This window comes from Petromyzon marinus, chromosome 28 (assembly GCF_048934315.1).
Source record: "Petromyzon marinus isolate PM22_M1 ecotype Great Lakes invasive population chromosome 28, UKy_Petmar_22M1.pri1.0, whole genome shotgun sequence".
NCBI classification, from domain to species: Eukaryota; Metazoa; Chordata; class Hyperoartia; order Petromyzontiformes; family Petromyzontidae; genus Petromyzon; species Petromyzon marinus.
Genome location: NC_133694.1, coordinates 777,283 through 899,178, shown reverse-complemented (window position 1 = coordinate 899,178; position 121,896 = coordinate 777,283). Strand labels below are relative to the sequence as shown.

At 55.9% G+C, this 121,896-nt stretch overlaps 1 protein-coding gene across 5 annotated transcripts; it reads left to right on the top strand.

Moving 5' to 3' along the window:
• Window positions 1-254: 254 nt before the first annotated feature.
• PAX7 (paired box 7) lies at window positions 255-117,050 on the top strand. 5 transcript variants are annotated; one of them, XM_032962046.2, is made up of 9 exons: window positions 255-1,323; window positions 7,054-7,289; window positions 14,113-14,242; window positions 23,940-24,080; window positions 72,698-72,897; window positions 81,128-81,293; window positions 82,418-82,620; window positions 109,398-109,665; window positions 113,276-117,050. In XM_032962046.2, exons 1-9 carry the CDS (start codon window positions 1,269-1,271, stop codon window positions 113,392-113,394), a joined length of 1,518 nt encoding a protein of 505 aa, XP_032817937.1. In that variant the 5' UTR covers window positions 255-1,268; the 3' UTR covers window positions 113,395-117,050. The 5 variants fall into 5 exon arrangements, with proteins under 5 accessions (XP_032817937.1, XP_075926345.1, XP_032817938.1 ...); XM_032962047.2 differs by having other exon boundaries at window positions 258-1,323; window positions 14,113-14,170; window positions 72,695-72,897; XM_032962045.2 differs by having other exon boundaries at window positions 258-1,323; window positions 72,695-72,897.
• Window positions 117,051-121,896: the final 4,846 nt, after the last annotated feature.

The window sequence follows — 121,896 nt, the reverse complement described above, 5'->3', positions numbered from 1 at the left end:
AAACATTAAAAATTGTCACCGACAGAAGCTCGTAACATCGCAAAGTGCGCGGCGCAATTCCAAATTCTCCCAAGTGCCCCAGACGAGCGAGAGGACCACCACGACCGAGAGGACCACCACGACCACCACGACCGAGAGGACCACCACGACCACCACGACCACCACGACCGAGAGGACCACCACGACCACCACGACCGAGAGGACCACCACGACCACTACGACCGAGAGGACCACCACGACCGAGAGGACCACCACAACCACCACGACCACCACGACCGAGAGGACCACCACGACCACCACGACCGAGAGGACCACCATCAGGACCACCACGACCGAGAGGACCACCACGACCACTACGACCGAGAGGACCACCACGACCACCACGACCGAGAGGACCACCACGACCACCACGACCGAGAGGACCACCATCAGGACCACCACGACATACCTCCTCGGCGTGCCGCGGCCCAATCGGAGGCGAGGGTTGCCCTCTCATGGCCGACTGCCCCCCCCCCCCGACCTCGCAGCCAATGGGAGCCGAGGGGGAGATACAACGAGAAGACACTTGAGGAAAGTTGGCGCTCGCATGGACGAGAGGGAAGAGGCACTCGGAGGAGGAGGAGGGTGGAGAGCGAGAGAGCTGCTGCTGCTGCTGTTGTCGTGGCAGAGGCGGCGGTGCGATCACGAAGCAGGGAGCCGGGCGAGAGCCACCCCGCCCACACCCACCCAGCCGGCGGCGTCCGTGCCCACCGCCGTTTCGACGGAGACGGAAAAACTCTTTAACACGCAGACGCACAGGCAGGCAGACGCACACACACACAGGCAAGAGACACACACACAGGCAAGAGACACACACACAGGCAAGAGACACACACACAGGCAGGAGATACACACACACACAGACACACACACACCCAGGCAGAAGTTGTGCAGCAGCAGCAGGAGGAGGAGTGAGAGAGAGGAGGAGGAGGAAGAGTGGGAAGGGAAGTTACTCGCTCGGCTCGCAGCTGAGCGCCGCGCTCGGCTCGCTCCGTCCTCCGTGCGAGGGGCGATTTCCACGATCATAGAGAACAATAAAGCGACAACAACAACAGCCACAAACAACAACGACGACAAAGCGAGAGCAAGTATTACAACTTGTAGCGCGGTTTATTGAACGCGCAGCAAAAGCAGCAGCAGCCAGAGCCAGCAGCACCAGCAGAAGTATCATCAGCAGCATCATCAGCAGCACTTTGTCGGCACGGTGTTTATGCAGCAGAGTTCTCAGGATGATGCGCCCGGCACCAGGACAGAACTACCCCCGAAGCGGCTTCCCGCTGGAAGGTGAGTCAACAGTGGTGGTGGTGCTCTGTGTTTGTGGTCTAAACAGATCGTGTGCGTGCGTGCGTGCGTCGGGTTATCCTGGGATTTGTTAATCCAGCCGAGCCCCGTGTCGTTGTTGTTTGTTGTTGTTGTTGTTAAAGGTTAAACAAACAAACACGTTAAGGCGCCTCTAATGATTACCCACCAAGCAGTGCGTTACCTCGCCAAGTTGTGCGGGGGAGGGGGGGGTGCAGCGTGGCCCCCCACGCCCCCCCCAACCCCAAGCGCCCTGGCTGGGTGGAGAACTTCCCCTGGCACTCAGAGTCACGCGCTGCGTGGGATCTTCCTGCCCGACGATGTCCGCCGGCGTCTGCAGCTTAGACCGCGACCTCCAACACACGCACCACGTGTCGAGTCCTGTGCCTTGTCGGGCAGGGTCGGTGACGAGCGCGTCGAGTGGCTGGATCCCGCGTGCTATGTATACAAATCCATTGGCTCTAAGCGCCACATTTTATATATATACGTGTAATTGTAATTTTCAAGGCCGCAGGGTTATTATTGACACGGGACGTGTTGAGTTTGTTACCTGTTACACGTCACCTGTGCACCACGAGCAGCATAACCGCAGCAGCGTCGCCACCGGAGTGAGGGGCCACGTGGGTCTAGCTCGCTGGGCAAGGGCGCGACATTCGGGGATTCACGCGCGCGTGGGACCACGACCGTACGGCGAGTGAGACGATGTCTCAGCGAGTGAGACTATTCCCCGGCGAATGGGACTGTCTCAGCGAGTGAGACTATTCCACGGCGAGTGAGACTATTTCTCAGCGAGTGAGACTATTCCTCGGCCAGTGAGACTTTTCCTCGGTGTGTGAGACTATTCCCCGACCAGTGACAACTATTCCTCGGCCAGTGAGACTGTCTTAGCGAGTGAGACTATTCCTCGGTGAGTGAGACTATTCCTCGGCGAGCGAGTCTATATCTCAGCGAGTGACAACTCTCGCCTCGGGCTATGCGTTCCAGCCCGCGTGTTTCCTCCCGGGGCCCGCATCCACACGCGTCTCGAGTGCCCGGCTCGAGGGGCTGCGGCTCGCGAGCTGGAACATTATTAGCAAACGGATTTGATGAAAGGATTAGGCGCAACATGACTGGGAATAATCACGGCTGAATCAGGGCCGCGACCCGACTCTCCGCGTCCCACCACGCTCGGCGTGCACGCGCACGCACGTGTGTCTGTCTGTGTGTGCGTGTGTCTGTGTATGCGTGTGTCTATCTCTGTGTGCGTGTCTGTGCGTGTCTGTGCGCATGTGTCTTTTTGTGTGCGTGTGTCTGTCTGTGTGCGTGTGTCTGTGCGCATGTGTTTGTCTGTGTGCGTGTGTCTGTGCGTACATGTGTCTGTCTGTGTGCATGTGTCTGTGCGCATGTGTTTGTCTGTGTGCGTGTGTCTGTGCGTGCATGTGTCTGTCTGTGTGCGTGTGTCTGTGCGCGTGTGTTTGTGTGTGCGTGTGTCTGTGCGCATGTGTCTGTCTGTTCAGTTCAGTTTCTTTATTTTGGTATAGCCTTGTGAGCCATTCGGCTCTTGAATCGGGTGCAACCACAACAAACAAAAAAACACGAACAAGAAAAACATCTTAAAGTGACTATGTGACTGTGCAAACAGAAAATCCATGAGAAAAAAACAGCAAATTATTCCTGAAAAAAACACCGTACACCAACGCTGTGTGCAAAAAATCCCAGTGGGATGCAAGTCAAACAACAACAACAACAACCACAAGAAAACTTAGATTAAGGCCATCAGTCTAACTCCGTTCTACAACAAAACAAACATGTCCAAACCATGTGTGCGTGTGTCCGTGTGTCTGTGCGCGTGTGTCTGTCTGTGCATGTGTCTGTGTTTTTTTCGCCTCTGCGATGGGTATTCTCGCATCAATATATCATCAGCAGCTTTCCACTTATCTCTGGCTCTGTTCTGTCTCCTGCCCTAGTACTCTACCTGCATCAACACTTACACAAAACACAAACTCTGAACAAATTCGTCAATTACGCTGCCTTAAAGGGAAGGCACATGCACACATATATATGTACTATTAATATTTAAAGGCCACACAGAGTTACTGACAAACGCGTTGAGGTTTGTTTGTATGATATTATTAATATCATCAATTGTACGTGTGCACCACTGCCAACGCAGCATGCAGCATCACCAAATAATGCCTTGAAAAATAATCCACGATCGTCATCGACCCACTGCTGCCCGTTTTGCTTGGAAGGCAACACTCGCTCCTTGCTGCCAACGCAGGCAACTCCCCGGGGCGTCTTCTTGCAACAACCTACCGGGGTCGTCCGTGGCCAACGTCGCCGCTGGGTTGTGCAGTTACCCCGCTTACATCCGAGCAACCCGAGGCGACTGTTGCCACCCGACGTTAAAGAGCGGAATCGGTCTCAGGAGCCCTCGCCGTGAACGTCTCTTTGACGTCGGGACAGTGACTCGCGCGCGGTACTGGTGACACGCGCAGAGATTAACATCTTAGCAGTAATTTAAGCTCTTAAGTAATTTTTAAATATATGTATTTTTTATTGAGACCCACACCCCCCTCCTCTTCCCCCAGTGAATGTGTAATTGTAACCCGGAATGCGCGCGCAGTCGCTACTTATGAGATCCGATGCGTGGCGCGTGTTGTCGTACAGGCGCGAGTGAGTGGAATTCACTCAGCCAAGTGTCAGCTTTCTGACACGAAACTTCATTCCCCGTTGATGTAAAACACCGGGCGAGTGGCGCGTTGAGGGACCCAGACGCCTCATCTCTCAAGGGAGAGCTGGGCCGCAATTTAATAAACACATCGCAACGTGATAGAAGCACGCGCGGTCTAGCGCAGCCGCCTCACACCCAGGGAGCGATGAATCACGCGCTACGCCTCCTCGCCTTGTGTCTCTGTTGTGTCGTCAGTCACGAGTAATTGTGTTCGCTTTATGTCGCTCGTGAGCGCGATCGTCCCGACGGAGCGAGACGCACGGAGCGATCGCGGGGCCCGTTATCTCCATCCGTTATGACGATGTTGCAATGATTATTGTTGTAATCATGATTAATGATGATGACAACAATGCTGATTAGCCCCGCAGCAAGCCCCCCCCCCGCCCCCCTGCATTCACCACACATGGGCCGGGCGCACCGATCCCTGCGGATTCCACTTCCCGGTTCAATTCCCACCCCCTGCCGATAATCTCCCATCGAGGAATGTGCTGCCCCCCCCCCCACTCCCCGCTGCGTGTTGATGTTTGAGAGCCGGTGAGACGCTTCACAAGAGCAGCGCCGTGCGTGCCGGGGTCATACCCCCCCCCCCCACTACCATCCCCATCTCAAGACGACACCGGTACAGAGATTGTTAATTCTCACGCTCGCGCGCTTAGCAAGCGCTCCCGTCATACATTTCGGCTCCTTGTAGTTTTTAATCTAAACGTGCAGGTGGAGGGAATTGTAACGCGTGAGACGAAACAATTTCGTATCATTAAAAACGCGTGCGTAGATCAGGCGGAGGACACCTTGAGGCGGGTGGCACCACTCAGAGTCTCCCTGCAGCCGGCCCGCGACTTCGGCAGAGTCGTGGACTTAGCCAGGCCCACGGAATTACCGCCTCTTCCTTATTCACGTAAAATATACCGCGTAGTTATCGCTTTACACATCACATCAGCCGCACTCCCTTCTGGGAGTGCGTTACTTATTGTCAGAATCAGAACCACGAGTGGATTTCCCACTGACTAAAGCCCGTAAAGCTAAGAAGCTATTTTTAATGTCCACTCGGTCGGCTGACGACATTGATACGAAGAAGAGAGCAGGTCACGTCAATGGCGGCTCGAATAAATAAACGAAGGCTCGCCAAAATGAACTAAAACTCAACCAAAGTCAACGAACTATAACTCAACTGAATTAACTACGAAACAAATTGCGTGTGGGATCTAATTCATTATTTTAACACGAACGGGTCGGAAAGAGAGATTATCTATCCGCCAAATAGCAAAAAAAAGTAAGGAGCGTGTCGGTGATGTTTAAAATTATTTTGTTAATATTTAACAAAGCGTAATCATTTAGGGCCTTATATTTATTTTCTGGATTTGCAAAATGATGGCAACTCAAGCGCCCGTGTGACTGAACACGGGAGGATGAACTTCCCGTGTAAATACAGTCATTGAAAAAAAACACGGCGTGGATTCCAAACCCGGGGATTCTAATGACCCCTGATATAAATTCCCAGCATCGAAACAACAATATATAACACAGTTCATGCATACCACACACACATCATGAATACTGTACGGATTACGTGCAGTCTTGTTAGCAAATCCACTGCTGGATGAACCAAGCCTCCTCCTCCTCCCACACAAATTTATCGTTGGTCATGGGGTCTATTTGACCATACTTCACCAGTCTGGCTCGCCACGGCCCGGAATTAAGTTCAGGATTACCGGGTTCATAGTTGCAAGGACGTAAGGTAATACAAGCTGTACATGTTCAACAAAGCAAACAAATAATGTCTTTAACAATTACTGTTAGAAGTCTATCGTCGGTATAGTGCAGTCACGGGCAGTCCTTGGTCGATCCACTGCTGGATATAACGAATGCGTCTTGTCTGCAGGTTAGGTGATGGAGGAGCAAAGTGCCGCCCCCAGTAAACACAACGAATAAACACAATAAACACAAAAATAACGATAAACACAAACACAATCACAATAGTCACAATAGTCAGAATAATTACGACACAATAGTCACAATAATCACAATAGTCACAGTAGACATAATAATCACGACACAGCAATCACAATAATCACGACACAATAATCACAAAAATCACAAGTGCGTTCTAAATGTATTAATAGTATATATATACACTCGTGTGTGTGTGTGTGCGTCTTTGGCTGGGAGTGATTGTATAAATGAAGACTCTATGGGATGTAGGTGTACACGCGTCGTTACGCGCGTGCGTTGTGTACGCATCGATCGACACTCGGGACGTCCCTGCAACGACGAGATGTTCCATGTCCAAGGATGACTACGGAGGTGCAATACTGATCAGAATCAACATCTTTATTTAGACTGCGGGAGGATGAATCCGATGAGCTATGAAGCTCTTTTTCACAGATGTCCAGTAGGGGCGGGTCAGCAAGTTACAACAACAAACAATACAATATACATATCTTAAATTAATTGTAATTAATTCATCAACTAGCAATGGCAGGATCAACACGGCCACTATCACCATCACTACCATCACTACCACCACCACCACTATCACCATCACTATCACCATCACTCTCACCATCACTACCACCATCACTATCACTCTCACCACCACTATCACCATCAATATCACCATCACTACCACCATCACTATCACTCTCACCATCACCACCACTATCACCATCACTATCACCACCACTATCACCATCACTACCACCATCACTTTCACCATCACCACCACCACTATCACCGTCACTAACATCACTATCCACATCGTTCCCTTCAGAGACGGATCTAGAAACGTCACAGTCAATACAAGTCAACATTTCTTTTAAACAGAGACCTTCGCTGATAAATGTAACAACAACACAAAGTAATACCTCGGGTAAATTTCAACAGGATGCCATTTCTGATTGCGCCATAGGTCACCTGCACCACTGCCCCGACCGAGAACCTAACGGACCCCCCCCCCCCCCCCCCCACTTTGTGACCCCCATCCCACCCCCTCTTCTCCCGAGCAGTGTCGACCCCTCTGGGCCAGGGTCGCGTGAACCAGCTGGGAGGAGTGTTCATCAACGGGCGCCCCTTGCCCAACCACATCCGGCACAAGATCGTGGAGTTGGCCCACCACGGCGTGAGACCCTGCGTCATTTCCCGCCAGCTTCGCGTCTCCCACGGATGCGTCTCCAAGATTCTGTGCCGATACCAGGAGACCGGATCCATACGGCCCGGGGCCATCGGAGGCAGCAAGCCCCGGGTGAGAGTGATGGATGGGATGGGTGGTATGGGATGGATGGCACCTCACCAGAGGCTCATCCACTGACTCATTCGTTCACTCAGCCCAGCCAGACAGACGCTCACCCACTGACGCATTCATTCACCGGACACTCATTCACTCACTCAGCCAGCCACTCGCGCCATATGGCCATAAACGATAAACAGCAGCATCGGCACCACGAACAGAAGCAGCACCACCACGACCAGCAGCACAAGCATCGGCATCACCGTTACCGCCACTTTCACCTCCACGACCACCATCACTGAACAGCAATCATAGCAGTACAACCACCACCAACAGTAACAGTAATAGCCACCATCTATCACTAAGTAGCGACGAAGTTACCACAGCCCTTGTGCCAGGCTAGGTGCACTTGGAGGCTATCACGTGAAGTGTGGAAGGCTCGCTGCTGGCAGGTCACAGGACAGACCCAGGAGTTGTGGGTTAGATGGATGAGACGACTTAGATGACATCGACCCCCCACCACCACCATTAACACCACAACCACCACCACCACTCGCCCTCCACCCCAACCACCACCCCCAATCTCACGCGGTGAGCAACAGCCTGGCTCCCCCCTCCTTCCTTAGCCCCCTCCCCCCGCACCCCAGGCGACCGTCACAACCCCGGCCGGCCCTGGATTCGGCCTCGGGGTTCCCGTGCCCCCCCCCCCCTGCTGCATCCCTCAATCCCCCCCGCCCCCCCCCCCCCCCCCGTCGTGACTCGTCGCCCCCTCCCCCCTCACCTCCTGCCCATGAGCAGAAGGCGCCTCGCGCGACTCCACGCAAATCACCCAGAGAGAGACTCGGAGAGACTCACAAAGTTCTAGAGAGACTCAGACAGACCCAGAGAGACCCACTCAGAGAGACTCACTCAGTGACTTGCAGAGACCCAGAGAGACTCACTCGGAGACTTGCAGAGACCCAGAGACACTCACTCAGAGACTTGCAGAGACCCAGAGAGACTCGCTCAGAGACTTGCAGAGACCCAGAGAGACTCACTCAGAGACTTGCAGAGACCCAGAGACACTCACTCAGCGACTTGTAGAGACCCAGAGAGACTTGCTCAGAGACTTGCAGAGACCCAGAGAGACTCACTCAGAGACTTGCAGAGACCCAGAGAGACTCGCTCAGAGACTTGTAGAGACCCAGAGAGACTCACTCAGAGACTTGTAGAGACCCAGAGAGACTCACTCAGAGACTTGCAGAAACCCAGAGAGACTCGCTCAGAGACTTGCAGAGACCCAGAGAGACTCGCTCAGAGACTTGCAGAGACCCAGAGAGACTCGCTCAGAGACTTGCAGAGACCCAGAGAGACTCGCTCAGAGACTTGCAGAGACCCAGAGAGACTCACTCAGAGACTTGTAGAGACACAGAGAGACTCACTCAGAGACTTGCAGAGACCCAGAGAGACTCGCTCAGAGACTTGTAGAGACCCAGAGAGACTCGCTCAGAGACTTGCAGAGACCCAGAGAGACCCACCCAGAGAGACCCAGAGAGACTCACTCAGAGACTTGCAGAGACCCAGAGAGACTCGCTCAGAGACTTGCAGAGACCCAGAGAGACTCACTCAGAGACTTGCAGAGACCCAGAGAGACCCACCCAGAGAGACCCAGAGAGACTCGCTCAGAGACTTGCAGAGACCCAGAGAGACTTGCTCAGAGACTTGCAGAGACCCAGAGAGACTTGCTCAGAGACTTGCAGAGACCCAGAGAGACTTGCTCAGAGACTTGCAGAGACCCAGAGAGACTTGCTCAGAGACTTGCAGAGACCCAGAGAGACTTGCAGAGACCCAGAGAGACTCGCTCAAAGACTTGCAGAGACCCAGAGAGACTTGCTCAGAGACTTGCAGAGACCCAGAGAGACTTGCTCAGAGACTTGCCGAGACCCAGAGAGACTCACTCAGAGACTTGTAGAGACCCAGAGAGACTCGCTCAGAGACTTGCAGAGACCCAGAGAGATTCACTCAGAGACTTGCAGAGACCCAGAGAGACTCGCTCAGAGACTTGCAGAGACCCAGAGAGACTCACTCAGAGACTTGCAGAGACCCAGAGAGACTCGCTCACAGACTTGCAGATACCCAGAGAGACTTGCTCAGAGACTTGTAGAGACCCAGAAAGGTACAGGGGGGCCTCGGGGGAGGGGTCACTCAGAGTCGATCCCGGGACCACCACCACCCCGTTACTTGACGTGGGATTGAACGCAGCCGCATTGGTTCATGAACATTTTTTAAATTAATTTATTAAAATAACGTCTCACTTGGATAAGTCCTCGAGATGGAACGTTTTGCTTGAAATGGAACGTCTCAGTCGAGATGGAACATCTCGTTGGCAAGTGTCCCGGGTGTCAATGCAAACCTGCACAGCAAAGTCAGAATGGCACGTGCACACACAGACACACTCAGTCACACCAAACAAAGATCCCCCGTATAACCTCAACCGACTGTTGGGGCGAATACTGTTAGCGAGCAACTATGAAGGCCGGCACGGCACACGAGGGGGTGTGTGTCCAGCATCACGTCCGGCCGCTTTTGTCTCTCTCGCGGCGATGTTTCGCACATTGCACCACGTACTCAATTGAGGCCGAGTCGACGTTGAGGATGCCCATGATCGGTTCAGATAATCGCACCTGGTGTTGATGGCCGTGAACTCGGCTGGGTCGGCTTTGTAGCGTAGCGCGCTAACCGCCACACTACCGCTCCCCACAAGCTATGGCGAGACGCACATTCACACACACACATATATACACAGCAAACGCGTAATGGCACATGTCTACTAACATTTAAACTCTACAACGTGCACCGTTGGTGTTGATAGAATGAATATAACACCCAGTGCATTGTCGCACGCGCTTAGCGCCGGCATCGACTTCGCATCAGGGAATTCCTCTGCAAGCCACCTGCTGGAGTTTGGGTTAAAGTCTGGGATGTGGTGGTTCAGCGCTGTGGAAAGAGCGGAGAATTGTAATGATTATTATTCTTGGAATCATTGTGACGACCACGAACACTGCCACCACCACATTCATCACCAACCCCCGCGATCATCATTGTCGTCACCGTCATCATCATCATCAAGCCTTCGACAACTTTGGTGAGCTTCCCGCTGTTGCCGCATGGGCGGTGTTGACGCAGTAAATACCACGCCGAGTGTCGCCACTCCAGACCGTGGCTCTCGTTCCATTGTCGCTGCCCGGTTTTACTCACCACGTGAACCCACGCGCACGCAACGCACGCACATTCACACCGCGCGCATGTGAATGTGTGAATGTGGATGTGTGTGTGGATGTGTGTGTATGTGTGTGTGTATGTGTGTGTGGATGTGTGTGTGGATGTGTGTGTGTGTGTGGATGTGTGTGTGTGTGTGTGTTATATGCATGCCGGTGTGGATGTGTGTTTATGCATGCCGGTGTGTGTGTGTGGATGTGTGTGTATGTCTTTTTGCATGTTGTATATGTATGTGTGGGGAGCGGTAGTGTAGCGTTTAGCGCGCTGCGCTCCAAACCCCGCCACCTGTTAGATTCGATTCCCACTCACGGACAACACCACTAACGATGATTAGAACTGGTCCTGGGCTTCCCCTAGGTCGACTCGGCCTCAAATGAGTACCTGGTGCCGTGTGGAAAACATCTGCAGATTGGGAGACACAAATGGTTTGTGGGTCTCCCGAATGTTCTAGACGACACAAAGACAAAGATTCCCCGTATAGCCGAAACAGACTTTTGGGGCAAGTGCTGTTAGCGGGCACACGAGCGATGAGGTCGCCAGCACACACACACACACAGGCGTGTAACGAGGCGGAGCTGTACACGTGTGTGTACGCGTGCCGGGGACGAATACAGATTGTTTTACATCCGTGTTTGTATCTCTTCGGGGCACGCGGTGTGCTCGTGTAGATTAGAGAACACGTGAGTGGATATCCACGGGCTCCGTGTCGTCTCGCAGGCATGCGCCGCTGGTGTTTTACAAGGCTGATGGAATCTTACACATGTATATATATAAATATATTTGGTTTTAACGATGCGCAGCTGGCGAATCAAATTAATTGTCGCGATTCAGGGTCTCGATTCAATTCAATTATGGTTCGTTTGATGTTATTCAGACAACATGTTGTCAATGTAGCGGCCTCTAGCGACTGTTGGGGTCACGCCAACCCAATTGACAGACATAGGCCCGAACGCAGGCGACTCGCTGCACGCGGTGGGCGTTCGACACGAATCGCGTGCGCGATCACCCCTCTGATGAACACCACGAGCGCAAACATTTACACAACACGGATAGTAGCACGAGTTCGTTCCAGATGACGCTAATGACTCGGCGCAGATATTACCGCAATTAATTAATTGCGTTAATCGTCGCTAAGATCAGCCGCGTAAACATATTAGGAATGCCAGAGTCCGAGGGACCGAACGAATTAACAAATGAACGAACGAATACACGCGTGCTGCTCCTCTGAAGGGGGGAGTGAGCACGCGAAAGGCGTCGTGGCTGAGTCTGTGAGTGAGTGAATGAATGAGTGAGTCGAGGCGCGCGTGGCTCAGTCTGTGAGTGAGTGAATGAATGAGTGAGTTGAGGCGCGCGCGTGGCTGAGTCTGTGAGTGAGTGAATGAATGAGTGAGTTGAGGCGCGCGCGTGGCTGAGTCTGTGAGTGAGTGAATGAATGAGTGAGTTGAGGCGCGCGTGGCTGAGTCTGTGAGTGAGTGAATGAATGAGTGAGTCGAGGCGCGCGCGTGGCTGAGTCTGTGAGTGAGTGAATGAATGAGTTGAGGCGCGCGCGTGGCTGAGTCTGTGAGTGAGTGAATGGATGAATGAGTTGAGGCGCGCGTGGCTGAGTCTGTGAGTGAGTGAATTAATGAGTGAGTCGAGGCGCGCGTGGCTGAGTCTGTGAGTGGATGAATGAATGAAGAGTAGATGAGCGAATGATTGGCTCGCGGGTGAGTGAATGCGTCGGTGAGTGAGTCTGGGAATCAGTAAGTACACGCGTCTGTGATTAATTGGGCTCGCGAGTGAGTGCCTGAGTGATTGCGTCTATGATAGAGTGAGTGAGTGAGCGTGCGAGTGAGTGCCTGAGTGATTGAGTCTGTGAGAGAGTGAATGAGCGTGCGAGTGAGTACCTGCGTGATTGAGTCTGTGAGTGAGTGAGTGTGCGAGTGAGTGAGCATGCGAGTGAGTGTATGAGTGATTCAGTCTGTGAGTGAGTGAGTGTACGAGTGAGTGCCTGAGTGATTGAGTCTGAGTGAGTGTACGAGTGAGTGCCTGAGTGATTGAGTCTTTGACTGAGTGAGTGTACGAGTGAGTGCCTGAGTGATTGAGTCTGTGAGTGAGTGTTCGAGTGAGTGCCTGAGTGATTTAGTCTGTGAGCGAGTGAGTGTGTGAGTGAGTGCCTGAGTGATTGAGTCTGTGAGTGAGTGAGTGTACGAATGAGTGCCTCAGTGATTGAGTCAGTGAGTGAGTGTACGAGTGAGTCTGTGAGTGAGTGGGTGTACGAGTGAGTGCCTGAGTCATTGAGTCTGTGAGTGAGTGTACGAGTGAGTGTGTGAGTGAGTGCCTGAGTGGTTGAGTCTGTGAGTGAGTGTACGAGTGAGGACCTGAGTGATTGAGTCTGTAAGTGAGTGAGTGAGTGCTTGAGTGATTGATTCTGTGAGTGTTCGAGTGAGTGTACGAGTGATTGAGTCTGTTAGTGAGTGAGTGTACGAGTGATTGAGTCTGTGAGTGAATGTACGAGTGAGTGCCTGAGTGATTGAGTGAGTGTACGAGTGAGTGCCTGAGTGATTGAGTCGCTGAGTGAGTGTACGAGTGAGTGCTTGAGTGATTGAGTCTGTGAGTGAGTGTACGAGTGATTGAGTCTGTGAGTGAGTGTACGAATGAGTGCCTGAGTGATTGAGTCTGTGAGTGAGTGTACGAGTGATTGAGTCTGTGAATGAGTGTACGAGTGAGTGCCTGAGTGATTGAGTCTGTGAGTGAGTGTACGAGTGATCGAGTCTGTAAGTGAGTGTACGAGTGAGTGCCTGAGTGATTGAGTCTGTGAGTGAGTGTACGAGTGAGTGAGTATACGAGTGAGTGAGTGTGCGAGTGAGTGAGTGAGTGATTGAATCTGTGAGTGAGTGTACGAGTGAGTGAGTGATTGAGTCTGTGAGTGAGTGTACGAGTGAGGACCTGAGTGATTGAGTATGTGAGTGAGTGTACGAGTGAGTGGATAAGTGAGTGAGTGATTGAGCCTGTGAGTGAGTGTGTGAGTGAGTGAGTGTGCCAGTGTGTGAGTGGATGAGTGAGTGAGTGTGTGAGTGAGTGAGTGTGTGAGTGAGTGAGTGTACGAGTGAGTGATTGAGTGTGTGAGTGTGAGTGAGTGAGTGTGTGAGTGAGTGAGTGTGTGAGTGAGCGTGTGAGTGAGTGAGTGTACGAGTGAGTGATTGAGTGTGTGAGTGTGTGAGTGAGTGTGCGAGTGAGTGTGCGAGTGAGTGAGTGTGTGAGTGAGTGTGCGAGTGTGTGAGTGAGTGTGTGAGTGAGTGAGTGTGTGAGTGTGTGAGTGTACGAGTGAGTGAGTGTGTGAGTGTACGAGTGAGAGTGTGTGAGTGTGTGAGTGAGTGTGCGAGTGAGTGAGTGAGTGATTGAGCCTGTGAGTGAGTGTGTGAGTGTGAGTAAGTGTGTGCGAGTGAGTGAGTGGATGAGTGAGTGTGTGAGTGAGTGTGTGAGTGAGTGAGTGTACGAGTGATTGAGTGTGTGAGTGAGCGTGCGAGTCAGGTCGCGCTGGGTGCTGACTGGGCGGCGCGTGTCCCTCCCCCCCCCCCCACGTGTCGGCCACCTGCAGCAGGTGGCGAGCACCGACGTGGAGCGAAAAATCGAGGAGTACAAGCGCGAGAACCCGGGTATGTTCAGCTGGGAGATCCGGGACCGCCTGCTGAAGGACGGCGTGTGTGACCGCGCTTCGGTGCCCTCGGGTATGCGCGGCGCGAGCGGGGCAGCGCGACCCGTGTGTGTGTGTGACAGGTGTGTGTGACAGGTGTGTGTGTGTGTGCTGATTGTGTGTGTGTGACAGGTGTATGTGTGACAGGTGTGTGTGTGTGCTGATTGTGTGTGTGTGACAGGTGTGTGTGTGACAGGTGTGTGTGTATGTGCGTGACAGGTGTGTGTGTGTGCTGATTGTGTGTGTGTGCTGATTGTGTGTGTGACAGGTGTATGTGTGACAGGTGTGTGTGTGCATGTGCGTGACAGGTGTGTGTGTGACAGGTGTGTGTGTGTGCTGATTGTGTGTGTGTGACAGGTGTATGTGTGACAGGTGTGTGTGTGTATGTGCGTGACAGGTGTATGTGTGACAGGTGTGTGTGTGCTGATTGTGTGTGTGTGTGCTGATTGTGTGTGTGTGACAGGTGTGTGTGTATATGCGTGACAGGTGTATGTGTAATAGGTGTGTGTGTGTATGCGTGACAGGTGTATGTGTGACAGGTGTGTGTATGTGCGTGACAGGTGTGTGTGTGACAGGTGTGTGTGTATGTGCGTGACAGGTGTATGTGTGACAGGTGTGTGTGTGTCTGTACGTGACAGGTGTATGTGTGACAGGTGTGTTTGTGTGTTCATGTGTAAAAGGTGTGCATCTGTACAAATGTGTACACGCGTGTGTGTGAGTGGTAACATCATGGTTAGCACAGCGTTCGTTTCTGTGTAGCCGTGTGTGTGTGTGCGTGTTTGTGTATTTGGCGCACCGTATTGTACTCACTTATTTATATAAATTTGTATATCATGACGTGTATACTTACATGTGTGTGTATCTCGATATAAAATATGTGTTTTTCATGCGTCTGATTGTCTTCATGTCTGTACGGACTGTGTGCATGTCTGCACGTGTGTATGCGTGTCAGGCCGCTGAGATAGGATCTCCACATGACCACTTTCGCCATGAAAATCATAAAAAACCGGCTACGGGTTTTGCCACAGGTCTAGAAATGTCCAGCGACAAACGAACATCGTCGCACTTGCAATGCAGAGGGGGCCGGGTTTAGTTTCATTCCCCCCCCCCTCCTTCACCCCCCCTCCACCCCCCCCCTCCACCCCCTCCTTCACCACCCCTCCGTCACCACCACCCCTCCGTCACCACCACCCCTCCGTCACCACCACCCCTCCTTCCCCTCCACCTCCTTCACCACCCCCTCCACCCCCCCCCCCCTCCGTCACCCCCGCGCCTCCTTGTCCACCCAGGGTGGACAATGGGTCCAAACCACGGTTAGTCGACCTGCGGGCGGCGTGGTGGTGGGGTGCAGTGTGGTGGTGGTGGGGTGCAGTGTGGTGGTGGGGTGCAGTGTGGTGGTGGGGTGCAGTGTGGTGGTGGTGGTGGGGTGCAGTGTGGTGGTGGTGGTGGGGTGCAGTGTGGTACAGTGTGGTAGTGGTGGTGGGGTGCAGTGTGGTGGTGGTGGTGGGGTGCAGTGTGGTGGGGTGCAGTGTGGTGGTGGTGGTGGGGTGCAGTGTGGTGGTGGTGGGGTGCAGTGTGGTGGTGGGGTGCAGTGTGGTACAGTGTGGTAGTGGTGGTGGGGTGCAGTGTGGTGGTGGGGTGCAGTGTGGTACAGTGTGGTAGTGGTGGTGGGGTGCAGTGTGGTGGTGGTGGGGTGCAGTGTGGTGGTGGTGGTGGTGGGGTGCAGTGTGGTGGTGGTGGGGTGCAGTGTGGTGGTGGTGGTGGGGTGCAGTGTGGTGGTGGTGGTGGGGTGCAGTGTGGTGGTGGTGGGGTGCAGTGTGGTGGTGGTGGGGTGCAGTGTGGTGGTGGTGGTGGGGTGCAGTGTGGTGGTGGTGGTGGGGTGCAGTGTGGTGGTGGTGGTGGTGGGGTGCAGTGTGGTGGTGGTGGTGGTGGGGTGCAGTGTGGTGGTGGTGGTGGTGGGGTGCAGTGTGGTGGTGGTGGTGGGGTGCAGTGTGGTGGTGGTGGGGTGCAGTGTGGTGGTGGTGGGGTGCAGTGTGGTGGTGGTGGGGTGCAGTGTGGTACAGTGTGGTGGTGGGGTGCAGTGTGGTACAGTGTGGTGGTGGGGTGCAGTGTGGTGGTGGTGGTGGGGTGCAGTGTGGTGGTGGTGGGGTGCAGTGTGGTGGTGGTGGTGGTGGTGGGGTGCAGTGTGGTGGTGGTGGTGGGGTGCAGTGTGGTGGTGGTGGTGGGGTGCAGTGTGGTGGTGGTGGTGGGGTGCAGTGTGGTGGTGGTGGTGGGGTGCAGTGTGGTGGTGGGGTGCAGTGTGGTGGTGGTGGTGGTGGGGTGCAGTGTGGTGGTGGTGGTGGGGTGCAGTGTGGTGGTGGTGGTGGGGTGCAGTGTGGTGGTGGTGGTGGGGTGCAGTGTGGTGGTGGTGGGGTGCAGTGTGGGTACTCCCCCCACCCATCCCCCAAGGCGCTTGCTGCTGAGAGTCGCGGCGCCAGGGAGTGCTTGCAGGGCCGCGCCGTTACCGTCCTCGCCGTGCGGTTTGTCCGTCCGCGCGTGTCAGACCGGCGCATTCGTTTCTAAAATTCCACTAGAAACGGTTACCGGTTTCTCCCTTTTTGAACCGGTATTCGCTTTTAAAAACGGTTACCCATTTACCCGGTTATCGTTTAACAACCGTAGCATATATGCGTACACGTGTTTATGCGTGCGTTCATATATGTGTGCGTATACACGTATGTGTGTTAGCAAGGGTACATATATGCGTCTGTGTGTGTAGTGTTATGTGTGTATATATACATGTGCGTGTGTTTATCAATGTATGCATAGGTGCAAGATGCACCTAGCCTGGCACAAGCCCCGTGATGACGTCCACGCAACATGGTGGCGAACGGATGTCGTTGTGTGTTTGTGTTCCACGCATGCTGGTGTGTTGTATACACGATCACATAGAGAGTTACGTGCCTGTATAGAAACAATTGTGTCAATATTACATCCGCTTGTCACTGTTCAGGTCTACGTTGTGTGCACAGCACTTGTCCCAACAGTCTGTGAAGGCTATCGGGGGGATCTTTGTCTGTGTTCTGAGTGAAATCGGAATCGTTTTTAGCCGCAGATTCTTCTGCCAAACCTCTGAGCGATGTTCACGCGTGCGCTTACTCATGAACACCTCATCACCCCCACATCTTCACTCACAATCATCATCATGATCAGCCGGATCATCAGCATGCGTAGTGATCCAAAACGAATCTCTCCCGCATCTCCACTCATCAACATCATCATCATCACCACCCCCTCCCCCATTCCCCGTGCGTTGTGTCGCCTGTTCAGGCGATACCCACCGCACTGCGTTACCGTCCCCCCACTCATCTTCGTCTCCTCTTCCCGCTCCGCTCTCCAGGCCTGACGACGGCCTTCCTCCCCCGTCCCGTCACACTTCGCTCCGTCTCGCCCTCTCTGAGTCATGGAGGGCCACTCTACATCTGTGGCCTCACTCTGCCGATGTTCATATGACACGCTCGCTACGACTTCGCGTTCCGCATCCATGCTCGTGGAGTTGCTATAGACTGTATGTGTGTGGAGTTGCTATAGACTGTACCTGTGTGGAGTTGCTATAGACTGTATGTGTGTGGAGTTGCTATAGACTGTATGTGTGTGGAGTTTCTATAGACTGTACCTATGTGGAGTTGCTATAGACTGTACCTGTGTGGAGTTGCTATAGACTGTATGTGTGTGGAGTTGCTATAGACTGTATGTGTGTGGAGTTGCTATAGACTGTATATGTGTGGAGTTGCTATAGACTGTATGTGTGTGGAGTTGCTATAGACTGTATATGTGTGGAGTTGCTATAGACTGTATATGTGTGGAGTTGCTATAGACTGTATGTGTGTGGAATTGCTATAGACTGTATGTGTGTGGAGTCGCTATAGACTGTATGTGTGTGGAGTTGCTATAGACTGTATGTGTGTAGAGTTGCTATAGACTGTATGTGTGTGGAGTTGCTATAGACTGTATGTGTGTGGAGTTGCTATAGACTGTATGTGTGGAGTTGCTATAGACTGTATATGTGTGGAGTTGCTATAGACTGTATGTGTGTGGAGTTTCTATAGACTGTGTTAAGTTGCTATAGACTGTATGTGTGTGGAATTGCTATAGACTGTATGTGTGTGGAGTCGCTATAGACTGTATGTGTGTGGAGTTGCTATAGACTGTATGTGTGTAGAGTTGCTATAGACTGTATGTGTGTGGAGTTGCTATAGACTGTATGTGTGTGGAGTTGCTATAGACTGTATGTGTGGAGTTGCTATAGACTGTATATGTGTGGAGTTGCTATAGACTGTATGTGTGTGGAGTTTCTATAGACTGTGTTAAGTTGCTATAGACTGTATGTGTGTGGAGTTGCTATAGACTGTATATGTGTTGAGTTGCTATAGACTGTATATGTGTTGAGTTGCTATAGACTGTATGTGTGTAGAGTTGCTAGACTGTACCTGTGTGGAGTTGCTATAGACTATGTGTGTGGAGTTGCTATAGACTATGTGTGTGGAGTTGCTATAGACTGTATGTGTGTGGAGTTGCTATAGACTGTATGTGTGTGGAGTTGCTATAGACTGTATGCGTGTGGAGTTGCTATAGACTGAATGTGTGTGGAGTTGCTATAGACTGTATGTGTGTGGAGTTGCTATAGACTGTACCTGTGTGGAGTTGCTATAGACTGTATGTGTGTGGAGTTGCTATAGACTGTATATGTGTTAAGTTGCTATAGACTGTATGTGTGTGGAGTTTCTAGACTGTACCTGTGTGGAGTTGCTATAGACTGTATATGTGTGGAGTTGCTATAGACTGTATATGTGTTGAGTCGCTATAGACTGTATGTGTGTGGAGTCGCTATAGACTGTACCTGTGTGGAGTTGTTATAGACTGTATGTGGAGTTGCTATAGACTGTATTTGTGTGGAGTTGCTATAGACTGTATGTGTTTGAAGTTGCTATAGACTGTATGTGTGTGGAGTTGCTATAGACTGTATGTGTGTGGAGTTTCTATAGACTGTATGTGTGTGGAGTTGCTATAGACTGTATGTGTGGAGTTTCTATAGACTGTATGTGTGTGGAGTTGCTATAGACTGTATGTGTGTGGAGTTGCTATAGACTGTATGTGTGTGGAGTTTCTATAGACTGTACCTATGTGGAGTTGCTATAGACTGTACCTATGTGGAGTTGCTATAGACTGTATGTGTGTGGAGTTGCTATAGACTGTATGTGTGGAGTTTCTATAGACTGTATGTGTGTGGAGTTGCTATAGACTGTATGTGTGTGGAGTTGCTATAGACTGTATGTGTGTGGAGTTTCTATAGACTGTACCTATGTGGAGTTGCTATAGACTGTACCTATGTGGAGTTGCTATAGACTGTATGTGTGTGGAGTTGCTATAGACTGTATGTGTGTGGAGTTGCTATAGACTGTATGTGTGTGGAGTTGATGTAGACTGTATGTGTGTGGAGTTGCTGTAGACTGTATGTGTGTGGAGTTACTATAGACTGTATGTGTGTGGAGTTGCTCTAGAAACACGACTAAACTATATGGAGTTCACATGGAGTTGCTACAGTGTCCGTATGTGGAATGTGCGCGTATATCGTTTAATTCTCGATGTATTCAGATCACACGCAAAACTTGCTATCCTATATTCTCTCTACCAAGTGCACATATGGAGTTGCTATAGACTATACGCGTGAAGTTGACATTAAGTTCCTATATACTATATGTGACGTTCACATACGCAGTTGCTATATGCTGAATATGAAGTTGATATATTGATTGTGAATTTAACATCAAGTTGCGATCCACTGAATGTGATGTTAACATGCAGCGACTATGACCTCTCTGAAGTTTCCATTCGGAGTTGCTATGGACTGAATGCAACACGGAGTTGCTATAGACTGTATGCGACAAGGAGTTGCTATGGACTGAATGCGACACGGAGTTGCTATGAACTGAATGCGACACGGAGTTGCTATTGGCTGTATGCGACACAGAGTTGCTATAGACTGTATGCGACACGGAGTTGCTATAGACTGTATGCGACATGGAGTTGCTATGGACTGAATGCGACACGGAGTTGCTATGGACTGAATGCGACACGGAGTTGCTATAGGCTGTATGGACAATGAGTTGATATAGGCTGTATGCGACACGGAGTTGCTATAGGCTGTATGCGACACGGAGTTGCTATAGACTGTATGCGACACAGAGTTGCTATAGACTGTATGCGACACGGAGTTGCAATAGGCTGTATGCGACACGGAGTTGCTATAGACTGTATGCGACACCGAGTTGCTATAGACTGTATGCGACACGGAGTTGCTATAGACTGTATGCGACACGGAGTTGCTATAGGCTGTATGCAACGGAGTTGCTATATGCTGTATGCGACACGGAGTTGCTATAGACTGTATGCGACACAGAGTTGCTATAGACTGTATGCGACACGGAGTTGCAATAGGCTGTATGCGACACGGAGTTGCTATAGACTGTATGCGACACGGAGTTGCTATAGACTGTATGCGACACAGAGTTGCTATAGACTGTATGCGACACGGAGTTGCTATAGAGTGTATGCGACACGGAGTTGCTATAGGCTGTATGCGACACGGAGTTGCTATAGGTTGTATGCGACACGGAGTTGCTATAGACTGTATGCGACACAGAGTTGCTATAGGCTGTATGCAACACGGAGTTGCTATAGACTGTATGCGACACGGAGTTGCTATAGGCTGTATGCGACACGGAGTTGCTATAGGTTGTATGCAACACGGAGTTGCTATAGGTTGTATGCGACACGGAGTTGCAATAGACTGTATGCGACACGGAGTTGCTATAGGCTGTATGCGACACGGAGTTGCTATAGACTGTATGCGACACGGAGTTGCTATAGGCTGTATGCGACACGGAGTTGCTATAGACTGTATGCGACACGGAGTTGCTATAGGCTGTATGCGACACGGAGTTGCTATAGGCTGTATGCGACACGGAGTTGCTATAGGTTGTATGCGACACCGAGTTGCTATAGACTGTATGCGACACGGAGTTGCTATAGGCTGCAACCACACGCGTGCGCGCACACCCACGCGCACACCCACGCTTAAACACAGTCGATTGTGTTTACGTGTTTACGTGTGTGTGTGTGTACACACACACACGTAAACACACGCGTGTACACACGCGTGTGTGTGCATGCTGGAGCTAGTGCAACGATCATCTCTGTGGGTAGTAGCTGGGCTCCATACCCCGTGCACACGGTAGATGGTCACTTGCGGCCGGGCGGAATCTCGGCCCAATGTTCCCGTCTCTCGTTGTCAATGAGTGACTGCGCGCACGCTTCGGCGACTCGTTGCACGCGACAGTCGACGCAGCCGGACGCTCACGGCGAGCGAGCGGCTCGACGATTCACACGGCCGGGGGTTTTACGCGGCGCCACCGGACCCGCTACAGGAGGACTTTCGGAACATTTCCGCCAAAAAATCAAATCGGACGACCAACAAACGCGTGGTCGATTTGGCGGTCATCGCGCAGAACAGCGCGAGCCGACACGTGCCAAACGGAGCCGCCGCCGCAGAGGAGCGCAAAGCGCCCCCCCCTGTCTCCCGTGCTCATCGCCCTCTCCACACACGGACGCACGCGATACATGACGCGTAATCACTTAACAAAAATACATTTTTGTCAAGCTCTAATATGAAATGTAATTCTGATAAGTCATCCCGAGTTGATGTCTACAATAACTGGCATCGGTTGACGGCCGAATCGCCCCGGCAAAGGCGTCAATTCTGGATGGGGGGGGTGGGGGGGGTGATGAGCGGTGTCCCTGCAGAGAGAACTCGAGTCGGAACTCTCTCCTCGCTCTCTCGTACAGACACAGAGCTGCTGCTGCTGCTGCTTCCTCCACGCGAAACGATCTCCCAAATAAATCACTCACTCAGCCCATTAACATCTGTCATTAAAACTCGCTCGCATCAACACAGCTGCAACTTGTTAGAGCCAGGAGCGTATGCTACATGGTACCAGTGATGTGCATCGTGTAATTACTGCTCATATATTGTATATATATGTGTGTCTATATATGTGTGCTGTTGACTGGTTGCGATATTCATTGTATAAATGTGCGCTGTGTAAGTTGTAGATTTACAAATGTGGTGTGTGTGCCGTCATCACGCGGCTATCGTACTACACACGCGGCACTTCGCTCGCAGCAACAAACTGAAACAACAAAAACAACTCCATCGCGAGGGATAATTTATTGTCCGCACGAACTAATGTAAATAAGATTACAAATGAAGATAATGACATTTGAACAAGTGATTGAAACTAAAACTACAACTGCAGAATGAATTTACGCGACGGGAGTCCCGACCACCATCTCCACGCATTTCTCAAACACAATTCAACTATAGACGCACGCACGCGCGCGCGCACGACATAAATGTGCGCCGTATAAAGCGATGATTTATAACTAAACATTGACGAGCCGAGGACTTCTCGCGCTCCAGTTTGTCCGCCCTGGCCGGGCCCTTCTGAGAGCCCCGCGTCGGGGAGCGACTCGGGGCGACTGCGCGCCGCCACCGCCTCCTTCTCAACGGCGGTCGTGCTGTCTCTGTGCTGCTGTCTCTGTGCTGCTGTCTCTGTGCTGCTGTCTCTGTGCTGCTGTCTCTGTACTGCTGTTGTCTCTGTGCTGCTGTCTCTGTACTGCTGTGGTCTCTGTGCTGCTGTCTCTGTGCTGCTGTCTCTGTGCTGTCTCTGTGCTGCTGTCTCTGTGCTGCTGTCTCTGTGCTGCTGCTGTCTCTGTGCTGCTGTCTCTGTGCTGTTGTCTCTGTGCTGCTGTCTCTGTGCTGTTGTCTCTGTGCTGCTGTCTCTGTACTACTTTTGTCTCTGTGCTGTTGTCTCTGTGCTGCTGTCTCTGTGCTGTTGTCGCTGTGCTGTCTCTGTGCTGTTGTCTCCGAGCTGCTGTCTCTGTGCTGTTGTCTCCGAGCTGCTGTCTCTGTGCTGTTGTCTCTGTGCTGCTGTCTCTGTGCTGTCTCTGTGCTGCTGTTGTCTCTGTGCTGCTGTTGTCTCTGTGCTGCTGTCTCTGTGCTGTCTCTGTGCTGTCTCTGTGCTGTTGTCTCCGAGCTGCTGTCTCTGTGCTGTTGTCTCTGTGCTGCTGTCTCTGTGCTGTCTCTGTGCTGCTGTCTCTGTGCTGCTGTCTCTGTGCTGTCTCTATGCTGCTGCTATCTCTGTGCTGTTGTTGTCTCTGTGCTGTTGTTGTCTCTGTGCTGCTGTTGTCTCTGTGCTGTCTCTGTGCTGCTGTTGCCTCTGTGTTGTCTCTGTGCTGCTGTTGTCTCTGTGCTGCTGTCTCTGTGCTGTCTCTGTGCTGTCTCTGTGCTGCTTTCTCTGTGCTGTTGTTGTCTCTGTGCTGCTGTCTCTGTGCTGTTGTCTCTGTGCTGCTGTTGTCTCTGTGCTGTTGTCTCTGTGCTGTTGTCTCTGTGCTGCTGTCTCTGTGCTGTTGTCTCTGTGCTGTCTTTGTGCTGCTGTCTCTGTGCTGCTGTCTCTGTGCTGCTGTCTCTGTGCTGTTGCCTCTGTGCTGCTGCTGTCTCTGTGCTGATGTCTCTGTGCTGCTGTCTCTGTGCTGCTGCTGTCTCTGCTGCTGTCTCTGTGCTGTCTCTGTGCTGTCGTTGCTACCGCTGCTGCTGTCGCCGTGTCGCGCCGCCGCCGCCGTGCCGCTCGCAGTGAGCTCCATCAGCCGCATCTTGCGCGCCAAGTTCGGCAAACGCGACGAGGAGGAGGAGGAGGGGGCCGAGAAGAAGGACTTCGGCGACGACGGCGACAAGAAGGCCAAACACAGCATCGACGGCATCCTGGGAGACAAAGGTGGGCGGGGACGCGCACACGTACACACACCTGTACACACACACCTGTACACACACACCTGTACACACACACCTGTACACATATATACACACACAGACGTACACACACACGTACACACACACACGTACACACGCACACGCACACACACGTACACACACACACGCACACACACACACACGCACACACGTACACACACACACACGTACACACGCACACGCACACACGTACACACACACACACGCACACACGCATACACATACACACGTACACACACACAAGTACACACGCATACACACACACAAGTACACACACACGCACACACGTGTGAACACAGGGGACTCGGATGGTCAGGGCCACGTTGTAGAAGGGTAGCGCAGTCTCCAACCGCGGTATCATTCACTCCGTCTCCCATTGCCGTTCTGCCTGTGTGTTATGAAGAAGGGCCATTGCCCGAAACGTTTACAACGGAAGTATGTGCACCTACATTTTTTTTTCATTGTAAGGCCACGCGGTGTTGTTGATATTGACACGGGACGTGTTGAGTTGTTATTCTTTGTGAACCACTGCCAACGCAGCAGCATTATATTATCTGTTTAGTGTGTCTCCTGTAGTGGGTGTGAGTGAGTAGGGAGCGCTAGGCTGTTTATAGTGTGTGTCTCCTGTAGTGGGTGTGAGTGAGTGAGTGGCGAGCGCTACGCTGTTTATAGTGTGTCTCCTGTAGTGGGTGTGAGTGAGTGAGTGGCGAGCGCTACACTGTTTATAGTGTGTGTCTCCTGTAGTGGGTGTGAGTGAGTGGCGAGCGCTACGCTGTTTATAGTGTGTGTCTCCTGTTGTGGGTGTGAGTAGGGAGCGCTACGCTGTTTATAGTGTGTGTTTCCTGTTGTGTGAGTGAGTAGGGAGCGCTACGCTGTTTATAGTGTGTGTCTCCTGTAGTGGGTGTGAGTGAGTGAGTAGGGAGCGCTACAATGTTTATAGTGTGTCTCCTGTAGTGGGTGTGAGTGAGTGGCGAGCGCTACGCTGTTTATAGTGTGTGTCTCCTGTTGTGGGTGTGAGTAGGGAGCGCTACGCTGTTTATAGTGTGTCTCCTGTAGTGGGTGTGAGTGAGTGGCGAGCGCTACACTGTTTATAGTGTGTGTCTCCTGTAGTGGGTGTGAGTAGAGAGCGCTACGCTGTTTATAGTGTGTCTCCTGTAGTGGGTGTGAGTGAGTAGGGAGCGCTACACTGTTTATAGTCGGTGTCTCCTGTTGTGGGTGTGAGTGAGTAGCGAGCGCTACGCTGTTTATAGTGTGTCTCCTGTAGTGGGTGTGAGTGAGTAGGGAGCGCTACGCTGTTTATAGTGTGTCTCCTGTAGTGGGTGTGAGTGAGTGAGTAGGGAGCGCTACACTGTTTATAGTGTGTGTCTCCTGTAGTGGGTGTGAGTGAGTGAGTGAGCGCTACACTGTTTATAGTGTGTGTCTCCTGTTGTGGGTGTGAGTGAGTAGCGAGCACTACGCTGTTTATAGTGTGTGTCTCCTGTAGTGGGTGTGAGTGAGTGAGTGGCGAGCGCTACGCTGTTTATAGTGTGTGTCTCCTGTTGTGGGTGTGAGTGAGTAGGGAGCGCTACGCTGTTTATAGTGTGTCTCCTGTAGTGGGTGTGAGTGAGTGAGTGAGCGCTACACTGTTTATAGTGTGTGTCTCCTGTTGTGGGTGTGAGTGAGTAGCGAGCACTACGCTGTTTATAGTGTGTCTCCTGTAGTGGGTGTGAGTGAGTAGGGAGCGCTACACTGTTTATAGTGTGTGTCTCCTGTTGTGGGTGTGAGTGAGTAGCGAGCGCTACGCTGTTTATAGTGTGTCTCCTGTAGTGGGTGTGAGTGAGTAGGGAGCGCTACACTGTTTATAGTGTATCTCCTGTAGTGGGTGTGAGTGAGTAGGGAGCGCTACACTGTTTATAGTGTGTGTCTCCTGTAGTGGGTGTGAGTGAGTGAGTGAGCGCTACACTGTTTATAGTGTGTGTCTCCTGTTGTGGGTGTGAGTGAGTAGCGAGCACTACGCTGTTTATAGTGTGTGTCTCCTGTAGTGGGTGTGAGTGAGTGAGTGGCGAGCGCTACTCTGTTTATAGTGTGTGTCTCCTGTTGTGGGTGTGAGTGAGTAGGGAGCGCTACGCTGTTTATAGTGTGTCTCCTGTAGTGGGTGTGAGTGAGTGAGTGAGCGCTACACTGTTTATAGTGTGTGTCTCCTGTAGTGGGTGTGAGTGAGTAGCGAGCGCTACGCTGTTTATAGTGTGTGTCACCTGTAGTGGGTGTGAGTGAGTAGCGAGCGCTACACTGTTTATAGTGTGTGTCTCCTGTTGTGGGTGTGAGTGAGTGGCGAGCGCTACACTGTTTATAGTGTGTCTCCTGTAGTGGGTGTGAGTGAGTGAGTAGGGAGCGCTACACTGTTTATAGTGTGTGTCTCCTGTAGTGGGTGTGAGTGAGTGGCGAGCGCTACGCTGTTTATAGTGTGTGTCTCCTGTTGTGGGTGTGAGTAGGGAGCGCTACGCTGTTTATAGTGTGTCTCCTGTAGTGGGTGTGAGTAGGGAGCGCTACGCTGTTTATAGTGTGTGTCTCCTGTAGTGGGTGTGAGTAGGGAGCGCTACGCTGTTTATAGTGTGTGTCTCCTGTAGTGGGTGTGAGTGAGTAGGGAGCGCTACACTGTTTATAGTCGGTGTCTCCTGTTGTGGGTGTGAGTGAGTAGCGAGCGCTACGCTGTTTATAGTGTGTGTCTCCTGTAGTGGGTGTGAGTGAGTGAGTGGCGAGCGCTACGCTGTTTATAGTGTCTCCTGTTGTGGGTGTGAGTGAGTAGGGAGCGCTACGCTGTTTATAGTGTGTCTCCTGTAGTGGGTGTGAGTGAGTGAGTAGGGAGCGCTACACTGTTTATAGTGTGTGTCTCCTGTAGTGGGTGTGAGTGAGTGAGTGAGCGCTACACTGTTTATAGTGTGTGTCTCCTGTAGTGGGTGTGAGTGAGTGAGTGGCGAGCGCTACGCTGTTTATAGTGTGTCTCCTGTAGTGTGAGTGAGTGAGTGGTGAGCGCTACGCTGTTTATAGTGTGTGTCTCCTGTTGTGGGTGTGAGTGGCGAGCGCTAGGCTGCGCTACGAACCCGGCGACCCGATTCCCTTTCACGGCCAACACCAGTGACTTGTCTGAATCGGTTCTGGGCCTCCCCTAGGTCTATTCAGCCTTATATAAGTACATGATCCGGTGTGTAAACATCGCCGCCGGGGAGACAAAGGCGGCCGGGCGTGATTCTAGCCATCCACCCCCTCGTGCGCCGTGCCGGCCTTCATAGGTGCTCGCCAACAGAACTTGCCCCAACAATCTCTTTCGACTATACGGGGAATCTTTGTCTTTGTATGAGGGTGTTAGCGCCTATGTTGTTCGTCCGTGCATGCTGATTGTGTCGGTGTGAGTGTGAGTGCGTGTGAGTATGTAAGAATGCATGCATGCGTGTGAGTGAGTGTGTAATAATGCATGCGTGTGATTGTGTAAGAATGCATGCGAGTGAGTGTGAGTGTGTAAGAATGCATGCGTGTGAGTGAGTGTGCGTGCGTGTGAGTGTGTAAGAATGCATGCGTGTGAGTGAGTGTGAGTGCGTGTGAGTGAGTGTGTAAGAATGCATGCGTGAGTGTGTAAGAATGCATGCGTGTGCACGTGCGTGGTTCGCTGTTGTGTTTGTGTTCGCCTAAGTGTGTGGTTGGGGGTGTAAGTACGTGAGAGAGCGTGCGAGGGTGTTTTGTACGTGTTAGAATGCGTGTTTGTTTGTGTGTGTGCTTGCGTTCGTGTTATCCGGGGGTGTTAGTGTGTTCGTGTGCATGTCTGGTAGTGTGTGAGTGCGTCTCAGTGTGTGAGTGTGTGCCCTACCGCCCAACAGTCCGTCCAGGCTACACGGCAGATCTGTGTCTTTGCAAGTGCGCGTTACGCTGTGTCAGTGCGTGTTAGTATGTATCTCAGCACACATTAACACATTGCACATTCACGGCACGGATTCCATGTCCGCGTGTCGCTGTTAGCGCGCTTCGTTACGCTACAAACACGGCAGCGGCCTCGAGTTCGATCCCCGCTCACGACCCGGTGCGATGTGTCAACACATCGGCTCGATGGAGGCAAAGGCGGCCGGGCGTCACGTGACGGTCATCACAGGTGCTACTCGCTAACAGCACTTGTCCCAACAGCCTGTAAAAGCTAGACGGGGGAGCTTTGTCTTTGCATCGGGGATGCTCCCTCAGTTCGGCACGCAGTTTCTCATCAACACAACAAAAACAAACAACAACAACAACCAACAACTACTCGCAGTGTGAGCGTTCAAGACGCACTTTACACCCCCTGTATGTGTAATCAATCATGTGTGTACGTGCAGGGCGGGGGGGGGGCTTATAATCCGGTAATGAAACAATGTATTTGGTGGTGATGGATGCTGCTGCGTTGGGCCCAAGCACAGACAACAAACAAAACGCATTCAACGCACAGCACGTGACGTGCTATCAAGAGTCATTGCCCGAAACGTCACCAATGATATATTTATTTTAAGACCATAGTGTTGTTGACAAGTGCTTTGAGTTATCTATATTATACAGAATCCGTTAGGTGCGTGTGTGTGTATACGCGTGGTGTGTGACCATCATATGTATAACTTTATCGACATCGGCGCATACAACAAGGTAGGAGTACCCACACTTCACCCCACCACATGCGGACCTGGACTCAGCGTGGCGGCTCGCTCGGGGGGGGGGTGGGGCCAGTGGCAGTGGTATCGGCAGCTCGAGTGAGCGCGGCGATGCAGGCGCAGTGTGGACACGCGGCTTCTCATTTCGCTGGCGAATTCTCCTCGACTTGTCCAATGAGCCCCGCGTGGCACAGGGGGGGCTGTCACTCTGGCCGCCTCTCTAAACAATCCCCTGCCACCAGCAAGGGCCGTTCAAGCGAGTCCCACTCTGCTCACGACGGGACACTTGAGTGCCGAAGCCGGCCCAGCGTTATTCGCCTGCGTGTTGATCCTAATACTGCTGCCGAAACATTGCAGCAAGAAGTTCGCGTGGCTGATGGGATGTGTAAAAAAACGCGTAGTTTGTTGTGGTGCGGAGAGACAAATGCGGGAAGGAAGCTCGTTATCTGCACGTTCATTGAGTTATTTATATTATACAAATGTGACTGTGCGTATTTGGGGAGCGGTGGCGCAGTGGTTAGGACACTGTGCTACAAACCCAGCGACCCGAGTTCGATTCCCGCTGATTATTTCAACCGGCCTCCCCTAGGTCGGCTCAGCCTCAAATGAGTATCTGTTGCGGTGTGTAAACATCGCCACTGGGGAAACAAAGGCGGTCGGGCGTGGTGCCTGCCACCCATCCCCTCGTGTGCTACCGTGCCGGCCTTAATAGGTGCTCGCTAACAGCAGTCTGTTAAAGGCTATTCGGGTGACCGTTGTAGATGCACTCGATGTTATTGGTGTGCATGTTGGTGATGTGTCAATCGTAAGTGAGAGGTGATTGCACCGAGTTCATTGATGGTAATCGATTGCCCACCTCTCGTGGGCATTCTCATCAATGCGTTTCTTGTTGATTTTGTGTGACCAGGGAGACCAGAATGAGTCTTATTTGCAAGCGTGTCCCGGGGGCATTGGTCCACCAGTAGGGGGCGATGATAGCTGCTGCTGCTGTGTGCACGCGTGTGATCCCAAGTGATCGTTTGCGGTGTCATTTTCGAATTTCGCCAAATTTGGACACTGATGCCACTGGCACGCGATGGCCTCACTCTTGCGAATGCCGTCACGGGATCTTTAACGTCTTTAACGTCCGCTGCAAGTGAAGGAGACGGCGCGGACGGGTGTTGTCGCGGTTATTAAACGCCGGCAGTATTCACTGGGGCGGCCGCTGTAGCGATTCCTCCGAGCCGGAGTGCACACCGCGCACGGCGGCTCGCCCAGTCGGGCGCTGCTCTCCTTCAGGGGAAACCGCTGAGCGTTTTTTTAAAGGAAATTTCTCACGCGTTGGAGTCCCGCACCATGGCGACGATGAAGCCGATGTGGTGTAGACGTTCTCAACGACCCGTGAAGGTGTTTGTGGTTAAAGTAAAAAAGGTATTTTTTATTTTAGTCAGACAGACTGGCGAACTGACAGACAGGCTATCGAACAGACAGACGGATGGACGGACAAACAGCGTGGCGAACAGACAGACAGATCCACAGACAGACAGCCTGGCGAACATACAGACAGATCGATAGACAGACGGACAAGTGGACAGACGAACAGATGGAGATCCGAACAGAGGGACAGACAGACAGACGAACGGACGGACAAATGTAAGAGGCAGACGAAGAGGCAGACGCACGAGCAGGCGGACACGGGAACCCGCTGTGCGGAACGCTTGGGACCCCCGCAGCGCGCTGTGTGGAGTTGCCTCTGCAGAGTCTGCAGCTGAGCGCCCTGGTGGTCTGAGCGGAACTTCGCCGCGCGTGCAATTGCGGGTTGGAGGAAAACTTCACTGGCAGAACGAGAACCGGGTCCTCAACACGGGCGGAGGAATGCACGAAGTGACGTTCACGGGAACCGTGTCCTGTGGTAGTCGCGTTAGAGGAGTGACGGGGGGGGGGGGGGTGACGGTACCGCCGAGTGAGCGGAGTGAATGGGTTCCTGCTGACTCTGACTGCACCATCAAACTGGACGTGGACTCACGGGAGTCCGGGAGCCCTGACCCCTGACCGGGACCGCTTGATCCCACGCGGCAATGGGAGCCGCTCGCAAGGGGGAGGGGAGGCGGGGGGGGTCATCGGCGATTAAAATCTGTTATCGCGCCGCGGGGGGCAGCGGGAGTTCGAGAAGGAGGTGGGGGGGGGCGCCTCTCACGCAATTACCCTAATTAGAGCGTCAAGGACAGTCTCGGGTTCACAGGGCCACGTGGAGGCTGTGTCACACTTATCACCATCATCACCACCACCATTATCACCATCATCACCACCATCATCACCACCATAATCATCATCACCAACACCATCATCATCACAAACACCATCACCACCACCAACACCATCATTGCCACCAATACCATCATCACCACCAACATCATCATCACCATCATCACAACGACGCGCGGTTAGTTCAGAGGCTGTGAGTTATAATTGTGAGACAGGGGCGGGGGATGATTCACTGTCATCATCCCTTCGCGGTCGATACAATTGCGTACCACTTTGTAAGAAGTCCATCGGTAGTTGTCCTACGGACCAGACTTATCTCCGGAATGGGAATGTAGAATTTGCATCGCTTGTCATTGGATATTTGGGTTTATTGTCGAGTGAAATGCTTTGTAATTTGGGAAATTGTGTTGTAAAACTATGGAGGCCTTCCTCCACCCAGCAGTATATTGATCATTATGATAATGGTTGCGTCTTTCTGATATTTTCAATCTGTGACTCTAATGCACATTGACGATCGTGGCCGAGTCGAGTGCAGTTTACGATGTTGTAGAAGGCCACAATAGTGTAATTGTTTTTCACAATGGATTCGACTGCATGCGCATAACATGTAGACAAACAATTATCCCCAAAACCAAAATGTTTACACCAAAAAATGAGGGCGAGCTATTTTAAAGAGCCAAAGTCACTCTGAAGCGGTTACCCAACGTCGATGCATCATAGCACGGCCCTGTGATTCGCTTCCCGTGGAGTGTGACGCTAAAGCCGATAAAAAGCAATCAAACTCTAAGAGCATTTGGACGCGTGTATATATACATACGCGTGTGATCGGTGTGTGTGTGTGTATATACATATACACGCACAGGTGTATACGCAAAAGTAGATCGGTACGTTTACATAAAAAATAGCATCTACGAGATTCACAGGGTGAGATCCATTTACAGATACCCCACTAAAATAGCCACGCTGTTTCTCCCACCGACCTCGCCTAAAGGAGGTCGTTCAACTCTTCTCCACGACTCTTCTCCACGAGCCATGGAGCTGTTGAGAATAAAGGAAGAGGGCCGAAAACAGTCAGTGGGGTATCTGTAAATGGATCGCCTTGGACTTGTCGATACGCTGTACGATCGGCATGGTTTCAGATTAACGCGCAGCCATCTGCGCGTTCAGTATAGCTCGCTCTCTCTTCGTAGCGAAACGACGCCCATAATATATGTTTACTTGAACGGCCAGACACAGAGTTATTCACGAACGCGTTGAGTGCCGTTTTATCCGCTTACGTTTGCATTGCCTGCAGTACACGTGCGTACTGGATAAGGGGCAAGGCACGAAACGTTAGTCCATCACGTTGTATCAAATGTGTGTGTGTGTGCGCATGGATCATGTGCGTGTGGGCACACGTGGTGTGTGTGGAGCGGTAGTGTAGCAGCGGTTTGGACGCTGCACTACGAACCCGGCCACCAGAGTTTGTTTCCCGCTTATGGCCACCAAGATCAGTAACGACTATCAGAACCAGTTCTGGGCATCCACTATGTCGACTCAGCCTCAAATGAGTTCCTGTGGCGATGTGTAAACGGGAAGACAAAGGTGGCCGGGCGTGGTGTTGGCCACCCACTCCCTTGTGCACCATTCTGGCCTTCATCAGGGCTCGCTAACAGCACTTAACAGTCTGTTGAAGCCTATACGGGGGATCTTTGTCTTTGTGCACGTGGTAAGAGTGGTCGCGTGATGCCCTCGCACAGACCGCGCCGCGCTTTCGCCACGACTTCTACTCCCACTACGGCTGGACTCGGATGCGCGTTCCTGTTCACTCCTCCTCCTGCTGCTGCTCCTCCTCCTCCCTCCCCCTCTCGCCTCCTCCTCGCAGTCTCCCTCCCTCCCCGAGACTTGCCGCGACCATCGCCCCAACTCACTCTCCCAATACTGCTGCGCTCTCCTTGCGCGTGATGGCAGCTGCAGCAGCAGCAGCAGCGATGCTGTTCAGGCGCTCGATGCCAATGTCGAGGTCTGCTGCTGCTGGCCACGACGAGAGGGCTTCAGCACAGAGAGAGTTCGTGTCGCTCTTCCTCCTCCTCCTCCTGGGTTGAAGGAGCCGTAGATCACAGCGGGTTTACTGCGCGGTCCGTAGTGTGGGTTGCATGGCCACACTGGCACGACTGTGGCTTGTCTTTAATGCATCTCTGTGGGTCTCTGTGCATCTCCATGGTTGACAACGTATCCCTATGGGTCTCAATGAATCTCTATGGGTCTCTGCGTATCTCTTGGGGTTTACTCGACTTTCCAATTAGGTGATCAAACCAGAGGTGCCGGGGTGCCGCAACCACAACATGTGAGGAAGGGGGTAGACGGGGGGGGGGGGGCGTGGAGGATTGGGGGGGGGGGGGTGAGAGGGCGGAGGAGGAGTGAGCGAAATGCGGATAAAGCGAGCGAGAGGGAGCAGCAGGAGAGAGGGCCCCCCCTCGTGTTCCCGGGCGCACGGCTCCAACTTGACGATGAACTTGCAGCCACAATGGGCGCAGCGCTCGTCCATTGAACCCGTGCGGCGGCGGCGGCCAGCGGCGGAGGCCGCAGCCGTAGTTTGACTGCTCACACAAAATTCCTTAAAGAAGCTGGGAGGAGGAGGAGGAGGATCTGCCGTGGGAGGGAGGGGGGGAGGTTAGGAGGGAGGGGGTGGACCGGTGGGGGGGTTAAATAAGTCGGGTGGTGGTGGTGGTGGTGAAGAGGGTGGGGGGGGGGAGTAAAAATGAGCTCACAAAAGGCGGGGGCCCCTGCAGGAGAAGCGGGGGGGGGGGGGGTGCCAATGAGAGATGAATTATTCAGCACTCCCCCGCCGCGCGACTCGTTTTGTCGCTTTTATCGCTGCCCCTTTTTTTCCCCCCGCAGTCGCTCGTGAAAGGAATGGCGCCGCTTTCTGTAACAAAACGTTCGCTTTTGTCCGGGGAGGCTTCAAAATCCGGCCTCTGTTTAGGCCGCGAATCAAACGCCGCGGCCGCGGTGGAGGGGCGCGGGCCAGCGGCGAGAGAGCAGCGCCGCCAGGCCCCGGGGTGCCCGTGCAGCGACACCTGAGGCTGTGTCGCTGCTGCTGCTGTTGATGATGAACAAACGGACGAGTTAACCCGGAGGAGCTGTCGTTTTGGGTAACGGTTAGCGTAGCACACTGGACTTGCAATTCATAGGTGGACGATTCAATTCCACCTCCAAATCCCCTTTCACCACCGCACGTGGTGGGGTCAAGCGTGGTGGGTCACCCCCGACTCTCACGCCGCGCGCCTGCCCAATTCGGAAGAGTTGGCCGCGTTCCCTCTCGAGTTCAGCAGTGCGTGGGCACGTAGATTGCAGGGCTGCGCCTTTGCGTGGAGTTCACAGCGAACGACTCCCTGGTCGCTCAGCGCGCGTGCGATTGGTCCACTCTCACAGACAGTGCGCTTCCTTTTGTCCGTCCACGTGGGTTTTTTTACACATCCCATCAGCCACACGACATTCTAGGAGGGCATCATTTAAACAGCAGTGGTTCAACAGAAACGATACTCTGCGCGGGTTTCGACGTGTCGATGACTCATCGCTGTCTCCGTGTAAGCGAGAGGCATTTTAACGCGTAACGCTCACGCGCGATTTAACACCACCGTTGCCACCACCGCGACCAACACCAACAACAGCACCCGGCAACAACGCAAATAACAACAACAGCAACAGCAGCGATCTCAGAGCCCGCCAGGGCGAGCGAGGTCCGGCCACGCCGTTCGGTGCGTGGCGAGGGTTGTGGTGGTGGTGGTGATGGTGGTGGTGGTGATGAGGGATCGCGCGGGCGAGTATTTGAAGTTGTAATGAGATACCCAAGTGGCTTGGCGAGCAGCACAAAGGCGGCGGCCGCGGAGGCGGCGGCGTGAGCCCGGACCGCGGCGTGAGCCCGGACCGCGCCGCCGCCGCCGCCACCGCCGCCGCCTCCCCGCGCTCGCGGAGCGCCGCGATCTTTCGCCCGACTTCTCCGCCACAGCCTCGCGGCCCCTAATTACTTCTCTATAGGCTTAGGGAGATAAAATTGAAAATTCCTTTAAGGGCGACCCCCCCCCTCCTCATCCTCCCACACCCCCCCCCTACTCAATCTCGGCACGCTCGGTGTACCCGGCAGGCGCAGTGGGCGCGGCATTGTGCGGGGCGACCCCGCGCCTCGCCACTGCGTCCTCTGCGCGACGCGCTGCGCTTTTCAGCGACTTAACGCGTTCCTTGAGAATGGCGACACAGGGCTGAGCTGGGGGGTGGGGGGGGGTGGGAGGGCGGTGGACGCGAGTGGACAAACCGGGCCCGTTTGAGTGAACACCGCGCGCACGAACCTTGTACCGAGTGCGGGACTCGCCCCTCCTTAACGAGAGAAGAGTCTCGAGACTCGGTTAATCTTCCCCGGGGATAAACAAAGCGCATTGTCGTCGCTACAACAACTACTGCAGTGTGTGCTGAACGGGGGCTGCGTTTGCGTTGCTGTGGTGGCGGGGACTGGGGGGGGGGGGAGGAGAGCCGGACTCGGCGTGGACGTCACCCGCGGTCCGCCCCGCTCTGAGCTCACCCGACCCGAGGCGCCACGAGCCACGAGCCCCCAGGGCGCACTCGGTCCGCGTTCTCGTTTCACCACGTCCAGAGACACGTCACAGCAACACATTGAACCGATTAGTTATTAAGTATAAATCATTCGCTTGCGTGTGATGGTGAGATGTTCAGGGGATAAATGCTAATGTCGAGGGACGCCAGGCACGACGAAAGGGCTTCAGGAGAGTGAGGGTTCGGGTCGTTTTGCTCTTCCTCCTCCGTTGAAAGTCCGCACACTCCAGCGGCTGACGATATGGGTCCATGTATTTGGGTCGAGTATAGATATCGGGGGTTTTTCTTTCACAAACGGAATTTGTATTCATGGCAAAATAAATCACCGTGCGCGCTTTGTCGGCGTGCGTGCGATAATCCAGGAGCTTCGCAGTGCCCGGTCGCACTTCCTGACGAGTCGCGTTTATTCACCGACACGTCAACACGTGTGGTGTTGTTCACCGACACGACAACACGCGCGATGTTGTTCACCGACACGTCAACACGAGTAGTGTTGTTCACCGACACGTCAACACGTGTAGTGTTGTTCACCGACACGACAACACGTGCGGTGTTGTTCACCGACACGACAACACGTGTAGTGTTGTTCACCGACACGTCAACACGCGCGGTGTTGTTCACCGACACGACAACACGTGTGGTGTTGTTCACCGACACGTCAACACGTGTAGTGTTGTTCACCGACACGACAACACGTGTGGTGTTGTTCACCAACACGACAACACGTGTGGTGATGTTCACCGACACGTCAACACGTGTAGTGTTGTTCACCGACACGTCAACACGTGTGGTGTTGTTCACCGACACGTCAACACGTGTGGTGTTGTTCACCGACACGTCAACACGTGTGGTGTTGTTCACCGACACGACAACACGTGTGGTGTTGTTCACCGACACAACACGTGTAGTGTTGTTCACCGACACGACAACACGTGTGGTGTTGTTCACCGACACGTCAACACGTGCGGTGTTGTTCACCGACACGACAACACGTGCGGTGTTGTTCACCGACACGACAACACGTGCGGTGTTGTTCACCGACACGACAACACGTGCGGTGTTGTTCACCGACACGACAACACGTGCGGTGTTGTTCACCGACACCACAACACGTGTGGTGTTGTTCACCGACACGACAACACGTGTGGTGTTGTTCACCGACACGACAACACGTGCGGTGTTGTTCACCGACACGATAACACGTGCGGTGTTGTTCACCGACACGACAACACGTGTGGTGTTGTTCACCGACACGACAACACGTGTGGTGATGTTCACCGACACGTCAACACGTGTAGTGTTGTTCACCGACACGTCAACACGTGTGGTGTTGTTCACCGACACGTCAACACGTGTGGTGTTGTTCACCGACACGTCAACACGTGTGGTGTTGTTCACCGACACGACAACACGTGTGGTGTTGTTCACCGACACAACACGTGTAGTGTTGTTCACCGACACGACAACACGTGTGGTGTTGTTCACCGACACGTCAACACGTGCGGTGTTGTTCACCGACACGACAACACGTGCGGTGTTGTTCACCGACACGACAACACGTGCGGTGTTGTTCACCGACACGACAACACGTGCGGTGTTGTTCACCGACACGACAACACGTGTGGTGTTGTTCACCGACACCACAACACGTGTGGTGTTGTTCACCGACACGACAACACGTGTGGTGTTGTTCACCGACACGACAACACGTGCGGTGTTGTTCACCGACACGATAACACGTGCGGTGTTGTTCACCGACACGACAACACGTGTGGTGTTGTTCACCGACACGACAACACGTGTGGTGTTGTTCACCGACACGACAACACGTGTGGTGTTGTTCACCGACACGACAACACGTGTGGTGTTGTTCACCGACACGTCAACACGTGTGGTGTTGTTCACCGACACGACAACACGTGTGGTGTTGTTCACCGACACGTCAACACGTGTGGTGTTGTTCACCGACACGACAACACGTGTGGTGTTGTTCACCGACACGATAACACGTGCGGTGTTGTTCACCGACACGATAACACGTGCGGTGTTGTTCACCGACACGACAACACGTGTGGTGTTGACGCGCGCGCACGTGCGGGCTACGGCGCTGTCGCCACGGCTAAACCTGAACGCGACACCACTTGTCAATTCGTAACGCGTTACAGGCAGCAGTCATTTTAACCGGACAAGCATTATGGAGTTAAAACGACGCGCGTGTCAAAGCCATGTAAACGAGATTTATTGGTTATATATACATACACATAGTGTATGTACTCATAGTATATATACACATAATATATATACACCGTTGCTAGATACCGGAGTAATTGGTACCGGGCGTCTGACGCTTTATATTGGCTCCAGCGTCACACTCACACCGCAAGGATTCCGTGCAGATTTACAACGCACGTTTCAGTCCATCAATCAATCGATGTTTGTTTGTTCATCAATGCACCGAATTAACAGTACGGAAGCCGGCGGGGGGTAGCTGCCGTGCCCAAAATCCGTCCACGTATTCTGCGATGAGTCATTTTAGCGCTGGTTTTTGTTTTGTATTTCGCTCGTCCCAAGTTGCCGGCACTGACGCTTGGGTCAATGTTCCAGGCAAGGCACCGGAGTTGCGTTCATCATCTCGGATCGACTCGACGAGAGCTCTGTCCTGACCCCTGACCCACCCCGTTACAGACGGACGCGAGTCGACAAAGAAACACGTTCTACATCTCCACTGGGAAGCGGTCGAGAGAGAGAGTCAAAGTGAGACGATCTCTCTCGCCCATCCGTTCTGGGGGGGGGGGGGGGCAGGGCACTCCCGACGCGGTTTATGTCCAGATTTGAACTCTGCTCTCCGGTTTGCATCGAACGCCATTCAACACTGTCAGCGCCGCACACCTGGCATAGCTGGGTTCAAACCCGACAAAGGTCACAATATTTGACGAGGTTCAGCGCTCTAGTCCATATAGAACAGCCTTGCTGCGTTGACAGCGGTGCACAAACAACAACTCAACACGTTCCGTGTTAATAACAGCACTACGGCCTTAAAAGGAAAAGTTATGTAAGAGCCATTGCCCGAAACGTCTGTAGTTCTATATCCTCTTTTTAAGGCTGCAGTGTTGTATTTGACTCATGTGGTGAGTTTTCATTATCTTTAGAAGACACTTTACTAACTTACTCTATGGCCGGTGATATGTTATTACGATTATCATCATACGATAGTGTTTGTACATTCTACGATATAACGCACCACGTTACGAATCCAGCGAGCGGAGTTGGATTCCCGGCTCCGACTCTCGGTGACAGCCACTGATATCTGAACCCAGACTGCGCTCTCACCCCACAATCCACCTCCTTTCACCATCCCGCACTGACCACCATGGCGAAGTATGGCCATCAAATACTGTACCACCGAGACGTACGACGTGGCATGATGGGAGTCACCTGATCCAGCAGTGGATTGACCACGTGCTTCCAATGTCATATAATTAGAACTCGTTACACGTATATAGCATGCGGTGGCTGAGTAGCGGCTTCAACATCACCACCCCACCGCCGCCCCCTCCCCTCCCCGCCACCCAATCCCCACCCCCCTCTCGACCCCCCGTGGGCAATCATGATGGAAGTGTTGTGGGGAGAGTGAGACACCGGGAAGATACGTGGAGGGCTTAGCGCGTGCATGTCACGATTGCTAATGGCCCCGAGGCCACGCGCGCTGCTGCTCTCTATTGATTTAAATGAATGCACTGCCGCCTCCGCGCGGGACCAAAGCAATTTCAGATTCCTCGGGATGGGAATCTGTGCCGGATTAGCGGCATCTGTGTCAGGTCGGCACAGCCACGCACACCGCTGCAATGCCGAGCGGCGCAGGCCACTGCATCGCTACGAACCCGCGAAATCCGAGCTCGCTTCCGCGGCCACCGCGGCTATTAGATAGGTAGATGGCATCAGGGGCGTTTGATATTAATCTGAACAAAGAGGGACATTCATCCAACAGTGGATGGAGCAAGGCTCGTGATGAAGATAGTTTAAGGTAGAGTTGATGTGGTGGAGGGGGTAAAGAGTTGAATCGTACCCGCTCCCTCCCTCCTTCCCCAATCCCACCACTCCGTCTAAATGTTTTCTGTGAGCCGACCCCGTGACACTTGCTGACGTCGGGGTAACCCGCGGGCCAGGCGAGGGGATCCAGGGCAGCGTGAGCGGCCCCCTCCCTGCCTGCTTCCCCCGCCCCTGCCCTCCTGCCCCGCACCCCCTCCTCTTCTCAAAGCGCTCCCTTGTGCCGGGCAGCAGCAAACCAACGCCTGGGGCACCGCTCACTGCCCCACGTTTCAATCGCTCCTCGCGCGAGGGGCAGAGAGAGAGAGAGGAGAGGGAGAGAGGAGGGAGCGCCTTGTTGAGCCAAGGAGGGTTGGTCGAGCAGCAGATTAAAATTGAGCCTTTTTATTTCTTCTCACTTTCATCTTGAAAAGAGTTGCACCGAGTTGCCTCGGGCGCAGCTCGCATGCAACTCCTCCTCCCCGCTCCTCGCTCGGAGAGGCTATCACACACACACACAATGTCCTCATCGCCGCGAGCGCCGGCGGGGAAGGCAGTAGGAGGAGGCTGCTGCTGCTCATCTCTCGGGCGCATCGCAGCGAGTTATATATTTTTTAATTAAACGCCGCTTTCTGATGGGGGCCTTTATCTCGGCTGCGTGTGCCCGAGCCACGTTTTGGAAATGGCGTGAAATTCCGCGCGCTTTTACGTGGCGAGAGAGGCGCTATCTCAGATAAATTCCTTAAACAATGAAACGTGGAGTATTACTCAAGTGAAAAGGCCCTCCCCCACCCTCTCGCCATCCACCCGCTCCTGCCAGCCCAGCCACCCACGCGAGTTTCACTGCCCGCACTACGACATCCATCAAACCAAACTTTTTTTCTCGCCAAGTGCCTCCCAAAGATAATATTTCACATTTAACTTTCAATGAGAAAGATAATGATGGTACGCCTCTGCCACGCGTATAGCCAAAAGTCCTCGCCGCGTGATCTCCGCCGTACAAAGTTGTGGCAACTCAAACCAATTAAACACGCACGGAGCATCTGATGGCTGCGCGGACAGAAGATCACACGACAAGGGAGAGACGGAGGCTTTCTGCAGCGCAGCCACGCAGCCGTGCTCCTCCGTAGCCGCTGAGGGTCAAGTCGCGCTTGCGGGGCTTCTGTTGAGGCGGGGAAGGCGGGCGGGGGGGCTGGAAAAGTTTGCTGGCGAGAGGTTTTTTTTTGGAATCGCGCGCAGTTGGTGCGGCTGATGGGGGAGGAGGCTCGGCCGTGAGCGATGTGGTTGGGGAGGGAGGCTCTGTGGATGGTGCGGGCGAGGTTGCTGATACGAGATCCCCGTTGTTGTTGTTGATGGGGAGAGATGCCGGCCGTGGTGGGTGATTCGACACGGCGCGGCTGTCGACAGGAGGTGGTGTGCTCGCGACTGGTCGTGCATGTTGCTGGCCATTGTTGGACGCAGGCTCTCGCTGTGGGAAGTGAGTGATGTTTGTGGTTGTTGGAGGTTGTGGCCGGGGTTAATTATGAATGTCGTAGTTGTCGTGGCGGGTTGTGGTTGCTTGTGGAGTTTGTAGGTTCGCGGCATAATTCGTGAGCGGTGCAACCCGTGCGGTTCACGCGTCAAGGCGTTCACCGCGGCGTTCATTGTCGCCGGCCTCGTCGTCAGCGGCACTTTTTGAAAAGTGGGCGTGGGATTTATGAGATTAGCGTTCAGGAGAGGAAGGATTATACAGCAAACAAATACCAAATACACGCGTACTCTCACGCCGCGTGGCCGCGGGGAACCATCGTGGCGAGGCGGGTGACTCGCCGTGATGCTGTGGTGACGGCGATGACGATCATAACGATTTGGTTGACAGCGATTACAACCTCTATGCCGCCACTGATGATGATGATTCTGCTGCTGATGATGATAATGACGATGCAGCTGATGACGACTCTGGTGACGATGACGGCAATTCAAAAGTACGATTTCGACGGTGACTATAATGGCGGAGAGAACACGTGGATTCGGTTGACGGCAATTGTGACTGATACAATGATGACGGTGACGCGTCGTCAAATAAACCAACAAGCAAACACGTCGCGGGGGTGGGAGGCGAGGCCGTGGGGCTTTCTCCTCTCGTGTTTTGCTCTTTGCCCAAATCCCCTCCTCCCCCCCCCCCCATGATGCTTGCGCTTGTTCGGGCGCGATAAGCGAACCAATGCGCGTCACGCGCGCTCGCACGCATTGAAAGTGGATTAATTCTGCCCAGAGATCGAGCCTCTGTTACTGAGCCGAGGCTCGATCCTACAGGGGCCCGGCCCTCCCTACCCACCGCCGAACCCACCCCAATCCCCCAACAGCTTCACCACCGCGACCATACCTCGTCGTGGTGTCTCCTCTTCCTCGTCCCCACACCCCACCACCATCATTCCGCTGTCTCTCCCCGCCCCACTTACGCCACACGACCATTGGCTATGCGGGGCGGGCTCGTCCCGACAGACTCGGGCGCAGAGTGGTCGACGTCAAAACATTCCTCGCGACACGCAACGCGACAGGCAGCTGGAGCGAGCATCCCGAACGCGGCAGGAGCCTCCTGACTAACGAGCCTTCAGACTCGCCGAGCCAGCCTCTTCGCTCGCGGCTTACCTTACTTAGTCAAGAGTATTGGCCACAAGCAGGTTGGAATCGTGTGTTCAATACTCAGAGGCACACAGAGGGGGGGGGCAGTGCCCGTGAACATCCGGCAGTTCACCGGCAGCATCAAGTCAAGCAGAGCAAGCAGCCCGGACTCCGCCTGTGCTGCTGATGAAACACCGAATGTCGAACCGCGCTCCGTGGTTTTGGTTTGTGTTGAGCTGACGCTGCTGAAATTGTTCAACCTGAGGAGGACGGCCGCGCCGCTGATGGGATGTGTTGAAACATATTTTCATTTTATATCTGGAGGGAACAAAATAGGTGGACTTGTCTGCATGTTGATGCTACGGAAATCGTGTTTGTCATAATCAGTGGCTGTGTAGCTATCGGGGTTCACGATGCATCGATTACTGTAATCGACGTTTTATCGATTCGTCTACAGAGCTGTGTGTGTGGGTTGTCTGGGTTCGCGCGAGCCGAACCGGCCCACTAGAGCCCGCTATATTTGCTCACAGTGGCAAACAGAATGATCGATTCTTGAATCTAATCACGACGGAGAGGTCTCCCGTCCATAATCGAACTTTCGCCGCAGATCCATCGATGAATTGTGACTCACGCAACATAAATGGCTCACGGCAGCTTCGTGAATGAGCACACGATTGTTCAGCCTTTGCCAATCCACTGCTGGATGAAGGCCTCCTTCTACGCCGTGCCGGTCATGGGGGAATGTTTGACCATACTTCACCACGCTGGTCAGTATAAGAGACAGGAGGGTGTGCAGGAACGCGTTCACTCTCTCGTGTGTTGCCGTACAACTTTGATGAAGTGCTGTTCGTTGCTGTCCGCCTGACGTTCGAGAAAAGCCGAGTGGCGAACGTCCACAGTGTGACATTCTCGAGTTCCAGGCTCGCGGTTCGTGGTGGCTTCACCAGCGTGTTAGGGTGGTCACAACTATGAGTTGGGGTCTCCTTCACAACCACCATGGGATTTGTCTTCAACAACAGTGTTAAAGAACAGCAATACTCGCACGCTCTAGAATCGCCTTGGTGCGAGCGTGCGAAGAGACAAATCAAATACTGGGGCCCCACCTGACCGATTGTCATACCCCCTGAGCTGATAATGTCATCACTACGCCACTGATAATGTAGTTACTACACCACTGATAATGTAGTCACTACACCACTGATAATGTAGTCACTACGTCACTGATAATGCAGTTACTACACCACTGATGATGTAGTGATTACGCCACTGGTAATGTCGTTACTATGCCACGAATAAGGGCCATCCATTGAGTAGGTACGCAAAAACCTGTCAAAACTTGACCCCTCCCCCCCTCCCTGTAGGCCTACGCGTACTTTTTACACCCCCCCTCTCACCTGCGTACGCACGCCTGACGCACCCCCCCCCCCCCCCCCGAATCATATAGAACGGCCGATATTTAATCCACGCAGAAACGATCAAGGATTAATAATATTAACGTGTTTAAGCAAACAGATAGTCCACTGCCGGACTATCTAACTCATTCGGAGGCCAATTTAGACAAAATATTATCGAGGCTTCACCCACCGCCCCCCCCCCCCCCCCGTTTCCTATGCGTACGCACATTGTCAGTAGACCCCCCATACGCCAGCGTACGCATTTGAATTAACATCCCCTCGCCCCTCCATGCGTCCGTACTAAATGGACGGCCCCTAATGTAGTTAGTACGCCACTGGCAAGGCCTGAGAGATGCTGGTCCATTGGAGGCCATTCCAGAGAGAACCCGTGACTCTTGGTTATGGAGGCCATGCCAGAGAGAGAACCTGAACTCTGGTTCTGCGCTGTAGCTGTGGTGGCTTCACTTGAGGGTTGGGTGATGCCCTTCGCTGAGTGTGCACTCTCTGCGTTCTAGTTGTGGAACGTGGCAGCAGCAGCACTTTGGTCACGAGCTCGATGCCAATGTCGAGGTCTTCTGCTGCTGGCCACGACGAGAGGGCTTCAGCAGTGAGAGAGTTCGTGTCCTGTCGCTGCTCCACCTCCTCCGTTGAAGGAGCGTAGATCACAGTGGGTTCACTTGTGGTCCGTAGTCTCGGTTGCATGGCCACAATCGCACTGTGACTCATCTTTAATGTTTTTTCTCTATGGGTCTCTGTGTATCTCTAGGTCTCGATGTATCTCTGTGGAACTCTGTGTATCTCTATGGGTCTCTGCACATCTCTATGCGTTTACTTTATGGTCCATAGTTTGGGTTGCATGGCCACTGTCGCACTACTGTGACTTGTCTCTTTAATTATCCATTTATGAAGGGGATTTGCGCATCAGCCTGTTGGTATTCTGGTGCGGTTGATGGTCACACCGATGTCCAAGACACATGGAGACCCAGAGACACAAATGCTGTACAAGGTGACCTGGCTGTACCAGGTGACCTGGCTGTACCAGGTGACCTGGCTGAGTGGGCCCCTGCTGACCCTCGGGCCAGCTGGCTCAGCAGCAGGGCCAGCGGCTCGTGGTAAGACGCTTGAGAGTTCAAATCCACGTTTGGCTTGGCCCATCAATTCATTCCGAGGTTCATAAAATTAATACCACTTTCGTGGCGGAAGTCAGCAGTGGTTGTTCGATGGATATACTTACCCCCGCCTAGGAATGTGGAATTTAAACCGCTGGCTCTTAACGTGTTCATGAGGAAGCCTCCCTTATCGAGGAGCGCTTCACCGAGGCTCGGGACTCGGCACAGCCACCGGCACGCGAAGCAGCGGTTGGCTCGGTGTAGGGAGCAACCAGAGGAGCCGGAGAGCTCCCCCGTCACGTGCAAGGAAGCAGCTCTCCATTACCCACTCGCTGCGCCGCCCTTTTCAGTCCACACCGTGGCCCCGTGGGGTTTGGGAGTTTCTCAAACCACTGCGTGATCCCCCAACCCTCGGCTCCCTAAGCCCCGCACCCACCACAGGCGTGAGTCTCCACGTTGCAAGCCCCCGTTATAATAGAGGCAAAGATCCCCCGTGTAGCCTACATAGACTGTGCAGGCAAGTGCTGTTAGCAAGTGGCTAATAAGGCCGACATGGCGCATGACGGAGTGGTGTGGCCAGCACCATGCCCGCTCACTTTTGTCTCCCCGGTCTTTGTGAGTTTTTGGGTCTCTTGTGTGAGCCTGTTGGTCTCGATGTGAGTTTATGGGGATCTGTGTCTTTTCTGTGGGTCTCTGTGAGTCTATGGGTCTCTTGAGTCTGTGGGTCTCTGTGTGAGTCTCTGGGTATCTATGGGAGTCTATGGGTCTCTGTCTGCAGAGCACTGCGCATAGGTAGCAACACGCCAACTTAGAATCACAAGAAGTTTCCCAGACAGCCACTGGCATTGGATTGTACAATAATATTATCCTAATTAGTAGCAGCACTTGACCCCACAGTCCAAGCAAGGGCACCTCTGTATTTACTATGTGTCTGTGACTGTCCCTAAGGCAGTGTCGGCTTTCTGCTCCTTGTCAATCCACTGCCGGATGAAGGCTGCCCCTGCCATGTCGATCATGGGGGTTTTGTGACCATACTTCACCACCCTGGTCATTGCGGGTTGGTGGATCGTGTGCGGGTGCCCAGGACAGGTTCAGGTTTAACCCTCACCACTTACGTCGGCCGTGGCTGCAAATTGAACTCAGGTTCACGGGTTCGCAGAGCGCTTCGCTGACCGCTGTGCGCCCGCTGCTGCAGCTGCTGCTGTAAAGTCACTGCTGCTGCTGTGAAGTCACTGCTGCTGCTGCAACTGTGAAGTCACTGCTGCTGCTGTGAAGTCACTGCTGCTGCTCCTGTTGCTGCTGTGAAGTCACTGCTGCAGCTGTGAAGTCACTGCTGCTGCTGTGAAGTCACTGCTGCAGCTGTGAAGTCACTGCTGCTGCTGCAGCTGTGAAGTCACTGCTGCTGCGACGTCGCTGCTGCTGCTGTGAAGTCACTGCTGCTGCTGTGAAGTCACTGCTGCTGCTGTGAAGTCACTGCTGCAGCTGTGAAGTCACTGCTGCAGCTGTGAAGTCACTGCTGCTGCTGTGAAGTCACTGCTGCAGCTGTGAAGTCACTGCTGCAGCTGTGAAGTCACTGCTGCTGCTGCAGCTGTGAAGTCACTGCTGCTGCGACGTCGCTGCTGCTGCTGTGAAGTCACTGCTGCTGCTGTGAAGTCACTGCTGCAGCTGCTGTGAAGTCACTGCTGCTGCAGCTGTGAAGTCGCTGCTGCTGCAGCTGTGAAGTCACTGCTGCTGCAGCTGTGAAGTCACTGCTGCTGCAGCTGTGAAGTCACTGCTGCTGCAGCTGTGAAGTCACTGCTGCTGCAGCTGCTGCTGTGAAGTCACTGCTGCTGTGAAGTCGAATGCTGCTGTGAAGTCACTGCTGCTGCTGCTGTGAAGTCACTGCTGCTGCTGCTGTGAAGTCACTGCTGCTGCTGCTGTGAAGTCACTGCTGCTGCTGCTGTGAAGTCACTGCTGCTGCTGCTGCTGTGAAGTCACTGCTGCAGCTGCTGTGAAGTCACTGCTGCAGCTGCTGTGACGTCACTGCTGCTGCAGATGTGACGTCGCTGCTGCTGCTGTGACGTCACTGCTGCTGCAGCTGTGACGTCGCTGCTGCTGCTGTGACGTCACTGCTGCAGCTGCTGTGAAGTCACTGCTGCTGCAGCTGTGAAGTCACTGCTGCAGCTGCTGTGAAGTAACTGCAACTGCAGCAGTGACGTCACTGCTGCAGTTGCTGTGACGTCACTGCTGCTGCTGCAGCTGTGACGTTACTGCTGCTGCTGCTAAGTCACTGCTGCAGCTGCAAAGTCACTGCTGCAGCTGTGACGTCACTGCTGCTGCTGCTGTGAAGTCACTGCTGCAGATGCTGCTGTGAAGTCACTGCTGCAGCTGCTGCTGTGAAGTCACTGCTGCAGCTGCTGCTGTGAAGTCACTGCTGCAGCTGCTGTGACGTCACTGCTGCAGCTGCTGTGAAGTCACTGCTGCAGATGCATGCGACAGATTCCTTACTCGAGTTGATTTTATTGGCGAGGTATTCCAGAGACCAGGATATGAGTTTCACTCGTGACCAGGGTCACTTGTGACACCAGGGTCACTCGTGCAGAGCATCGAAACAAAGTAGGACAGTTGAACCGAATAGAAATCAGAGCAAACAACCAAAGAGAAATTTGAGCAAAAACAATCGAGTCTTGGAAGAAACCTAAAACCGTGCACGAACATCAATAACTTGAGTCAAATGTTTCCTGTAACCACAGCTGGCTCGGACAAATTGCTTTTACAAACCGTTGATGGTAAACATCAAGTTACAGAAACACGCGAACGTGGTGAATTGTTGCACGAGCGTGCAGACCGACGAGGAGTGGGTGCGTCAGATCCCGTCGCACGGGATCGACGGCTCGGCGTCAAACTGTGGATGGCGGCACACGGAAGAGTAGCCGAGGGACGTTTAGTCGAGCGATAGAATTCCGGATGTTTGGGGCATTTACGGGGAAACGAAAGCGCCAAATCAAGTTTGAAAGCGCCAAATCAAGTTTAAACGGTGGATAAACAGGCAGAGAGGCCTGTTTAACAACAGCGCACAATCTCACAACAACAACACGACGGGCAGAGCGAAGGGCGCCCACTGCATTTGATGAGAAGCTCAAAGAGAAAGGTGGCTGCATCATCCCCAAAGACAAAGGAACCAACAAGGCAAATAGTTACGCTGCAGACAATCCGAACAACTGCTCTCAGAGCACTAATGTCAACACTGGAGGAGGCTGCCCCCGGGGCCAATGGGCACCGCTCATTGTCTCTGCGTTAACCATTAGCGGGAACGCGCGCCGCCCGCCGTTATTGGGCCCGCGTGGCCCCGCGTTGGCCGGCGGCGGCCCACGGGGGCCGGAGCCTCGGGGCGGCGGCGGCCCGAAGTGGGGGGGGGGTGGGGGGCGGCTTTACGGGCTCTGCTGTGTGCGCGTTTATGGAGCCCAGTCGTATTTTAGAACCTGTTGCCTCCCGCGCGAGGAGTTTACAGCCTCACGGCCGGGAGCCTTGATTAAGTTTCGTCTGAAGCGGAGGAGGAGAGGGGCCGGGCCTCGGCTGTTTGTTGTCCACTTTTGTTTGCGGCAGGGGAAAAAGAAAGGAATGGGCGACAGAAGCGTTCCCCGGGCCCTGGCGAGAGAGCCCTTTGTGGGGAACGGCGGCGAAGGAACAAAAACAAACGGTGGCCATCAAAGCGAGACTCGTCGAGGGCTCGATTGCTTTATGGGGGTGATTGTGCGCACAGACGCCACCTTTCCTGCCTCCTCCGGGGACATATTGGCCGTCCGCTGGGGGCACACGGAAAATCCCCCGTAATTCCTCAGAGTAGCGGTGAAAACGAATGGACGTAATTAGAGATCGGCACGACCAGAATATGTCAATTTATTTCTCCAAATATCCCAGCCCCGCCGCCTCCCTCCACCCCTCCATGTCGCCCCCCCCCCCCCCGCCCACCACCACCGTGGCAGCCCCCGCCGCAATTTCACTCGCGGCGCTTGCAGCTCCTGGCTTAGAGGCCGCCGCGCTGCGACACACGGCGGCACCCCGAGCCGCTCCGTGGAGCAGATTGGTTATTGGGCGGACGCCCGCGGCCCACGCGGTTCTCCGGCCCGCGACTCCACGACGTCCGTGCCGTCGCTGCTGCTGCTGGCGGCGGCAGCGCTCCCCCGTGCCAAGCTCTGCCCGTGCTGCTAAATGCACAACGAAGGGGGCTGCCTTTTTTTTTCAATGCAGACGAGAGGCCCTTTCTGCGCGACTCCTATCTTTTGAAATATCTCAACAAAGTGACCACTGCAACAAAGAAGTAGAAAGCTCTTTTTTTTTTACTCCCCCCCCCCCTCTTTTTTATGAATCTCTTCTTCTTCTTTTTTATTTCTCAAAGCATTTGGGTCCAAAGTCACAAGACGCCTTAGAATGGGCAGCATGTCAGGAGAGTGTCTTAGATAAACCAACACTTGACTAAATATCTTAAAAAGGATGCGCGCACAATACAATGACACGGGGACAATGGCGCGGCGGCTCGGGAGAAGGGGGCGGTGGCGGCGTTCCGAGGCGGCGGCGTCTCCTAGGCGCTCCCTGGCACGTAAACCCGACGACGTATAATCCCGCTTTCATTCTCGCCGCCCGTTCAAAGCTCCTCTTTTTACTTCCGTCTCTTGATGGACTTGCCCACAAAGGGGGCAGGCGAGCGGTGGGAGGGTCTCGGGGAGCGGGCGAGGACGCGCTGACATGTGAATCTGCCGCCCCGCTCCTCACTTCAAAACACCGCGGGGCGAGACGGGGAGACGGGACGGAGAGAGAGACAGCCCCGAGCGCCGCACCTTCAAAACCATTACCAGTTAAATCGCAAACAAAGGTTGCTCCGATATGAATGGCTTTGAGCTTCGCTGAATTCGCCTTAGATTTCGCGAAGGGGGGGGCGGGGCGTGAGGCTGGACGGGGGGGGGGGCGTTGGGGTGGGGGGGTCCTGGAGGAGGAATAAAAAATAAACAGCAGCCTATTTAAAAATATGGGTGGAGCGGTGGCACGGCGGTTAGCGCACTGGGCCAAGAACCCCCAGGGGCCCTGAGCTCGGCTCGATCCGTGCCCGCGGCGAACGTCGGTAGTGATCGATTTCTGAATTGACCCTGGGCATTCCTCTTCACCGGTGACTGATGTGGTGAAGTACGGTCAAACGACCTCCGTGACTGAAAGAACGTGGGGAGACCTTCATCCAATGGTGGATTGACAAACGTCGACATCACCATTATTATTATGATTATTATTGTTGTTGTTGTTGAGTAACATCTCCAACAGTTTGGGAGGGAGCGGTGGCTTGTGGAGTTGTTTTCTTCTTCTGTTGTCCACTGCGAGTCATCCAGCGCTGGCGGTTCGAGGTGGAAATCAACGCGACGAGCGGCGCCCGCAGCAGCGTGCTGGACAATTTGTCGGCTAAAAGAGGGGTCAATTACACCACCCGGCGTGGAATTAAATTCCACATTTACATCGAGCGAGCACCGAACCGCTCGATCGATACGCTTAATCGGCGTCCCTCCCAGCACAGGGGGAGCCTGGGTGGCCGTGGATTCTGGACGGGATGCAGTACAGCAACCAACACAAGCCACCGCCACCGCCGCCGCCACCGCCGGGAGATTAACTTTGGATCTCTTTTTGTTTCCCGGCTTGTTTTAGAACGACGACGCTTTTGCGAATTCTTTGGCACTCGGCGCCAATCCGCTGGACTTTTGTTCGGCCATTGTGGTTTTGGCTGTGACAGGGGGTGCTTGACTCTGAATTACAGTAAACTAATATCGAGTGAGCGGGCCAGGAGTAGGTGGCGGGGGGGGGGGGCACTGCCGCCGCCGCGTGTTTATTTAGTCTTTGTTGGGAGCCCCGTAGGAAGTTGGTGGGGGCTGGGAGGGGGGGGGGTCTCCGCGGGGCCCCCGGAGGGAATAAGGAGTGGGCGCTGAGCGCGTCTCGGCGGTCCGTGCCGAGATCTGAGAGCCGAGTGAAACGAGCACAATTACCGCGGCGAGGAGCTCCCCGTCGACGCGAGAACGTCAAAAATGTCCCCCGCGCGCACGCGCGACTTTGCGGGGCGGAATTAGCCGGGAGATTACGCGGAGCCTTCGTCAGATCTTTGCCCGATTTTTTTTTCCCGAGAGGGTTTTAGAGAGCGAGAGGGGAGAGCGGCGAGCCAGGGAGAGAGGGGAACGAACTCATCTGGGTCATCGGCGGCGGCCGCCCGCCACTGCCGCCGCCCCCGTGCCGCGTTTTCTGCGTGGTTGGGCAGCGAAGCCTCATTAGGGCCACACGGTGGGAGACGCGGTCACAGATAACCGCAGCCGCTTATTAAAATACCCGGCGGGCAATTAAAAACGGAGGAAGATGTAAAGATGTATTGAGCTCGTCTCTTTAACTTTTCTCCTGCGCTGGGGCGGAGCCGGGGGGGGACGCTCATTTGAAGGGGAGAGCTTCCTTCTCTGATTTAATTTTCTGACAACGAGAGAAGAAGTGACAGGGAATCGGCGCTGAGCTTGATAGCGATTTCAACAAAATTATAAATTCGCACATCAAGTAATTGTAGCCACGAGGCATCGCGGCTACTGCATTAAATAAATAGTTTATATCGGGGAGAAAAATTCGTAACTTTCTTAGCTTAATACTCTTACACGTTGTCTCTACAGGAAATGCATAATTCGTGACATACACAAAATCACATAAATTGTGTCGATCACGAGGGTTTGATCATACTTCACCATGCTGCTCAGTGCCGGTTGGTGGAGGGGGCTCACGTGATCGGGTCAGATTTCGGGTCGCCGAGGCTATTGCACCGCGCGAAATCTGCCACTCCGCGGCTCCTTCGTTTCACAAACGCCACTTTGTGGGAATTTAAAAGTGATCATCCTCAGGATCGTCTGGCCCCTGCCAGAGGAACATGGAATTGCCCTGTATGTTCTCGTGCCCATGAGCGGAGATGATCGCCACTCCACACTCGTTTGAAGATGGAGGAGATTGGCTGACATTTTCTGAGCGTTTGCAAGATTACTCCGTGCAGCTGCGGGCTTTGACGGAAGCCCAACGATGTCTCGTTCTCTACGCTCCTCCGCCTCTCCTCCTCCACGGGACGTCGAGCCCGCCCGCCTGCTCACCCGCCTGTCCACCCGTCCGCCTGCCCACCCACTCGCCCGATCACTCGCCCGCTTGCCCGTTCGCCAGTCCGCCCGCTCGCCCTCTCGCCCGGCTCGCTCGCCCATCCACCCAGCGCGCTGGCTCCGTGGCTTAGTGGCGGTGAGCTCCGTGCGAGCGCGGCACCAGTCAGGCGCTTGGCCGCGGCGGCCCAGCGATGGCTGTTCTACCATCCCGGGGTCAAGCAGGACAGGTTGTTACTGCTGGAGAAAGGGGGTAAATGGGTGCCCTTTTGTTCGGGGATTTGCACGCAGGTAATTAAGGGCCTCCACAGCCTTAAGATCCAGCTCAAAATTGGCCCCATTAATTAGACACGAGGCTAAAGCGGACGAATAATAACGGCATTAGCGCTGCGGCTCGCCGGCGCTCACCATAGCTCAGCGCCGTTACACGGGGCCCTTATTCCGAAAGCACGCACAGGAGTTTTGGCGAGGGATATTACCCGCACGGCTCCGATTAAACCGCGCTCGCGATCCGGTCACCCGCCCACCCGCCCGCCCGCCCCGGCTGGCGCTAGCTGACGCTGGCTGACGCAGGCTGGCGCAGGCAGCCGCACGCCACGGGTTTCCGTAGTTGCCGCGTGGCGTTCGAGTCGCCAGCTCGGTTTACAAAAAAACGTAAGAATCGCCTCTGCTCAGGTGACCGTGTGGATCAGGGGTCAGAGCGCTGAGCCGGTTCCGCTGAGACCCCGGGTTCAAATCCGGGGTCTCAGCCACGCAGCCACCGTGATTAATTTGAGCTTGGGGTTCATGGTGTCGGCGCGGGCACCAGTGACTGCCCCAAGGAAACCCATCGCATTACGCAAGCGAATCATTCACCTGCTTCCCATATCTGTCCCTCCACGAAACAAAAAAGAAAGGCTTTTTACACATCCAATCAGCCATGAGGTTTTTCTTCTGAGAGTGCATCATTTTGACAGCATTGCTTCAATACAAGCGAACTTGGGACTTGTTTTGACATTCAGTGTCTCATCACCGGCAGATTCAGGCTTGCTTGAACCCAATGCTCTTGAACTGCCTGACATGTATTGGCAATAAAGGTCCTCTCTTGTTAGATATGTGCCCGGGTTACACTTTGGTCCTGCTCTTAATCTGGTTAAATGCAAACTCTTATGGTGACTCATTTTCAGATCGATTGGCGTTTTCTAGGGCGTTGCTCCCCGTGCGGTTTATTCCCGCGGCGACTTCCGAAGCGATTTGCGCGCCACCGTCTCTGCCCGGGAGCCGGGGGAGGTGCACCGCTACCTGCGGGTGCCAGGGGAGGTGCACCGCTACCTGCGGGTGCCAGGGGAGGTGCACCGCTACCTGCGGGAGCCACGCACGGAACGATCCGTCGTCTCTTGACGAACGCGCCGCCGAAACCACGGTGGCAATGTCGTCGGGGGAGAGATAAATAACAACAATTAATATATTACGCGTATCTTTTAAAAACCGCGGCGTCGGCGTGTTCCCGCCGGTGTTACGGGCGAGGCTCGCGGTGCGCGGTGTGAGCGCGAGATAATTAGCGGTGCCGCCTACCCCCCCCCCCCCTGTGGCTGGGTGCCCCGATTCCCGAGGGGACTCCTCTAATCCGCTGATCCTCTCCCACGCGCATCCCTTCTCCGCCACTGCCGCAATCGGTGCCGAGCGGGAGAGCCGCGGCGCGCGTCTCCGGTGTCGCATCGTCGGACGCGAGATTCGGTATTCTCGCCGGCACGGCTCATGGGGTGGCCACGAGTATCTATGGTGTGTGTGCGTGAATCTCTCTGTGTGTGTCTGTGTGTGTCTGTGTGCGTGAGTCTCTCTGTGTGTGTCTGTGTGCGTGAGTCTTTGTGTGTGTGTGCGTGAGTCTCTGTGTGTGTGTGTGTGTGAGTCTCTGTGTGTGTGTGCGTGACTCTCTGTGTGTGTGTGTGAGTCTCTCTGTGTGTGTGTGCGTGAGTCTCTGTGTGTGCGTCTCTGTGTGTGTCTGTGTGTGTGAGTCTCTGTGTGTGTGTGAGTCTCTGTATGTGCGTGCGTGAGTCTCTCTGTGTGTGTGCGTGAGTCTATCTGTGTGTGTGCGTGAGTCTGTGTGTGTGCGTGCGTGAGTCTCTCTGTGTGTGTGCGTGAGTCTCTGTGTGTGTGTGCGTAAGTCTCTCTGTGTGTGCGTGAGTCTATCTGTGTGTGTGCGTGAGTCTGTGTGTGTGCGTGACTCTGTGTGTGTGTGTGCGTGAGTCTGTGTGTGCGTGAGTCTCTGTGTGTGTGTGCGTAAGTCTCTGTGTGTGTGCGTGAGTCTCTCTGTATGTGTGTGTGCGTAAGTCTCTGTGTGTGCGTGAGTCTCTGTGTGTGTGTTTGCGTGAGTCTGTGTGTGTGTGTGCGCGTGCGTCTCTGTGTGTGTATGTGTGAGCCTCTGTGTGTGTGCGCGTGAGTCTGTGTGTGTGCGTGAGTCTCTGTGTGTGTGCGTGAGTCTCTCTGTGTGTGTGCGTAAGTCTCTCTGTGTGTGCGTGAGTCTATCTGTGTGTGTGCGTGAGTCTGTGTGTGTGCGTGAGTCTCTGTGTGTGTGAGAGGCTCTCTGTGTGTGTGTGAGTCTCTGTGTGCGTGAGTCTCTGTGTGTGAGAGTCTCTCTGTGTGTGAGTCTCTGTGTGTGTGCGTGAGTCTCTGTGTGTGTGTGAGAGTCTCTGTGTGCGTGAGTCTGTGTGTGAGAGCGTCTCTGTGTGTGTGTGCATGAGTCTCTGTGTGTGTGTGCGTGAGTGTCTGTGTGTGAGTCTGTGTGTGTGGGCCTGGCACAAGCGTCGTGGTGACGTCACCGCCACTTAGTGGCGAATGGCGGTTGTTGTTGTGTGTGCGTGAGTCTCTGTGTGTGCGTGAGTCTGCGTGTGCGTCTGTGTGTGTGCGTGAGTCTCTGTGTGTTTGTGTGTGCGTGAGTCTGTGTGTTTGTGTGTGCGTGAGTCTCTGTGTGGTTGTGTGCGTGAGTCTCTCTGTGTGCGAGTGTGCGTGTTGTAGCAATTGGCTCGTTTCGCTACGACACTTGGTGACCCGAGTTCGAATCCCGCTCACGGCCACCGACACCAGTGATGATTATCTCAACTGGTCCTGGGCCTCCCCATGGTCGACTCAGCCTCAAGTTAGTACGCGGTTTAGTGTGCGTAATCATCAGCTCTGGGGAGACAGAGACAGCCGGACATGGCGCTGCCTACACCACCCCCACTTGTGCCTTGTCGGCCTTAATAGGTGCTTGCTAACAACACTTGCACCAACAAGCTGTTGAAGCTATTATGTAAGATGTTTGTGTGCCTGCACCTAGCCTGGCACGTGCTCTGTGGTAACATCACCGTCACTTAGTGGCGGGTGGTGGCTGTTGTGTGCGTGTGTGCGCGCGCGAGCCAATGCATGCTCCCGTCCTAATCTGTTAATCCGTTGTTATTGACTTTTGCAAGTGCTTTTGTACACATTTAAATACAATCACAAAGCAAAGTGGATTTATAAAACGTGTGAATGGTTCCGAACCTCAAGACGCTGCTGCTGAGCAAATACTGGCAAAGAGCGCGTCTCGAGCGGCGGGTGGTGAGGAGGAGGAAGAGGAGGAGAAGGAAGAGGAGGGGGGTTTTAGAGCGGGGAATTATGGGAAGAAGACTACGGGCCAGAGGAGAAGTGAGACCCGGAGATTGCAAGCAAAACGCAAAGTGAGCATTGGCGTCGTCTTGCAAAATACAAAAGCAAAATTCACAAGTAGTGAATGCGTGCTCCTTCACACATCTCTCCCTGCCCTGAAGAATTCCGTACACATCGCGCCAGACAACACGGCCCTTCCTTCTGGCAGTGCAACATTTCAGCAGCAAAGCTATGGGCCGGTTTCACCATTCATCGTCTCGTTAGCAGAATTGGGGCTCGCTTGAGCCAATGCGGGGTGGACTGCCATATGGGTCCCGAGGCTATGAGCACCTGGCGGTTCACCAGCATTGGCTCAAGTGAACGTGGGCTGTGCGGGAAAAAAAAAACTTTGATTTGTTTCGTTTTACGTGGAGGCACAGACAAGGGCGGGAAGGTGGCGAGTCGGCAGCAGTTTCAGTGCCGATGCCCTCATCACTCAGAGGGAGTCGGGGGCAGCAAGACGCTCGGCGATGAGGAGGGGAGGGGTGGTTGAGGGGGGGGGTGAGGAGGGGAGGGGGGGTTGGGGAGGGGGGGTTGAGGAGGGGGGGTTGAGGAGGGGGGGTTGAGGAGGGGAGGGTTGAGGAGGAGGGTTGAGGAGGAGGAGGGTTGAGGAGGAATGGCGATAGAGCGACAGAGGCCCTGGCAGTGCCGACGGCCCAGGGACGATGATCCCCGTGGGAGGTGCGGAGCGACGCGTGCAGCGCCGAGGACACGAGCGAGAGCCGCGCCGCTGCGGGGCAGTGCCTGCAGTCACCAGCGAGGAGGATGACTGGCGAGTCGCTTGATTGAAGCGGTGCTATTAATTACAACCGCGCCTCTTTCTCTCGGGAAATTATCCGGTGGAATTGCTTATGGAGGCATGTAAGTGGCAGATAAAACCTGCTGGCGGATCTTTTTTTGTTCCGCTGTTGTTGGGGTTTTACTTCCCCAAAAGGAGCAAGTGTTGCTTACTCTGCACGAGTGGGCTTGGGGGGGAGGGATCGCTCAAAGCCACGAGCACCCCGTGGCTCCGTGAGTCTCCCCGCGTCTCCCCCGAGCCTCCCCTGTGCCTCCCCCCGTCTCCCCGTGCTCCGCGAGCCTCTGGAGTGCTGCGGTGCTCGCGGCGCACAGCTGGAACAAGTTTAACCTGGGACAAGTTTAACCTCCACGGATTTTGCCGCTGCCCTCACTCCAACCCCGGCACCCCCCCCCCCCCCGTTCCTCGTGCCGTCCTGCCACTGCCCCCCCCCGCAGCAGCCCCCAGCAAAGCTTCAGAGAAATCACCGAAGCCAAAACCCTGGCAGTCCGACCGCACCGGCTCGCCCCCCGCCTCGCCCCCACGCCCCCCCCCCACGCGCCTCTGTTGCCACTTAACCCGACACGGGGAGGCTCACGGTGGGAGCCGGGAGGTGAGGCCATGTTGCTGTGGTGGTGAAGAGCAAGGGCGTCATTAGGTTGCTGAGTGTTTGGACGCGCGATGCGCTCGCCAGCCCCCCTCCCCCACGCGGGACACCGCACTCCGAACAACGAGTAGGCGGGCCGCGCTCTGATGATGAGACTCGTGGAATTCAAAGCCGGTCCAGAGATTTGCCATTTCAAATCGATGGTCCTGGATAATAGGGCAGTTTCATGTTTACGTGGTGAGACAGAGATTAACCCCTTCGGTTATGACAATCAGATTACCCACAATCCACCACGATAATAGATCAACGGCCTCTCCTAAAATTTTTCAAAGTCGAACTCCTCTTGAGATGCGTCTGGGGCGGGAACTCTCATCTCCTGCGAACCGATCGGAGCTGGGACTTCTTCCACGTTCCTATGGCTGGGTGCAGATCTAGCCCCCAGACAACCGTAAGGTGGTAACATCTGCCAAATGGACGTCCTCGTAGATTTGTCGTCTTATTTTATTTGACTTTGTCATAACGTCTTACCGCAGAAGGCATTTCTAGGCGACGACTAAACCTTGTCGGGACCGCGACGTTGGCCCGAACACGCTCCGCCGGCAAGGGAACCGCATTGGCCATGCGAGAGCGGCCCTTGGTTGTGCGACTCCGCCTTTAGTTGGGGGAGTCCTTCACGAAGCGGGCGAGCGCCGGGGCCCGCGGCCGCTCCCCAGCTCGCCGCGGCCACGACGCCCCCCCCCCCACCCCCTCCAATTGAATCGGCCCTTTTGTGAGAGTGGCGGGCGCGCTCATGAAAAAACCGCCCGGGGGGCAAGCGTCTCACGTGAGGGCCACGGGAATTTCCTCGACAAATGAAATATGTACCATCATCCGGCAGGTGGAATAACAGCCACGAGCGTGCCCCCCCCCCGCTCGCGCACGCATTACCTCTGCTCGCAAATTTAATTTGCGAAGAATGGGGCGGAAGTGGCTTTGAAGTGCGGCGCGCACACGAGTGTCTGCCGCCGGAATCTAGGCCCGGAAAAAAAATCCCCGTAAAACTTGCCACTAATGACTTTTCAATGGCAGTTGTCCCCACTTGGCCCACGAGTAAACAAAGCGATTAGTTCCCGCACCTGCGCCACACCGCCCCAATCCTCCCGTCTGAGCCGCCGCCTCCTCCGTCCACTTAGCGCCGCTAATCGAGTGGATTTCTGTTAAATCTCCGTGAACTCCCGCTCTGGAAACACGGAAATTGCAGTGAGCGCGCGACCGCGAGCGTCACGGCATCGCTTTTCACCTCCGCGGATTCTTGTCGAGTGTCTCTTACCTGTCGCAGGGAACCGGGAGGGTGCGATGATGATAATTACGTTGAAGGTGTTGATGGTCGTAATAACTTGGTTACATATAGCAGCGTCTAAATCGTACACAAATAATTTGAATATACTAAGAAAACATAAATTGTGGGATTTGAGAGACGCAACGATGAGGCCGATGTTGGGAAAATTTGGCAGTGGCGCGATCCTCCACAGCCACCATCATCGTCATCACCTCGACATTGATGTTGGTGGTGATGTTGGTGGTGATGACGACGACAACATTGATGATGGTTAAGATTCAAGATACAATTTTAGTTTGTGCAACCAGGTGAGAAGATCTTAAGAGACCAGAGTGAGCACAAAAACAACTAAAATATCGTGCAGCAATTCAATCAAGCAAATATGATGGTGGTGATGATGATGGTGGCGATGATGATCACAACGAGCGATGTCGGGTAGTCGCCTCCCGCACTGCCGCCCGCTCGCTCCGTTCCCGGTGCTCGAGAAGCGCGGCCAACAATCACAGTCTCCATCACAGTCCCCGAGCGTTCCCGTCGAGATCGCGGGCGGCGATGTGAGATGTGAGCCGTGGGGTGCGCGCCGCGTGATGGACGCGCCGCGACCTCGCCCGTTGTATCGCCGGGCCGGATCGGCGCTCGCCCCCTCCTCGCCCCCTCCTCGCCCGCTCCTCGCCCCCGGGACTTGCCGCACGGCTCGCGTTTACGTTGGCGACTCGGCGCCCCACTGGAGACGAGCCAAGCGCTCGTTAGAGACCCGTCGCGCTCGCACCGTGTTTCACTTCGCGCTCCGCACGCCCGCGGCAGTTGTGGCGGTCGCGCCGACGTACGGCACCGCACCGCTGGGGAGCGCTCATTTTTTCAAACTCGCACGATCTCCTGCGAAATATAAACCGCGAGAGATGGAACCGGCCAAACGTCCCAGCGCAGGACCCTCCCGCAAGAGAGTCCCGAGACTTCGTGTGGGCCTCGGCTCTCGGTCGACGCGGGCACAGGTGGCAACGCCCCTGCGCCGGTTTCTGTTTCTGTTGAGAAACTCCGACTGAGCCGTCGTGCCCGCAGGAGACGCGCCCACCGCACGGCTCTAGAGGGGGGCACGGCTCTAGAGGTGACCACGGCTCTAGAGGTGAGCACGGCTCTAGAGGTGAGCACGGCTCTGGAGGTGAGCACGGCTCTAGAGGTGGGCACGGCTCTAGAGGTGACCACGGCTGTCGAGGTGACCACGGCTCTAGAGGTGACCACGGCTCTAGAGGTGACCGACTCTAGAGGTGACCACGGCTCTAGAGGTGACCACGGCTCTAGAGGTGAGCACGGCTCTAGAGGTGGGCACGGCTCTAGAGGTGACCACGGCTCTAGAGGTGGGCACGGCTCTAGAGGTGACCACGGCTCTCGAGGTGACCACGGCTCTAGAGGTGAGCACGGCTCTCGAGGTGACCACGGCTCTAGAGGTGGGCACGGCTCTAGAGGTGACCACGGCTCTAGAGGTGGGCACGGCTCTAGAGGTGACCACGGCTCTCGAGGTGACCACGGCTCTAGAGGTGAGCACGGCTCTCGAGGTGACCACGGCTCTAGAGGTGAGCACGGCTCTAGAGGTGGGCACGGCTCTAGAGGTGACCACGGCTCTAGAGGTGGGCACGGCTCTAGAGGTGACCACGGCTCTCGAGGTGACCACGGCTCTAGAGGTGAGCACGGCTCTCGAGGTGACCACGGCTCTAGAGGTGGGCACGGCTCTCGAGGTGAGCACGGCTCTCGAGGTGAGCACGGCTCTAGAGGTGAGCACGGCTCTAGAGGTGACCACGGCTCTAGAGGTGACCACGGCTCTAGAGGTGACCACGGCTCTCGAGGTGGGCACGGCTCTCGAGGTGAGCACGGCTCTCGAGGTGAGCACGGCTCTAGAGGTGGGCACGGCTCTAGAGGTGGGCACGGCTCTCGAGGTGAGCACGGCTCTCGAGGTGAGCACGGCTCTAGAGGTGGGCACGGCTCTAGAGGTGACCACGGCTCTAGAGGTGAGCACGGCTCTAGAGGTGGGCACGGCTCTAGAGGTGACCACGGCTCTAGAGGTGGGCACGGCTCTAGAGGTGACCACGGCTCTCGAGGTGACCACGGCTCTAGAGGTGAGCACGGCTCTCGAGGTGACCACGGCTCTCGAGGTGAGCACGGCTCTAGAGGTGACCACGGCTGTCGAGGTGACCACGGCTCTAGAGGTGACCACGGCTCTAGAGGTGACCACGGCTCTAGAGGTGACCACGGCTCTAGAGGTGACCACGGCTGTCGAGGTGACCACGGCTCTAGAGGTGACCGACTCTAGAGGTGACCGACTCTAGAGGTGAGCACGGCTCTAGAGGTGAGCACGGCTCTAGAGGTGACCACGCTCTAGAGGTGACCACGGCTCTCGAGGTGACCACGGCTCTAGAGGTGACCACGGCTCTAGAGGTGAGCACGGCTCTAGAGGTGAGCACGGCTCTAGAGGTGGGCACGGCTCTAGAGGTGACCACGGCTCTAGAGGTGACCACGGCTCTAGAGGTGACCACGGCTCTAGAGGTGACCACGGCTCTAGAGGTGACCACGGCTCTAGAGGTGAGCACGGCTCTAGAGGTGAGCACGGCTCTAGAGGTGGGCACGGCTCTAGAGGTGACCACGGCTCTAGAGGTGAGCACGGCTCTAGAGGTGAGCACGGCTCTAGAGGTGACCACGGCTCTAGAGGTGGGCACGGCTCTAGAGGTGACCACGGCTCTAGAGGTGACCACGGCTCTAGAGGTGAGCACGGCTCTAGAGGTGACCACGGCTCTAGAGGTGACCACGGCTCTCGAGGTGACCACGGCTCTAGAGGTGAGCACGGCTCTAGAGGTGAGCACGGCTCTAGAGGTGACCACGGCTCTCGAGGTGAGCACGGCTCTCGAGGTGACCACGGCTCTAGAGGTGACCACGGCTCTCGAGGTGACCACGGCTCTGGAGGTGACCACGGCTCTCGAGGTGACCACGGCTCTAGAGGTGAGCACGGCTCTCGAGGTGACCACGGCTCTAGAGGTGACCACGGCTCTAGAGGTGACCACGGCTCTAGAGGTGACCACGGCTCTAGAGGTGACCACGGCTCTAGAGGTGAGCGGTGCGTCATCCCGTGTCGTAGAATGGCCCCGAAAGTTGTTGGTACAGAACAACTCCTGAGGTAACTTGAATAAATGTCTTTATCCACCCAAGGGGCACGCTTCTTCTTGCCTCCAAACAATGTTCATCACGTGCCACTCAAACCAAATGATTTGATTCTCGGAGCTGGAACCTTCCCCGATTAATTGAAAAAAATATTTGTCAAAATGTATTTTCGTGCAGTCGTTGTTGACCACCGGGCTGACACCATCACTTTCTCACTGCGCTTGAGAACCTGGCTGTTTAATCACTGGCGGCTGGAACCTGGATTCGAACCCAGTTTCACAGCAGTGCTGGCCCAGTACCTGGCTACCCATGTAGCAAAAACAGAACAGATAAGCAGACAATTGGCATCCTTCTCATACCTCGCCCACCACATAGAAAAGTAAAAGCATTATTTTACACATTCCCAACAGTCATACGGGCTTCTGGGAGTGATTTTTTCATGGCACAGCAGCTTTGGTTTACCACGAGCAAACACTGGGCCGGTTCCAACGGTGTCTCATCAGCAGCTATCTTCGCTTAAAGCACTGCTGATGATAGAGTGCACTCTCAGAAGACCATGTTATCGATGGGATTTGTAAAAAAAAAAAACTTCAAGTTTTGTACGTGGAGGGAGAGATTTGGGAAGGCGGTGTTAGAGCATCGCCGTGTGGAACAGAGCCGTGGCATTGCTCACAGGAGGAGCTCGCGTGTGCGGCAGTCGCACAGAGCAAATGTGAGAATCGCAGCCCGGATCGGGCGTCACGGGTGGCACCGCTGCGCCAGGGTGCCGGCTTACGAGCTGCACCCCACGAGGGCACGACCCGGGTCGTGCCGCTGCACGCCAGCGATGCCACCGCGTGCTGGGGAGAGACGCCTCGGGTGGGAATCGTCGACCAGGATAGTTTTAATTTTGTTTTAACACAAGCTCCTGGACATTTGTGATAAAGAGCTTTATAGATAATCGTATTCCTGCAGTCTACAACAATATTTCTTATTCTGTTCAGCAAAGGCCCAAAAGCCCACAACGTCAAACGCCCAGCAACAAATAGCACTGTAATCAAATAGCACGTTCATTAAATATCACTGCCATCAACGTCGTCACGGATGAGAGTGTAGGAACACGTTACTCAAGTTGAGCGAGGCTGTTGTCGGAAGGTGTTGTGGGGGAAAAGAGACGATGTTGATGTTTGGAGGAGAGAGGGAATTCGAGAGTGGAGTAACTGCGAGGGAAGAAGCAGAGAGAGATAAGAGTTGTGACCTGCAGTGTATGGTGGTTGAACACAGAGTGTGGGATGAGACGAATCAGGCAGTGTCTGCTAGACCGAGTCTTCAACTGCGACCTTAAACTCCGAGGCCGTGTGCCGGGGGCTTCCTGCCGGAATTCCCCTGCCGGGTCATCACGGTGGGGGGGGGGGGGGGGGGGGGGCACAGCGGGGGGGGGGGGGTGCGGGCTATTGATGGTGCTGATGGTGTTGAGGTGCCCGCTGATGGTGGGAAAGTGTGAAAGGGAATCTAGATAACGATCCCTCGGCCACTTGCCGAGTGTGACCCCAAGGGCCGCGCTCACGCAAACAAACAAACAAACACGGCTTATCTGTGCGTGCGAGACTGGGGGGGGGTGGTGCTGGGACCGAGCACGGGAGCTTGTAACAACATCGCGCCGGGCGAAGGGTTAACTGTGGGAGCCCCGGAGAGGAGAGAGCGAGCACGGGACGCCCGGCGCAGCTTGCAATGCCATTACGAGGGCTGCCGCCGATGCTGCTGCTGGGTGCGGGGGAGGCTTTGAAGTCGTGGGCAGCGCCGGGCGATGAGCCCCGGGTCCCCCTAGGGACCCCGCAGCAGCAGCGGCAGCAGCAGCCGGCAACGCCATAAGAAGCGCTCCGAGGAGGACACGAGCGGCGGCGGGGGCACGGGCGGCGTTTGAAATTCGGTCCGACGATCCGCGAGACGGAACACAAACACCAAGCTCGGTCTGGCCGGGATGCCCCCCCCACCCCCTCCACTAGCCGGCTGGCTGCGCGCAGTTTGACAAATTCCCGACACGTGTTTTGTCTGTTCCATGCGCGGTCGTTCCCACGTAACTACGCAGCACGAATCGCGCGCCGCTGATGAGACACCGAAGGTCGAAACCAACCGCTCCAGATTTGAACAAAACCGTCATATTTGTTACGCGGAGGGAGACCTGTGGAGGCGGTGATCACGTCTGCTCCTTGAGCTCGTGACTCCGCAGCGAGGTAGTAACGAGGTAGTTACTCTCTGCTGAAGGCCTCTCTCGTCGTGGCCAGCAGACCTCGGCATGCAGCTGGCGGACGCAGCGCTGCTGCCACGGTAGGACACAGAGGGCCTGAGCGAGCCCCCTCCGCCCCGCTCACCTGCGTGCGTGTTGAGCGCGCGGCTGTGAGTAGAGGCGGGTTTGTGTGCGGGGCTAGGTTCGGGGGGGGGGCTTATTCATAACCCCTCATCAGAGCCCCCCCCCCTCCACTCCTCCTCCCACCGCCACCGCCGCGGCCCCCACGGTTCGAGAGTGGGGGCGCTGCTGCTGGCCTCGGTGAGCGTTGCGCGGCCTCCCTGCTGGTGAGCGGGGCAGAGAAATCAAGAGTTCTCCACGCATCGCTTCTACATCCATAACATTCCCCATTCCATGCCTTTCAGCGTCTCGGCCGGACGCCGTGGCCGCTCGCTCCGGGTGTATTTTATTATTTAATTATTATTTATTGTGCACGCGCGCGCCGCCGTGTCCCCTCCTCCTCCATCCTCCTCCTCCCTGCGCGCAACGTAAACACGCGGCCAACGAGTGGCACTAATCGCAAATTTGTCCAGAGTTTTGTTATGGCTTTAATAACCGGATCGTGGGGGTCCCTTCCCCCCCCCCACCACCACCACACCCCCGCACCTCAGCCACCGTCATCCACCCACTACCTCACCACCACCACCACCCACCTCCTCTTCCCCACCCCCGTTTCGCTCCCGGCGCACGGCACGACAGCGGTGCATGGGGTAGGGGCGAAGTTGGAATCCGCGTGGTGTGCGTAGCAGTGTGTGTGTGTCAAGTAGCCTGTGTGTAATGCAGTGTGTGTGTACTATAGTGTGTGTGTAGCGCAAGGTGCTCGCTAACAACACTTGCCCTAACGGTTTGTTTAGGTTATACGGGGGCTCTTTGTCTTTGAGTAATGAAGTGTGTGTGCGTAACGCACTCTGTGTTTGTGTGCCTGTAGCGCAGTTTGTGTGTAACGCGGTGTGTTTAACGAATGTGTACGCGTGCGTGCGTACGCGTTTGTGCCCCGCCTGTGCGTGCGTGTGCGTGGGTTCTCGCCGACGCGACCCAGCGGGACTCCAAATATTCGGCTCCAGGGACGCTCCGAGTGTCACGACAACAAAACGACGCTCGTGACGCATTTGCTTTTCGCCCTCCGCCTTCCCAATTCCACCCATTCTCTGCCCCCCACTGTCATCCGCCTCCTCCTGTCTCCCCACGCCTCCCTCCCTCCCAGCTTCCACTCGCTGCACCAGAGTTGAGCGAGGAATCCGTTTAGGTTTTTTTAATCATTAAACAAATACACAAACAGCACAGCTCTTGTGTGCGATGGTGGGTCGGCAGGGCTTTCATCTGCGTGCCGCAGTCCCTGTCCCGTCGTGCAAGCGGCGTCGTTGCATGTTGCGACGGACGTGCAACGGACCATGTGATTTTTTTTCTCGACGTGCATCTAAAAGTGCACGTTTAGCCCGCCTCTCGTCGTCGCTTCCATTTGACGGGACAACCCAATCCTCGCGTGGGATGTGGGGCGGCAGGGGAGCTGGCACAGTGGTAACAACCCGGATTAGATTCCCGACTCGGGCGCCTATCTCCGTGGAGTTTTCTACATTCTCCCCCACATTTCTGCATTGGTTTCCTCCGGAGAGAAGCCAAACTGTCACTACTCATGAACTAGTAGACGACGATCCAACTATAGCGGGAGCCTGCTGCAAAAAGACTCGGTGTGGCATTCTGGGTAGAGAAGTAATGACGAGCGGTGGCGTCGGGCACGTGGAGAGACGTCCCATCGGATTTGGCAGATGATCGAATTCCCCCGGCAGCTCGGAGTGGCAGACGAGGGGGTGGATCGATGCGTCGCGCGGCCACGTGATCTCGCGCGCTTGGTTAGCGGGGCTGCTATGAAGACAGCCACTTCTCACGTGACTGTTCTTTTTGGCCCGATTTCGATTTGCGTCTTCGCTGTACTTAATCTTGTTTGACTTTTTATTTGTTTTGCTTTTATAATTCTTGAAATTGAGACTCGACCCGGTCTCTTGAGTCAAACAAATACATTTGATGTCGTTGTTTGAGTTGCCACTGGTGGTGGCAAAGTTTGAAAAAAAATATCTCTGTGCTGGCGAGCGAGCGAGTGATGGTGCGAGTGAGGGAGCGATTGAGTGAGGGAGCGAGCGGGCGAGTGGGCGGGCGGGCGGGCGAGTCACGTCGCTCACAACGTGCGAAGGCGCCGGACAAAGCGGCCGCTCTGCGGGCCCGGCGCGGCCTCTGGCCGTGGCGCTGCGAGTGAAAGCGACGCACAATGATGAGATCAAATGCGAGTTATTGAATTAAAGCGCGCGGGCTTTGAAGCTACGCGCCGCTGAGCGCGAGCCTCCTCCTCCTTTGCCTCTCTCGTTGAGCCCCACTTCTCAATGGCACCAGTTGTGATAGCTCTCTCTCTCTGTGTCTCTCATTCTGTCTCTCTGTCTCTCTCTCTGTCTCTCTCTGTCTCTCTATGTTTCTCTCTCTCTCACCTCTTCTCCTTCTGTGGCCTTACCCAGGCCCAGGGCGTGGATTTATGGCCGATGCAGAGCCCCGAAAAGTTGGGCCGCGGGGGCCACAAGGCCCCCCCCCCTCCTCCTCTCTCTCGCCGCCCCCGTCGCCTCCCCTCCCGCCTTGGGTCTCTCGGCCGCTCGCGGTTTTTAATATTCACCCGGTCACCTTCCACGCGCGCATTGTCCTGCCAGTCGCTGTGTCAAACTTTATTGATATCACGTTTGTGTTGGGCAAGGTTGTCAGATCAGTATTCAGAGTGGCGTGGGCTCCTGGGGAGATGAGGATGGGAGATGGGGGGGTGGTGGGGGAGGGTGTTCTTGGGAGACAGAGAAAAGATCTGTTCTCTCTCTCTCTCTTCACTCTACAAAAGCGAAACTTTTTTTCAAGGAGCCAGGCTTCAAATCCGCGAGCGTCTTCTGGGCTGTCGAGCTTTGTCATGAAAGAATAAACCCCGCGAAGAGTTTTAAGATGATACATCGCTATTTTCCTATTTTTGCCGAACGCGCCATACGCGGCTTAGACGAATGTCCTCCCGTGGCCACCTCGCCCCTCCCCCCACCTCTCGCAGCGGGCACCGCCAGCTCGCCCATTTGCTGCCCACATCGCTGAACTCGGCGATCAGAAACAGTGCTCGAGGCCGGGGGGGCGGGGGGGGGAGACGGGGGGCGGGGGAGGGGGAACCGCCGCACGTTCGCCGCGGCGGGTCGCTCGTAACAGTCGACCCTCATTCTTAATTGAGGTGAACAGTTTTGTTTTCGTTAAATTTTCTTGGACAAACGTGCAAGGTGTAGCGAGCGTGGAAGCAGAAGAAAGCGTGGGGGTGGTTGGGGCAGGGGGGGGGTCAGAGCCACGCGTCTCACTTTTTAGCCGACACGGCGCGGTGTCGGCGCGCGGCCCCGGCTGTGGGTCTCCGTGGGTCCTCGCGCCCAGCGGAACCCTCGCGCGGCGAGGAGCCCGCGGCGAGCGCGGTCGGCACCCTGCCGCCACCCCCGCCTCCCGCGCAGCCCTCCGCCCTGCTCCCCCCAGCCCACGAAGCCCGCAGCCCCACCCCGCGAGACTCCCCGCTGGGCATGTGTCAGAAAGCAATGAATACGGAGTGGAGTGCTTGATAGACTTCGCAGATGGTGCCTGAAGTCCATGATGTGCTCCATTACTGGCCCGCCCTCCAAGCGCGCGCACAAAAGACGCTCCCTGACAGACAGACGCCTGGGAGAGAGAGGGCGCGGGCAGGGCGGGGGGGGGGAGGGGGGCGTGAAAAGGGGGCGCTGGGGGAGAGTTGGCGACGGGAGTGCTGAGGAGGGTGAAGTGATGCGAGGTGGTGGTGGTGGTGGAGGAGGAGGAGGGAGTGGTGGTTTGTGAGAGAGCGGAGTGGAGTGGCGATGGGAGGGTGTGGGGATGTTGGTGCGTGCGGTGGATGTAAGTGATGAATCCTCCATCTGTCGCCCGTAATCCACAGCCAGGCGCTCCCACAAAACAAAAGGTGCAGCCCGGCTGCTCAGCTCGCTGCCACCCCCCACCCCATACCCCCCCCCCTCCCACCACCACATCACCACCACCACACCCACGACTCTCACCCCCACGGCCGCCTCCGCTTGCTCTGCGCGCGCTTCTGTTTGGCGGAGCCAGAACGAATTTTCTGTGCTCAGGAAGGGCGGCCTCTGAATTATCTGTCCATTATATGGCGAGATAACTCGCCGTGCCACCGCGCACAATGCCTCCATATGGCAGCGGCGGCCGCTGAAATAGTGCCTTTAAAATAAATAAAGAATCGAGCACAACGAGAGGCCACGTGTGGAAACAGACAATTAGGGGAGCGGCCGTGTCGTGCGAACACGGTCGGCACAGCGCGGCCCGGCACCACGATTTTGGGAAACGCAATATTTAACATTTTTTATATAATCCTCGTTCAGTTCCAGTTTCGATCGCTCCCATGCTGCTCCGAGCGTGCCGATCGCTCCGATTTTTTGCGCTGCGGTTTTAACTTTATTGGCAGCTTTTATTTTCCTTCTAAAACTTGCGGCCCGCCCCACAACGCGCCAACGGTTCCTCTCGGTTTTCCCGAGGGCCCGCCCTGTCCCCATGCAACGTTTGTGAATCTCGCTTTCTGCGTGAATGGCCGAGCGGTGCGCTGTTCGCTCTGCTGCGCCCTCGTGCACCCACAATCCCTCCGCCGACGCGATGCCCCCCCCCCCCTCGCGACAACCCTTGCCGGCAGGGTCGAGTCGAATTCCGTCAACCCCGCCCTGGCCCTCGCTGTCCCCTCACTAATCAACCAACAGCGTCGGTGTCCAGAATATTCGCACACACACACAAAAAAACACGCTAGTTTTTTACACTAAAGCCAAACGGCCTTCTGGAAGTGCCAAGATTCAGCAGCATTGATTCAACACAAGCAAACTCTGGACCCGGTTTCGACTTGCAGTGTCTCATCGGCGGCGCCGGTCCCGCATGAACCCGGTGCTCAACGATCCCCTATGTAAGTTGCTTAAATCGGTACAAATTAAATCCTTATTGTGCAATTTGCACCAAACGGCAGTGCCGTCGCGCCCTCCAAATTCACTCGGCAGCCTCGGTTCCATTGTGCGCTTCTTAAACAGCTTTTGAGTCGCCACTTATTTGGACACCAGTGACTGATGCCCGTTCGCTCCTTTCCTTGACCTTCCTCTTTGAGCTGCCGTAAAGTTCAAAGGCTGTTCCTACTGGCAACGGTTGGCCCGGTGACGGATGGAGGTAGCATTAGTCACCTGTCAGAAGGCTTTTTCACAGCTTAAACACTTTGCTTTCGGCCCAAAAACAAAGAGACTCTCTCTCCCTTTGTGCGCTCGCGTTTGTGCCTTGGCCGCTCTTCTTTTATCGTCTCCTCTAATCTTTTTATCTCTCCTCCTTCTTCTGCGAGCCCCCTCGCAGTCCCCTCTGAAGGTGCGTCCTCCGTGGCCCCCCCTCCGCCTCGCCCCCTCTCTGTGCTGCGTTTTTTGGCACCGGCGGGCGACGCGGCGGGCGGACGGCGATGGCCCCGGCGCCGCCGTCGCTGCGCAACGCGTGCCGGTCTTCGTCCGCCCTCGCCGGGCCGATCGCCGTCCGCAGCGTCTCGTCCCGGCAGCTAAACCCGCGACGATGTAGAGAGCGAGGGAGCGAGCGCCCTTTGTGCGTCGCTCCATTGCTCGTTATCTGGACCATCGGCGCAAATTCCACATTGCTATGACAAGAGGCACATCTGTTATTTTCTAACAACTGAAGTTTGCTTCCCACAAAGTGATACACATTTTATTGACCTTGGAGGAATAATGATGATTGGTTGAGTTGACCCACGACATATTTGGTTACGGGTTCGCACTCCGTGTTTTTTCCCTGAATGAGGCGAGGTGCCTCTCCCTCTTCAACTCATCACTACCTCTTTATTCCAATGCCTCCGCCACCCACCCCTTCCTCCTCTTCATGATCCTCCTACTCACCCCCTCCCCGCCGCCCTCGCCGGCCCCCGCCCCCTCTCTGCTCCTTGCCTTTCTACTCACGGCTCCACCGTGAGTCCTGGAGAGGTGAGATTTGGGCTGCCACGCTCGGGACTGTCACGCCGCGTTACCGCGCGGCCCACCGCAGCCGCCTCTCTCCGAGTAACGAACAGCAGCGTTTGGCAGCAGCAGCAAAAAATAAATAAAAATATCGTTGTCTGGGGGGGAGGGCAGACACAGCGACTGGAATGAGAGATGTGTGGGGGGGTGGTAGGTGATAGGTGGGAGGCTGGGGGGGTGGCGGGCGGGCAGGCAGGAGAGTTGTGCAGAAACCGAAAAGGAAAATAAATAACCCCCCCCCCACCTACCCGTCCTGCCCCCCCCCCTCAAAAAGAAGGAAATAAAAAAGCAGTATGAAACAAATCACGTTGCATTAATGCATCACCACGCGGCGTTATCGACAGAAATCCCGCTAGGCCGCGGGTTTGCCTATCTCCGCGTAATAACGTCCCCCGCGGGACCCGGCAAGCAGCTCGAGTGGCCTTAATGCTGCACACGGCGTAATCCCATAATTCCTTGTTTAATTAAAGCTCCTGGCCAGTGGTTGCGAGTGGCCTATCTTGGCCTGGCTCCTTGATGCTGACTTTGAGAAAAATGTAATCCCGGCGCTTTTTTTTATGTTGCACTAATCAGCGCTGCGCCTCGCACTCCAAGGCCTCTCCAGCACTCGTGGGCCTGCGCGCCCGCCAGCAAGCGGGCGGCAAAACGCGCAACAGCAGCACACCCCCCCTCCCCCCCCCGTTCATCCCCTTCTCATCTCCCCAAAGTCCTCAACTGCCAACCAGCAACCACCTCTCTCCAACCAAACCCACGATGCCACCCTCACATTGCCAACCACCTCTCCCTGACCAAACCCACGATGCCACCCTCACATTGCCAACCACCTCTCCCCGACCAAACCCACGATGCCACCCTCACATTGCCAACCACCTCTCCCCGACCAAACCCACGATGCCACCCTCACATTGCCAACCACCTCTCCCCAACCAAACCCACGATGCCACCCTCACATTGCCAACCACCTCTCCCCAAACACAGCCACAGTGCCACCCTGCCATAGCCAACCGCCTCTCCCCAACCAAACGATGCCACAACCTCCCCATCGCCGCCCGCCTCTCTGCTTTCGCCCCAGAGTCTAATTTTGCGAGTTAAAATCCCGAGTGGTGAGACAGGGCCCGGCTTTGTCTCGTGAGCTCACGCCTGTTGGGGAGCGCGATGGAAGAGGCCTAGGGAGCCACTCGTGTACCAATCTCGGATTTGTTGCGGTCCCGGCGGCGGCTTAGCACTTTTACACGCGGGCCGATTCCGGCGTGGCCGTAACAGCGACAGTAATTCCGGCATGGGAATCGCCCGGATTTACCGCGCCTGCTTGAAAGCGCCGGCTTCGCAGTGACAACAAAACTTAGACCCGAGCGATTCGGGCCAGCGGAGGCGTTGATTTGAAACTGCAACGAGCGTGGCCACGCTTTCTATCTCCTTTTTCCACCTCGTCCACCTCGTCCACATCGTCGACGTGCAGCATCCGCACAAAGCGGCGGCTTCATGAGCTCCAGCGCCACCGCTGCCACCGCTGCCGCCGGAGCCGCCGACTAATTTTACCAGAATGGCCGTGTTGGGTTTCATGGGCTGGATTAGTAACGGAGCGAACGCTGCTCTTGAATTAATGCGAAGCGTGGCAAATTATTTCGTGAATATTTAAAACGTGTCTGTGGACGGCTCCCATTCTTCGCACACAAAGACACTTCTTCGCCGATTTTGAAATTGTGCTGCGTGTGCATTTATTGCGAGCCTCCAGGATAAGGGCTCTTTATGCATGTTTTTTTATAGCGTATATATAGATGTTTTTTCGTTTGGATAACGAACGAAAAAACATTGAGGGCAAAATTATTTGTGTAGACCTGCACTAGTTACAAACAGAGTCCCTCTGAATGAATTCCTATTGTGCGTTGTTTCAAACTTGACTTGTTTCTATTTTTATAAATAATCGACTGTCGTAAATATTTGTTTTTTCTTGTGCTCAAACGGAGCTCCGTGTGGTTAGGTTGGCTTTGAGACGATCATCTCAATGCGGATTTGTCTCATCACGTCGCTTCAAATGCTGTTCATTGCGACTTGTGAATCACGCGAGAGTGACGATGACTTATGACGATGATGATAACGATGACAGTTAGCATCATATTTTATTAATTTACCAAAGTGTTTTTCACAATATTTCCAATTTTTATCCTAAAATATCTTGGCTGTTTTACATAATGTATACACTTAGCCATATTGGATTCCCAGTTGACTTTATTTTTTATAATTTGGATCGTCATCAGAACGAATAAAAATGTACGTTACGTTCCACACGCAATGTCTTCTGCTCGTGAACAGCGAGGACATTATGATCTCATCCGTAATTTTATTGAAATGCACCACATGTGACGTCTTCCATCCCTTCGCAGTCGGTGACGATCAGGACTGTGCAGCAAGCAGCCCACATAAATCAACTTACACAAGTCCAACTTTGTAGTTATAAAGGTTAATTACACATCCTCTTATTGGGAACCACCCACCCCTCGTGTGCCCTCAAAGGGGCTCCCGAGCAGCACTTGTCCCAATGGTCTGTTAAGGCTATACGGGGTATCTTTGTCTTTCTATGTTAATATACGTGATCGTTTTGTATAGGTTAACTTTGTTGAGGATATCCAGTTCATGTGATCGGACGCTTTTGCCACCAAAGTCTCATACGCCAGGATGTATGACCCGGAATCAAGCAAGTGTGAGAGATCTTTGTCCCTAAGTTGTTAAATTCCAAGGTGGTGACTCGCGTTGCCATTGGTAGGTCAGTGACCCCCTCTAGGAATTGGCTTCTGTGTTCGGGTGGCAGCAGGATATTGAGTTGTACCGAGGCCTGGTACCGGTATCGCTGCGTTGAACTTTACGACAGGACACTGCACAGCTTTTATAATTGGCCGAGTGCTGATGTCCGTGTTGGTCTTCCGGTGGAAGCGGTGGCAGCCGTAGCGTTCACGCTGGCCGTGCTGCCCAAGCGGTGGTTGACGGTGGGTGCCCGTGCGTGCCCGTGCCGCGTGTTCAGCAGGCAGCACGGTGGAGGACAGCTCGGACGTGGACTCCGAGCCGGACCTGCCGCTGAAGCGCAAGCAGCGCCGCTCGCGCACCACCTTCACGGCAGAGCAGCTGGAGGAGCTGGAGAAGGCGTTTGAGCGCACGCACTACCCGGACATCTACACGCGCGAGGAGCTCGCCCAGCGCACCAAGCTCACGGAGGCGCGCGTGCAGGTGAGCCGAGGCCTCGCCGGCGCCTTGCCCGACCCGCCAGAGCCTGTCAGGCCATGTCTGGCCCTGCTAGATCCACACAGGCTGTGTCTAGCCTGGCTAGGCATCACCAGGCCCTGTCTGTCAGGCTGTGTCTAGCCCGGCTAGGCCTCATACAGTCTCATCTGGTCTAGCCTTAGGTGAAACCCAAGATTGATTTTATGACCTTTATTTAACCAAGTCAAAGTCTATTAAGCCAATTTGCTCTTTAAGGAATGGAAATGGACAAAGTTTTGGTTGGGTAAAATAATGTTTTTTGGGATTCTATTCATTATAGTAAAGGGAGCTAATTATAATGTCCGGTTAACTGCTTAAAATTACCTTTTTGTAAATAACTGGGTCACTTCAGAAATTGCAAACAAGGCTGGTAGAAGTGAGAGAGCATAGTGTGAGATGCAGCATCTTAAATGTTTCAGCGGTGATGTCAGGTGACTCAACACATGGTACTCCCCCACCCCCCCCACTCCCCCCACTCCCCCCCCCCCCACTCCGCGCCTCTCCGTCTCGTGGTCGCTGCGCTCAAACCGTTTGCGTCTCCTTCTCACGCCACGTCGAGTTTCCTCGAGTGCTTTTTTAATATAAAACCGGAGGTTTGTGTGAGGGAGAGAGAGAGAGAGTGACATTGGGAGAGAATGACAGGGATGGAGAGAGGAGAGAGATGTAGAGAAGCAGGGAGGAACAGATGCAGGGAGAGAAGGAGATGCAGGGAGAGTTCTCGGCCCGGCCACGCAGCTAGCGGCTGGGAGGAGGAGTGGAGTGGTGATGGCTGCCACCTGTTGGCCCCCGCGCGTGATCGGGATCGTTTGTGGCAGAAGCGTTTTGCTCCACCTGAGCCCCGCTCGCCGCGGCCGTGACGTTCCAAATCCCCGTGGGCCCCCAGGGCCGAGACCCCCGAAACAAAGCCCCCTTTCTGTGGCGAGGCGGAGAGGGGGCCCCGGCGAGTGCCCGCGTGCGCTAATCGACTGACAATGGTCGGAGGCGAGTGCGCCGTCGCTGCGCCCGCTGCATTATTCATTTTGTTTTTCTCCACGCACGGGAGGCTCCTTGCGAGCGTGAAGAGATTTGTCCACAGCCTAAACAAACACGGGCGGTTGGGGAGGGGGAGCAAAAGCCCCAAGCGTTTACTAAACACGGCGACTAAATGATTCCGCGGGCTCTGGCGGTCGCGAAGCGCAATCCTCGCCGTGTCCCCGTGATCCCCGCGGAGCGCGGGCTTAGCCGGCTCGCTCGCCTCGCCGGGGCCCGGCGATCGCCGCCCGTCCCCACCGACTCCCCGCGTGTGCTCGCTGCTCGTCCGCTCCTCCTCTGCCATTTGTTTTGCTGACGCTGACGTTCCGTGGAAGTTTCTCGCGCCAACTCGGAGAGAAGTTGGCGCGGCGGGGTTGGTGGGAGCAGGGAGGTGGAGGAGGAGGAGAAGGTGGCGGAGCCACGGTTTGGTTTGTTCAGTCTCTGGCCTTTATCCGACCTCTTGTCGAGAGCCCGTCAAGGGAATACAGCTATTGCAGTACATCTGCAGCGCTGGAGATCTGGGCTTGCTGCGCGCAGGACGGATTCAAAACCCGGGCAACGAGTTAATAAATAATCAATTAAAAAACACGCTGTGTGTAATATGCAGCATGTGTGTACACGTACACAGAAGAGTAGAGACACTGCAAAGCACTTTAAAAACAGAAATATATTTAATAATAAAACACGAAGTTCACATTGGCCCACGCTGGTCAGTGCGGGTTGGCGAAGGGGTGGCCTCGGTGTGGTTCTAACATCCCAGGCCACCGCCGTGAGCCGTGGCCTGGAACCAAACTCGGCTGACAGAGCATCGCCGGGCAGCGCCTGCAGGACGCGGTGCCTGGGCGGCTGCGTGAGCGCTCGCGCGCCCATCGCCGTGACGCGACGGCCTCGCGCTCCGCTAGCGCGTGGCCGGCCTGCGGGCTCGCGTCGTCGCGCCAGCGATGTGTCCAGTTGCACGTTGACTTTTTGCGTAAGCAGGTGAGAGAACTCAGGAGGCCAGGGATGGGGGGAGTCTCTTTTGCAATAGGGACCCAGGTTACCAAAATAACAAAAGCAGTGACATGACAGCACGACAGTGAAGCAAATTGAAAGCAAAGCAAGAACAACAGCGTTAGAGAGGACGTGGGAATATGGTGCGCCATCAACATTGAATTTAACATTAATCCCGTGACAAAGGTTGGCTCGGACAAATGGCTTTCAAAATCCATTCGGAGCCAAATTCGCCGACAAAAACATCAAATACATTTGGAGCGATCATTGCACCGGCGTGTGAACCAATGAGCGGCCGTGTGTCAAATATCACGACGGTACCGATGCCGAGACTCGGGATCGTGTCTCGCCCTTCCGGCACACACCGATGCCGGAGCTGCTGGGCGCGGGGGCGGCCTCCACTCGGAGCTCCCTCTTTTGTTAGCCCCCCTCCACTTCAAAGAATGGCGATTCCCTCTGCGGGGCGGCGTTACGCTGCACCCGGCGGTTGATGTAGCTTCAGATTTATTACCGAAGCAATATCCCTGGCGGCGGGGTGCCGCCGTGGTTACGGCGAACATTCACGGCCCGCGCGTCGGAGCGAGCTCACCGGCGCAACCGCCCGCAGCCCCCCGGCGGCAGCGGCGGCGGCGGCCGTGGCCGGGCAGAGCCGACGGTCCCAGAGCCGGGGCGGCGGAGGCGGAGGGGCGGTGAGGATGGAGGAGAGGGGGAGATGGTAAATGTTCGCTCAGATGCGATTACATCACGGCGGTGCGCGGGGTCCCCGGAGCCCCGAGCCGCCGCCCCCGTGGGCCGCGTGGTGCCCGTCAAGGCGGCTTCCTGGGCTCCGATTGCCGGACACTCGACCGGGGCGTCCCTGCTCTGGCAGGTGTCTGCCTCTGCTTTGATACGGCCGCGCCAACATCTGTCGGATCTGTTGATTTGGGGAGTCGTGAAGCCACCCGCTCCACAGGCCTCCTGACTCCCCCCCACCTCACCCATTACCCCTCTCCCCCCAACTCGCCTCCTCTCCCAGATGCCCCCTCTCGGACGGGCGCTGTGGATCACCGCCATTATATATTTATTTTCCCCTGCATCTTTACACGAGCAGTTAACGGTCATTACTCATTGCTCACGCTTTCAATTTAACCAAATGAGCTGTAATGGTTTAAAAAAATATATATTATTCCAGTACTTTAGATTTCTTAAACTTGGGTGAAGTGTGCGGAATTAAAAGTTTTAACGGCTTTTAATTATTACGCTTCGATGTGGAGGGGGTTGGGGGGCGATCGGGGGAGAGGGAGAAGCAGCAGAAAGCAAAATGAATTCTGCATTAGTGGCATTTGAAATGCTCCCTCTCCGCAGACACCCACTCGATTTCCACATTTCTTCTCTCGCTTTAAGCCGCGTTATCAGCACTCACACTGGACGTTCATTTGCACAAACTTCATTCAATGGAATGCAAAATGAACACGCGCGAGAGAGGCGGTGCGCGCGTGTGGGTGCATTTGGTTAAAGGTGCGCGTGTACGCACGGGAGCATTTTTGCATGCGAGCATTTGTGTGTGCGCGTGCCTGTGCTAATGCGTGTGCGTGTACTGTTGTACGTGCGCGCGTGTCTGTGGCTGTACGCGTGAACGTGCGCATACGTCTACCGGCGCGCGTGTGAGCACGTGCATGCATGTGCTCGCACGCGCGCGGGTGCATGCCTTTGCATGCATGTGCGTGTGTACCTGCACGTGTATGCACGTGCGATTGCGAGCGTGTGCATGTGCGCATGCCTGTGCATTCATATCTGCATGCGTGCGCGTGCGTGTGAACGTCTGCGTGCGTGTTTGTGCGCGTGTGCGTGCGTGCGTCCCCACACATTGTGTCGTCTCCCCCACTCGCCCCACCTCCTCCTCCTCCTCGCCGCCGCGTGCCACCGGCATCACGGCTCGCCCGTAATGCCGCTGGATTACCTTGGCTTTCCCGGGCGCACGGCACTCGGTCTCTTTATGCAGAGCGCAGAATTCTGCAAGTGTCTTCGCTCTCTTGGGTTTTTTTTCCTGACAGAAAGATACGCGGAATCCTCACCGTGCCGAGATCAAACCCTGGGCTCATTTTCACAGCTCCGCCTCCCCCCCCCCACCCATCTCCATCCTTCACCTCCCCACACCCCCCAGCTCAGCTTCACATTTCACGAGTGTTCAGTGTCAATGAATTTGACGAGCGGTTAATATAACCCTTCGTCATCTTCATCGTCGTCGTGAAAATAACCATCGCCGTCGTCACGATCATCTCTTCTCGAGCCACGGGTGCCTGGTCTGTTTCGCGGGGGGGTGGGGAGCGGGGGTGTGGGCGATCGATCGGAACGTGCTCTCTGCTGTAACGTGGCCGTTTTGGGAACCCCGTGATGCAATTCTCAAGAGCAGGCTGCCGTGTGCCCGGTGTCCGTGGCTCATATTTCAAACGTGAAAATTACCCGCAGCTAAATTCAAAAATAATAACCGCTCCTTTGTGACTCGGGTTGCTTTCTGGAAAAAAAGTGAAAGAACTCTCACCTGGTGAACTAAACAACATCAAATTAAATTTGTTTCCATTCCTTATTTTCCCCTTTTCGCTCCCCTAATTCCCCTGCAGCCAAATCACCCCGAATGCCCCCGCACCCATCGCGGTTCTCGCAAGCTCAGCGGGCTTGAGCCCGCCTAGAGCGAAGGTGGGTGACCGCCACCGCTGGGGCTTGCCAGGTGTTGTAGGTGGAGTTCTGCGAGGACGTGGCAGTGTTGAGTGTCACCACCCCTCCCCCCCACGTGGAGTTTCTCCGGCCACTCTGGTTCCATCTCAGGGTCAAGAGAACATCGCGGCCCCTGCCATCAGTGCCAACCACACTGGCGCACGTCGCCATCGCTTCCTTCCTTCTGCCAGGCCCCTTCAGCTGTTGTGCAGTCTCATCGGTCGGCAGGGCTGCACCGCAGCGGTGACACTCCCGCCTCGCAGTACAAACGCCATTGGTGTGATTCCCGACTCTGTGTGGAGTTTGTATTCTCTCCCCGGGTTCTACGTTGGGTTTCCTCTGGGTTCTCGGATTTGCTGCCATAGCTAAAAAAAAATGATGCAACGTTCTTGGACCAACATTGCGATGCTGCGAATTTGCCTTCAAGTCACTCAATTGGGATCACTCACGGCAGCAACAACATCGCCCCCTCCTACAGAAACTTGGCAGGACCCTCATGGAGAAGAGTCTTGAGACTCGGCGAGCTTTCCTGGGTCAACGGGTACTGTTGTAATAATTGGCACAGGGAGGAAACCCCACGAGACGTACGAGAGGGCGACACTCAATGGTCCGCACGGATGGGTTCACGAACCCGCTTGCCGCACTGCTATCTCCTTGCCGACTCGCAGCTCAGCGGGTTTGGGATTTCCACAAATCTTTGTGTGACCCGCCAACCCCCCCCTCCCCCGGCGGATCGTGAATGCCAAAAATATTACTTTCACGGTTCCCACCCAGAGCAATAAAACAACAGGCCCCGAGCGGAGACGCATCATCGGTTCCAAACCCAAACACGGAGCGGTGGGAGCCCCCCGAGGGCTCCGATAGCGGCGTGCACGCTCCCAGCATGCCCTGGGGTACGTGCTCGCCGCCGACTGAGTGCAGTAGTGGGAGAGCGCAAGGAGGCCATGATGATAATGAGGAGGAGCCAGGTGACGCGGGCGGCGGCCCTGGTGTCCGGGCCGACCGCGCTCGACTTTCGCGCCTCCGTAACTCTGTCGGCGCCGCCGGCACTCCGCGTCTCACCCAGCCAGCGGCGCAATCGTGTCGGACAAATGACGAGTAAGTGGAGAGCGGCGGCGCGGCGAGGGGGCGAGCGGGAGCCGTGTGGGGTGGTGGTGAGGGAGAGGGAGGGGGTGGCAGACGCGGGGGGGGGGGGGGGCGGTAATTGCTCCCAGACGGGGAATTAGTAGAGACCGCGTGAGCGGGCGGGGGAGTGGGGAGTGAGCGCGGAGCGAGCCTAAGCGATGTGCAATCCGCGCTGGGAAAATCATTATCGCTCCCAGAATTCCAGCCGCAGCACGAGCAGCGGGCGCGGCACCGCACCTGCGCCGTCGGCTCGGAGCGTCCCCTCGTGCCGGCGCTCTCTCTCGGCCCCCCCCCCCCCCCCCCCCGGGCATTCGTTGTGGTGCCCTCGGCGGGGTGCGGGAGCGGTGCCCTTGGCGCCGCTCGCAAGAGGAGCGCTTTGCGGCACCACCGTCGCAGCGGTTGCGGCCGTGGCCCCCGTTACAATTTCACGGCCGCTTGTGGAAGTTCCACATTCCTATGCCGGCGGTGTGTCACGTAGGAGACAACCGCTGTCCACATCCCACAAAATGGTTCTCACTTTATCGGCCCTAGAGGACTAAAGAGGCAAGTTCGACCCCACCTGGGAAATTAACTCAAAACCTTCCGCTTGCGAGCCGTGTGCTCCACCGACTGCTCCACCCGACCCGGCCTCCACAGCGTGGGAGACGATGCACCTCAGGGTCGCTCGCCCGGTCTATTAAACAACGTTCGTTGACGTCCGAGTGGGCTTAAGCTGCATCAGCGTCCCAGCATCCCTCTGTTCCTCCTTCCCTCCATCTTCATCCCTCCATCTCTCCATGCCACCATCTCCATCTCTCTCTCCGTCTCTCCTTCCCAGCGTCTCTCCCACAAGTTCCACCGTGATGTTAGCAGTCATTGCCGCCGGCTCGCCGCTTTCACGCGCTCGCCGCCGATGGGATTTGGAGATCCACGGGTGGTGGCGGCGCTCCCATGATGAGACTGTGAATGCCCCGTGGCCCGGGGCTGTGACAATTCATCGGGGGCCAATCGCGGTCGCGTTAGCAAGCGGCTCGCTCGCCCTCTCTAGCCACGTCGGGGCGAATTGCGAGCGGTACCACAGCAGCTCACGACAAAGAATGTTGGCGGTGCCCAGTGACTTAGAAAAAAACGGGACGGTGGTGATGGTGGTGATGGTGGGGATGGTGATTGTCGGGGTGGAGTTGATGGCAGGGTTGCTGTGGGAGTGATGATAGTGATGGTAGTAATGTCAGTGGTGGTGCTGGTAGTGATAGTGGTGGTCGCAGTGCTGATATCGGTGCTTGTGGTGGTGGTGGGGAGTGCGTCAAGGGGGGTTGTACGTGGAAGGATAAATAATTTAAGTAATCGCGGCGATCGCGATGCCCGGAGTTGAGGGGGCCGGGCGTGGCCGCCCGTGTAACACAACTCCCCGCGCCTCCCAGCCTCAGCGCGGCCCTAATCGCTTTCCAAGGCGCACGAATCAAAGTGAAGCAGCGACATGAAAGCGTTGTGGAGAGTGGCACGGGGCCACGGGCTGCCTGACCCGCAGGCAGAGGGGGGCGCGGGGGGGCAGCTCCCGCAGGAGCCCTGCACTTTCGACTCCGGAGAAACCGCGCCCCCCGATCGCCGATCACCGCTGCCGCCGTCGAGATGTCACGGCGGCCGGCTATTTATTTATTTATTTGTTTGCGCTGCGCACGGGCGTCAGGCGAGCGCCGATCGAGTCGCTCAGGAACGACCGACCGCACCCCCCGCGTCGTCCTCCTCCTCCTCCTTCCGGTCGTTCTTTCCCCACGCTTCGTCGCCGCTGTCGGCCTGATTATTCTCATTATTCTTCTTCTTATTATTATTTTTAAACGCGGATCTCGCCGTCTTCTCCCGCGCCGTCGAGCCCGGCCATCGTCCGTGCCGCCCGGCTCCTCGCGCGCCGCCGTCCAATGCCTCCTCCTAGTGGCCACGCGGCTGCATGGAGCCTCCTGGCGCCAGTGGCACGGAGAGAGAAGCGGTCGCAGAGCGAGCGGCCTCTGTGGCGGCGGATGAGACGCCGCGCGCGACCGGGGGCGTTCGTCGTGAGCGGTAGAAAACGAAAAATTGCGAAACGCAAATTCCACTAATTGCAGCTGTTTTGAGGCGGACGTGAAAAAAAATAATAGCGATAATTTGGGGAAACATTGACCCAGTAATAAATAAACTGCCGCGAATTCCTCTAATTGGGCAATAAATCACAGGCGGGCAACAAGGGACTGCGGGCGGCGCGCTGCGCAACGAGCGACGTTCACATCCGCGGAAACGCAGCAATTATTTTTAGTTTAATGGACAAAGGACGATTGTGGGCAGCGAGCGTGCGAGCGAGCGAGCGAGAGAGCGACGGGCAGCGGCGCCTGACTCGCACTGCCCTCTGGCCGCACCCCCCGCCCAGGTCTGGTTCAGCAACCGGCGCGCCCGCTGGAGGAAGCAGGCCGGGGCCAACCAACTGGCGGCGTTCAACCACCTCATCCCGGGCGGCTTCCCCCCGGCCAGCATGCCGGGCCTGCCGCCGTACCAGCTGCCCGAGGGGCCCTACCCGGGCTCCGGCATCCCGCAAGGTGAGGCGCTCGCCGCTGCGCGGTCATCGTCGTCGTCACGGTCATCATCATCGTCATTGTCAGCAGCGGCCGCGATCAATCCACTTCTGGGCGGAGGTCTCCCTGAGCCCTCGCCATCGCTCGCGGTCTCGCGAGGCAACAATCCACCCGACTCCATCCAGCCATGCCCTTTGCCCACACTTGAAATCGTGGGGTCCCTCGTCAGCTGAGCTCGCTCCGGGGCCAGGCACGGCAGCCATTGCCTCCCTCGGCATCACGGGACCCCGAGTGTCCGTTCTAGAACAGACCGCCGCCGCACTCCGCTTAGGCCACCCCACGGCAGCGGACGGCCTCTGTGTCAGCGGCGGCGCGTGAGCGTGCTGACCGCTGGAGACGATCCGGCGGCACCCGGGAGCTAAATGAATCGACTTACGCAATCGGCAAAGAATCCGCGCAGGGTTCCATCGGAGGGCGCCTTGCAGGTGTGCGTCATTGTGCTAGCGCACGCGAGTGAGTGTGTGACGCGCTGGCGTGTGTGGGAATTAATTCATTAGCGCGCTGAGCGCGGTACAGTAAACGCCATTGTCTGGTGTGTTTTTGCGCTGATTGTAATTTATTGAAGGCAAGCATCCCTGTGGGGGATGGGGGGGGGGTCAGCGGAAGGGGTCGGTGAGGGTCGGTGGGGGTTTAATTGTAACATTTTAGAGATTTGGGTTTAGAATTGTGACTCGGAGTCGTTTGGGTGTTTTTAGGCCAAGTTTAAACGTTCACCAATCTCAGCCATCTGCACTGGAGAGGAGAGACGGAGTTTGTTAGGCCATGAACCCTGGGCAGGGACCCCATGTCAACGTTCCTCTCCGTGCATCTCCGATGTTGATCGTCGTGCGCACGTTAGGCCATCGCGCAATGCACACTCTCAGCGCGCAATATTGGTATTCACATAAATACCTCGTTGGTCAATCTTTTGGCAAACCAATTTGAGTTTTATCTGACTCAAATGTAAAGTCACAATTTAAACTTTCAACAAAACGTTCCCAGACCGCGGCAACTCTACACCTGATGCATCGGGCCTGTGGGCCTTGGCTCGCCGACCCCGTTTAAAAACACCCTCTCTCCTCCTCCCCCACATGGTCGTCCTCCCACAGTGGACACGGGCACGACGGTACACAGACCGCAGCCCCTTCCGCCCTCCTCCATGCACCAGGGTGGTGGCCTGGCCGGCGGGGACGGCGCCGGAGCCTACGGCCTCTCCTCGAACCGCTCCGGCTTCTACTCGGACAGCTTCATGTCGGCCGCGTCAGCGCCGTCCAACCACATGGCGCCCATGGCCAACGGCCTCTCCCCGCAGGTGAGGTGGCGCGGGGTCGCGGGCGCGCTGGGTCGAGGGGGCGCGGGGTCGCGGTCTGCAGGTTTAAGGTCACGGAAGTTAGAAACGGGGCTCCTGCGGACCGATCGGCGGTGCCGGCAGGAAGATGGTGGAGGTGACGGAGGGTTTTGTGTAGACAGGGGCGGGCAATGTCCTTTATGCAGGGGGCTGCGAGGAGGTCAAGATGCTGAGCGCTTCAACAGGGAGCGTGTTTTGATGGGCTGTGGAAACCACCTTGGAAGAGAAGAAGAGAGCGGAGCGTGCGCGTAGAGAAAACGGTGTGGACCAGAGGGCCGCACTCCAACCGTGCAGCTCGAAGAGAAGTTGCTGCTGGTGTTTGAGCTTCAGGGTCGGATGTTGGAACTTCGTTCCGAGGTAGGAGAAGCAACGCTGAAGCCCAGCAGAGAACGCGGCAGCTGCACTAAGTGGGTGTGGCCTCCGCGAGTCTGGCGACCAAGGGAATAGAAGGCCTAAGATCAGTTGCTGAGATACTGTCAGGACAGATGTCTCCGTGCAAGCTTATGGGTCATTCAGTGAGTCTGTGGGTCACTCTGTGAGTCTATGGGTCACTCTGTGAATCTGTGGGTTACTCTGTGAGTCTGTAGGTCACTATGTGAGTCTATGGGTGACTCTGTGGGTCTGTGGGTGACTCTGTGAATCTGTGAGTCACTATGTGAGTCTGTGGGTTACTCTATGAGTATGGGTCACTCTGTGAGTCTATAGGTCAGTCTGTGGGTCACTCTATGAGTCTATGTGTATCTTATCACTGAGATATAGCCGTGGTGAGAGCAATACTCCTTGCCTTACTCCGCTTCCGCTTTGTGTGCTTTTACTTCCTCTGTGAAATCTCAGTGGAGCTGTTCCATCTTGACGAATTATTTTGATCACTTCTCTATGTTCTATGAAGGCCTTGCTCTGTGAGAGCTTGGGAGTATGTGCCAATTTACACCGAATCAAATGCATTTTCATTGTTGACAAAAACTCTGCGTGTGTGGGGGGGTGGCGTGGTGATGGGGTGACCGTGGAGCACAATGCAGGAAGTGAGTGACTTCACGCCTCTGCTGGAACCTCACCACTCCGTGCCGGTCATGAGAGTTGTTAGACCATACTTCGCCACGCAGGGTCAGCACGGCTGGGCGAAGCGATGGGAGGGCCCAGGACCAGTTCAGATCTCATTCTCCACTGCTCTTAGCCGTGGCCAGGAATGGAACCACGGCGCCATCGCTCCGCCCCGACCGCCGAACAAACCCGACAGCGACCTCGTTCGCGACGGCGCGACGGCAATTACGGTGCCCCGCCGTCGCGACGGTCGCCCTGCGACTGGCCCTCCCCAGCACGACGCGCCGCCCACAATAAAGGGCGGCCTTTGTGAAAGGCGGCGTGGCACGGCGGCGGCTTGTGTTTAAATTTTAGCTTAGCGGTGATTAGCTAAACCTCGCGCGCCCAGGTAGCGCCAAATAGTGTTAAGCATTCCAAATCGCGTTCTCCGCCGGGGCTTCCCGGAGCCCTGCGACCCCCCCTCCGCACCCCCCCGCACGCCCCGCGCTGCATACGCAAGTCTTTAGCGACGGGTTGGCAGGGATTGCGTGTGTGAGTGACAGCTAAAACCGTCTCTCTCTCCCCGCCGCCACCTGCTGAAAGGAGCTTCTCTTTCTCTCGTTTCCCGTCCTCCCACCCACTACTTCCCCCCCCTCCCAAATTATCCTCATCCCGTGAACCGCCATTAAATCCTGCGGCAGAACCGATGCCGATCCGGAGTAAGAAGTAAATTACAAGCAATTACACAGCGATTAGGCCGCAGCCCTGGCACTCGGAAGGCCCGACACGATCTCCGCTAACAGGCAGAAAATAAGATTGCAATGGCGCATAAAACAGCGCTGGAGATGATTTCCAGCGCCGCGTTTGTCTGCGATTTTTCGCCGCTTCTGCACGCCCGTGGTGTTTTATTGCAAAGCGCCGCCTCCCCCTTCAAGCGCATTTCGCGAACGTTTTTCTGGTGTAACTTTTCAGCGCCAATTTTGCGGTGAAATTCCACATGACCCAAACGCTTTCGTTTCATTGTTTCTCTCGCACTTTTTTTATTCCGCCTTTTTTTCCCTCTCCTTCCTCGCTGCCTCCGTCCGTCTCACCCCCTCCCTCCCTCCCTCCCGCTTCCCCACCCAACCCCTCGGTTTTGGCAGAGTCCAGCGCCCTGCTGCTCAACAAGTGTCTGTACTGTGTTACAAATAACCAATGTAAATGTGAATAATAACAAAAACAAGAATAGTAATATTTTACAGCCTCTTGTCAAACCATTGGTGGATAAAGGCCCCTCCTCAAGCAGTGTCATGGGGGTCGTTTAACCATGCTTCACCGCACCCTGGGAGTCGTTTAACCATGCTTCACCGCACCCTGGGAGTCGTTTAACCATGCTTCACCACACCCTGGGAGTCGTTTAACCATGCTTCACCACACCCTGGGAGTCGTTTGACCATGCTTCACCACACCGGTCAGTGGGAGTGGTTTAACCATGCTTCACCACACCCTGGGAGTCGTTTGACCATGCTTCACCACACCGGTCAGTGGGAGTCGTTTAACCATGCTTCACCACACCCTGGGAGTCGTTTAACCATGCTTCACCACACCCTGGGAGTCGTTTAACCATGCTTCACCACACCGGTCAGTGGGAATGGTTTAACCATGCTTCACCACACCCTGGGAGTCGTTTGACCATGCTTCACCACACCGGTCAGTGGGAGTCGTTTAACCATGCTTCACCACACCCTGGGAGTCGTTTAACCATGCTTCACCACACCGGTCAGTGGGAGTCGTTTGACCATGCTTCACCACACCGGTTAGTGGGAGTCGTTTGACCATGCTTCACCACACCGGTCAGTGGGAGTCGTTTAACCATGCTTCACCACACCCTGGGAGTCGTTTAACCATGCTTCACCGCACCGGTCAGTGGGAGTCGTTTGACCATGCTTCACCACACCGGTCAGTGGGAGTCGTTTAACCATGCTTCACCACACCGGTCAGTGGGAGTCGTTTAACCATGCTTCACCACACCGGTCAGTGGGAGTCGTTTGACCATGCTTCACCACACCCTGGGAGTCGTTTAACCATGCTTCACCGCACCGGTCAGTGGGAGTCGTTTGACCATGCTTCACCACACCCTGGGAGTCGTTTAACCATGCTTCACCACACCGGTCAGTGGGAGTCGTTTGACCATGCTTCACCACACCCTGGGAGTCGTTTAACCATGCTTCACCGCACCGGTCAGTGGGAGTCGTTTGACCATGCTTCACCACATCGGTCAGTGGGAGTCGTTTGACCATGCTTCACCACACCCTGGGAGTTGTTTGACCATGCTTCACCACACCGGTCAGTGGGAGTCGTTTGACCATGCTTCACCACACCGGTCAGTGGGAGTCGTTTGACCATGCTTCACCACACCGGTCAGTGGGAGTCGCTTGACCATGCTTCACCACACCGGTCAGTGGGAGTCGTTTGACCATGCTTCACCACACCGGTCAGTGGGAGTCGTTTAACCATGCTTCACCACACCCTGGGAGTCGTTTGACCATGCTTCACCACACCGGTCAGTGGGAGTCGTTTGACCATGCTTCACCACACCGGTCAGTGGGAATCGTTTGACCATGCTTCACCACACCGGTCAGTGGAGGTCGACGATAGAGGAGGCACAGAACATCACTCGTCACCGACACTCGCCACATCTCCGGGTCGAACTCTCGTCGCCGCGTTCATTGCACGGCGCGCCGACCGTTGCGCCGTGTCTCCCCCCCCCCTCCTCCGACGATAATAAAAAATAACCCTGAAGGAAGACGGCGTGACGGGGGGTACGAAGCGCGAGTTTATCTCTCTGGGAACAAAGCGGCCGCTGTGCGGTGAGCTCCGCGCTCCGCCCGCAGCGTCGTTGCTGCGCGCTGGAATTTGCTGGAACCGCAATTTTTGTGACTCATCGAGAGGCCGTAGCGGCGCTGGGCGTTCGGGAAACCGCAGAGCCCCCCCCCCTCCCCCGCCTCACCCGGGGCGCAGTCACGAGGGGCTGTGAGCGACGGGCAGCGAGTTTGGGGCTGCCGACGCGAAAAAACAAAGTCCCCTTGCCCGGCTTCTCTGCCGTCGTCCGCGATCGAGAGCCTTCTGCCGGCAGGGAGGGGTGCACGGGCGACAGGGCCGACGAGGACGTTCCCAGCGACGAGGACGTTCCCAGCGCAATGAGGACGTTCCGAACGACGAGGATGTTCCCAGCGACGAGGACCTCCCCAGCGACGAGGACGTTCCCAGCGACGAGGACGTTCCCAGCGACGAGGACGTTCCCAGCGACGAGGACGTTCCCAGCGACGAGGACGTTCCCAGCGACGAGGACGTTCCCAGCGACGAGGACGTTCCCAGCGACGAGGACGTTCCCAGCGACGAGGACGTTCCCAGCGACGAGGACGTTCCCAGCGACGAGGACGTTCCCAGCGACGAGGACGTTCCTAGCGACGAGGACGTTCCTAGCGACGAGAACGTTCCTAGCGACGAGGACGTTCTTAGCGACGAGGACGTTCCCAGCGACGAGGACGTTCCCAGCGACGAGGACGTTCCCAGCGACGAGGACGTTCCCAGCGACGAGGACGTTCCCAGCGACGAGGACGTTCCCAGCGACGAGGACGTTCCCAGCGACGAGGACCTCCCCAGCGACGAGGACCTCCCCAGCGACGAGGACGTTCCCAGCGACGAGGACGTTCCCAGCGACGAGGACGTTCCCAGCGACGAGGACCTCCCCAGCGACGAGGACGTTCCCAGCGACGAGGACGTTCCCAGCGACGAGGACGTTCCCAGCGACGAGGACGTTCCCAGCGACGAGGACGTTCCCAGCGGCGAGGACCTCCCCAGCGACGAGGACCTCCCCAGCGACGAGGACGTTCCCAGCGACGAGGACGTTCCCAGCGACGAGGACGTTCCCAGCGACGAGGACGTTCCCAGCGACGAGGACGTTCCCAGCGACGAGGACGTTCCCAGCGACGAGGACGTTCCTAGCGACGAGGACGTTCCCAGCGACGAGGACGTTCCCAGCGACGAGGACGTTCCTAGCGACGAGAACGTTCCTAGCGACGAGGACGTTCCTAGCGACGAGGACGTTCTTAGCGACGAGGACGTTCCCAGCGACGAGGACGTTCCTAGCGACGAGGACGTTCCCAGCGACGAGGACGTTCCCAGCGACGAGGACGTTCCCAGCGACGAGGACGTTCCCAGCGACGAGGACCTCCCCAGCGACGAGAACGTTCCCAGCGACGAGGACGTTCCCATGGACGCGTTGCCGTTTTGACCCCGAAGCCGTAACCGCGTGGTCCGACAGCGCCCGGTGCGGGCACGATGCCCGCACCGCTCGCTCTCCCAGCAGCTCGCCCCGCACCAAGGAAGCGCTCGACAACAGCGAAGCGACTCCACATCGTAGCGCACCGCTTCCCACTGCCTCGCGCACCACCAGTCGTGCATATATACACGGTACATATATGGATATCTATTAATTAATATATGTCTAACACGTAAGCTTTCGCGACCAATATCATCCATTATAGAGGTTTTTGGGTTAGATCGCGTAAATACATAAATTTGTCATTAAAACCCGCCACCACCCGACACGGCCAACTAGTAAGGGTTGTCACGTAAACAGAACGTGATAATTTGCCAGTAGGACAAGTTCAAAGGGTTAGCATAATGCGCATGCATAATGTACGTTGCCTCAGTAATCCCGCCGACCCCCCACCCCCATTATTGTGCAAGAGCGCAGAAGCGTGGCCACCACATCGACGCCTCTATTTAAGGAACGAAACAGGAGGACTTCTCCACAAATCTGGCTGTCGCCTGATGAAGCTAGTTGTAATTGCTGGCGAAACGTCGTACTCAGTTTGTAAATGTTGTGGCTTTGCTCTCCAACACACCGGTGTGCTGTACTAGAGACGAATTGGCATGGTCTGTTTACGTGACAACCCTTACTAGTTGGCTGTCGGGTGGTGGCGGGTTTTAACGACATATATTTACGCGATCTAAACCCAAAAAACCCTCTATTATGCATATTACAAGATATGTTAGTTCATTTATATGTGAATAGATCATGTATCAATCTCTTAGTTCATATTAAAAGATATTAGTTAATTTACATATACAGAATATCTCACCACCAGTGGTTGTCCCATGAAGGGACTAGCCCCCTGCCATAAGAATGTGGAATCTCCATCACCGTCTCAAGGCCACCGGGAGAGATGAGCACCACTCGCCCCTACCCCGCGGCGCTTGTTTGAGCGGGGAGTCACTTAACCTTTGACCTGACCAACGATCAACGCGTCAGCCAGCTGGGGATTCCTCACATTCCCTCCCGCTGCCACCTGGGCCGGAACGCCAAGCTCGCGACTGACGGAACGGCCTCATTACCCACAGATCAATGCCCTTCAACAACAACAACTTTCGCCTCCCCGCACACCGCGTCGATCTCGCCACGCCGGTCAGCGCGAGATCGGTGAGCGCGCCGCCCCCGGGATCGGTTCGGCTGTGTCGCTCGCCACCGATGTTAGCCGTGGCCGGGAATACCACTGTGGTAGCCACATCGGCGGCGCGGTGAGCGGACCGCTGCGCCACCTCTACGTTTGTGAGAGGGTAAAGGCGCAGCCCCGCAATTGCTCGCTCACCTCACCTCTGGTGGAAGGGCCTCCAATAGAGGGAACTTCAGAGCGCCTCCTCGAGAGAGCATGTGGCCTACTCTAACACGCTGGCCAGGCGTCTTGGAAGAGGTGGGAGCACCCACACTTTACCCCACCGCTCGTGACAGCACAGTGAGTCGATCGGCAGTACAGAGGCGGTGGGCTGGGTAAGGTAGATGGTGAACATGGCAGCGTCATCAAACGGCAAATGATAGACGCGCTGCTTTGTTATGTATAACTTTAGTTGGTAGTGCGACTTGTACACGAAGCCCCGAGTGTGGTGGCTCCCAGCGGCTCGTTTACGCGCCGCGTGCTCTGGGCCGGCCGACGTTTCCGTGCGGGCTGCGGCTCTTCCTCGCTCCTTTCATCCGCCCAGTGTTTTGAGAACCCCGACCCTCCCGGGGGGCCCCTTAAAGGCTCCGCGCGCATCTGCGTGGCGGCGGCGGCGGCGATGGCTCGTGTGGGAATCTGCCGTTGGGTGGAAGCGCCGCACCCGCGCTCCCACGGGCGTACATCTGCGAACGTCGTTGGGCTCCATCGCGCTCGCTCGCTCCCTCGCTCGCTCGCCCGCGTGCGCTCAATTTCTTATTTTTTATTTTCTTGGCGTAAATTCTGCCGTGACGGCCCCGCACGCGGTCCTACCCCCTCGCTGCGCGTGTGTGACCGTGCGTGCGTGATCGTGCGTGTGTGACCGTGCGTGTGTGATCGTGCGTGTGTGACCGTGCGTGCGTGATCGTGCGTGTGTGACCGTGCGTGTGTGATCGTGCGTGTACCTGTCCGTGCGTGTGTGACCGTGCGTGTGTGACCGTGCGTGTACCTGTCCGTGGGGAGTGGTGGTGCAGCGGTTAGCGCGCTGCGCTACGAACCCAGGCGACCCGAGTTCGATTGCAGCTCCCACCAATGACGATTATCTGGTCTGGTTCTGGGCCTCTCCGAGGTCGACTCGGCCTCAATTAAGTACCTGGTTCGGTAAACATCGCCTCCTCCTCCTCTACCACCTCCTCATCCTGTTCCTCTACCTCCTGCTCCTCCTGTCAGGCAGCACGGCTGTGCCTCGTGATGGATGGGTCGCTCCTCGGGTCTGATCCGCCGCCATCCTTCACAGCTTCTCACGCCAGGAATTCGCTCTTGATCTGAGGGAACTTTTTTTTTCCGACTCACCCACCCATCTTCATCTTGTCTTTCTTTGCTCTAAAGAAGAAAAAAAAATCACTGCCGTTTTTATAAAGTATCTGCTAAGGCAATCAGTGTCAATTCCCAGGCCTCTATCAAAGCTCAGCCAAAGGGTGTAAATAGTGCGTCTAAAGGGGGTAATTTACGACCTTTGTGAGACCAATCGTCAGAGGGGACTGTATCTTCGCTTCTTTTGTAATAAAAATAATAACGACACGAGATGCAAAAACATCCCGAGCAGAATGATTCGGCTTCTCTGAGGCTGGGCTGCACGGTGGTCAACGGATGGCCGTAGAGGAATGGATTCTTGAATTCATCCACACGGAAGTTCGAGTTTTACCCCCTTGTCACGTGTGTGGCTTTTCTCCGCATTGTGTTCCTCGCCCACGTGCTCCTCAGCTGTCCCCGCTCCGCCCTCCCTGCTCCTGGATCAGCTCCACACACTCGACCCTTTCCCTTCTCCTTGGACTGTGACTGACTGCCTCTCCCTCGTAAATAAACAGCTCCCCCCCCCGCCGCCCTCTCCGGCTTCTGGAGAAGCGGCCGCGTTTTAAGCGCTGCAGGAATCGACGCCGCGTCCCGGTGACCCCAAAACAAACATCCGCACGGACGCACGGACGTGGGGATCGACGGCGTGGACGCGACTTCTGTCCCCCGCGGCCCCCCAATTACCGGCGTCGCATCGCCCGCTCGCCCGCCCGCCATGCGGGAGCGACGCGGGCGACGAGCCCCGGAGTGCGGCAGCTGACCCCGTGTAAGCGGCGGCCCCGTGCGGCGGCGGGGAATAATATTTACAAAACATTTCACGGCTGGCTGACGGCGTGGGGCGGGGGATGGAGGGAGGTGGGCGCGGGGAGGGCGGGGCTGGGAAGGGAGAGTGGAGAATGCCGTGCGGACGGGCTGCGTTGCCGGCCAACTCACGCGGCCCTCGTTTTGATGTCACTTTGGTGACTCGGTTCACTCGCTTGTGCAATTGAATCGCTCTCTTCCTGCCTCTTGAGTTCTCGCCTGGATAAGCGGCGTTTGTCGGTGAAGCGACGTCTACCCCACCCTGAACGTGACGACACGGGTTCTGTTTTGCAGCGGTCAGCATGCCGCTTCATCCTGCGGCGAGTAACAATAAACACAACAAAAATCTGTCAGTCCTGATTGGCAATAAGAAAACTCAAACAAAAGTTTTACGTTTAATTTATAAGATATTATTACGGCAGCATTCCCGATAAGATTTCCTATCGAATTCCACAGAGCAAGGGAGTAAGATAAGCAGTTTGAGCCTGTTTCCACTTGAATGTCAGACTGCCTGGGAATACCAGGTGATGTAGGTTCCGTGATCCTCTCTCTGTTGGGGAGCAACGCCCCGACTCATCCCTCCCCGCAGCGGCCAACCCGACACACGCACGCACCCACACTCACGCACTCACACTCACGCACTCACTCACACGCTCACACTCACGCACTCACTCACACGCACGCACCCACACTCACGCACTCACACTCACGCACTCACTCACACGCTCACACTCACGCACTCACTCACACTCACTCACTCACACTCACGCACCCACACTCACGCACTCACACTCACGCACTCACACGCACGCACCCACACTCACGCACTCACTCACACGCTCACACTCACGCACTCACACTCACGCACTCACACGCCTCTTACAAACACGTCCGTCTCCGTGGAGACGGGGCGATGGGCTCCGTCTCGCGGGACGTGCCGGCGTGCCTCATCTGGCACGGATTTAGCGGTGGATTTGCGCTCGCCCGTGCGGTCGCTCGTTTCTCATGGCGGGGGCCGCCCCCGGCTCCTCGCCGTGCCGCGCCGTGCCACTCGATCTGCGGATACGCGCCCGCGTTCGCCTCTGCCGGGAAGCGGCCTCGCCCAGAGCCCACTTGATCCCCGGTGCCGGCCTCCGCTTTGTACGGCGCTTTACGTGGCGCGTAACGCGGCTTGGCTCGTCCCGGCCGCGGCGCGACAGGGCGCTCTCGCGGTGCAACGCGGGGGCGACGTGGGAACGGCCGGCGCTTCACCTGGGTCGCTTCGTCCTCTGCGCATCCCGCTCCGTCACCGTGCCGGTGCGTGCCACATCGCGCATTCGGATCGTGTTTGACGAGCAGTCGAGGCTCTGCAAAAATAAATAAGAATCATATTATTTTTTGTTGAATCCGCTAGCCTGCAGGCCATTCTGTACCAAGGCTCTCCGGTGGCACTTTGTTTAAGCGGGGAAAATTCCAGACTGGTTTCGACTTCTCCGAAGCTCATCAGCAAGTTGCGGCCTGCTTATCAAATGCGACTGCGATGCCTGGTGTTGCAAGCCTCGGTGTTCTGTGCTAGAAATGGAGATGTGCGGTAGGCGCCACGTAGGCTGATGGACAACGATGTTAACGGACATAGAAACAAAAACGTTGATGTGTTTGTCTCGCCATTGATCACATGACACAATTAACGCAGTAGCAAAGGTCGACGGGTCACGGGCCATCTCAATTTATATCGTACACCTCGACACTGAGCGGGCATCGTAAGAACCGGCGAAGGCCGGTATTTCACACGCGATGTTTACCATCGCAAGTTTGCGAGTATCGCTCGGTCAGCACGGAACCGTCATTGCGCCTGCACCTGTTCGCTGGCTCTCGCCCACATTCCCACACAATCTCTCGCGCCCACACGTCGCCCGGGTTTTCAAGCTGCTTCCCAGCTCCCCCGACGCTCCCGTCCGTGCCAAACGGGCCATCTGACAAATGCCTGGGGCTCACCATCCACCCATCACCACCGCCAACTCGCTCATCCGCTGATCCACTCGCCCGCACCCCCACCCCCGTGCCGACACCTCAAAGCCCAGCTGGTGCAAAAGCGCCGTGCCGCCGCGTGCCAAGGTGCTGGGGTCAGAGGGCGTGGGTCGGCATCGGAATCGGCTTGGTCACACATGCCACGCTGGCAGGTGTGACGAGGAGAGATCATCGGCACCGTCATTGCCGCCGCCGTCGCCCCCCACCGACATCGCTCACATCGTCGCTTCCATCATCGCTGCATTGTCACATCGTCGCTTACATCATCGCTGCATTGTCGCATCGTCGCTTACATCATCGCTGCATTGTCGCATCGTCGCTTACATCATCGCTGCATTGTCGCATTGTCGCTTACATCATCGCTGCCTCCTGCCCTCGCCCCGGCTTTTGGAATTAGGTGCGGATTTTTTCCGGGGTTTGAGTGAAATATTTATTTTTATATTTTCTAGGCCTTTCCACCTCCCATTCTTGTTTTTCGTTTAAGCCCATTTGCGCTAAATTCGCTGCGTTGGGCTCGGAGCTCGCACGCGTTGCGCTCCTTGGGTGTGGAGAGTGAGAAACATTACCCGGTTCAAAAATATCGATTTGGTGTTTTTTGGCTGCCGCTTTGCCAGGGGGAGGAGGGGGCAGGTCACCCACACCCCCACAGAGAAAAACCCAACACGCCAAGACCGTAGCCTCCCGTGACGTGCAATCTGAAGGGCAATATTTAGCTTCAATAAATCTGAATTATTGGCATATCACAGGAAAATCTGTGTATCGACGTCTAAAGTCAACCAGATGTGCAATGTGATACTGACATTGCCGTGTAGCGCTTATACATTCCATATTTCTGTGACATCGGAGAGCGGGCGTCCCTATAGCCATTCCAGATGGGACTGGGCCTGAGCCAGAAGTTTAACGGTGGGAGGGGAAGAAACTCCACAGAAGGAATTTACTACGAAACATTAAAGATGTTTTCGCTCGTACGGGCACGATACCATATCTGCAGCTGCCCGCCGATTTGTTCGCGGGATTAACGAAGCGTCGTGAAGTGGACCCAAAAGGCAGCCCGACGCCGCTCGCAAAGAGGGGGAAACCGTGCCGCGGTGGTGCAGCAGTTCTTGTCAGTCGACCGCAGCTCTCCCAGCGTGACGAGGGCGCCTTCACCGTGAGGACAAACAAGCTCACCTTGCGAGCCGAGTGGCACAGCGGCCCCATGGGAGCAACGCTTCCCGGCGGTGTTTTGACCGTGAAGGAAAACTCCAGGCTGGTTTAGATTTCTCTGGGCCTCGGCAGCGGAATGTGGGCAGTTAAGCCAACGCCGCCAGGCTACCCAATGTCTCAGGAAAGATCCCTCCCACTGGCACCGCGGGGCCCGTTCTTTGCAGAACAGGAACATGGTCCAAAATGTTGAACTAAACTTACTCTTAAATTTCGATTTAAAGCTTTCGTGACTGCAAGGATTCATCTTCTTTGGTTCTTTCGGTAAAGTCACGTAGAATGAGAATAAAATAATAAAATAAATAGCACAATAAAATTCTCACGACGTTTCGGCCACAACACAAGTGGCCTTCTTCAGGTGACCTGGTTAAATGCATTATTCGTGTATAAGATATAACATGCCATTTACCATTTAGTGGCATTCAAATAGTAAATTAAATGTCAGGTTTGTTAGATATTTTAAATAATCTAAATTGATCGTCCTTTGTCAATCCACTGCTGGATGTAGGCCTCGCCTGACTGTGCCAGTCGTTCGGGTTGTTTGACCATACTTCACCACACTGGTCCGTGCTTGCTGGCGAAGTGGGGGGGGGGGGGGCAGGGGATGTCCCCTTCCTCGTGCTGCTCGTAACGAGTTCACGGGAGGCCGTACCACTCATCGCGGTGAATACAAAACACTCGGTTCTTGGATGGAATCGCGACAAATCATCGTGAGCAGGTGTTGCGAGCGAGCGGTGTTGCGAGCCAGCGGTGTTGCGAGCCAGTGGGGGTGCACCGGTGCACTGTGGGAATTGGGAGATGATCAAAGAAAAGTTTTGCTCCGTGACCTCTGCTCTGCAAATTAAAAGATGAAAATACGCTCGAGAGGAGCACTGCCCTGGAGAGTTATTCATAGGTGCATTTTATTATTATTATTCGTCTTCGTCGTCTTATTACCGATTAGATCTTGATGTAAATCAGTCCTGACAGCTTAGTGCGGTTGTGACACCGATCGCCACGGAAGGGACAATAATGTTTAATTCAGAAGGAAGGCTTCCGAGCGCGAGTCCTCCACCACCATATGTCCATCAGCCAATCACGAGCCGCCTCATTATTATTATTATTATTCATGGAGAGCCCCTCTCTCTCTCTCGCTGTCTCTTAAGCGAGCGAGCGAGCACGCCGCTCCCTCCCGCTCTCTCTCCCTTGCCCCGCCAGCTGTGCGCCTCTCTCCTCCGCCGCGATGCCCGTCGCAGCGTGGCCGGGCGTGGGCGCGGGCTGCCGGGCCTGTGAAGCCCAGCTGAGAGATACTTCACTCTCCATTTGCATCCAATTATTGTGATGAAGCCAGCCCATTAGCGGGTGTCAGGACCGATTTGCTGTGACACACCTTCCTGCGGCGCCCCGACGCGCCCAGCCCCGCCGTCACGTGGTCACGGCGCCGCCTAATTTGTTCCATTCGCCGGTTTTCCCCTTCCCGATGATTAACGCTCCGAATTGAATTCCGCTTTCCCTTTGTGGGCGGGGGGGGGGGGGTAGGAGCTCCGCAAGGATGACGCTAATCACACGGTTCACCTTTAATGTGCCGGGATCTTTCGTTTCTCTCTCGCACCCTTCCTCTTATTTAGCGACGAAGGAGATACTGCAAGGGGGATATTTAACCGTTTAGATTTACCCCCTAATGAGGGTGCTAACCTCTGGTTAGCCCGCGATGCGCACTGAATATGCGGCCGAGACCCAGCGACAGCATTCAGGTCACACCTCCTGCTGCCGCTCCGCTATGGTAATGCTGCCAGCAGCGTGAAAAAGTAAATAAGCATATATATGACATTTTTCCATTTCCATGTTATTTTGTGCTTGGTGGGAAAAACAATCTCTTTGCAATTTAGCGGTAACAGATGCCGCGCGGTACACGTGTAGGGTGACTTTCTGGGGTCACATCGAGAAGGAGGAGGCGGAGGAGGAGGCGGCGTGCAGGGTCGCCTCGCCCGGAATTTGCCGTTGAGATTTGGGCACTTTGTGCGGAACGGTTTTAAAACGGAACGCGTCGCGCCGGTCAGAGTCTTGAATCAAGGGAGGTTCGTTCCACCCCACGCAGTCCACCCTGCCAGGCTAACCCCACCAGGTCCACCCCACCAGGTCCACCCCACCAGGTCCACCCCGCCAGGTCCACCCCACCAGGTCCACCCCGCCAGGGCCACCCCGCCAGGTCCACCCCGCCAGGTCCACCCCACCAGGTCCACCCCACCAGGTCCACCCCGCCAGGTCCACCCCGCCAGGTCCATCCCACCAGGTCCATCCCACCAGGTCCACCCTGCCAGGTCCACCCCGCCAGGTCCACCCCACCAGGTCCACCCCGCCAGGTCCACCCCGCCAGGTCCACCCCACCAGGTCCACCCCACCAGGTCCACCCCACAAGGTCCACCCCACCAGGTCCACCCCACCAGGTCCACCCCGCCAGGTCCACCCCACCAGGTCCATCCCACCAGGTCCACCCCGCCAGGTCCATCCCACCAGGTCCACCCCGCCAGGTCCACCCTGCGAGGGCGCCGTGACATTTAGCTGCTTCAAATTAAAACAGATTTTCGGCAGTCGGGAAAAATTAACCCCGAAGCCCAGTGGTTACGGCACGGTTCACTATCTCACCGCGCTGGTGTTGGTATAAATGAGCGGTGTTGTGGGTCCTGCCCTGTGAACCTGGCGACCCGGGTTCGAATGCCGGTCCTGTGTCTCTCCCCCCACTTCGTGAAACGGAACTGACCAGAGCGGTGAAGTATGGTCAAACAACCCCCGTGACCGACACGGCACCGTTGAGGCCTTCATTCAGCAGCCGATTGACAAAAGGGGCATAAATTATTAATATTTAAAACGTGCCAATTTCATTTAATCTCCCACGTTGCGTAATTAATACAGAACGCAAACGAATAAATTGGTTCATTATGCAGGAGTGGCGCTGCCACTCGCACCGATTGGCGACAGCGATTACACGGACCTCTTCACTCCACACGCGGTGTGGGTTGGGGGGGGGGGGGCTCGGGTTTTGCGTCGTCCCCGTCGTTGTTCAGGATGGAGGCCGCGGGAACGTGAGAGAGAAAGAACGTTCCTCGCGCGGTTTCTCCGCGGCCGGCCCCGCCGCTGCCCTCGTCCGTGACGGCCACCGTGCGGCTCGGCTCCATCTGTCCGGAGGGGGGCGGTGGAGCGAAGCGTCAACTCTCATTACCCGACGGCCTCGAGCCCCCCCCTTCACCGGCAACCTCCCCCTGCCACCCCCCCCCCCCCGCGGCTCCCCCCCCACCCACACCGGCTCACCCTGTGCTTCCGAGCGCCGCCGCAGTTATCACTTTTAATTACCTCTGCCGGGCTAATTAACGAGACAGATTGCTCCGTGCGATTAAGGGTCCCGCCAGTCAGCGAGACATTAAATTGTTCTCCGGGTGAACGCGCCGAACGCTGGCAGCAGCCGCCGATGTGGAGACTAAAATGAACGCGCGAGAAAGTGGCAATATGTTCATTACGGGTGCCGTGGAACGCGCTGCCTTCGAGAGCACCGCGCGGATCTCGGCAGCACCGTGCCTCGTGGGAGCCACTTCTGCAGCCGGTCTTGTGGGCCACTCCTGCGGGCCACTCCTGCGGGCCACTCCTGTGGGCCACTCCTGTGGGCCTCACCTACGAACCACTCTTGCGGGACATTCCTGCGGGCATCACCTGCCGAGTCCTGCGGGCCTTACCTGCAGGCCTCACCTGCCGAGCACCGTCTCGCTGTTGAGCCCGATTTGTGCCGGGGCGACCGTTTGATTCCCGGTGCTGCAAGTGGAATTGTTAAAGAGTTTATCTTCATTTTCCTTTCTTCATCTTTTCCCATTTAATTCCTCAGCAGCGTTTGCTTGCGGTGCAGACGCGGTGGTAGGTATCACGGCAACGACGACGACGATGATGAGGCTGATGATGATCTATGGGTTTATGTCACACAGCAGGAGACGTTTGGGAGAGAGGAAGATTTCCCTGTCACGTTGCTAGCGCTTCGGCCTGCTGTCCCCGTGCCACCGTTTCTCCGCTGTCAAAACACACAGCATATTTTATTCTGCGCGGTGATGAAAGAAACCCCAATTCTGCATGCGGGATAAAAAAATAAATAACACAATAAATAATTAAACGGCGGTCACACAGCCAATCCCGAAAAAGGTTGGCGGCGTTATTAAAGCGGGAGGGAAACAATAGACAATTTTATATATTTTAAGAAATGCCCATAATTCAAAACGCTGTGCCCCCCAGAGCGAGCAGTGTGACTGCTCGGCTGGCTTCTATTCCCCTTTCTCCGTGAGAGCTGCCGGGGCCTGCCGCCACCGCTCCGCGAGAAATCTTAGCGCGTGCTCTCCCCGCCTCTCACTGGCGCCCTTGTTCTCCTGCTGCTCGCAGCCCTGGGCAGAGACACGTGAACTCGCCCAGTGACTGGCACCGCCCGCACGCCCTCCCCCCGATGCGCACCCAGCCCCACTCAGCCACCCCCCCCCTCCCACCAGCCCCCCCCCCATGTACCCCCCCACCAGCCCCCCCTCCCATGTACGTGTCCCTCTGACGTGCTCTCACAAGTCAGAGGGACACGCGACGGCTACCGGGTTACTCATCGTCACGAGCAGCAGCAGCTGTGACATGCCCACTGCTCGACGAAGCCCCGTGCAGGAGCGCGACGGAGCGTTCGATCTCCGCGGTGGGCGCCACTCCACGGTCCCTCCGGTCCCCCCCGTCCACGTGCCCCGCCCGCTCACGCCTCTGACTCGCGTTCCCTAATCCGCGTCGCGTTCCTCTCCCTGCCTCGTGGCGTACTCCACGGCGTGCGCCTCTCCACACTTCTTTGAGAACTTTTCCGCCCCGGTTTTCCGATTTTGTTCCTCAACCCGTCCGCGTTTCTGATTCGCGCGCCTGAGCGGATCGTCGTGGGGGGAGCGCGACTCGCGCGCCGGGGCCCCCCGTTGGCAGCCGTGGGGCGGCAAGAGCCCCGTCGTGACGCTCGGTCGACACGCGCGGGAAATTGGAAGCAGGCGGGCAGCGCGGGGCGCTCCGCCCTCGTGGGCAGCGCGGGGCGCTCCGCCCTCGTGGGCAGCGCCGTGGCAAAAACACAGCGGCCTCACTGCCACAGTCCCAGGAATGTTTTTTCAGGTTAATTGATTTCGCTGGACATGCGGTTGGGAGGGGGGGAGGGGGCGATATGGAGGTCGGTCCGATCTGAGAACAGACCGAGAGTGACCCCCACATCGACCCCGCAGGCCAGGTCATCGCTGTAGGGCTCGCTTCTCCCGAACACTCGATACGGGGGCAAGCGTTCCCACTTGCCCTCCGCCCTCGTCCCTCCTTACCTCTCGCTCTCATTGCCGCTCTCCATTTCATCTTCCGTCCCTCTCCCTCTCCGAATATCTGTCCCCCTGTTTCTCCCCCTCTTTGTCTTTCTCCCTCCATCCCTCCCTCCTCGCCCCCCGCCCCACGCCCGCGACCTCCCTCCCTCTCTGTGAATTGAGCCGCGTGGAGCCCTCAAAGAGCTCGCTAAATCTCGTTAAGGAGGGGTAACGGTAAATCTGCAGCCCATTACGCCTTGCCCCAGGGCCACTGGCAGAAGGCACCAATCCCAATCGCTATCTCCGCGCCGCAGAAGGCCGAGATATCGGGCCGCTCGCACCCGCTCGCTCGCTCGCTCCCTCGCTAAAAAGAAAAGATGGGGTGGCGGTGGCGGTGGTGGTGGTGGCGGCGGCGGTGGCGGGCGGGCGGGCGGGTGGGTGGGTGGGTGGTGGGGGGCAGCAGCAGCAGGGGAGGTAGAGGCAAGATTTTGTGGATGTGTCCAAGCACAACAAGCGCGCCGCTGATGGCTGTCACGCCCTGGGTAAGCGTTCCTGTGCTCGCAGCGTGCGCCGCTGGAGCCCCGCCAAAGAAAACCCAAAGCCGCTTCAGCCTTAATTACACTTCCTGAGACCTGACAGATTTTTTTCCCAATTTCTACGGTAAAAACAATAAATGTAAAATCCCATTTTAAGACGTAGTTTGATGTGTTGGCATTTTTTTTCCCTTTCTTTCCGAAACCTTTAATTTTTTTTCACATCCCGGATTGTCACAACCCGTTAGGCGCCCGAGCCACGCCGAGCACCGCGAGATTCGCGGTCGTGGTCACGGCGTGAGCGCGAATCGCCCGCGATGCCGAAGCCACCGCGTTGCCCGACCCTACGAGCGCCGCGCCGAGCGGTGCGCCGTGCTGCCACGCCGCTGCCACGCCGCTGCCCCCAGCGCCGCTGCGCTCGGGCGTCGTGCTGGAAATGGCTCGCGACGGTTTGCGGCACCGGGCCGGCTCGCGGCGGAGATGCGCGCCGCGCGACGGACGCGTTTCTGGCCGTGCGGTTGAGACGCGTGGCACGGCGCGTGGCACGGCGCCGGTGCGATCGCGAGCGCCCGTGGAACGCTGCGGCCTCGGAGGCGCCCGGACCTGGCAACGGTGACGCTGCCTTGGTTTGCGCGGATGTGTCAAACCGGGCCTCTTATTAACAGAAACAATTTAATAAATCTGTAGAATCACCCCCATGTGTAATAATGTCATGGCGATGTGGAGGTTTTCACGGTGAGGTCACCTGATTTGTGGAACTGGGCACCCTGCACGTCCTCGCAAACGAGATGCTGCAACTTGAGGGATGGTGAAATATCTTAATAAATAAATACAACTTCTAAATCCGTTCCGGGGCACGGGGCCGAGGGCCGGCGTGCCTCATCGCAGGCATCGCCCCTCCGCCCCCTCCGCTCGTCACCCGGTGCTGAGTCCCCGCACGTATTGTCACGAGCTTCCCATTTTCTTCCTTTGTTTTAAAACTGGCGGCGATCGGCGCGAACGGTGCCGTCGTCGTGGCCGTGCAGCGATGCCCGGCACGCGAGGGTTCACGTGCCCCAACTCGCAGGGCCTCGCGTCACTGTCGTCACCGTAGTTGTTGTAGTTGTTGTTGGTTTAACTCCCCCCGGTGAGCACGCAAGGTGCTTCCATGATTCGTTAACGCGCCCGAAAATTGCCTCGCTTTAATTTCTTGGGGCGGAGGGTGGGTGGGGGATTGATCTCGTCGCATAAGCTCGCGATAATCGGTACGGAAATTAAAACTGGTAAGCCAACTGTTTCGGATTTATTTAAACAATTTCCTGTCCGGCCCTTGAACAAATGCGCTCCTCTTGCCGTGCAGAACAGGCCGTGTTATTACAGCAAACACGGCCCCGCACAATGAAGCGCTGATAATAGCAGTCGCACCAGCACTCTTCGCAGCGCACCTCTTGTGAAGTGCAGAGCGAGAGAACGCGCCGAGTGGCAGCGAGAGAGCCCCACCGCTGCCAGGGGGCCCGGACAAAGACTAACTCTGTTCGACTGTGTTGGATTCAATTAACGGCCAGGGGTGATTTTTCTTTGGGGGCGGCGGCGGGGGGGCGGTACAGGGAGGGGGAGGAGAGTGCAGAGGGAGGTGGGGAGGTGGGGAGGGAGGGAGGGGTGCTGGGCTCTCGTGAACCGAGGGCTGACGGAGCGCGGTGAATTTGAGGTTGGGACGCGAGGGAGGAGAACCGGGTGGCTCAGAGGCCGGAGGCACGAAACCAGGGCCGCTGGTTCCCGGCTCCAGTCCGGGTTTTAACGACCGCCCGCAAATAAACCGGGACTTCTGGCGCGGCGAGTTCATGTTCTCAGCCCGGTCACCGATGACTGCACAAAAATTCCATCTGCGAGAATTATAAATAATGGTTTGTCTGCCGTGCTACACACGGTACCCTGGTGGGCCGGGTGGGGAAGTTCTGCCCCCTACTGCGTGGAACATAGGTCACTTGAAAGGACCTCAAAAAGTAGCTCTGTGATGTCTGCTTCCGTGGGCTGTTCTCTAACATTTTGGGGGGGGGGGGGGGGGGCGGGGGTGGTTTACACGACCGTGCAAGATTTCCAGATGGATTATTTATCTCGTGACGTGATGCCGAGAGCGCAGTTAGAATAGTTTTGGGGAAAAGTTAAAATGGTCAAGAAGTGGTGGGGCGAGGTGGGGGGAGGTCTGTGGCGGACGTGCGGCGCTGGATTGGGAGGTGGTGTTCTAACCACCGCTCGCGCTTGTACGGCGACTCGCATGCTGCTCGGTCTCACGTGTCCAGAAATGAATGTTAAAAATCCCCGCAGAATTATACGGTGTTTGTAAATAAATAAATAAGCGGCCTGCCCTGTTACAGGAACACGTGTTGAAAGAACAAAAGTGAGAGAAGTCAGTGCAGAGAAGCCTTCCGCGAGCCGCGGCTGCAGACCCGACAGCTCGTATTAAAATCTTTTATTTTATATTTTATATATTTTTTTGAGACGGGGAAATTTTTTGGCCGTGCCTGAAAATCGACGCCAACAGTTTTGTAGCGCGGCGCTGTCAGTCAACGGCGGCACGAGGAACACAAATTCATTCGCGGCCCGGCTCAGATTACCTCCGTTACACGTGTTGGCAATATTATGGTTCCTCGTGTTACTGTCGTGGGCTTTTATGTGCTGCTCGCCGCGCCCCCTAATGAGAATCGATCTCAGTATTTTCTTTGAGAAAAGGAAAGTGCCAAAACTTCTCGCCTAATGGCTTTGGGTTGTTAACACGTTTGAGAGATGTTTGCTGGCCCACCCTAAGTGATTGAGTCATTCGCCCGCCACCCGGCCCTCTCCAGGCTTCTAATCACGGCCGAAACGCGCCCCTCGGAAAGGAACACGTCGCAGCCGCTCTAGACGCTTGGACACTCGCGAACCTGGAAATTCCCACTTCGGTTCCCGCGTCGTAATTATCCGCTGGCGGCGATGAGATGTTACGTGCATCCAACGTTGACACGCAGCCTTCGGGGTCCAATTTGCGATTGTCGGAGGTGGCGTTCTCGCGCTGCGAGATCGAACGAGCGACCCAACAAGTGCTGGCTGACGGACAGGGCACGTAGCGCGAGTCGATGATCCAGAAATTATATTGTCAGCACGAGCTGGCTTGGCAGCGCGGGCCCCAGCGTGGGAGGGGGGGGGGCGCACGTGCGGACGATGTGAACGTTTTCAGCGTCTCCGACGCTTGAGACAAATTGCCCGGCCCCGTTCTCGTTTACACGGAAATACATCTCAGCCGGGCGGGGGCCCTGAGCCCCGCGACCCGAGTTCGATTCCAGGTCGCGACTGCCTCCGGTGACCAGCGATAACCGAACCCGGCGTGGGGGAGGCCTTCCTCCGCGAGTCGCTTGAGGGAAGGGCGCCGGAGCTTGTGATCGCCGCTCGACATCTCGTCGGCCCGCGCCGGGGCCGGCGTTGTTTTCAGGTTAGGCGCAAACCCTCGAGTGTTGAGCGGTGACAGAGCGAGAGGCGCGTTCGCACCGCGCAGCTTGACGGGAGCCCCCCCCCCCCCCCCACACACTCCCCTCCCCCCACACGGCTTACAGACCCCCCCCTGCAGCTGGACATTCGCGTTCCTACCGAGAACGAGAACTCGACAAAAAAAGACACCAATTTCCTGCTGGCTCTTTGCAATAACCTGCTCGCTGGCTCCCTCCCCCTTCATGCCCCCCCTCTTCTCCCCCCTCCTACCCCCTCCTCCGCCTACCCCCCCCCCCCCGCTCCTCGTACTTCGTTTAAGTTTCCGCTGCTCGGGGTTTGGCTGGGGGCGGGCACGAGGAGCGAGGGGCCGCCTCCGCCTCCTCGCTCTCCACGGGGCATGAAAGAGCTTCTTGTTGCGCGGAGCGGTGGGGGCGGAACGGTGAGGGCGGAACGGTGAGGGGTGGAGCGGTGAGGGGTGGAGCGGTGAGGGGTGGAGCGGTGAGGGGTGGAGCGGTGAGGGCGGAACGGTGACGGACGGAACGGTGAGGGCAAAACGGTGAGAGTCGGAGTGGTGAGGGCGGAACGGTGAGGTGCAGAACGGTGACGCATGGAATGGTGAGGGCGGAACGGTGAGGGCGGAACGGTGAGAGTCGGAGTGGTGAGGGTGTAACGGTGACGCACGGAACGGTGAGGGGTGGACTGGTGAGGGCGTAACGGTGAGGGGCGGAACGGTGAGGGCGGCACGGTGAGAGTCGGAGTGGTAAGGGTGTAACGGTGAGGGCGGAACGGTGACGGACGGAACGGCCGCCTCCGGTGCTCGGCAGCCTCCCGGCGAGCCCCTCCCTCTCCAATCGTACTTGTGTGGAGTTAATGCGCCGTGGTGGATGTAATTATGTCGCAATTGGATTTTTCTGCCGGGGTTCATTTTACTTCTCTGTCTCTCTCCTCTCTCTCTCTCGCTGTCCCATTGTTTATTTTCGTTCTGCGTGGGATTAAAGCGGGAGGTCGGCGCTTGCCCACGCTACGCACCGCTACGCTACGCAAGCTACGCACGCTACGCCGCTCGTGCGTCCAGCGGCTCATGGGGGGGTTTGGGGGGTGGTGGTGGGGGAGGTGGAGGGGTGGTGGGGAGGGGGCTGTGAGGAACGTCAGAATGTGAGCTGCCGCATTCCTGCCCCTAATTACGGGAGGTGTCAGGCGTGTGATGGGGGCTGGACCTTGCCCACGCTCGCGTTCGGCGGCTCTGCGCTGACCGGAGCTGACAGCGGAGAGCTGAAATCAGCGCGCACACGTATCGCCTCTCATGGCACTCTCCCCCGCTCGCTCGCTCGCTCACCTACCCACCCAGCCTACCTCTCACTCGCTCGCTCACTCGCTGACTTTCCCTCCTTTCAAGTCAATTAAAAGCTCGGTAATGGCTCAGGAGCTGCTGGGTAGCTGACCCCATCACCCGCACCTCCCCCCTCCTCCTCTCCCCTCCTCCTCATCCTCGTCGTCGTCGTCTGCCAATCAGCCCAGGCACTAAAGCCACACATGGGGACAGGAAGGTGCACAGTGAAGGGTGGTGAGTGTGGGGTGGTGAGTGCGGGGTGTGGGGTGGGGGGTGTGGGGTAGTGAGTGCGGGGTGTGGGGTGGGGGGTGTGGGGTGCAGCGTGCGGGGTGCAAGGTGGAGGGAGCGGGACGAATCCACTAACGATTCTTGAATTGTGACCTTGAATCGTTGCAATTCTTGGAATCGTCAGAGGGGTGCGGGCCCCAGGCCCTTGTCGCGAGATGACTCCACGGGGAGGCGACCGCTCCGTTCCAAGGCACCGTTCCACGCCAGCGGTGTCGCAGCTTCTGCCGTGGCCTTGAGGCCGCATTGTCGCCACCAGAGCGCGGTACAATATATACACGCTCGTGTGTTCCCCCAGCTGATGAGTAGCCCTGGGTCAGGGGTTGAGGATCAGGTGAGGCTCTACGTTGGTGAGGATGGGACCAGACCCGTGTGGCTCAGACGTCAGAGCCAGTGGGCACCGTTGAGACCCTGGGTACCGGCCACTGCCTGTGATCGAACCGGGTTCTCACGTTCAGCGAATTGATGGTCTCAGCCTGGTCACTGACGACTGCACAAATAAAATCCATCACAAGAAATTTGATTCCGTTGTTAATCTCGCCACATTTCAGCTCTGTTGTCTTTTGCGAGGCCGGTGGGGCAGTGCTGCCCCTTGGATGCGTGTGGACCAGAGGCCACTCGAAGGCCTCTCAGAGACAGCTCGGTGATATCCGCGGGCCGTTCTCCAGCGTGAAGGAGGGTGGGTCGGCCCTGCCCGGTAGCAGGCGACCAGGCCACAGGCGACTAGGTAGCAGGCGACCAGCAGGCGACTAGCAGGCGACCAGCAGGCGACTAGCCAGCAGGCGACCAGGCCACGGAGTCGTCAGCTCACCACCGGGTCACTTGCTCAGCGCTCAGAGTTATTTTTGGGAGCGTGTTCAGAGTCGGAGGGCGACTGGGGGAAGGTGAAGGGTTTTGTGGGGGTGAAGCGGGGGGGGTGGGGTGGGTGGAGGGGCGCGTTCAAAGCGCGGCAACGCTAGCGGGCGGGCGAGGGCACGGGACGAGGGGGGTGGAGCGTGCGGCCGCGACGGGAATGCGAACTCGGGAGGAGGGAGGCGCGGAGGGCAGGGCAGGAAATGGGTCCTGAAGGCTGCTAAGTGGAGGACCCATGTGGAGATGATTTGTCCGCGCTCTGCGCGTCGCCTGCGCGGCGATCGCAGCCGTGGGCCGTTACCACGCTCCGCAGCGCGTGCGTGTGTTTGTGCGTGTATGTGCATGTGTGTACATGCGTGTGTTTGTGTGTGCGTGTGTGCATGCGTGTGCACGTTATTGACCTGGTCAAGGCCTATGATACCATCAGAAGGCCTGGGCTCTGGGTTGTTCTTCGTGCTTTCGGAGTCCCTGACCCGCTGCTCACGATCATTAAGGACCTTCATGATGGTGAGCGGGCCCGGGTAAAACTACGTGGCCGGGAGTCAGAGCCATTCCCCGTTCACTTTGGGGTGCAACAGGGATGTCCTCTGGCTCCCACATCATCTTAACATCTATTTCGATCTCGTAGTTCGTGAAGCCTTTAATAGCTGTACCGTAGGAATTTCCATCTGGTACAGATACAATGGGAGGCTGATCGATGCCCGGGTGCGGTCAAGGGATGGCTATTGCTCAACCAAGTTATGTATGCCGATGACTTGGTAATTGCTGCTCACTCAGAGGAGGAGTTGGAGGCGCTGCTGCTGAACCTGGAGCTTGCCACTAAGAGGTGGGGACTTACTATCAGCCCCACCAAAAACTAAGCACCTGCCTGGGTATTTTATGCTATCGGACGCTCCACCCCCACAACTCCTAATCGGTGATGGGGCAGTTGTGGAGAGAGTGGAGAGTTTCCCATACCTTGGCAGTGTGCTCATGACCGGCTCCGGTTTGACAGCAGAGATCGCACTCCGAATCAGTCGAGCGGCATTATCTTTTCATCGGTTGCGTAACGCTGTGTGGAAGCTACCTGGTCTGTCTATCCGCATGAAGCTTCAGGTCTTCTCGGCCACAGTAATTCCCTCCCTTCTCTACTCTTGCGAAACATTGACCCCCCTAGTGGAACATCTTCGCTGGTTAGAAACATTTAGGCTGGCCTGCCAACGATCCATCTTGGGTTTAAGCAGGCTGGATTGTGTGAGGAGCTCACATATCCTTGAAAGATCTGGACAAAGCCCCATCGGTGAGCTCCTCCAGCAGGCAAGGCTGCATTGGCTGGGTCATGTAGCCCGCATGCCCAGCCACCACATGCCTAAACAGCTTTTATTCGGCCGGATCGAGGGGGCTAAACGGGCGCGGCACGGGCTAGAGAAGAGATGGAGTGATGTGGTACAGGAGGACGTGGAGCTGAGTGGACTTGCCGATGACTGGTACCAGCGGTGTCAAGATCGGCCTCTGTGGAGGAGGCTCGTGAAGGACGCTACTGGCCAGTTGGAGGCAGTCGCCCTCCAACAACAACGGAGGGTGGAGGAGCGACGCTCACAACAACGAGCGGAGCGCCGGGTGGCTAAGGCACAGCAAGTTGGCACAGTAGGGAGCACAGGTGCTGCATCAGCCAGCCATCTCAGTCAGTCGACCTGTGGCACCTGGGCCTGCCCCTCACCTGCCAGCGGGCGTTTGATACATCACGTGGCCTTAACTTTCACATAGCCTGGCACAAGCGTCGTGGTGACGTTACCGCCACTTAGTGGTGAATGGCGGTTGTTGTTGTGTACGTGCGTGCGTGTGTGCATGCGTGCGTCTGTGTATGTGTGTGTGCGTCTGTGTGTGTGCGTGCGTCTGTGTATGTGTGTGTGCGTGCGTCTGTGTATGTGTGTGTGTGCGTCTGTGTATGTGTGTGTGCGTGCGTCTGTGTATGTGTGCGTGCGTCTGTGTATGTGTGTGTGCGTCTGTGTATGTGTGTGTGCGTGCGTCTGTGTATGTGTGTGTGCGTCTGTGTATGTGTGTGTGCGTGCGTCTGTGTATGTGTGTGTGTGTGCGTGCGTCTGTGTATGTGTGCGTGCGTCTGTGTATGTGTGTGTGCGTGCGTCTGTGTATGTGTGCGTGCGTCTGTGTATGTGTGTGTGCGTCTGTGTATGTGTGTGTGCGTGCGTCTGTGTATGTGTGTGTGCGTCTGTGTATGTGTGTGTGCGTGCGTCTGTGTATGTGTGTGTGTGCGTGCGTCTGTGTATGTGTGTGTGCGTGCGTCTGTGTATGTGTGCGTGCGTCTGTGTGTGTGTGTGCGTGCGTCTGTGTATGTGTGTGTGTGCGTCTGTGTATGTGTGTGTGCGTCTGTGTATGTGTGTGCGTCTGTGTATGTGTGTGTGCGTGCGTCTGTGTATGTGCGTGCATCTGTGTATGTGTGTGTGCGTCTGTGTATGTGTGCGTGCGTCTGTGTATGTGTATGTGTGTGCGTCTGTGTATGTGTGCGTGCGTCTGTTTATGTGTGTGTGCGTGCGCTCGCTCGCTCGGAACGTTCGGCTTGGCAGGGGGCTCGGGGCGCGAGCGGTGGGGGGCGCATCGAGTAGCGGAATCGTCGTGAATTGTGTTGACGCTGCACTGTGGAAACCCTGCAGCCACTGGAGGCGCTACACTCGCCACAGTGGCAAAACTCGCATTTGATTCTTGCTTCAACTTGCGGGTGAATCGTTCCCCAACGTGACTATAACTACGATGTTATACATCGGAGGATCGGCGGGTCGCGGGTACACACGTGGAGTCGCGAGCCTAGGGTCGAGGCTGGTGTGTTCTCATCAGCAGGCCGCTCGAGGGGCTGCCAAGGTTAAGAGGAGAATCTCAGGTCTCGCAAGCCAAGCAAGTGTTGAGCCTCGATAGCACCTGAACTAGTGACCACTTTGCTTAAGGGGCGCTATAGGCTGCTGCGTAGCTACGCTGCCAGCAGAGGGCAGCGCGATCCACGGTGACACAGCACCTCGTTGATCCCCTTCGCCTTCCGCACGGATCCCTGTAACCCCCCCCCCCCCCCGCGATACGCACAGCTCACCTAGGCCACCGCGACGACGCGAGTTGACGTCCCTCTCGTTTCGTCTCCCCCCCCCCCTCCACACCTCGGCAGATGATGGGAATTCTGGGCAACCCGTCGGCCATGCCCCCGCAGCACGGGCAGGAGTACTCGCTGTCCCCGCTGCCCTCCTCCGGCCTCGTCGACCACTCCTCGGGCCTCTCCGCCAGCTGCAGCCAACGCGGCGGCGGCGGCGGCGACGGGATGAAGCACGGCGACGGCCTGCCGCCCTCCCAGGCCTACTGCCCCGCCACCTACGCCGCGGCCGGATACGGGCTCGAACCCATGCCCGCCGCCTACCAGTACGGCCAGTACGGACAGAGTAGGTACTGCCACCACTACCACCACCGTTGTCACTACCACCACCGCTGTCACTGCCACCACTACCACCAGCGCTGTCACTACCACCACCGCTGTCACTGCCACCACTACCACCATCGTTGTCACTACCACCACCGCTGTCACTGCCACCACTACCACCACCGCTGTCACTGCCACCACTACCACCACCGCTGTCACTGCCACCACTACCACCACCGCTGTCACTGCCACCACCGCTGTCACTGCCACCACTACCACCACCGTTGTCACTGCCACCACTACCACCACCGCTGTCACTGCCACCACCGCTGTCACTGCCACCACTACCACCAGCGCTGTCACTGCCACCACTACCACCACCGCTGTCACTGCCACCACTACCACCACCGCTGTCACTGCCACCACTACCACCACCGCTGTCACTGCCACCACTACCACCACCGCTGTCACTGCCACCACTACCACCACCGTTGTCACTGCCACCACTACCACCACCGCTGTCACTGCCACCACTACCACCACCGTTGTCACTGCCACCACTACCACCACCGCTGTCACTGCCACCACTACCACCACCGCTGTCACTGCCACCACTACCACCACCGCTGTCACTGCCACCACTACCACCACCGCTGTCACTGCCACCACCGCTGTCACTGCCACCACTACCACCACCGTTGTCACTGCCACCACTACCACCACCGCTGTCACTGCCACCACCGTTGTCACTGCCACCACTACCACCACCGCTGTCACTGCCACCACCGCTGTCACTGCCACCACTACCACCAGCGCTGTCACTGCCACCACTACCACCAGCGTTGTCACTGCCACCACTACCACCACCGCTGTCACTGCCACCACTACCACCACCGTTGTCACTGCCACCACTACCACCACCGCTGTCACTGCCACCACTACCACCACCGCTGTCACTACCACCACCGCTGTCACTGCCACCACTACCACCACCGCTGTCACTGCCACCACTACCACCACCGCTGTCACTGCCACCACCGTTGTCACTGCCACCACTACCACCAGCGTTGTCACTGCCACCACTACCACCACCGCTGTCACTGCCACCACTACCACCACCGCTGTCACTGCCACCCCTACCACCACCGCTGTCACTGCCACCACTGGCCGCTGATGCTGCCGCTGCCGCACATGACGAGGGCGGCAGCGTGCGTTGTGTGTTTGTCTATGTGTGTCTGTATGTGTGTGTCTGTGTGTGTGTGTCTGTGTGTGTGTGTCTGTACGTGTCTGTGTGTCTGTGTGTCTGTGTCTGTGTGTGTCTGTTGTGTCTGTGTGTGTGTGTCTGTGCGTGTCTGTGTGTGTGTCTGTGTATCTGTGTGTGTGTGTCTGTGTCTGTGTGTGTGTCTGTGTGTGTGTCTGTCTGTGCGTGTGTGTCTGTGAGTGTGTCTGTGCGTGTCTGTGTGTGTCTGTGTGTGTGCGTGTCTGTGTGTGGGGAGTGGTGGTGCAAGGGTTAGCGCGTTGTGCTGCGAACCCGGCGACCCGAGTTCGATTCCCGCTCACGGCCAGTACGAGGGCCTCCCCAAGATCGACTCAGCCTCAAATGAGTACCTTGTGGGGTGTGTAAACATCGTCACTGGGGAGACAAAGGCGGTCGGGCGTGGCGCTGGCCACCCCATCCCCCCATTTGCCATGCCGGCCTTCATAGGTGCTCGCTAAGAGCACTTGCTCCAAGAGTCTGTTAAAGGGTTTATATGGAGGACATTTGTCTTTGTGTAGGTGAGTAGAGAAATGTGTGTATGAGCTGAGTCTCCGGTGTGTGTTTGAGATTCGGCCACGGCTAACATCAGTTGCAAGTTAAATCCTAACCAGTTCTGAGTCTCCCTTGGGTAAACTGAGCCTTAAATGAATACCTGCTGTGCTGTGTAAACATTAGCACAAGGGTGACGAAGGTGACGGGACACGGTGCTGCCCACACCACCCTCTCGTAGGTGCTCGCTACCAGCACGTGCCGTAAAGAGGGGATGGTTGCGTGTGTGGGGAGCGGTCAATGTGGTTCCCGCACCATGGCCAGGGGGGCATGCCGTGGCCACCCCCTCGGCCTTTTCTCCAGCGGCTCGGCCTAAACGATCGGACCGTGGAGACAAAGGGGGCCAGGCGTGTGCCTGCGCTGCCTCCACTTAGCCCCCGTGTATGCTGCCACCCTTAAGGGGCGCTCGCTAACATTGCTTTGCCCCAACAGGATACAAAAAGGGCTTAACTCAGGCCCCGTTATCTCTTGGCGTCGATGATATTGTTTTGCTCGGACGCGAATTCGTAGCCTCACCTCTTCATCCCACAGGCACCTCGGTGCTACCAGCGGTAATTTGTCCCTGCAACTACGATAATGAATAAGAACGTTGTGGGCTCCGGAACTCTGCTTCCTCGGTGATTCGCTTGCAATGAACCAAGCTGTGAAGAATTTTTTCGACAATAAAAGTCGCATAAGCAAACCGATAAATATATTTTTAATAATTTGACAAAATAAATAGATTTCGCTCCTGAGCGCCGACGATAGCAGCGACAGTTGTAATAATAAGAATAATAAAAGCGCAACAAAAACCTCTCCCTTTCTCCCGATAAAGAAGAAAGGTTTTGTTAAGAGGGCTATTTTTCAGGCCCTGTAACCTTGTGAACCCGTCCTATAAGATCACTTCCAACCCCGGCAGCGTGGGCCTCTCCTCTCCCCTCCTCTCCCTTCGCTCGCCCAGTGATGTCACTCACCCCCTCGCGACCCCCGGGCAGCCCGGGGAGCCGAGGTCAGGGGGTCGCGTGGGGCGCACAAAGGCCCTGAAAAGGGGGCGGCCCCCTGCGGAGCGTGGGCCGAGGTGGAGGCCACGGGAGGGGGCGTGTTTAATGAACTCTTGGAGGAGTAGTTTATCAGGCCTAACGGAGCGCCACAGGAGCCGCCGCTTCCTACTGATGCATTGTGCCCGCCGCGCCACAGGTCAATTAATAATTGGCCTCCTCGTGGGGTTTAAACTGGCTTAACTTTTCTTTCTTCACAGTTAGGTAAACATTTTTTATCAACAAAAAGAGAAAGAAATATAGAGCTTTACTCTTTTCGCGGCTAAGTTCACGGGCTCGTTCCTCTCTGCCCCCGCCGTCTCTCTGCTTAATTCCCGACCTCAAAGAGCTCCTTCTGCAGTAATTCCTTAAATAGCCGAGCGTCGAGTTTGTTTTTGAAAGGCTCGGCGCTGGGGACTGCGAAATCCCAGCATCTGTGCGCGCCCGCCGCGGCGGCCGTGCGGCCCGGCTTCATGACGAGACCGCCGCCCCCACCGCCCCCACCGCCCCCACCGGCCACCTCGTGTTTTTTTTTAAGAAACCACAGCTCTCAAAACTTATTTTGCATTCCTGTGTTTCACATTTAATTTCCTTAGTCACAAGGACTCGAAACAGCGGTGAACCTTTTAGCCACAAATGCCATCCCCGCGTTCATCTTTACCCCAAAATCCCCCGCGCATTTCTCCTCGAGACTAATGCGTGGGTAATGTTTCATAGTTTTGTAAATTAATTTACGCGGGGTCCTTTTTATTAAAATATTTTCCCCTCTCTCCCCACACCCCCCCACCTCCCTGGCTTCTGTTCCGCAGCTGCCGCTGACTACTTGGCCAAGAACGTGGGCCTGGGCGGCCAGAGGCGGCTCAAGCTCGGCGAGCACTCGGCCGTGCTGGGACTGCTGCAGGTGGCGGAGACGGGGCAGGCCTACTAGACGAGGCCATCCGCTGCCACCCCTCGCCGGCACCTCATCCGCCCCAACCCGCTCCTCCTCGCTCCCTCGCTCGCTCGTTCGCTCGCTCGCCCGGCCCCCGCACGCCTCCGTGCCGCTCGCCCATTAACTCGTCCGCCGGGGAGCCGCGCGCGAGGACGCCGCTCCGGGCTGCTCCCTCCGAGTTCCTCGGTTCTTTTTGTCGTCGGTGTTTTTGATTCGTCCATTCCTGCCGTGTCATCGGGCAACGTTTAGCAGAGGCGCCGGCGCGGGCCGCCCTCCCCGAAGCACCTGAGTGACGGCCTTGTCTCGGCGGCGCACAGGTGCCCATTCCAGTTCGCAAGCCGCGTGCATTTTATGAACAATTCAGACATTCCCAACCACGGCGTCTCTCCAGTGAGCGTGGGGCGGTGTGCTCTTCTCTGCCGATGGCTTTGAGCCGTTGGTGGAAATTCCACATTCCCGGGGCAGGTCCTGGTCTATCGAAATGGTGACCAATTATTAACTTCCCACAAAATCAATGCAGAACGTAACGCAGCTTCTTTACCCCAGAGCAGTCCCCGGAAACTGCCGGACCAAACGTGGGCGACCGACGCCACCACCGCCACTGCCCACGTGGGCGACCGACGCCGGGCGCTGCAAACCACTCCCCCCCACGGCGTTCAGTCGACCGCACGCCACCCCGGGGGAACTCGGCGACGCGCCTGCGGGCGTAGAGAACTCATGGGTCCCCACCCTGCCACTACCACCTGTGATGATGATGATGGCGATGGTATTGGCTCGTTGGACAAATAATGACAAGGACAGCCGACGCTCTGTGCCGAGAGGGCGAGATGCTATCCGTGTTACCGAATAGCAAAAGAAAACGGAAGCAAACATTTACGGAAAAAAAATGTTTAAACAAAAAGTTGCTCGATATGATGGCTCAACGCAGTTGGAGATTTGCATCAACAGTTTGAGAATGAAAGAGGGCCTTGAGAAGATTTTTTTTTTTTAGACGAACATAGCTGAAGGCGCCACCGCGTGAATCGGCGTGAAATAGTCGCCGAGGCGGCTGCACCGCGTCGCCAGAGGAGGAGCCTCATCAGAATAATTCCCATTACACACCTCCTCTTATCGCTTCTGCGCCATCGGGCGGGCGGGCGTGCACCACGTCTGAAATACTGAACGCCTGTCGAGCGAGCGTCGCCTGGAAATGGAACTTTCGGCGAGCGGCCACAGACCGCCTTCGCCGCGTCACGGCCGGCCGGCCGGCTGGCCTGTAGTCGGCGCTCACGGCGTGCGCCGCCTCTCCCGCGGACCAAGCCCTGGACTAACTTCTCAGCCAGCCTCGTCGCACGCCGGCCAATTTGGTTGAGAGTTGTTTTTCCACTCGCGTCGCTTAACGCTTGCGCGCCATTGCCGATGTAATGTGTTTGGCCGTGTCGGGTGGCGGGAGGGCCTTTTGACACGAATTTGTGCAAACATTTATTCTGTATTGGCTCCAACAACAAAAAAATTAACCCTTGCTTAAACGCGTAATAAGGTTCAACGCGGCGTTACCGGCGCCACATCTCGGTACAAATCAGTTTCCTGCCGCCCGACGGACGGTGCCAATTCGCGGGTTGTCCGTGTCGACCCTGGATGGGTGGCGGACCGAGTTCACGCCCTCCCCGCAGCGTCCATGATCTTCTCGCTGCCGGTTTCCTTTCCCGATCGCCGACCAAATTGGGGTGTCGTTTGGGAGCGAGCTTGGGGGTTTTTATTCTGGCCACGATTCTGACCGCGCCACACAGCGCGCAGGTTTCGCTCACCGGGAGAGAGCGGTGGGCACGTCGTTACCTCGTTAACCCTAACGAGGTAACGAAATAACGACGAGCGGGCGGCCCGGCTGTCGGAATGCGTGGAGGTGGGAGAGAGAGACGCACCGGGAACCGGGCGCTCCGCTCTGCATCGCTCGGCGGGGTGCGAGACGTGGAGCTGTTCAGCTTTTTCATTCCATTTACCGAGCGTCCAATATTTTATACGCTGTGTGTGTGTACGTGTGAGCACGCGTGTATATACACAGTGCGTATATATGTATGTGTATGTACATATGTGTACAGCATATGCGTACGTGTGTACATGTGCGTCTGTGTACAGTATATCTACACACGCGCGCATGGCCAAGGTGCCAATGTGGTATGTTACGAACGTATTAACATTGGTGGTGCAGCAACAACAACAAAAAACGTCGTTTGAGAAAATCACAAAAAAATCATCAGAATTTTTCTCCTCGGACGGCCGCCTGCGGTGGCGTGGCCCCGAGTGGGCCAACATCGCCACTGTCATGGAGCATCCCAGGGAGTTCCCCTCCACCCCGTGGTGATTCGCGCTGTTCCATTCTGGAGTGGGGGAGGGCGGAGGCCAGCGTGATCCGGGTCTGGTTTACTGACTCATCTCGTGTTGGGTGTGCTCGGGTTCAGAGGAATTTAATGGAACGAGATCCAAAATGACTTCTGCCTTGGTGAATGGGGGAGCGTGTTGTTTTTATTTGTTAGCGTTTGTATGTGCACAAAGACAAAGATCCCCCGTATAGACTTAGCAGACTGTTGGGGCAATTGCTAACTTTTGAAGGCTGGCACGGTACAAAAAGGGGTGGGTGGCCAACACCACGCCCGGGTTACTTTGTCTCCATTCGTGGCGACCTCGGAGAGGTGCAGAACCGGTCCAGATAATCGTCACGGGTGTTGGCCGTGAGCGGGAATCAAACTCGGGTTGCCAGGTTCGATGTGCAGTGCGCTACGGCCAACACCGGTGACAATTATATGAACCGATCCTGGACCTCCCCAAAGTCGATTCAGCCTGATACGAGATCAGAGATCAAATCAAGACGGATACGAGTACCTGGTGCGGTGTGTTAAAACATCAGCGCTGGGGAGACAAAGGCGGCCGGGCCTGATGCGAGCCAACCCAACCCCTCGTGTGCCGTGCCGGCATTCATAAGTGTCGCTCGCTAACAGCACTTGCCCCCAACAGTCTCCTGAGGCCATACAGGGGATTTTTCTCTGTGTCTGTACGTACACGCGTGCGCGTTCGTCTGTTGGAAGTCAACGCGAAGCTGCCCACTTCGCCAGCGGCCGAGCGGCGACATCCCTCCTCCCTCGTGGCACCCGCCGGCTCTTGTGAGATATATAAATAAAGACATCACTGGTTCTAATTCCTTACGGAACCTTTGGAGTTCCGCTGTCGAAACCGCAGCGAGACAACGTGAACCTGTATTTCCATTTGTTACAAAATTATTACCAATTTTGGATTATGATATTATTATTGTAAAAGTTCCTTTGATGCGGTTAGCAACAGCTTTTAGAATGTATAGAGGCGTTACTTTGCAAATGTACAACAATGTTGTTGTTCCGTGGGACTTGGTGGTGTGTCCACACGCTGTGTGTGCCGGAACGTACAGGAGGAGCGAGGTGGGTGAATCCCCCCATCCGAACTCTGCCGCAGTCCCACGTGCGGTAGCGAGACACACGGCCCGTGATGTCTCGTCCCCCCCCCCGCCTGCGCGCGTGCGCGTGTGTGCTGTTCTTTTATATTTGTTTTGCTCGTATTGTCCACTCCCGAGACGCGGCAAACGACCTTGGTGACACTGTAAAAGTTGTAAGTAAATATACTGTATTAAACGAAGACAAACACTCCACACGCGTGACGTCTTTCGGCATACCACAGGGCGATGCCGATGCCCATCCTACTACGCCCGTGTGGGGGTGATTTCGGGGGGGCTTATTTAAGAGTGATTAGTGGCTGCGATGGACATGGACCATGCCGGTTATTATTTGAGTGTTTTTCTTTGACCGTTTGTACCGAGGTGAGACCGCCGCCCCCCGTGCCCCCCCCTGCCCCCCAGTGCCCCCCCCCCGTGCCCCCCGCGACACAAGAGCAGTGATTCCGCCTCGCTCTTTGGCGTCATCCAAACGGAATCCCACCGATCCCGGCTCCACGTGCCCCCCCCCCCCACTGCCCTCTACCCCCCCCCCCATAATCCCCCCGCCCCCCTCCCCCCGCGCCGTGCCTGTACATATATGTCCCTGTAATTTATTCCGTGTTGCTAGATGGTGTGTATAGCAAGCTGCACTTGCATCCCGGCTCCGCCGTCCGTCCGTGCGCCCCCCCGGTCTTGCCCTACCCCCTCCTCCCCGCCGCTGGTGGCTGCTGCCGCTGCCGCTCTCGCGACGACATCACGGGGGGTGTGGGGGGGGGCTCCACCCCGGGACCCCCCCACACCCCACGCCTCTGTTTCTCTGTAAGCTCCCCCCTCCCCTCCCGCCCTGTCCACCACCCCTATCCGCGTTCACAAATAAAAACCAAGTCTTAAGCATCGACCAAGTCGAGTCTCTCTTGGGCTGTTTTGTTCTTGTTGTGGTTCTAATCGAGTGTCTCCTCGCATCATCGTTTACATCTGCAAGGAGCGCCTCATCCGTAGGTCCCAATGGGGAATCGCAGAACGCCTCGAGCCCTCTCCCTCGCCGCGGCGAGCAGAACCTCAACATCGGTTGGCATCGCGCGCCTCAAACCTTGAACCCGTTGCAGATTCTGCAGCAGCTACTGCTGCTGCTGCCATCACGCACACGAATAGAAGTGCAGCGCGCAGTGTTCTTGTTTTTATTGCTACAGAAGTTCGTGGTTCAATGTCCGGTGGCCGTCCTGGTTAATACTGCGCTGGTGCGTTAACCGTAACAATATCACCACGCGCCTCTGCTTCACAGTGCGTCTTAAATATCCCGTGAGGTCGTCTTACACCGGTGTCGTGGTTCAGACAACTCCGCATCGCTCAATAAAAAAAATAGCTGCTCGTGATACTCAATAGCGCCCGCTACTACGCAACGCATCATCTTCGGGTGGGACTCGTGCTTACACGACTGCCGACTAAGTGTACTTAAATATTACCTTGGTTCGGTGTAAAATTCTCATGTTTATATTTGGCACTTGCAGCACAGGGCCCCGTAGCAGCGGCGCTGGGAGCTGCGTTGGGGTTGGAAAGACCCCGATACAGCCTGGACCAGACGTTTGGTGCACTTCCGATTAGCACGGCTGGCTACGTAGGTTTCCCCAGTGCTGATGTTTGCACATCACACCAGGCACTACATTTGAGGCTGAGTCGACTTAGGGGAGGCCCAGGGACCAATTCAAATATTCGCCGTGAGTGGGAACTCGGGTCGCCGGCAAAGCGAAGTGCGATAACCACTGCACCACCTCCTCCCTACCATCGACACGCGCTGTCACAGACACGCCCGCCTGTATCTACCTGCACAAGCACAGATGCCTTCTCACGCAGAGATAGACTCACCCGACCATCGTGTTGTTAGCGAGCAGATATTAAGACATATGCTGTACACACAGACACGCATATATACTGAAACAGACACAACGACACCAACTGCTCCCTTCGTGACAGCGACTTCACTACAACACGTGTGCCAGGCGATGTGCACTTTGATGCCACGTCAAATGTCAAAGGCTCGCTGCTAGCACGTGGCCACGGAACAGACCCAAGTGTTATGGGTTGACTGAACGAGATGACTGGCAATGCCAACAGACACAACAAAGACAAAGATCCTCCGTATAGCCTGAACGGACTGCTGGAGTAAGTGCTGTTAGCGAGCACCTATAAAGGCCGGCACAGCACAGGAGGCGGTGGGTGGCCAGAATCACTCCGCCGTTGTATCCCCAATGCTTTACACATCGCACCAGGTACTCATTTGAGGTTGAGTCAACCTAGGTGTGATCCAGGACCGGTTTAGATTTTCGTCACCAATATTGACCGTGAGAATCAAAGTCGGGTCGCCGGGTTCGTAGCGCAGCGCGCTAACTGCTGCACTACCGCTCCCCACACATAAACAAAGACAAAGATCCCCCGTATAACCTTAATATAGTATTGGGGCAAGTTATGTCAGTGAGTGCCGACTAAAGTCTGGCACGTCCCACGACAGGGTTGGTGTGGCTAGAAGCACGCCAAGTGCTCATGTTTACACTCGTTTAAGGCCAAGTCGACCTACGGGAGGCTCATAACCGGTGCAGATATAATTTGCCACTGACGTTAACCGTTCTCAGGAACAGAACTTCTATCGCCAGGGTTTGTCGCACGATGCACGATCGGCTACGCCACCATTCCCCACACAGTATTCAGACAGACACACAAAACCTACACGGAAAAACACACGTGCAAATACAGACACACACGTGCAAATACAGACACACACGTGCAAAAACAGACACACACGTGCAAATATAGATGCACACGTGCAAATATAGACACACGCGTGCAAATACAGACACGTGCAAATATAGACACACACGTGCAAATATAGACACACGTGCAAATACAGACACATGCGTGCAAATATAGACACACACGTGCAAATATAGATGCACACGTGCAAATATAGACACACGCGTGCAAATACAGACACACGTGCAAATATAGACACACGCGTGCAAATATAGACACACACGTGCAAATATAGACACACGTGCAAATACAGACACATGCGTGCAAATATAGACACACGCGTGCAAATATAGACACACGTGCAAATACAGACACATACGTGCAAATACAGACACATACGTGCAAAAACCGACACATACGTGCAAATACAGACACACGTGCAAATACAGACACACGTGCAAATACAGAAACATAGTGCAAATACAGACACACACGTGCAAATACAGACACATACGTGCAAATACAGACACATACGTGCAAATACAGACACATACGTGCAAATACAGACACATACGTGCAAATACAGACACACCCGTGCAAATATTGACATACGTGCAAATATAGACACACACGTGCAAATATAGACACATACGTGCAAATACAGACACACACGTGCAAATACAGACACATACGTGCAAATACAGACACACGTTCAAATACAGACACACACGTACAAATACAGACACACACGTGCAAATACAGACACACACGTGCAAATACAGACACACGTGCAAATATATACACACACGTGCAAATACAGACACATACGTGCAAATGTAGACATACGTGCAAATACAGACACACACGTGCAAATACAGACACACACGTGCAAATACAGACACATACGTACAAATACAGACACACGCGTGCAAATACAGACACACACGTGCAAATACAGACACACACGTGCAAATACAGACACACGTGCAAATACAGACACACACGTGCAAATACAGACACATACGTGCAAATGTAGACATACGTGCAAATACAGACACACACGTGCAAATACAGACACACACGTGCAAATACAGACACATACGTACAAATACAGACACACACGTGCAAATACAGACACACGTGCAAATATATACACACACGTGCAAATACAGACACACGTGCAAATACAGACACACGTGCAAATACAGACACATACGTGCAAATGTAGACACATACGTGCAAATACAGACACACACGTGCAAATACAGACACACACGTGCAAATACAGAGACACACGTCATGCAAATATAGACACACACGTGCAAATACAGACACACACGTGCTAATATAGACACACACGTGCAAATACAGACACACGTGCTAATATAGACACACACGTGCAAATATAGACACACACGTGCAAATACAGACACATATGTGCAAATATAGACACACACGCCATGCAAATATAGACACTTGTGCAAATACAGACACACACGTGCAAATATAGACACACACGTGCAAATATAGACACACACGTGCAAATATAGACACACACGTGCAAATATAGACACATACGTGCACATATGGAAAGCTACACAGACACACAGAAAGATTCGCATGCATATACACACAGATACGTATACAGATACAAAAGACAAAGATCCCATACTAGCCTCAACAGAATATTGGGACAAGTGCTGTTAGCGAGCATCTATAAAAGCCGGAACGGCACACGAGGGGGCGTGTGGCCAGCACCACGCCCGACCGCCTTTGTCTCCCCAGTGCTGATGTTTTTACACACGTCACCAGGTACTCATATTAGGCTGAGTCGACCTAGGGGAGGTCTAAGATCGGATCATATCATTGTCTCCGGTGTTGGCCGTGAGGGGGAATCGAACTCGGATCGCCGGGTTCGTAGCGCGGCGTGCTACCGCTACACGACCGCTCCCCACACAACCATACAAGATACAAATACACAAATACATAGACCAGGACCATCGTCAGCGCGATGTCCACGGTGGAAACTCTACACGGGCCTTTTTCTCACGAGAGGGGAGGCGAGAGGGGAGGCGAGAGAGGCCGCATCCCGGGACGCATTATTTATTTATTTTGCGCATCAACAACAAAAAACCTCACGGAGCCGAAGAGCGTCGATTTAGCAGAGCGCGAAGCAAGGATTTGACATCCACCACCATCGCCCCCCCCCTCCCCGCCCTCTATCCGCACAGCTGTTGCTGAGAGGCGCTGGCTCTGGCTTTGTGTGCTGCCAAAGAGCCCCGATTCTCCGCGCCCCCGTGAAGCAGGTGTCCCGG

Bases quoted from the DNA above. Each gene is read 5' to 3' on its own strand.
- PAX7 (XM_032962045.2), top strand. From the start codon at position 1,269: ATGATGCGCCCGGCACCAGGACAGAACTACCCCCGAAGCGGCTTCCCG. The intron at 24,081-72,694 runs GTGGGCGGGGAC...CCGCGTGTTCAG, and splicing joins CGGCATCCTGGGAGACAAAG to CAGGCAGCACGGTGGAGGAC. The intron at 82,621-109,397 runs GTGAGGTGGCGC...ACACCTCGGCAG, and splicing joins CCAACGGCCTCTCCCCGCAG to ATGATGGGAATTCTGGGCAA.